The 142,936-nt window shown below is 37.0% G+C and overlaps 13 protein-coding genes and 3 pseudogenes across 18 annotated transcripts; 8 read left to right on the forward strand and 8 right to left on the reverse strand.

Moving 5' to 3' along the window:
- Positions 1-10,918: 10,918 nt before the first annotated feature.
- Positions 10,919-13,102, forward strand: LOC137736573 (D-galacturonate reductase-like). The gene is made up of 4 exons (XM_068475821.1): positions 10,919-11,238; positions 11,453-11,696; positions 12,454-12,633; positions 12,890-13,102. The coding sequence occupies exons 1-4, from the start codon at positions 10,919-10,921 to the stop codon at positions 13,100-13,102; spliced, it is 957 nt and encodes a 318-aa protein (XP_068331922.1).
- A 9,011-nt stretch (positions 13,103-22,113) lies between these two features.
- Positions 22,114-26,001, reverse strand: LOC137737049 (transmembrane 9 superfamily member 3). The gene is made up of 7 exons (XM_068476399.1): positions 25,775-26,001; positions 25,602-25,642; positions 24,685-25,270; positions 24,448-24,585; positions 24,196-24,352; positions 23,614-24,098; positions 22,114-22,662 (listed from the first exon to the last, which is right to left on the reverse strand). Exons 1-7 carry the CDS (start codon positions 25,921-25,923, stop codon positions 22,443-22,445), a joined length of 1,776 nt encoding a protein of 591 aa, XP_068332500.1. The 5' UTR covers positions 25,924-26,001; the 3' UTR covers positions 22,114-22,442.
- Positions 26,002-30,063: 4,062 nt separating this feature from the next.
- LOC137736423 (sodium/hydrogen exchanger 8-like) lies at positions 30,064-44,776 on the forward strand (annotated as a pseudogene).
- A 151-nt stretch (positions 44,777-44,927) lies between these two features.
- LOC137737467 (probable potassium transporter 17) lies at positions 44,928-49,039 on the reverse strand. 3 transcript variants are annotated; one of them, XM_068476954.1, is made up of 8 exons: positions 48,637-49,039; positions 47,947-48,169; positions 47,291-47,509; positions 47,128-47,178; positions 46,707-46,967; positions 46,528-46,580; positions 46,076-46,445; positions 44,928-45,962 (listed from the first exon to the last, which is right to left on the reverse strand). In XM_068476954.1, the coding sequence occupies exons 1-8, from the start codon at positions 48,760-48,762 to the stop codon at positions 45,109-45,111; spliced, it is 2,157 nt and encodes a 718-aa protein (XP_068333055.1). In that variant the 5' UTR covers positions 48,763-49,039; the 3' UTR covers positions 44,928-45,108. The 3 variants fall into 3 exon arrangements, with proteins under 3 accessions (XP_068333055.1, XP_068333054.1, XP_068333056.1); XM_068476953.1 differs by having other exon boundaries at positions 47,267-47,509; XM_068476955.1 differs by lacking the exon at positions 47,128-47,178 and having other exon boundaries at positions 47,267-47,509.
- An 8,570-nt stretch (positions 49,040-57,609) lies between these two features.
- On the reverse strand, positions 57,610-59,917 carry LOC137738200 (uncharacterized). Of its 2 annotated transcripts, XM_068477830.1 has the most exons (6): positions 59,758-59,917; positions 59,428-59,615; positions 59,230-59,311; positions 58,897-59,130; positions 58,375-58,662; positions 57,610-58,063 (listed from the first exon to the last, which is right to left on the reverse strand). In XM_068477830.1, exons 1-6 carry the CDS (start codon positions 59,876-59,878, stop codon positions 58,056-58,058), a joined length of 921 nt encoding a protein of 306 aa, XP_068333931.1. In that variant the 5' UTR covers positions 59,879-59,917; the 3' UTR covers positions 57,610-58,055. The 2 variants fall into 2 exon arrangements, with proteins under 2 accessions (XP_068333931.1, XP_068333932.1); XM_068477831.1 differs by lacking the exon at positions 57,610-58,063 and having other exon boundaries at positions 58,175-58,662.
- Positions 59,918-61,195: 1,278 nt separating this feature from the next.
- LOC137738215 (non-specific lipid transfer protein GPI-anchored 15) lies at positions 61,196-61,949 on the reverse strand. The gene is made up of 2 exons (XM_068477849.1): positions 61,557-61,949; positions 61,196-61,452 (listed from the first exon to the last, which is right to left on the reverse strand). The coding sequence occupies exons 1-2, from the start codon at positions 61,888-61,890 to the stop codon at positions 61,436-61,438; spliced, it is 351 nt and encodes a 116-aa protein (XP_068333950.1). The 5' UTR covers positions 61,891-61,949; the 3' UTR covers positions 61,196-61,435.
- Positions 61,950-63,491: 1,542 nt separating this feature from the next.
- On the reverse strand, positions 63,492-64,125 carry LOC137736402 (glutamate decarboxylase-like; annotated as a pseudogene).
- A 3,634-nt stretch (positions 64,126-67,759) lies between these two features.
- LOC137737052 (protein NRT1/ PTR FAMILY 8.3-like) lies at positions 67,760-70,965 on the forward strand. Its single transcript, XM_068476403.1, has 5 exons — positions 67,760-68,008; positions 68,605-68,710; positions 68,794-69,011; positions 69,189-69,745; positions 69,960-70,965. Exons 1-5 carry the CDS (start codon positions 67,955-67,957, stop codon positions 70,780-70,782), a joined length of 1,758 nt encoding a protein of 585 aa, XP_068332504.1. The 5' UTR covers positions 67,760-67,954; the 3' UTR covers positions 70,783-70,965.
- A 1,380-nt stretch (positions 70,966-72,345) lies between these two features.
- Positions 72,346-74,839, forward strand: LOC137737544 (eukaryotic translation initiation factor 3 subunit I-like). Its single transcript, XM_068477063.1, has 7 exons — positions 72,346-72,827; positions 72,919-73,046; positions 73,153-73,272; positions 73,369-73,458; positions 73,789-73,875; positions 73,975-74,054; positions 74,500-74,839. Exons 1-7 carry the CDS (start codon positions 72,428-72,430, stop codon positions 74,573-74,575), a joined length of 981 nt encoding a protein of 326 aa, XP_068333164.1. The 5' UTR covers positions 72,346-72,427; the 3' UTR covers positions 74,576-74,839.
- Positions 74,833-75,773, reverse strand: LOC137737545 (short-chain dehydrogenase reductase ATA1-like). Its single transcript, XM_068477064.1, has one exon. The coding sequence runs from the start codon at positions 75,694-75,696 to the stop codon at positions 74,833-74,835; it is 864 nt and encodes a 287-aa protein (XP_068333165.1). The 5' UTR covers positions 75,697-75,773.
- An 819-nt stretch (positions 75,774-76,592) lies between these two features.
- LOC137737449 (NADH dehydrogenase [ubiquinone] 1 beta subcomplex subunit 7-like) lies at positions 76,593-79,372 on the forward strand. The gene is made up of 2 exons (XM_068476925.1): positions 76,593-77,056; positions 79,189-79,372. The coding sequence occupies exon 1, from the start codon at positions 76,731-76,733 to the stop codon at positions 77,034-77,036; it is 306 nt and encodes a 101-aa protein (XP_068333026.1). The 5' UTR covers positions 76,593-76,730; the 3' UTR covers positions 77,037-77,056; positions 79,189-79,372.
- A 14,061-nt stretch (positions 79,373-93,433) lies between these two features.
- Positions 93,434-97,386, forward strand: LOC137738030 (putative Myb family transcription factor At1g14600). Its single transcript, XM_068477632.1, has 6 exons — positions 93,434-94,240; positions 94,334-94,410; positions 94,544-94,583; positions 95,108-95,257; positions 95,697-95,893; positions 96,875-97,386. The coding sequence occupies exons 1-6, from the start codon at positions 94,105-94,107 to the stop codon at positions 97,118-97,120; spliced, it is 846 nt and encodes a 281-aa protein (XP_068333733.1). The 5' UTR covers positions 93,434-94,104; the 3' UTR covers positions 97,121-97,386.
- A 1,318-nt stretch (positions 97,387-98,704) lies between these two features.
- Positions 98,705-105,454, forward strand: LOC137736403 (uncharacterized protein At4g15970-like; annotated as a pseudogene).
- Positions 105,455-109,162: 3,708 nt separating this feature from the next.
- LOC137737490 (protein indeterminate-domain 5, chloroplastic-like) lies at positions 109,163-115,036 on the forward strand. 2 transcript variants are annotated; one of them, XM_068476985.1, is made up of 4 exons: positions 109,163-109,632; positions 110,039-110,435; positions 112,304-113,607; positions 114,062-114,109. In XM_068476985.1, exons 1-3 carry the CDS (start codon positions 109,470-109,472, stop codon positions 113,571-113,573), a joined length of 1,830 nt encoding a protein of 609 aa, XP_068333086.1. In that variant the 5' UTR covers positions 109,163-109,469; the 3' UTR covers positions 113,574-113,607; positions 114,062-114,109. The 2 variants fall into 2 exon arrangements, with proteins under 2 accessions (XP_068333086.1, XP_068333085.1); XM_068476984.1 differs by lacking the exon at positions 114,062-114,109 and adding an exon at positions 114,688-115,036 and having other exon boundaries at positions 109,165-109,632.
- Positions 115,037-120,207: 5,171 nt separating this feature from the next.
- On the reverse strand, positions 120,208-124,687 carry LOC137737462 (protein indeterminate-domain 6, chloroplastic-like). Of its 2 annotated transcripts, XM_068476950.1 has the most exons (4): positions 124,583-124,687; positions 124,082-124,209; positions 123,459-123,855; positions 120,208-121,751 (listed from the first exon to the last, which is right to left on the reverse strand). In XM_068476950.1, exons 2-4 carry the CDS (start codon positions 124,182-124,184, stop codon positions 120,515-120,517), a joined length of 1,737 nt encoding a protein of 578 aa, XP_068333051.1. In that variant the 5' UTR covers positions 124,185-124,209; positions 124,583-124,687; the 3' UTR covers positions 120,208-120,514. The 2 variants fall into 2 exon arrangements, with proteins under 2 accessions (XP_068333051.1, XP_068333050.1); XM_068476949.1 differs by having other exon boundaries at positions 124,082-124,670.
- A 14,929-nt stretch (positions 124,688-139,616) lies between these two features.
- LOC137736509 (transcription factor bHLH111) lies at positions 139,617-142,458 on the reverse strand. The gene is made up of 7 exons (XM_068475772.1): positions 142,130-142,458; positions 141,032-141,836; positions 140,663-140,791; positions 140,468-140,539; positions 140,252-140,320; positions 140,116-140,154; positions 139,617-140,016 (listed from the first exon to the last, which is right to left on the reverse strand). Exons 1-7 carry the CDS (start codon positions 142,456-142,458, stop codon positions 139,852-139,854), a joined length of 1,608 nt encoding a protein of 535 aa, XP_068331873.1. The 3' UTR covers positions 139,617-139,851.
- Positions 142,459-142,936: the final 478 nt, after the last annotated feature.

Genomic DNA, 142,936 nt, shown 5'->3' on the forward strand with positions numbered 1-142,936 from the left:
ATGTTCCCTAGTAGGAATGTGAAATGAGCTATATATGTAACACACACACACACACACACACACACAGTCCCTATGGGGATTCCACTGTCATGCTGATGCTGTTGCATATGTTTCATCCACTTGATGGCCAGTGTAGTGTGGTTTTATAGTATTTCCAAAGGAAGATGAGATTGTTACAAGAGATCGATACATGATTGTATATACTTGATGAATGATGAAATTTTTCAGGGAATAAGAAGGTAAGAGTAGTGTGGGACCAAGGGCTGAAATGTGAAGGAGAAGGAATGATTAAGATAAAAATGTAGAGAGGAGGGAAGGGAGTGAGGAGAAACAGAGAGAGGCCCACGCACAGATACAGGAGGAGGCAACATCATCACTGCCGTCTGTGGGTTAATGGCATTGGGCATGGGAGGTTATGATGCCTCCAATTTTTGCTTTTCTTTATCGTATTCGAAATGATGTTCATCCTCTCCAACCCGGATTGGATTGGTTTAAAGTTTTTAAACCATTTAATCTCAGAATTTAAAGTAATGACCTTTATGGCTGGTTTTTGGGACCATTTTTGTGCTTTGTTTAACTTTGACAGTTGATGGAATGATTCATCTTCTCTTGGGTTCTGATATGTAAAGTCAGCCACCATCCTACTGCTTGCCTATATTATGATGATCTTTCAAGCCATCCATCATACTGGCCTCAAACAAACTAAATAATTGACAACATTGTTTATCGTTATAAGAAAAACTAATAAAAATAGTTTGAAAACTTTGAGTTTTAACAAGAAAGACAAAATAAATGGTAAAGTGAACACTACCAGGATTGAATTTTTAGTGTAAAAATGTTGTTTTTCGTTAAAATGAATAGTATTGGAGGTTTTTCGTTAAAGTTTCCATTGTTGTATCATAGATGTTCGCTAGGTCAGTTAATTAGGATAATGTATATTCTTTTGCACTCAAATTCGAATTTCTTCCTTTGTTGATTAAAGTAGTTTAAAATATCATCTTGTTTAAAATAAAATAACAAAGTAAAGATTATTAGTTGTTAGTGCGTGTCTCGTGACTAACCAAGAGTAATCGATGAGTGGTAAATTTAACAAGTGATGATCAATTTTGTATAATGATCTTTAGTATGAACGGCAAAATGAAACAGGGAAAAAAAAAGTGAAATTACATTTTAACTGGTTGGATGGTAGTATTTCATTGCTGCGCACTTCACATCAATCATTTGATTAATGATGGTATCTCAACATTATTGTGGTAAGGTAGGAGACCACAACCGATGATCCCTCAATGCCCATACTTTATGAAAAGAAGAGCAATGCTTGGATCACGACATTTGCACAACTAAGTAATTGACAGCTGCTGAAGTAATTGAATTTTATGATAATTTAGGCGACTAATGGAAGCATAATTCTAAAAAAAAAAAAGTAAAGAAAAGCCTTTGCCTCACTCCGAAAATGGTCTTATCCTAGCGTGGGATAGATGAGCACATAAAATGAAGCAGATTGGTGCCTCTTAACATTTTTGTACCCAATTCTTTGAAGGCATAGAGCCAATGAGAGAACTGGGAAGCATCGAAATCCACTAACTTCAAAATATACGAAATCCACTTACTTCAAAATATACATAGACAACTAATGATATTGGAGGATTGCATTTTGACCGTAATTAAAGGTCTTAGAATCTGTAATTATTGAATTTATAATTAGTGCCCCAATTTGCCCTTTTTATATAAAACTTTTGTTTTCGTTTTTAACATTAATCGATTTTGCTTCTTTTCCGTTCGGTATAAATGAGGAAATGATTTTCATTCACTATTTTTTTTTCTTCTAAACACCACTGTATTATTTATTATTTTAATTTATTTAATCTGATCATCGAAAATAAATAGAAATCGATGTGTGGTGAGAGAAAAAATAATGCGAAAATCACTTCGGTTGTCGTTCTCAGTGTGCTCTCAGCAACGAGGGCAATTAGGCAAGTGGAAAGGCCGTCATAAACTGTAGAACACTTCTGGATCAGAGCCTGAAGAGAAAAATGGGACTCTTGTTTTGGGTATAAACCTTCACAGCTTGGTCAACTTTGAGGAGAAAAACCCTTCCCTTTTAACCTTTTTACAGTTGTAGTGGATAGAGCCTGACCACTTTTGAGACAAAAACGAATCTATATTCTATTTAACAGTAACTTGTTATATGTTCAAGTCATTAATTTTTGTCAGCTCGATGTCTTATTGTAATTCTTAGTTACTTGTATTGTGATTAATGCATTTTTAATATACAATGAATCGCATACTTCTATCAGCTGAAAAATGAAACAAAACGAAAATGTACACTCGATAAATCATACTAGTTTAAGCCTCTCAAGTTTAGGCAATATTTGACTGTCCATGAAATGATAAATTCCCCATCCCATCAAAAGCCATGAAACTTGAAAACACCTTTTACCCCAACAAAGACTTGCACGCCAAGGGAATCGTCTTCATCATTTGCATAGGATTTCCTCTCCTTTTTTTTTTTTGCAATTTTTTTTCTCTAATCCTAATATTTGGCAAATATTCACATAAAGAAAGAGGAAATTGAAATTGAAATTGGAGCGACAAAATTGAAGGGATGTGGTAGTTCTTGGGGGTCACCACCAATCATTTGGATGATGTAAAAATACAATTAGTGGGAAGTAATATCTGAGTCAGGGATCCTTTGGCGTGCCATCAACGACAAATTGGTCTTACCTTTATTTCTACATTTGTACAAACCCTTTCGCATCAAAAGCCACACCCCAATACTACTTCGCTCATATTTTCAGTATAGTTCGTGATTTTCACACCTTCATTTTTATTTTAAGACGATATTCGATAAATGAAACAATTTAATTTTTAGGACATTTTTTGAAGATTAATTTGCAAAAAACAAACTAAAATATATGTAGTTTTATCATTCCACTAAACAATTTTGGTTTTATACCAAAAGTCTATTGTTTAATGAGAAACATAGTTCGTTCATTTATTGGATAAGTGTTAGATGACTAATGCTATCAGTTTAGTTAACTTTTGTAGAAATAATCTTAAAGAACGACCTAACAAATAGACAGTTTGAATTACCATTCAACATTAAAGAATGAGAAGAAGAGCAAAAAATAGTCGAATAAAAATGTTGCTAGCATTCCTTTATCTAAAATCCATTCCCTGTCAATATTCACCTAAATACGATCCTTGTAAATTTATAACTTGTGATTATTTTACAAGGGAGTTCTAGGTAATTAAAAATGAGGTTTTTGGTTGAAAACAGATGAAATATGTAACTAGTGGGATTTGATCAGCATGAAGATCTTGGTAGGGCCTTTTGTAATCATATGTTATGGACAAGCTTATCTGTTGAAATGCTAAATAATAAGTCCATTCAAAACGGACAAATCATATCGATAGATTCCAAAGCATGTCGATAAATAATTAAAGGTGTATTTGTGGTTTAATTCGAACTATATTAGATTATAAACTATATGCCTGCAGCCTGACGAATGTTACAGGAGATAAATCATTTTGCACGAGATAATTAACAGTAACTCTCTCTGAGATTATAACAGTCTCAGACAGGTAAATTAATCCAGTAGGAAATCATGGTAATGGATCTTCACATTGGGCTTAAATTTGGTGTACTACAAACTGCGATTGGACTTGAATTTATGGAAGCAAACCCAATATTACTGACTGAAAAAAAAACTAATAATTTGAAAAACCAATAACTAGAAATTATATTTGATTGTTTTTTCTTAACAAACGATATTATTTATACTAAAAAAAAAAGACTACTCACTAACTAGTGAAGAAGAATACCATTAGACCGTAGTACTAAGTGGCTTGATTGTTTTCAATTGGATAGCTATTTTCTCACAACGTCGTGAATAATAGTTAATTTTTTTATACAAGCGATGTTCTAAACTAATTTATTTAACCTATGCAGTGGATGGGAAGTAGGGGTGCAACTAGGGCAGTTAGAAAGTCATCATTAATCGTTTTTGTATATTTGTGCAAACATCTAACAGTTAGAAAGCCCTAATTAAGTATTTGATACTATGGAGCACAACAGAAAACTCCTTTGTTTAATTCTATTTATGGGGTTTTGGAGATAAAAAGAGAGAGAGATAGTGGCCACTGCCATGCAGATATATAATGTGATCGGTAAAAACCAAACGAAAAGGACATCACATCACGCACCTATGTATGGTTAAAAGTTAAAAGCATACATTCAGATGCATACGTATGGTGCCCATTTCAACAGTTTGTATCCATTTATGCATGCAGGAATCTAGGGTTGGAGTACCTTGATCTGTATCTGATTCATTTTCCGGTGAGTTTGAAGCCGGGAAGTGAATATCGTTTTAACCAAGAGGAAGAGGACCTTCTTCCCATGGATTTTAGGTCAATATGGGAAGCCATGGAGGAATGCCTCACAAAGTTCGTAGGAGTCAGCAACTTCTCATGCAAGAAGCTCGAAATCTTGCTTTCCACAGCTGAAATTCCCCCTGTGGTTAACCAAGTAATTACCAAAAACTCCTATGTATGATTGTTGAGGCAAGATTAGTAACGATTAAATCAATGATTAATCATGTTAATTTCAATTAATAATTAGGTGGAGATGAACCCGGTGTGGCAGCAGAAGAAGCTAATGGAGTTTTGTGAGAGCAAGGGTATAGTTATCACAGCTACTTTCCACTGGGGGGAACTGGAGCACCTTGGGGGACAATGAGAAGCAAAAAAAAAAAACCCTAGCCCTGGTACGTACCTTAAAAAGCCTAGATACAAACGTACTTAGCTATTTGATCTGACCGCACATTGTATTTTTATTTTATTTTTGATAAAATAGAAATTCTATGTCTAACTAGATATGATATGAATCAGGAAATATTAATTGAAGGCTTGTAAATTTCCGACGCTGTGCCTGCCTGCATGTATGAAGGTTTGTCTGAGGTGGGCATACGAGAAAGGGTGAGCGTGGTGGTGAAGAGCTTTAACAAGGAGAGGATGAAAGAAAGCATTGACATATTTGAGTGTCGGGGTTTGGACAAGAGATGACCTACGGAATCCCTTAATTTCTCCCCTTCGATTGCCTCTTCAGCCCTTCTTCCAGATTTCCCTCCTCCATTATATAGTGGCCTGTCTGTTTGCTGACAAATGCCCGTCTACGGGAGAAATTTTTTTTATCACGACGGGAACATAGATGGTATACCATGTGTTTTTATGTAAGTGGTGAGAAATTTTATTTTTTAAGTTATTAACTTTTTAACACATATATTCCATTATTTGTATAATGATATGTGATGTACCATCGTGTGCCGATCACATTGAAAAATCCCTCCGTCTACTGATGTCACCCTTTCTGCCTTCTCGCGATCTCAGCCCTTTATCTGCTTGTAATCTATTCTCTTCCTTCGACACCTGGGCCTACAGGGCCTAATTCTCGGGTAATTGCGTGAGGAGGTAGTGGTCGATAAATCTTTGAGGCGGTGGCTAAAGCCGCTCGGCAACACGTGTCGAGCGATGGTCTTCTTCTAGGCTTGTGTTTGACATGTGCTTGGGCTTCTCGCCTGTCTCAGGCCCATCTACTGACATGAGCTACTGTTACGTTTTTATAATGGGCTTTGGAGAAAAGAGGCAGCAGTGCTCACAAAAGTATAAATGTTATTATTTTACTTTTGAAAATGGCATTCAGACGGTGATCTCTATTTGAATATATGAAAGATATCACCATATCATTTCCATTTAGTAAACAAGTTATTTGCAAGTTTTTATAGTCAAAACCGGAGTTGTAAAATTTTTTCCCACGCCAATTTGATGTATAATTAACAATAATCTTCTGGATTGTGTTTATGAAACAGAAGAAGCGTGGTTTATATTTGCAATAAATTATTGGGCACAAAATAATATTACCTTACATTTGAAAGAAAATGACATTTAAGAAGTGATCTCTCTTTGAATATACGAAAGATATCTCCACATCATTCCATTTGTTGAACGCGTTGTTTACAAGTTTTTATAGTCAAGAACGAAGTTGGAATTTTTTTTTCCCACGCTAGTTTGATGTATAATTAACAATATTTTTGTTGATTATTTTTATGAAAACAGAAGAAGCATTATTTATATTTGCAATAAATTATTGGGCCAAATGTGGACATGTAAATATATACGATGCACCTTATTGCTAAACATTAATATCGCTTTGGTAAAAAAAAAAAGAAGGTAAGGAGAAAAATTGAGAAATTTTAGTTTTCGTTTCATATAATCGGCAGCTAATCCAGCCTGAATCAACATTAGTTTGTCTTTATTCCACGGCTGCATGTTACACATTCTTCAACTGGAATGTTCTGTTTTACGTATTCAAGTCTTTGCTAGAAATCGTAGGTCGCCGTCTCAAATTTCAACTTCTACGTCATTATTTATCGACTTGTCATAGCAAACATTTGTTGACGTTTTGCATGCTTGGCATGCGATGGGAATGTTATGGAATTAGGATCCCGTGATATGCATTGCCGCAAGGACGGAGTTATGATTTTTTTTTTTTGGGTGGGCTAACTCAAATTAGTACCATAAAATCATATGTTTATTTTTGTCTTATATAGAATTATATAATAATCAATATAAAAGAAGAACAATATAATATAAACAATTCTCACAATCATAACCCTAACCGACAACTTCAAGGACCATATAAATAATGAACATACTAAATAAATCAAGAATAAGTAAATAAAAAGATTAAGAAGGTACCAATGGTTACATTCATTGGAAAATTGGAACGAAAACAAAGGCATTGCGGAGATAGAGATTTAGTTGTGAACTAAAAGAAAATTCTTTTTATTTTCTTGAGTAAGAAGTACAGAGGCTAAACCGCATAGGGTAAGTGATTTTTTTCTTTAACGAATAGGATAGAGCGAGGGATGGAGATAGAACTAATTTATTACTTTTAGCATGAAAAGTATTATTTATTACCTATCCTTTACTAAATAGACATAAAATAATAACCTTTATTGGAATTGAGTGAGCTATATAGGCTACATGCATTAACATAAGTCATTAAAGCATGAGTTAAAAAAGGATAATGTTTTTCACACACTCTTATTGATTTTTTTGCCACTGATCTTCATCAATTCATTCGATCTGAAAGCCGAAAACTGAGAGGGATGTGTGAGCAATAAAAATGGATGTGTAGATAGCACTACACTTACAGAAAACCTCCCTGGGCCATAGCCCGTCTTAGCCTTGTGGGTGCGCCCGTGATTGCCGACATCTAAATTATTCCGGAATAGTAGGCAAAGTGTTGGCAAAATGCTGGTGTGCCATAATGAGAGCATTAGCGTAGCCATGACTTGTCTTGACATGCTAACCCTTGCATCGTGGCACACCAGAACAAGCCTCGCGAATTGTTGACAAAATGCATGGCGTGTCATGACATGCATTATGCCGACAATTTGTGACGCGTGTCATGTCAGGGGCCAACGACGATGTTTTGGCATGCCACGATGCGAGGGTTAGCTTGTCATGCCATGCATTTTTCTAACACTTTGACACGTTAACCTTGGCATGCCAAAACATTGATGTTAGCCCCGACACTAACCTCGCTTCTAAATTATTCCGAAATAGTAGGCAAAGTGTTGGCAAAATGCATGTAAAAAAAAAGGGGTTTTATCACAAATGGTCCCTGAAATTTACCCTTACCATCAATATGGTCCATAAAATTGAAAATCAATAAATGTAATCCCTGAAAATAGATGTCACAAATCAATGTGGTCCTTCTGTCATAATTCTGTTAAAAATTCCGTTAAGTGCTGATGCAGCACATAAATGGGCCCCACAAGATTTATGAGTTTTTATCACAGATAGTGCCATACCATCAAGATGGTCTTTGAAATTGACCTACACCATTAAGATGGTCCCTAAAATTGAAAATCGATGAATGTAGTCCTTGAAAATAGGTGTCACAAATCAATATGATCATTCCGCTACAATTATGTAATAGGGGGTTTGGAAATAGTTTTCAACCAACTATAGACGCACCTCGGTTATAACCTCATTACCTCAAGGCAGACCTTGCCATTCTTTGAGTCACCAAACCACCAAGGAAGTGTCGAACAAGCTCTCCAAGATTAAGGTTATGAGGATGTTGATCGCGTAAATGTTAACGGTGATGTCCTAGAAGTTCTTGCCAATCAACCAAGTCGGTGAAAGGTGTTGAAGTGTGTAAAGATGGGTGTGTATTGAGATTTTTTTAGAAATAAGACAACGAATGAGGTAGATGAATGTGGACTGGGATCAGAGGTGATTGCATGACTAGTTTTTGGGTTCACAACTTTTTATCAACTATTAAATTATTAAACTTATTTGTAAGTTTTTTAATTTAATTAGACTTGTGTGATCCATTTATATGTCAAATTAGCACATAACAAATTTTTTGACAGAATTGTGACAGAAATGCTACATTGATTTAGGACACTTACTTGCATGACTACATTGACGCACTTCGGTTATAACCTCATTATCTCAAGGCAGACCTTGCCATTCTTTGAGTCACCAAACCACCAGGGAAGTGTCGAACAAGCTCTCCAAGATTAAGGTTATGAGGATCTTGATCGCGTAAATGTTAACGATGATGTCCTAGAAGTCCTTGCCAATCAACCAAGTCGGTGAAGGGTGTTGAAGTGTGTAAAGATGAGTGTGTATTGAGATTTTTTTAGAGAATAGACAACGAATGAGGTAGAGAAATGTGGATTGGGATCGGAGGTGATTGCATGACTAGTTTTTGGGTTCACAACTTTTTATCAAATATTAAATTATTAAACTTATTTGTAAGTTTTAAAATTTAATTAGACTTGTGTGATCCATTTATATGTCACATCAACACATAACAAAATTTTTGACAGAATTGTGACAGAAATGCTACATTGATTTAGGACACTTACTTGCATGACTGCATTAATCGATTTTCAATTTCAGAGACCATTTTGATGTCACAGGTCAATTTTAGGGACCATTTAGATGTCGCGGATCAATTTCAAGGATCATTTGTGAGAAAAATGACTTATGGAACTCATTTATGTGCCATATCAGTACTTAACGAAATTTTTAACAGAATTGTGACGGAATGACCACATTGATTTGCGACACCTATTTTCAGGGACTACATTGATTGATTTTCAATTTCAGGGACCATCTTGATGGTGAAGATCAATTTCAGGGACCATTTGTGATAAAAATCCAAAAAAAAAAAAATATAGGAAAAAATAGACCCCAGAGCCTTAATTTTTTGTTTTGGAAATTACTACAACATAGTAGGCAATTATATATGAAGGGTTCTTGCTAGTAAGAACACGTTCACTGATTGAGCTTAAAATTTACAAAGGTTCTTACTAGTAAGAACACTTGTATATATTAAGTTCACATAATGAATGTGTTCTTACCGGTAAGAACACGTGTAAATATTCAACTCACATAATGAACGTGTCCTTACGGTAAGAATATGTTCATATATGACTAGCGTCCTGTTTTGTACTAATTTTAAAAAAAATAATTTTAGGGGGTCTACTCTTTGCCCTAGAATTTTTTTTTTTAAATTATTCCGAAATAGTAGGCAAAATGTTAGAAAAAAGCATGTTGCCAGAATGCAGGGCATGACATATCTTGACAAGTCATGACTTGTCTTGACACGCTAACCTTCTCATTGTGGCATGCCATAACAAGCCTTGCTAATTGTCAACAAATGCATGGCGTGTCATGACATGCATTATGTCGACAATTTGCGATGCTTGTCATGTCAAGGCCAACAACAATGTTTTGGCGTGCCACGATACGAGGGTTAGCATGTCATGCCATGCATTTTTTTTAACACTTTGACACGCTAACTCTAGTATCGTGACTCGCTAAAACATCGATGTTGGCATGCGATGACATGTCATGGCATGCATTTTGTCGACGTTTTGCGCGCTTGGAATGCGATGGGAATGTTATGGATTAGGATGTCATGACATGCATTGCCGACATCTAAATTATTCCGAAATAGTAGGCAAAGTGTTGGGAAAATATTGGCGTATCACTATGCAAGTGTTAGCGTAGCTATGACTTATCTTGACACGCTAATCCTCGCATCATGGCACGCCATAACAAGCCTCACAAATTGTTGACATAATGCATGGCGTGTCATGACATGCATTCTGCTGACAATGAGTCATTATTGATTCCCATGATCGGACATGTTTACTTATTTAACATGAGAAAAGTCATGAATAAAAATAAGATAAGAATGGTAATTACTATAGTTGTTCAAGTGTGTAATCAACAATCTCCCTTGGTGATCTCGAGCTCGTACCTGATTTTTCATGCATGACATACTTAATTTTGGTGTGCACGAAAAGTTAAGTATATTTTAAAAATAAAAATGATATATCATGTCTTGTATATGTCCATTGTTTATAAGTAAACATGCCGATGGTTAATTTGACATTGCTTCAACACAAAAATAAATTATATCTAGCCAAATGTAAAATAACATATAAAATTTGTAAAAGAAAATTCTAAACAAATGTAAAAGCTAGGCTAGCAACGTAATTCATATTTTATTTATTTGGTTTAGTATTTTACCTTACATTTATTTTGCCAGATATATACGACTAATTAGACATATTCTGACCGGCCAAAAACCTTAAAAAGGGAAACACGAAACTATTTTAAACACAGCCGTCACGTATGACATATTCAAACCAGAAACAGTAATTAAATGAATGATTTATAACATGGTCTACACAGATGCATGCCTATATAAACGCAAGACATTGGTACAACTGGAGACCAGGATATCTTCTGATTCCATATACTTCTATCTAATTTCTTGAAGATAATTTTGAAGTTTAAGTTCTCGATCGACGTACGTTCATTAGCAATGACGCCAACGATAGTTCCTGAGGTAACACTGATCTCCTGTGACATGACGATGCCAGTGATTGGCATGGGGACTTCACCGTACCCTAAAGTCGAGCCTGAAACAGCCATAGCTGCAATTCTTGAAGCAATCAGAGCGGGCTACCGCCACTTCGACACTGCCTTTGTTTACGGGTCAGAGCTAGATCTGGGGGGAGCCATAGCTGAAGCACTGCGTCTTGGACTTGTCAAGTCCAGGAGTGAGCTCTTCATCACCACCAAGCTTTATGCCAGCTTTGCTGAAAGGGACCTTGTAGTGCCTGCCATCAACATGAGTTTAAGGTTTGACCGATAGTGTTAAGGACTCGTTTGATAACATTTCAGTTTTTAATTTTAAAAATTCACAAAAATAGCTATTATTTTTAACTTTTCTAATAAAGTGAAAAATGAAAATGAAATATTTATCAAATAACCCCTATATGAAAGTTGAAACCCTAGCTAATTAACTTTTTTTTGTTAATAGTTAACCCTATTAAATCATGAACGAATTATGTAGGAATCTGCAATTGGAGTATGTGGATATGTACATAATACATTGGCCCTTCAAACTGGGGAAAGTGGTGAGCTCTATGCCAGTAGAAAAGGGAATGCTGCTACCCTTAGATATCAAGTCAGTTTGGGAAGGCATGGAAGAATGCAAGAGACTGGGCCTTGCGAGGGGCATTGGCGTCAGTAACTTCACTTCCGAGATGCTTGAGGACCTCCTTTCCATCGCCAAAATCCCTCCCGCCCTCAACCAAGTATGCTTAGACCATCTCCAACCGAAGGAGGGTCAGAGGGCTCGTTTTAGCCCTCTGCTCTTCCAAGAAATTAATATTTTAATGAACAGTGCATAGCCGTATTTCTTACCATCTCCAACCGAGGGCTAAAGGGCCATAGGGCTCGTTTTAGCCCTGTCATAAAAAACCATCTCCAACCGAGGGCCAAAAGGTTATGGTATGGAATGTGAAGAATTGAAATAAAATGAGGTAAGATAGTACATAATAGTAAAAAATATGTGAGAAATGGTGTAGGAAAAAATTAGAAATTAAAAAAAAAAAAAAAAAAAAAAAAAAAAGGGCTTGGCAAATAGAAAAGAAAAAAATAATAATAATAAGTGGGCTAGCCAGCGGGCTGGATGGCTGGCTGAAGATGGCTAGCCGGAGAAATGGTGTAGGAAAAAATTAGAAAATTAAAAAAAAAAAAAAAAAGGGCTTGGCAAATAGAAAAGAAAAAAAAAATAATAATAAGTGGGCTAGCCAGTGGGCTGGATGGCTGGCTGAAGATGGCCAGCCGGTTGGCCCTTTGTCTCTTTTTTGTCACGTGGGGCCCATGAGCCATTTGCCCTAGCCTTCAGTTGAAGATGGTTTTCAGGTTATTTTCGGCCCTCTGATCCTCTGGATCCTTCGATTGGAGATGGTCTTACATTCCTACTTTATGATTAGTTATTTTTTTATGCATGCATGCATAAGGCTATACGTTTTATTTCTTAATTCATTTGTATGTTAAAATAAACAGTTGGAGATGAACCCACTTTGGCAGCTGAAGGAACTGAGGGAGTTCTGTAAGGCAAAGGGCATTCATGTGACGGCCTACTCTCCGTTAGGGTCAACCGCGTCTAGATTTGGAGACAATAAAGTCTTAGGCTCAAAAGTCCTCCAGGACATTGCCAAAGCCAAAGGAAAAACAACTGCTCAGGTGCCGAGCTAGTTAATCAGTGTTGAAACATTATATCTCACCAAGTTAAATTCCCTAATAATGAATGGTTCCACAATACTTATGTAACTAAGTTAGGAAATTATATCGTTTCAAATTAGTAGTGGACCAACAGACTGTCTATGAAACTTTAACAATTAGCACTACTACTTCTGTCTATTACACACATACACACACAATACATATTTCTAGCTTAGCATTGCACTAATTAATTTTTCTTCTTTTTCATGATATGCAGATAGCGTTGAGATGGGTGTACCAGCAGGGGGTGAGCTTGGTAACAAAGAGTACCAACAAGGAAAGAATGAATCAGAACCTTGACATTTTCAGTTGGTCCTTGACTGAGGAGGAATTAGACAAGATTAGTCGTCTTCCTCAACACAAAACAATCACCTTCGCCTCAATTATGGGACCGCATGATGTTGTGCTCCGGATTGATGCTGGATTATGATCGATCGATCATTTCGGACCTTCATTTCATTGATGACTTCATCCTCACTAGGGTTTTTCTGTTTCTTTTGCTGTTCAGAATTCCATAAGTTTCCGCAGGTTCCACACTTGTTTGGAACTTATGGCATATATATATATATATATATATATATGTATATGTATATGTATATGTGTGTGTATATATATATATATATATATATATATATATGTACGCTTTACTCTGGTCAATCTTTGTGTAAGAATTTGGATTTTGTCGGGTATGCACGTTGTTTATATATTTTATATCGTGTCTTGAACACGGGCATAATAAATTTTCTGCTTTTTGAGTACAGACTTCGTTTGGATGTATATATGTGAAGCTCATTGACTTAGTTTTATAATCTTTAATTAACTTTTCCACTGTGTTGAATGCTAGAAAGGTAGGTACCGGAGACCGGAGAGTATATTTTTGTGTTCGCGATTGTCATGATAAATATGATATTTCTCTTTTACCTATTGCGTTTTGGACTAAAACTTTTCACTCTTTTTAGTCTAATTTAGAGTAATATTATCATCTGAGATGTAATAGAGGAATGTCATCTGGATTTTCTATTTACTTTTCTCACTCATCATTTGACACATGTATTCCACTAGCAAATTAAACCACATAATTAACACTGCACCTATTTGTATCATTTCTCTAACAGAGATGGAACCCATATGCATTGGTGGGCCCTACCTCTATTAGAGTGATAGTACAAATGATGGTACGGTTAGGTGGTAAGTGTAGCATTTCTCTATATTACTAATGCATTAAAGTCAAAAATTCTAATTTAATAGTGCTATTCACATATTCATTTTCCACCATAAAAGCATGAATTGTGTAGTTTAATTTATTAGTAGAATACGTGTCAAAGTGATGAGTGAGAAAGGTAAATAGAGAAATACAAATAGAAAATGTAGCTAGCATTCCTCTTATTACATTTGAAAATTACAAACATAATTAAGAAATTGATGTCCTAAATTTGTCAAACCATCCACCAGTGTGTAAGCTTCGCATGATGTTGAACTTAGGAAGTTGCTTTGAAAATGTCAAATTTTATGTATATTATGGATAAAATTTTCCACAAAATTTAAATTTTTTGAAATCAACTTGGTTAAAAATTTAAAAATGTATACAACATGTTTTGTTTGTTGTTTACTTGTTAGATTGTCATGATTCTACGTAGGTACAACTGGAAGCCAACAAATGGTATACTTCTATATATATGTGATATATTGAGGTGGGTGTATCGTATGCGAGCAAGCTGTGAGCATGGTAACAAAAAGCTTCAACAAGGAAAGAATGAATCAAAATCTTGACATCTTCGATTGGTATTTGACTGAGGAGAAATTGGACAAGATTAATCATATTCCTCAGCGCTAAGGAATTACCTTTGCCTCAATTTTTGTCCCTCATGATCGACTTCTTGAGATTGACGCTGAATTATGATTATTGTCTGATCCCATGCTTTTAGCGGGAAAGAAAAAATGAACAAAAACTTCATCTAAAAATTTAGGATGGTGCTAAACATGCACTCTTCTTCACCTCCTATACACTTTGTTAATTTTTGTTTTTTGATTATCTTCAATTTATTTGATTTAACGATTAAAATTTGAAATGAATGTGTGAAATGTAAAAAAAAAAAAAAATCGCGTGGCACTATCCAAAATTTAAAGTCAACGCTTTTTTAAAGACCTTTTGGTAGATTGGAATATTATACTTCTTTGGCCGGTTAATCTGGGGAATAAGATTCCTTGCTGGTGGAGTCATTGTTTTATTGCGTCAAGAATTAGTATTGTATATAGAGATGTTTCCATATGAAAGTTGAATTATTGTTTATATATAAAGATGTAATTAAAAAAATAAAAAATAAAAAATAATTAATATATATAAAGATGTAGTATAGCAAATTTTATACTTTAACAAGTTTAATTAATTTACTTATTCTTGTAGGAGATTCTTTTAAATTAAAACAAATTTTTGTTTTTACAATAATATTTTACACTATAGAGTAGTTTGGGTCAGGCGATATGGAGGAGGATTCTCTCCCCTCCTAATCTTTCTCCCCTTCCCTCCCCTCCTATTTGAACGGTTACAGTTTAACCACGTCAACTTCTTATATTGATTTTTTTTATAAAGATAATAAGACAAAAAACAATATGCGAGAAGAGGGAAGGGAAGGGGATAAAAATAGGAGGGGAGAGAAGTCTACTCCCAGGCAATATAATGAGTCTATCATAGGAATAATGATATACTACGAACGTAATACATGCGAGAGAATATTCTCTAACATTTGTGTCTATTTGTGATCATCAGGTTAATACTCTGATATCATGAAGAAGTTGAGGTTCATCATAGAATTAAATGGCAATATGGGGAGTAATTCATTTATTTATAAACACATGAAAGATCCATCCTTCTATCAATGTGGGGTTCATTCTCAACACGGCCCCTCGCGTGTGATGAATTTTTAAGCTAACTCGTGGACAACACAATAGACGTGACATGAACACGCACGGCCGTTAGATTTCACACACATAACAACATGGTCTGATATTACGTAGAAATATAACTCCTTGTATTGATGTGGTAAATATTACCATATATATAGACCAAAATCCTACACTAATTACAATCGAAAATCTAAACCACAGACTCTAGAGAAGGAGGAGAGAAGATATCAAAAGAAAATCCAACCTATCTCCACTATAGAGCTTGAGGAGCCTTCCTTCATAATTTCGGATTCTCGTATTAGCAAATAAGTCATTTGTTCAATTGTTAGATGTAATCAAGGACAATTGTGCATCCAAAATGTAGCTTTGCTTCCTTCGTTCCAATCGATAGATGAAGAGGCAAGTAGATCCACCGCATGGGAAAGACCTGTCGCAAACAAAATTCAACATTATTATCTTACTTTTAAAAGAAAATGACATTCACGGTGATCTAATAATAATCTTCTTGATTATTTTGGGTGCATTTTACTCACTAATCTTAAGTGGTGGTATTATTGTTCACCACCCTAGTTATTATTATTGGATGAGTTTAAGAGTTTTGAGATTTGTATTTACCCACTACATGGATCTTTAAACTCATCAAACGGTGATAAATAGAATGGTGAAATGACACTCACTGGAACACGGTGAGCAAGATATTGTCTGTATACAACGCACCTTTGTGAAAGCATTAACCCACAGTTGGGAAAAAGGATTCCAAATCCAAAATTAGTTTTCCATTTGCTCGGTTCCACACATGTAAAAGGAGATGGCAGTTTATTTTTGAAGTTTACTTTCATATGGTTGATGAATGTTTCCCAAGTCATGTTTGTTATTGACTCTTGAGCAACAAAGAAAATGCTTATTCTGACCAAAAAAAATGAGTCAAGGTTATTAACTTATTTAATTACAAAGAAATTAACGGAATAGGGAGAAGGGCGTTGATAAATCGGGTTAGCTAAAAAAAGTCAAGAATTACAAACGAGAATTTTTAGTTTTCGTTTCATATAATCAGCAGCTAATCGAGCCTGGGTCAACTTTAGTTTGTCTTTATTCGACGGTTACATGTTACTCGTTCTTCAGCTGGAATGTTCTGTTTTACATATTCAAGTAATTCAACTTCACCATTACTTAATGTCTAATAACACAAATTTCAACTTCTAAATCATTAATTAATCTCTAATAATATAAATTTCAACTTCTAGATCATTATTGCTTAACAATACCAATTTCACCGATGCAAGTAAGCTATTCAAATTTGTTCTAAATTATTATTGTTTAATAATACGTACGGTAATTCGTATGTTGGACTTGGTACAACGCCCCACGTTCACATTACTAACATTATTTGAGATGAGAGGAATAAAAAATGAGATAAGAAAGACAATTACTATAGTTGTGGAGCAAAAAATAATCAAGAAAATTATGGAGACGACACGTGAATTTTTTGGTAAAAAGGATAAGATTATTGCATCCACGAATTGGTGTTTTTATTGAGAGTTTGATTCACACGCTCGAAGAAGACTATCGCATTCAACATTTCTAATTTTTCTTCGTTCATTTGTAAATTTTTCCCACATATTCCTACTTCTAGAATTTTTTTATAAATTCTTTGAATAGCCCTGGGAAGAAATACGATGACGGAAAATTTATGAAACAACAACAAAAGACGCTCTCTACAAATTTGGGTTTTCACCCATTTAACAGATCGCGGAGCAACGAAGGCTGCCACCACCCACTGCCACTGTCGTGGCCCAATCAACCCTCGGTGTAATTTTTGCAGCCCTCAAAACCCAGCCCGTGCTGGTGTAACCTGCAGCCCAATTCCAGAAACGGCCCAAGCTTGAAGGCCCATGGAAAGACCCCTGCAGCAGCCTTTATGGCGTGGCTCAAGCCAGTAATGCAACCAAGCCTAGATGCCGAGCCAGCTTGCTGAGCCTCCAAGATCAGGCCCTAATGGCCACTCCACGCAAAGCTCAGCGCGCCCAATCCAGCGACCACCGCGGGCCTCCCTACGCTCAAGCCCAGCAACGGCTACAGCAGTAGCCCACGTTGAAGCAGCCCATTTCAGCAGCTTCATAGGCCCAATCTGCGCACTCCAGCAGCCTAGCAGGTTAACCCGTGCTCCAGACCACCCGCGCGCCCTAACCCGAATCCGCGTTTCTTTACCCCTAGGTCGACCCTTTGGTGATCCAAACCCATTTTTTCAATTTTTTTGACCTATTTTATGTAGATTTGGCCTATTTTAGCTCAAATCTCATGCCCGCAGTCCATTACACTTCCACCACTTAAGAAGATGCATATCGTCCAAGGTATGCCAACCCAAATGGCAAACAATACTTGTCTCGACAAGTCATAGAATTGACAAGCGCCCTCATGCAGCAGACAACCTTGGTGAATCAGCTATTGTTGCGTACCGAGATGCAACATGCCCTAGACGAGATGTCCCAAAGTAGGACAAAGGCAGACGACGAACCTCTTTAGCAGCGTCCAAGCAAGCAACCCCTCGATTAGCCACGAACCAAGCGTTCGAGCAGTGTACACTCCCAATTGGGCCCCCGAGATAGCGTATACTCTCGTCTTAACGCATAGAGGAGCGTGCACTCTCAGTCAGGCCTATGGAAAAGCATACACTCACGGTTAAATGTTCATTCATGGCTAAGCCCGTAAGGAGCATCATCCACCTCACATCGGAGTAGGTAGCACGATAGACGGAGACAAGCAGTCACACAAACCAGCTCAAGTTCAACCGGCAGCCTACGAGTAATTCGGTCGCCTACTAAGAACGTACCACATGCACCGCAACCGCAGCAATAGAAGAGCCGAGCGCATGGAAAAGCGGCCTAAACTAGCAGGTCACGACCGGGGCAGCTGAGAGTTCTGCTACCCCCAACAAAGCAATGAGAAGTTCCTAATCAAATGATTTTGCGATTTCCAAATGCAATGAGGTCACTGACGAGGCACTACGACAAGACATGACCAACATAAGCAAGTCATCCTTCACAGATGAGATCTAGTAGGCAGAGCCTCCACACAAGTTTAACATGTCAAATTTCACATCCTTCAAAGGGGATGAAGACCCGGAGAAACATCTAAAGTACTACTGAAGCTCAATAATCCTCTATCGAAACAACAATGCTTTCATGTGCAAGATATTCGCCACCACTGTACAAGGCGAGGTGCAAGATTGGTTCCACACCCTACCGTCACAATCCATCAGACATTTCGACAAACTTTCTTTGGTTTTCACTAAACAATATTCATCCTATCACTCGATCAAGAAGAAGTCTGACCACTCATTCAACATCAAGAAGAACCCAAAAGAGTCACTTTGTGACTATGTGAAAAGGTTTAAAGCAAAGAAGGCAAAGATAGTCGAATGTAACAACTCGATAGCTTGTGCATCCTTTCAAAAATAACTCCCAGCAGACCATCCGCTATTGGAAAATTGATCATGAAAGAAGATCTAACTCTGGCAGACTCATTCGCTCTGGTAGAGAAGCATGCACCTTGGGATGAGGCCTGACGAGCAGACAAGGCACTCGAGCAGTCTCGAAAAAAATCAGCAGTAGCTCAAAAGAAGGAGGACGGGAAAGAGTACAACAACAAAAGTAGGCAGGAAGCCAAGTAGCAGGGACCGATCCCCAACTAAAGGAGGCCTGACGCCAAAGAACTATTCTAAGTTCTCGATCCTGATCCACCAAATCCCCCACGACATCAAGAACAACTATGGTTCAAGCTGCCAAAGCAATCAAAGGGAGATATCTCCAAGTTGGACCACACCAAGTATTGCGCATTCCATTGTGGTCCCGGTCACACAACTGGCGATTGCTACACTTGGAGGAACTACCTAGAACAACTGGTGAAAGAATGCAAGGTCGACAGATACTTAGACATGCCAGATGCGCATCCGAGAAAAACGTAGACGCCGACGAAGAACCGCCAACCAAGACAATTTGTATCAATGACATCTTTGCAAAATTTGAGCACCTAGGACCCACTAACAACTCCAAGAAGAGAAAGATCCAGCAGACTCTACTAGTCTCACAGTTCCAGGCAGTCAACACCTAACCTAGACCCATCATTGGCTTCACCGAGCAGGATTCTGAAAGCGTCGATTTTCTACACGACAACGTACTAATGATATTTGTCTAATTACCTCATGTTATAGTCGACAAAATGATGGTTGATAACGGAAGTGCAATCAACCTACTTTAGTTCTCAGTAATTCAGAAGATGGGGCTGGAAAGCATAATCATATTTCTAGCGGAGGTACTCACCGGATTCAACGGACACACATCAACTACATTAGCAACATTACACTTGACATGAGAACACCGCCAGTTGTCTCGAAGCAAATGTTCACGATAGTAAGTGACCTATCTTCTTACAATAGGATTATAGGGCTACCTTAGCCGATAAAGTTGGACGTTGTAACCTCCGTCAAGTATCAAAAATTTTGATTATGCATCTCGGGATGAGGAATCAGAGAAATCAAGTCTGATTAGGCCACATCTCGACGATGCACTGTGCAAATACTGAATGAGTAAAAAAAAAAAGACTCCTACCCTCATAGAGGCTACCAAGGTCCAAAAGGACGACAAAGCTACCAAATAACAATCACAGCAGACAGATCAAGAAGATTGTGTCCAAATAAATGCGCCAGCAAACGAGACGGGATGGAAACCCGAAGAAGACACCGAGCACATCATTTTTTATCCCCATCAGTTGAAGAAGACTACTAGAATTGGCTCACGTCTGAGCTCGAAAGAAAATGAGGAACTCACGGCTTTCCTTAAGGAAAATCGTGACATCTTCGCACGGTCACCTTTCGACATGCCTGGCATCGACATAAGATAGCTTGCCACAAGTTGCATGTCGACCCTGCTGCCAAACCGATGATCCAAAAGAGAAGACATTTTGCACTCGAATGAGTGGAGATCATCGAAGTGAAAATCAACAAGCTATTAGAGGCTAGGTTCATAGAAGAGATAGCACACTCAACGTGGCTTGCCAACATCGTGCTAGTAATAAAGAAAAAGAAGGGCAAATGGAGGGTTTGCGTAGACTACACCAACCTCAACAAAGCATGCCTAAAGGATCCTTATCCAATTCCCCAAATCGATCTACTAATAGATTCTACTTTCATGAACCAGCTGCTCAATTTCTTGGACGCATACTCCAGCTACAACCAAATAACCATGCACGAGCCCAACAAAGAGAAAACCGGGTTCGTGTAAGAGATTATGTTGTAATGTTTAATTAATTTAGTTATTCATGCAAGAGATTATGTTGTAATTCAATACAAATTGGCATTTTGTTTGTACAATAATATTTTACACTATAAAGCAGTTTGGGTTAGGCCATATAATGAGTTCGTTGTAAGAACAATGGCATTCCACGAACCTAATACACGCGAGAGAATATTCTATCATCTTTGTGTTTGTTTGTTAGAGCCATCAGGTTTACGCTCTGATATTATGAAGAAGTTGATGTTCTACCATAAAACTAATTACAATTGGTAATTACATTCCTATAATACATGCAACAATTATAAAAATAATAGGGAGACTTTGGATACAGTCCCTAACTATTCTTTGACTAAAACCTTGTTGGTTTTCAATTTTGATCGAAATCCTTGAAATTAATGTGATAATTTATTTATATGTATGCTACTATATTTTTTAGTTGAAAATTGAAATTTATAGTTGTTTATATTAATGAGAATTTAAATAAAAACCTATAATTTGTGCGATTAAAAATATTATAATATAAATTATACTAATTTGTGGGATTAAAAATATTAAAATATGAATTATACTATTATGTGTGAAATTAACCAAAAAAATATTGTACCAAAACATGGATACATTCTTCAAAACCACAATGCATGTATATATTCGATTAAGGAATATTACCATCAGAGTGAGGATAGCAGCACTTTTTAACTCTAGTATAACAGTTTAGCTCAACTAACGACAAGCTTAAGGAATATTAACATTAGAGTAGAACATTCGTAGAACTTTTGAACAAGAAATGTAGGGGACGCTAAGGAAATACCCTCCAAAAGAGGCGTACGCTGCTTTAAGCGACGAACACACGGTATTATTAAGTAGAAGGCTAAAGTATAGTTCGCTTTATGGTCACCGCACGGCTGCGTACGTTCAAGTGAAATCTGCTGCTCGCCAAATGGCTGTGTATAGCGGCCATTGTATTGTAATATTTACCCTATCTATATACAAATCCAGTGTTAACTGACTGATCGTAGGTTCGAATCCAACTTGCGAAGATTTGGTTCATTCCAAAAGCGGAAACCGAAACCACATCTACCAGAGCTAGAGGAGCATCCCTCCATATTTTCGGATCCTCGTAATAGCAAATAACAAGTCATTTGGTGAAATATTGGATATTTGGATGTAATCAAGGACAATTGTTCATCCAAAATGAAGGTTTGCTTCCTTCCTTCCTTCCGATCGATTATTCGATTTGAACGTAAAATGCTAAATGGACAAGAAAGGATAAGCTAATATGGAAAGAGTCATTTCAGAGAGTGGGGTAAAATGCGGCCATACAGCAATCTCTTGCGTTCCCCCACATTCATACTTCTGTTCTATGACATAAATCTAGTGAAACCCTAATGCCCCAAATTTTCCCTACGCCTGAAGCAAACGCGCAACAGAGGCCCCGAAAGACTTGATTCGGGAAGGCTCGCTGCTTCCTCTGCTTCTGAAGGCACCCTCTCGCCTACCTTCTAACAAAAATACCGACTTTTTCCTATCATAAAAAAGGAGGACAGGACCTACGCGCCAGACCCATCAACCGACCACCTACTCACACTTGATGGACTTGTAAATGTGACGAACAAACAGCAAAGCTGCTCGGAAACCTACGGTGCCAAGCATGAGGAAGAAGCCGTAGCAAATGCAAGCCATGTAACCGAAGAAGAAAGACGTTTGCATAAAGCCAGTCATATCTGAACGGGCGTAGTAATAATACAAGCAATAGCCATAGATGAAGAGGCCGGTAGAGCCACCGCATAGGAAAGACCTGTCGCAAACCAAGAACTCCCATTAGTCCAGCCACACAAGTGATAGAAAGAGGAAGACATAATAAATATATGCTCTGCTATATGTAGGGATGAAAACTTTATACTATCACACAAATTTCAATGAATAATAAGGAAGAAGAAAAATCATAATGCAGCAAGGCACAAATCATGGTACAAATGGAAAGAAGAACTATGATAATCCAAAAATCGATTGAGTCTCATTAATCCTTTCTAGGGAACATCAATAATCTTGTATTCGCCTTTGCATAATCGGAAGTATTAACTGTACTTTCTATGAAACATCATTCCTTGAATTTTAAAAATAGAGCTCCCTCTGATGCTATCAATTACATAATCATGCTTTTCAAGAACCCCGTTAGTCTGTTATCAGAAGGTATAAGAACCATGAAATCACCCGTACACAGGATGGATCACGGAGAATATGATAATGATGAAATGCTCCACCCCTCTGAATTACAAAGCACATGTGGTAGATACCATACTTGGGACAAAAACATGTCCTTGCTAGTCAACCTCTCACAAGATGGCCTACTTACAAAATACAGCAACATAGTAGCTTCATAGGAGTCACGAAGAGCTGGCTTGACAGGGTCATAACTCAAAAGTAATGACACTAGTCACTGAAAGCACATAACATTATAGAGAAAACAACTTGAAAACCCCGAAGACCGTTAGTACCAAATAACTTCATCTACTGAATTTCAGAAATTCTCACACTTCGAAACATATTATGAGCATTTCTTGTATCTTATTTGTTTTTGCTTCAAATCCACAGCAGAAGTTTAACTTAGAAAACACTTAACAAAAGAAAAAGCTTGAAACAAAACAGGAAACTAAACCTAACTTCTAGGATATAAGCAATGTAACCTGGAATAGAAGAAAGATTACGAGTATATATGGAAAACTTAATGCAAGAAAGATGTTTTTACCTCCACCACCACCCATGATCTTCAGCAGCAAGTTGGAAATAGGTCAAAGCCACAGTTATAAAGGCAGTGACAATCAAAAGAATAATAAATACAATAAACAGGATGCTGTAGATTGTGTAAATCCTGTGACCCCAGACGCTGGCAAATATGTAGTAAAGTTCAATGTATATTGCACTGAAAGGGAGAAACCCAGCCATTGCCATCTGAGGAATGGTAGTCCTGTACCATGGAAGAGGTGGAATTTCTCGAGGATACTTTGTGGTGCGAACAGGAGCTTGGAACTCAGCCTTGCTGTTTTTCCCGGCAATACCACCCAAAACAAGCAATGGTGATGTTACCAATGTCCAAATAAGAACAATTACCACAATAGTACCAAAAGGAAGAGCTGCGGTTGCACTATAAGCAATTGCAACAGTGTTAAGGAAGCAGAAAGTCAGGAACAGAGGCCCGCAGAAAAGGCACCCAGTAAGTAACAAATTTCTCACCTGTCAACCAGAAAATGGAAACTAAATGATTCCGTTTCACTTTAAAAGCATAAACCATAAGTTGTATTTGTCGCCGAACAGAATCCAGTTAACTTACCCAGTTTTTTCCTTCAAGCTGACAATAGAAAGAAGTTGCAGTATATCCCGCAATGCCAGAAGTCAGTGCATATATGACCACAAGCGCAGTGAATAAAGCTCCTCGGTTGTATGGATAAAATACACCAACCAGTGCAAGCATAAAGATGAATATTGTGCTGGAAATGAATAAAGGAAGAAAGGGTAGCCTTTAATACTAATATGTAATAAAACGAAATTCATACATCTAAAAAAATTGCAATAAGATCCTCACAGAGTGAACAGCTGGGTTCCAGAACCATGGGCAGCAGCAAACAAAGATTTGTGCTGGGGGAACCGGAAAACATCACCATGAATGTACTTCCATCCAGTCTCTTCTTGGTCATCAGCAGCTTCCTCATCTTGTGCATACCTTATTAAGAAATTAAATAAATGATAAGTGACAACAACAATCTAAACAGAAAACCCGGAGATTTTCAGAAAACATCAAGGCGCAGAAAATAAATCTCACTTCATGAAATCGTTCTTCAGGACTCGCATGAGAATCGTTGCAAGAAAACCCGTCAAAAGGAGAACCGTGACGCATGAATTTATGATTGAGAACCAATGAATTTCCAAGTGATGTGGCAGTGAAGAGGACTGTGAGTATTTATCCATTCTATTCTCGAAGGGAATGTTTGTATCCGACCATTTTACACTGTACATGAAATCTGCATCAACATCCTTGTCCTCTGTCAAGTCTACAACAGAATGAGGATCCATCTTGGCAGTGATTTCAATCACATGGTCTTTATTGTACCGAGCATCAAATTGGATATGCTTGTAAAGGAAATATTTGTACTCCCTCGGGTCAGTTTTTCCTTCCTTGTCAACCTTTCCCAAAAAGCCCCAGATGGGCAAATCATCATAATACATTTGGAAGTAGTAGTCTTTTTTCACAGCAGTTCGAAACTGCACAACTTCTTCCTTGGTCAGCGTCCTTTTACAAGCAACCTCAGAGTCCTTATCTTTTCTGAACTCAAGATTATAGGGAGCACTAACAAGCCGATCCCCATTCAACACCTCTCCGAGCGCCTCCCTCTTCTCCTTCACATCACCTAACATTTACATCCATTTGCCAACAAATTAATAACCAAAAGAGGCAATAACACAGCAAATGCATCAAGAAACAAACTCCACGATCAGAACTGCATCATTATCATAATTTTAAAACCCAAAACTTTGCTTCTATCAATCAAAAATGTTTATAGGGACAATCACTCCGCAGTTCCCAACATATTAACTCCCCGAAATAGAAATTCCAGTGAAAATTCCTCAAGACAAGCCACTATTTCAGAATTTTATGCACATTTTTTCTAATTCGCAGCTAAAATTTACAATTACATATGGAACGAAGAATGTAAAGGCAAAGAATTTGAGATGCAAAACCTGCTGAGCAGAAGGGCAGATCAAAATACCGATACGTTTCGCTGCAACCAAACAAACAGATACAAAGATAGATTAATAATCTTCAAAAATCAGAAATTGCATGAAGAATTTCAGAAAAAGGAGAACGAAATCCAGATCCGAAGTCAGATCTGGATGAGATTTGATAGGGTTACCTGGGGTTGTGGAAGGGGCCGACTTTGTTGGCGTAGAGGGGGACGGCGTCGCCTTCGTTGTAGCGGTGGTCGGAAGCGTCCGATCTCACGAGAGTAGCGGTGCACACGATTAGAACGGCGAGTAGAAGAGCGGTAGGGAGGTTCTTCATGGTCTCGACGGAGAAGAAGAAGAAGAAGATCGAGTGATATTTTTTCAACCGGAGAAAGTGAGCCAATGAACGAAGGAACTAAAGCAACCGGATAATTATATTTTTTAAAATAATTAATTTTACTTTTTTTTTTTCTTTTTCTTGTCAGTGACTCGGCAACAACAACTTTTGTTGTGGGATTAGAGGATCTTATATTTCTTTTTCTTTTCTTTTCTTTTTTCTAGTTGCAAAAGGTATATTTCAATTTTACCGCATAAATATTTGGTGTTTTAATTAATTATTCAAAATCTAAACTTTTAGCCTATAAATTTTAGGTTTTAATCCAAAATAGTGTTTGTTCCTGAATGATTTTGACATGAAATTTTTGTTTGAGATCACTAAAAAATTAATTTAGGCAAAAAAAAAAAACTTAGTAACTTTTTTTTTTTTTATAAATAAGATTCATGTAGATTATTTTAAATTATTTTTATGATTATTTTAAATTAAAAATATTTAAATTACGATAAATATTAAAAATTTGATAAATCTACTCGCAAACGATTTTTCAATTGTTTTAGCATTTAGATTTAAATTGGAATCGTTTATTTTTTTTTATTTATCGTTAAATTTGATCATATTCAATATCAGAAATTGAATTGTTAATTTTAATTTATAAATTAACATTAAAAAAATTAGTTTAAATTTGAACATTTAGATCAACTAACGCCCATTATTTTCAACTTTTTCATTCACAAATACAAGTTTGGGCTCGTGCAAGTGGTCGACTAGCCTCAACCCGCTGGGTCCTAACGCTGACTGGCATGTCGCATGTGTTTGCCAAAGCCTCCATAACTGTATTGGGCCTAGTTAATAAATTGGACTTTGACCTAAAACATGAAGACATAAATGCTTGCTTGGATTAAGAAGTAGGCCCAAAACAAAACAAACCGCACAGCAGATTTAGGCCTCTCTCTCATGAGCCCATTCTAAGACAACTTTTGAGCTACTCCAAATTGGAAGAAGAGGTTTTCGAATTTGAGTGTAAGAAGGCAAACACATTGGTTAATTAGCTTAACATGTATATGTACGGCTTATTTTTGAAGGTGGGGGGTGCTATTGTTTGTAGGGATTACTTCTAAATATCACGACCTGTCTTGCCACAAAGAGTCGATCACCCGCCTTGGATTGGTGTTTTTTTTTTTTTTTTTTTTTTTTTTGAGTACATCGATATTTTTACACTAAGGAAAATGAGAATTTGGTTAAACCACACAATAGGTAACCTATTGTTACACTATCATTTACAAAAAAGGAAACAAAATGATAGCTACCAACTTAGCATCTCATTACGTGATGCTATAACATTATTCCAAAGAAGAAGAAGAAACACATAACAACCACTCTTTATGTGATGCTGTAATTATTCCTTTCGTAATCTTGGTTAGTACCTTAAGGAAAAGAAGGCAAACACATAGGTTAACTAGCTTAATTAACATGTATATGTACCGCTTATTTTTGAAGGTGGGGAGTGCTATTGTTTGTAGGGATTGCTTCTAAATATCACGACCTGTCTTGCCACAAAGGGTCGAACATCCGCCTTCGATTGGTGTTTTTTTTTTTTTTTTTTTTTTAAGTACATCGATATTTTTACATTAAAGAAAATGAGAGTTTGGCTAAACCACACAATAGACAACCTATTTTTACACTATCATTTACAAAAGGAAACAAAATGACAGCTACCAACTTAGCAGCTCATTACGTGATGCTATAACATTATTCCAAAGAAGAAAAAGAATGTCACATCCCCGCCGCTTTGGGCTTACCATTCCCTCACAGTTTTGTTTTTTAGGAATTCATAAGCAACTTCCCAGTGGGTCACTCATCATGGGATTGCTCTCGCGCGCTACTCACTTAACTTCGGAGTTCCCATGGAACCCGAAGCCAGTGAGCTCCCAAAAGGCCTCGTGCTAGGTAGAGATGGGAATATACATATAAGGATCACTCATCTGGGCGATGTGAGATGTCACAAAGAAACACATAACAACCACTCTTTACGTGATGCTGTAATTATTCCTTTTGTAATCTTGGTTAGTACCTTAATTATTCCTTTACGTAATCTTTTTCCTGATTTTATTTTTTTTAAGGAATTACGGTCTAGTGATATTTATCTTTACTTGTAAGTGAGAGATCTTAGGTTCGATTCTAGCTAAAGGCGTATTTGAACCACATTATTTTGGTTCGCCCATTATAAAGCTTAGCTCACTTTCCACCCCTTTGATAGATAATATCATTTGTTAAAAAATAAAAAAAAATAAAAGAAATTGCCTTTTCACTCAACAGTGAAAATAATAACACATTTGATTTGATGCCTAGTGCTAAGTTGCTAACGTCCACTAAGATCCAAACTGTTTTGTTACTTCATCTTCTTCCCATTTTTTATTTGTCATTCTTTTCTTTCCAAAAAAATAATAATAATAATAATAATAATATCCTTTTACATTTCTAGAAATAATTATAGAGAATATAAGGCTCGTTTAAAAGTGGTCTTAAAATGACTAAAAATATTTTTGAGTTTTAAACGCATTTAAAGTGTTTCATACAAGGAACACATAATTGATGTTTTTTGCAAAGCATTTTAAATGTTTTTTTTTTTTTAAAGAATTCACTTGCTATTATGTGTGATGCCAATAATTATCACGTTTCAAAATCTTGTATAATCAACCCTTATACAAGATATTGAAACATGATAGTTATTGGCATCACAAACAATAGGAATGGAAATGAAGCCAGTAGGTATATATGTTTAATGGTATATGGCATCTTCAATTCAAATACTACATCTTTATCAAGCTACAAATTTACCTGTTTTCACTCATTCGATTGAATAAAAGTTGGCACTTGCATTGTGAAATAAGGAATTTGTCTTGTTTCTTGTGATATTTCCATACACTACAACTAGCTAAAGCAAAGTGATAGGTAACTCAAGTTTAGTTGGTTTGAAGGAAATTTTCTTATTTCTTGCCATGCGATGTTACTGCGGGATTGCGAATGTAATATTTAATATATATGTCATGACATGTATTTTGTTGTTGATGAGTTGGCTAACCTGAGTTTCTCTCATCCTTTGAGTATGGTCTATTTTGAGCAAGTTCTATCTTATGCAAGCAATTATCATTGTCTGATATTTCTAAAGTCTCTTTCGAACTCGTAACATTAGCCCCTTTGTTTAACCAAAAAAAAAGTGACAAATTTGATGGCTCTTGTGTAAAGAGCATTTATTCTTGAACCCCAAGGCTTTCCCCTCTGACTTTATATTATCATCTAAAACCATGAGTATTTCAGTTACGATTTTTCACAATTTATTCTCCTAGACATTTAACTATTAAAACTTTAATGAAGAATGAAGTTTTAATCGTTAAAATATCGAAAAATAAAATACATCACAGCAGCGGAAAAGTTTTGGTCCAAATATTGCATCGGAGACAACTTGGCGAAAATAATGATGAAGAAATTGCTTAATTTGGCTGCCGACAATCCGTCAAGATCTGTGATCAGTAGACAAAACATGGAAAAATAAATAAAAAATAATATTAGTAGGAGGACTCTGAATTCATCGTTCACAAATTCCGTTGTAAAAAATAGAACCAGATTCTTTCCGTACTCAAAAGAATTGAGTTCAAGAATCAAATGATTCGGACCATTGAAATTTGATACAACGTCTACAATTATTATAACTTTTAAAGATGATTTCTGTTTATAATCGTTTAATCAAATTTCAATGATTTATATCATTTGATTCTTGAGTTCTGAATCCGAAAAATATCCGGTTCGTAAAAAATGAACGGTGGGCGCCACATTTCGAGGAATTTCACTCGCTCAGTAAAAACTCGCCTTGCAGTGAGGCAATTATTTGACAAATCGGCGCTTCAATAAAACGTCCAAAAGCAAAAAACGTCGGGCATACCGGACCGTGACAGAACGAAACGTGACTGACAGTGATCGTATCAATCAGCTTCGACCACCTTTTCACAGACTCACAGTATATAAGCGGGAGGGAGCACCTGAAACCTCAGAGCTCACAACTGTTTTTTTAAACAGCAAACGCAGCTCGCGGGTCACCACCTTAGTCCGCAGCTGCTTATTGCTTAATCAGAAGTCAAAAGCTGAAAGCTTTAAGCTTTTTAAGCTAAAACCGGAATTGAAATTGTGGTGGAAGAGTAAAGCTTTTGAGATTGGAGAAATGGCGGCGGTAACGGCATGGCAGTTACCTTACAGAATCTTGGCGTCGGCAGCGGAGGAAGAAGAAGATAGCTCGTCAGACCCGACAAACGCTGTGGCGTTCGTGGGGTTGTGTTTGGTGTTAGGGATCGTCTGCAGGCATCTGTTGCGTGGTACCAGAGTTCCCTACACTGTCGCTCTGCTCATCCTTGGCATTGGCCTCGGCTCCATAGGTCTCTTTCTCACTCTCCTCCATTTCTTCCTCTTGTTATTATTATTATTATTATTTTAATTATTGGGTTTAATCGAAGAGCAGTTCTATCGTATTCAATAGTCCGGAGGAATGGCTGTTGCTCCAACCCAATTGCCCCAGCTAGCAGCTTCAGCCCATGTGAGCAATTGGGCTCAGGGAAGCCCCAAGTGAGAGATCCGGCTCGAATTGATAGTCTGAGAGCCTGAGATCACATGATGTAAGGTTGACGTCATGATTACGTCAATCACATTATAAAATTAATTAAAAATATATAAAAAATTAATTAAAAATGTAAAAAAAAGCAATAAAAAAATGTAAACAATTAATAAAAAATCCAAAATTATTATTTTTTTTAATTTTTCTATAAATATCTTATCATTATCTTTCACCTTACACCAGGATTTTATATTTTCTCAAATACTTTGAGTTGTAATTTCTTATTTAATGAAAAGTGGTACAACGAAACAAATTAAAAATTATATCCGAAATTTGAAATAAAATTATTTTTTATTATTTTATAAAATAAAAAATACTAATATTTTATTACATATTGCCATGGTTATTCAGTTTAGAGGTGGAGATGCAAAAGACAATTACGGTTCATTAAAGGCAGTTATTATTCACTGAAGACTATTCAATAGTGAGTTGCCCTAGGGGGCTGTGCAACGCTGGAGTTGCTCTAATGTTAATTGCAGCTAGTTATCAAACTTTGTATTTTTGCTGGTTTCAGTGATTTGAATCTTAAAAATGAACAAAAAAAAGTTAGGAGCTTCTTGTTTCAATTTTGGATTATACATATGGTTACGATCCGGGACACATGCTTTTCACATATGTTTTTGTGAGGTCACTCCGTAATGTTTTTCAACGATTTAACCGTCTATCTTCCGTGTCAAACACACGTGTCTCTAGATTAACCAATATATATATATATATATATATATATATATATGTATATGTATGTATGTATGTATGTATGTATGTATGTATGTATGTATGAAAATTCGATGGCTTTAGGGTGATTTGTGGGGAAAAGGATCCTCGACGAATTCTTTTCCTAAGGGATCCTAAGAATCCTGTGATCCCACATGTTCATCATATATCGTACGGTTAGAAATTATTTCAAAATTTAAAATTTAAAATTAAATATGATCTAGCGAAAACTGACCGCACGATGTACGATGAACGGATAAGATCATGAGATCCCTAAGATTCGTAAGAAAAGAATCCAATGAGGATCCTTTTCCGATTTGTGGGGGCTAAGGTTTAACAAAATCAAAAGCAGCATCTCAACTGTGAGATTTCTAAGAAAAGAAGTAATGAAATATAAGGAGGAATATTGAACAACAACCATGCAATTGTAGTTAGACCCAAAACTACTTTATTCTTTGGCAGCCCTTTTCAGATGGGGAGGTGAATTGTCTGCCCTCCTGTTTAAGTGCCTTTCTTATTCTTTTTTATTTTGTGGGGTCATGGTTAAACTATGTTAACATTTTATATTAATTTTTTTACTAGAGATAATAAAACAAAAAACAATATGAATATAAAATGTTAACGTGGCTTAACCGTGACCGTACAAATAGGAGGGGATGGGAAGGGCACCCAAACAGGAGGGCAGACAATCTGCCTCCTTCAAATGGTGGGATGATACTCTCTGCTTTGTGTCTTTATTAGAGCATCTTCAAATAAGATGTCAAATATAGTATGTCAAAATTTTATTTGATGGTTGATGTGGCAAATTGATTACAAGTGCTAAATTCTATTCTCTTCCAATGGATGTGTCAAATATTTATTTTATTATTTTATTAGGCCTGGAGTTACATTAATTATTAAAAAATAATCAAAATTATTTATAGTGTTTATTCTATTGATTGTTAATGGGACTCATGTATTAAAAAATTCAATTAAATATATTTGACTCATTCTTTGTTTGCTGTAAAAAAGACAGCTATAAAACAAGGAGTCAAATGACTCACATGTAGCTATCATATATGGTTGATAATTAATGGTTGATAAACATGCAGAATATGGCACACATCATCAAATGGGGAGGATTGGAGCCGGAATTCGAATTTGTAAGTTCTAGCTTTACATGTTTGTTGAAATAGCAAGTGCAACGCCGGTTATAGGCTTTTGCATCCATGTGTTGTTTTTTACCTGGAGGGCTTTCTGCTATGGTACAGGGGCAAATATTGATCCTGGACTTCTTTTGGCTGTTTTTCTACCCGCCCTTCTTTTCGAGAGTTCGTTTTCTATGGAGGTGCACCAAATAAAGGTCATTTATATACTTTTTTATTTTGTTCTTCTTTTACCGCGTTGTTGTTCTGCATATTCACGATCATGGGAAGTCTGAAACTTATATACATGAGATATGAAATGAACCGGCAGACTTTTCTATCTTACGTGCAGAGGTGTATGGTACAAATGATGATACTAGCTGGTCCGGGTGTTATAATATCAACCTTTGTCCTTGGATCTGCTTTGAAGGTATCCTAAACTTTGCTAATTAGACTATATGTTGGAGTTATATAATTATAAGGAAAACTAATGAAAAGAGTTTGAAAACTTTGAGTTTTAATGATAAGGACAAAATAAAGGATAAAGTGAATAGTACCAGAATTAACTTTTTAATGTAAAAATGTGGTTTTTCGTTAAAAAGAACAGTATCTGGAGCCTTTCGTTAAAATTTCCATAATTATATTGTCATATACAACTGCAGCTCAATTTCCCTTATGACTGGAGTTGGAAGACATCGCTGTTGCTTGGGGGGCTTCTTAGTGCTACTGATCCTGTGGCTGTGGTTGCTCTGTTAAAAGAGCTTGGTGCTAGCAAAAAGCTGAGTACGATAATTGAAGGAGAATCCTTGATGAACGATGGGTATAGATTTTTAGCCGACCCCACTTAGTAGGAAAAGGCTTTGTTATTATTGTTGTTGTTGTTGTTGAACGATGGGTATAGATTTACAACCTTTGTAATTATGCCTTTCATATCTTCTCTAATCTGAATGTGTTTAATTTCATCCAGGACAGCAATTGTGGTGTATCAGATATTTTATCAGATGGTCCTTGGAAAGAGCTATGACTAGACCACCATAATTAAATTTCGATCTCAAGTCACATTTGGAGCGTATGTCTCACATATTTCTTTGAGCAGAGATGGCAGCTTTGTCTCGCATGAATAACTCTTTTATTGTTCTAGTGTAGGCATTGGTCTTGCTTTTGGCATAGTATCTGTACTTTGGCTCGGGTTTATTTTCAATGACACCGTGATAGAGATCACACTAACACTTGCTGTCAGCTATATTACTTACTTCACTGTATGATCCTTTCCAAAATTGGATGCTTCATTGTTAAGTTCATATGATCATAATTCCAAATTGCTTTTTGGCATGTCAATAGATATGTATGAATTGGTCCAGAAGTCTTACGATTGAACCTGTTATAGAAATGCTAGTTATCGTCCTGCAGTTACTTTTACGTGTGACTGGGGAGTTGGCTACTTGCATGTATCATCCTTTCCAAATTTATGTCTGTTCTTTCCGAAAAATAACCAATGATCGTCAACAATAAACTGTTTCATATGATTTTTTTTCTAGCGTAAAGACGGTTGATGCATTCCAATTAGCATATTATAATGCATTTCACTTATCTGGAAAATTTTGGTGATTAGTTGCCTGTTTTCTGTATGAAAAAACTGAGACATTTAATTCGGGTGCCACAGGCGCAAGGGGGTGCGGGCGTGTCTGGTGTCTTGACGGTGATGACTTTAGGAATGTAAGCTGAATTTCCCAATAAGATCTCGTTACACACTGGAGAATACATTTATCCTATGTTATAATCTGTGGACAGGTTTTATGCTGGAGTTGCAAGGACAGCTTTTAAGGGTGAAAGCCAACAAAGTTTGCATCATTTCTGGTATATCTTGTGGTTGTGGTTATCACGTTAAACTAAAGGCCAATTCATGAGTAAATTCATCCTATTGTTAATAATCTCAAACCGTAAGATACAACAAATATGTGAATTGTTTGATGAAAAATGTCTCTTGAATCTACTCGCGAATGAAATTTTAATTGCTCGTACTCTGAATATTGGGCAGGGAAATGGTTGCTTATATTGCTAATACCTTAATTTTCATCTTGAGGTAAATGCATAATCCAGCACTCTTTAATTGCGTTTTGTTTCGTGACAATAATAAAAGGGAGAACAGAACTTACTGTACCATTTGCTTGATCATGATCTACATCCTTCTGTTTTTTTTATTTTTTTCTTTTCAGTGGGGTTGTTATAGCTGAAGGTGTTCTTAGCGGTGAAAATGTTTTTGATCATGGTAATCCTTACTTTTCAAACATATAGATATGCATTTATGAATTCATAAATATATGTCACTTGCTTGGTCATAATTATGCACACGCACACTGACACGCTCCGATCCCAATGTTCTCGAGACTTCGGGATGACCACATGCTGGCTGACACCTGAAGGTGACGCAAGTCATTTATGAATGCAAATGCTGAGAACATGTGAAGTATGCACGTAAATTGTAGCAAAATACTAGGATGTGACTATTCATGCAGTAGTAGAGTATGATCACCAAATTAATATTCAACTGCCAACAATGAATATAATGATAATGCATGGCATGTTCAGAGCATACATCTATTACAGAGTACAAGCGGAAAGTGAGATTACAATGATGTCAAAGCAAGAGAGATGGCACGATGTCACTGGTAAAGGAATGCCTTGTAGCTCGGGTCATATTCCTCGTACCTAGGTCCTAAAGGGGCGCAAAACAAACATAAGTGGACCAAGTTGATATATATATATATATATATAATAATAATAATAAAACAGTTATCAACATACTAACCCCAAAAGTTTTATGAAAACTAATAGCATAGTATGTAATAGGTTTTCCAAAAACCCTAGCATGTCATAAAACCTTTCATAAAATGTATCTCGTATATAGTGTGCTAACTAGTGGTATCATAATCGACCAAAAGGCCCCTACATCACCCAACCCGAAAGCCAATCTAACATCCTTAATCAACCCGATGGCCCCTACATCACCCGACCCGAAAGCCAATCTAACATCTTTAATCAACGCGAAGGCCCCTACATCACCTAACCCGGAGGCCAATATAATATCTTCAATCAACTTGAAGGTCCCTACATCACCCGACCCAAAAGCCAATATAATATCATTGCCCAGAGGCAAAACAGTGACTACTAGATACGCACAAAACATTGAAAGTAGTCTTTCCAAACATAGGCAAATATATATATATATATATATATCAAAGGTTCTAAAAAACGCTAGGGGCTAGTCGAGCGGTGGGCTAGCGCCTAGTGCCTAGGCGGCTAGGCGGAGTCTAGACAGGCGCCTAGGCGATCTAAGCGGATTTAGGTAAATCTCTTGTATTTCTTGTAAGTAAGTGCATATTGACACTTACAAAAAATTATACTTATATGAAATTCATGAATACAATAATAAATAATAAATAATAAAATGCAAAACTAGTATCCAAAGTTCAAAATTTAAAAACACACATATATGCCATATTAGTTAAGATATTTTGAATGATTATATCTAATTTTCATAAAAATAAAAATAAAAATCTCATGTATTGTGTGAAGAGGTGTATGCATCCTCCCCAATTTCAAAAAGCATGTGGGATGACCCTTACCCCCCATCCCTAGTCCCCATCCCTCGCATCAGTCAAGAAACCCCCTTTTCATGCCTTGAAAACCGAAACTTTTAGTCATTTTATTTCTTTCCTTTTTCTTATCGGCTTTGTCTTCTTTCCTTTCCACTTCTTCTTCTTTCTTTTTCTTTCTGTTTCCCTTCTGTACATTTTCTCTTTTTTTTCTTGTTTCCTCTTCTTCGATGGAGTTCAGAGAGAGCGAGTCACAACATCTAAGAAGGTGGTGGTGCACAAAGAGAGAGAGTCGAAATGGTGGAATTTCTTCTCAGGAAACCTCCACTCCGCCTACACCGCCGCCTAGACAGCCGCCCAGGCCGCCAAAGAGCGCCTAGGCGACTGCATAACAGCTCCCCGATTTTTCTTAACGATTTAGACCTAATCACATCGGCACCACCACGCCCTGCGCCTAGACGGCCCCTAGGCCGTTTTTTAGAACACTGTATATATCTCAAAAACATCTTCATAGTATAAAGTCATCCATCATCTATACTATAAAGAAGTGTGTAAAAACATGTTCTAAATAGTATATTGTCATCCATCAGATATCCTACAAGAACATGGGTTCGATAGAAAATATGGTATTCCAAAATATACTAAGTAAGCATGATAATCATAATAAGGTAAATCCAATTTACTCATAAAACGTTATCTAAAACATGATCATTAAATTATGTTTTTCATATATGCATTTCTACTATTAAAACATGCATTTTAGAAGGGGTCTACTCACAGATACTTCGTCGCCGGAGAGCCACCCAAACTAGCGAAGATAGAATCGCCATAATATATGCACCTAAGCACATAAAAGGGTCCAATTAATAAAACTCTATTATAAAAATTGATTTTAGGGAAACGGACATCAAAAATGGGTCCAGGACATCGAAATTACCTCAGGAAAGGTCTCGAACGAAAACCCAAAAAGTCAACAAAAGTTAACGTTGACCGGTCAAAGTCAAAGTCAACGCTGACCATTGACATGATCAACGGTCAGACCGGGTCAAAGTCAACAGGTCCACTGGGTCAAACTGGTCGGATCGGTTCAAGGTTGGGTCCTAGGGTTTGGGTTGGGCCGGTTAGGGCCTTATGGGTTTGGGCCTAAAGGGCTAGCCGGATTGGGCTTAGGGTTTTAGGTGGGCTGGGTTTAGCTTTTAGGTGGGTTGGGTTTAGGGGGAGTTTGGGCTTAAGGAATTGGGCTTAGGGCTCGTCCCAAGGCCAAGGGCCTGTGGTACAACCGGCCCGAAGGCCTACAAGAAAAAGGGTTTTGGATTTTTAAAGCAACGGGCCTAAGGCCCTAGGTTTGGCGTGGCCCAAAGGGCCTGGTTCTAATGGTTTGGGTTTGGAAGCCCAAATCTCGTCGGGAAAGGAGGCCAGAGCCTCTCAAGCTCTGGTCGCCGTCGTTTGTCCACTAGACCCTACGATCTAAGTACCAAAGTGAAGTACAAGGTGAGAGGAAGCAGTTGGTACCTTTGATTTGTCGTGAAACGGCCGGTGGTGGCAAGAATCTAGGTTCAATGGTCGAGAGAGGGTAAGTGGGCTAGTGGCCTGCCACGTGGCAGCGTGGGGAAGAAAGACAATCTAGATGGAGGGTCCAGATTAGATTAGGAATAAAGGGACCAAAACGAGAAGTTCAAATACTTTTAGGAAAAAAGTAAAATTACAAACTAAATTTGGGGAGGGGTTCTACACACACGCACACGCACGCACACACAAACACAGGCCGATCAGGTTCGAAATCTTCCAAAGTACGAAGGCCGAACAGTCAAGCTTAACACTATTGCATATTTTTGTTGTTTCCCGCCGTATATCTTTGATATTCAGCACATGTAGCTCCTTAACTTTGTGGCTTTACCTTTTAAATATTTATTTTTAATGTAATACGTTCTTACAGATATTTATTCAACTTGTTTCCCTGTAACAAATCGTTTTTGTTTCAGGAAAATCTTGGTTCTACCTCATTCTTCTCTATGTTTATGTTCAAGTTTCCCGGTTCATAGTTGTTGCAGTTTCATTTCCCCTTCTCCGGTATTTTGGCTATGGTTTGGACTGGAAAGAGGCTATAATCCTTATATGGTCAGGTTTACGAGGGGCTGTAGCGTTGTCACTTTCACTGTCAGTGAAGGCAAGTTATTGTTATTTACAAACTTTGTTTATGCAAAGCAAAATTTAACTCTTATACCTTGTTGGTGTGACACCGTCACAATATTTCATTAGTACCATGTGGTTGAAAATCAATCTCCGCTGTTGTTTGTTTCGTTACTTTTTTCTTTTCAAGTTGGATGGTGCATCATAAGCTGTTCCGTTCTCAATAAACCAGCTGCTAAACCTCGTTCTTCTCTATTTTTTTTCCTTCTGAATACCCATGATTTTTATGGCTTCTAATTGATTTACATTTACTCTTGTAGCAAACTAGTGACAGTTCTTCACTTATCAGTTCTGACACCGGAGTCCTGGTACGTATCTGGAGAGTGACTGCTTGCCCACAGAAAACCATTTTTTTCTGTTCTTTGAGCGTATAGTATGTTAGATTTGCAAACAAAGCGAATTAATTAATATTGGACATTGCTTCAGATACTTACTGAAGAAATCTGTTTAAACCTTTGCAGTTTGTTTTCTTCACTGGTGGAATTGTCTTTTTGACACTAATTGTGAATGGTTCCACCACTCAATTCATTTTACGCCTTCTAGATCTGGACAAGCTATCAGCAGCTAAGGTGAGGTTTAACCGCATTGTCCTTGTAGTACCGCTTTATGTTTCTGTTCTTTGTTTCGGGCTTATAATTTTCAAGTAATTCCTCAACATTTCATGCAGCTGTAAATCCATTTGGGCACTTGTTATGAGAATTTTCTTCCGTCTATGCATTTGGTTTATATATCTTTGTCTTATTACAGAGGCGCGTGCTGGAGTACACAAAATATAAAATGTTGAACAAAGCAAAAGAGGCTTTTGGCGATCTTGGAGATGATAAGGAGTTGGGACCTGCTGACTGGCCAACTGTGAAAAGATATATTGCAAGCTTAAATGATATTGACAACAAACCTGTACACCCTCACGACGCATCAGAAAGTGATAATGATCTGCACCTTACAAAGTTGAAGGATATACGTGAACGTCTTTTGAATGGTAAATTTAGCAACATATTTCAGTCCCAGTAACTTTCAAGCTTAGGCATTTGTTAGTCCCAGTAACTTTCAAGCTTAAAGATACTGGTGTGAAAGTTAAAGGTAGCTATATCTAACTGTGGCCTCATTTGCTAATACAAATAATCGTTTTAAATCAGGAGTCCAAGCTGCTTACTGGAACATGCTTGATGAGGGAAGGATTACACAGTCTGCTGCAAATATTTTGATGCAATCAGTAGATGAAGCGATTGACTTGGTTTCACGTGAGCCTTTATGTGACTGGAAAGGTTTAAAAGCTCATGTTTATTTCCCGAATTACTACAAGTTCCTCCAAACTAGCATTTGCCCCCGGAAATTGGTAACCTATTTCACCGTGGAAAGGCTGGAATCTGCATGTTACATTTGTGCTGCCTTTCTCCGTGCCCATAGAATTGCAAGGCAGCAACTTCATGATTTTATAGGTTATATTCTTTACCTTTTGTGACTGTCGTTGTCACGTAAGAGTGGAAATTGTTTTGGTTACTATCTTACTGGATATGTAATTGTTCTTCATCTGCTTATTTATTCAGGTGATAGTGGCATTGCTTCAATCGTCATTAATGAAAGTGAGGCAGAAGGGGAAGAAGCAAAAAAGTTTCTGGAAGATGTTCGTGTCACATTTCCTCAGGTTCTGCGTGTCGTAAAAACAAGACAAGTAACATACTCAGTTCTCAACCATTTAATTGAATATCTCCAAAACCTAAAGAAAGCTGGCATATTGGAAGAAAAAGAGATGCTTCATCTTCGTGACGCAGTCCAGGTGTGTGTTGGCGATTTTTTGTGTTGTAGTATTATTTAGTGTGTGCCTCACTCTTCGATGACGATAGATTTTATTATTATTTTGCTTTCATGCAGACTGATTTGAAAAAGCTTCTGAGGAATCCCCCATTAGTAAAGATCCCAAACATAAATGATTTGATTACTCTCCATCCTCTAATGGGGGCTCTTCCGCCTTCAGTTCGTGAGCCACCTGAAGGTTCTGTTAGTATAACTTACGAAAACTAAATCACAATACCAAATTAACCACTCACCAGATGAAGACATTACTGCTTGAGTTGAAAGGGTTCTTCTGCAACTCTGCACTATGGGAAACAAGGCTCGCTCAATGGGGCTTGAGTATCTGAAAAGCTTGTGTATTTGTGAGAGCGCAGGGACCCTAGCTTTATACTATAAACGATGGAGTTCAATAAGGACACTTCCCATTATGTAATCCTTATCAAACTATCTTTATCACCATGAAATCTCTAATAAACATATCAGATAATAAAGTCTTAGTTCTATCGAGATTGCTTGAGGCTATTATCCTTACTATACAATTTCTGATAAGCCATTCCACATAGCGAATGTTAATCTCCTTGTTATTCCAAAACACTTTTACACGATTAACAAGTGTTTGCTCTCTATAGAACTTACATTCTCCCACTAGAGCTAATACTTGTTTGTCATGAACACTTAGAGAAATGGAATGTCTGCATGTATTTGAGTAAGACATCTTACACTTGGTCCTCCACAAGATTGATAAAACAATCAATTCCAAATACTTGATAGTGAAGTCTTCAGGTTGTTTATTCTTTATAACGATTCTGAGAATCATTATCCATCCTGCATTATAAACATACATGCACTTTCATAACTAACTGCTGAGCTTGATAGGAAAACTTTAACAACCATTCAACATTTCACTTTATTAGCTAAGTGTTCTTTGTTATTAATATTCAAAACATTCAGAACTAGATAACTCGCAGAAGAAGAAATTAATACTTGGCTCCCACTAATTCACTGCAGCACTCCCATGCTCATCACATGCTTCTTGAACACTCCCTTGGGCACTGCTTTGTTCATAGGATCTGCAACATCGAACCTGTCTCCAAATAATCGATTTTAACTAACCCAGCCACAACTTTCTCTCTCGTAATGAGGTACTTAATGTCCAAGTTCATGGTTGCAGCTGATCTCTTATTGTTCTTGGAGAAGAATATTGCAGCATTATTGTCACAGTAGATTTGAATTGGCCTTGCAATTGAATCAACAACTTTAAAAGTCCCATTAGGAAATTCTTTAACCAAACAGCTTGGTTAATAGTCTCACAACAAGATAAATATTCAGCTACCATTGTAGAAGCAGCCACTGTATCTTGCTTTTCATTTTTCCAAGAAACAGCTCCATACGCCTTCAAGAAAACGTAACCTGATGTAGATTTAAGATCATCCGAACATCCAGCAAAATCAGAGTCACTGTACCCTTCTAACACCGATTCATTTATCCATCTGAAAACCAACATATGTGCTTTAGTTCTTTGAAGATATCGCAGCACTCTCTTTGCTGCATTCCAGTGAGCTTCACCAGCATTTGATTGGAACCTCCCAAGCACACTTATTGTGAATGCAAGATCAGGTCTTGTACATACCTGAGCGTACATTAAGCTTCCTACCAAGGAAGCATATGGCTTATTTTCCATGATCTTTCTTTCCAAATCATTTTTAGGGCACTGCAACCTACTCAACTTTTCTCCCTGCGAAATTAGCACTTCATTAGTTTCACAACTGGACATGTTAAATCTTTTTAAAACCTTTTCTATATACCCTCTCTGCGATAGTCCCAATAAACCTCTCCTCCTGTCCCTTTTGATCTCAATCCCTAAGTCATACGTTGCCTCTCCCAAGTCTTTCATTTCAAAATTCCTTTGCAAGAAAGACTTGGTTTCACTTAATAAACTCTGACTATTAGTGGCAAGCAGTATATCATCAACATAAAGAATTAAAATGATAAAACTGCTTCCACTAACCTTCATGTAAATGCAGCTGTCAGAAGGATTTTCAGTGAAACCATATTCTCTTACCACCTTATGAAACTTGAGTTACCACTACCCCGATGCTTGCTTGAGCCCGTAAATAGATTTCTTCAACTTGCAGACCAAGTTATCCTTCCCTTCTTCTTTGAACCCATCTAGTTATCTCATATAAATACATTCCTCCAAATCCTTATTTAAGAAAGCCATCTTCACGTCCATTTGATGCAAAACAAGATCAAAGTGTGCTACCATAGCCATGATAACCCTAAAAGCATCTGTGGTTGAAACTAGACTGAAGGTCTCTTTGTAGTCAACACCCTCTCTTTGTGTGAATCCTTTCGTGACCAATCTAGCTTTGTGCCTTTCTGTATTTCCATTTGAATCCCTCTTAGTTTTGAAAACCCACTTGCTTCCTATGAGTTTCATTCCTTCTGTCTGTTCAACTAATTCCCATACACGATTGTTTTCCATTGAGGTCAGCTCACTATTCATAGCTTCCATCCACTTGTTGGCATTTGACCTTGAGATTACTTCTTCAAAACTTATAGGATCATTAAATTCTGATAAATCAATGTCACTGTCAGCCAAGTATACAAAATCATCTAGAGTTGTAGGCTTCCTGACCCTAGTTGATTTTCTGAGATTAGTGGTGATGTCAACGTTGCCTTCTTGTATTTGATGTTGCTGATTCATGGTGGCTGATGCTGCCTCAAAAATTAAATATGAACATCTGAACTTGTTTAGAGGATCAGCGTTCGCATTTAGCGTTCAAGTGTCATTTCTGGTATACAAATTGACATGAAAAACCCACACGAATAAGAATGGCTTTAGCCATCACATGCTCGTGCATGTTTTTCCCAGATAATATGTAACCAGTTCTGTAACCTGCACAACAATAAGAAAATCAAAAGAAAAAAAAAATCTCGATGCCTCCAACATAGGATTAAGATGATACGCGAAGGCTCTGATACCAACTGTTAGTATATAACTTATGAAAACTAAATCACAATACCAAATTAACCACTCACCAGATGAAGACATTACTGCTTGAGCTGAAAGGGTTATTCTGCAACTCTGCACTACTGGATAAACAAGTGTTTGCTCTCTATAGAACTCACAGGTTCTACCAAGGAAACAACGAAATTGCGCGATGTGAAGCTTTACAGGGAGGGATCCAAGCCTACTGGTGTTTGGCTTCTTTCGACTGGGGTAGTCAAGGTAATTTAAAGTTTGATGCTGCAACATGTTCTGTTTTTCCTCATGGGTAATATCATGGATGAGAATCATTTGTGGCAGTGGACAAGAAAGAGCATAAAAAACAAGCACTCGCTGCATCCAACTTTTACTCACAACATTACTTTGGGGCTGTATGAAGCGCTAACCGGAAAGCCTTACATTTGTGACATGATCACTGATTCTGCGTTGAAACTCATAAGATACATTCAATGCTCCGGTCCGATCCCTCAGTAGAGGACTTCCTCTGGCAGGTATTGTTTTACTAAAAATTCCAGCTTGTTACTGCTACCAAAACTACACGAAGAGTTCTGTTTGTCAAATTTTCGGTACTTTCTCAAACTAACGTGTTTTAATCAAACTTTGTAATGCATGGCAAGTGGAACTGATTTGTTTAATTATCCTTATGTTTGGGAAAGTTCTATTGCTCTTGTGAAACTTTTCCTTCCACAAATATTTGAGAAAATGGCAATGCAAGATTTGAGAACTCTTGTTGCAGAAAGGTCAGTGATGCCGATTCACATAAGGGGCGAATCTTTTGAAATTCCATACCGTTCCATTGGATTTCTGTAAGAGGGTTTCGTTAAAACCCAAGGTGTCCAAGAAGAACTGATCACATCACCTGCGCCTCTATTCCCCTCACATGGTTACCAGAGCTTCCAGAATCTGGAAACATCAGGTAATAATTAACTTCTGTTTCGAAAGATACTTCTCAGAACAAGTTTCGTTCTTGCATAAACCACTTCCACATCGTTAATGCTAATCATTAAACTTTTGCTGATGATTGATCACAGGCACCAGGGGAGCCAGTTTTTCTCATAAGGTATCCAGTTATCTCGTTGAAACAAGATCGAGAGTGATCATATTCGACATTGCAGCATGATTAGACGCTCATCCTCTTTTATATCAAATGGAGTTGATCATCATCCTCACAGGTCTCTTCCTAGAGAGCATAGTGGCCTTATGAGTTGGCCTGAGCACATTTTCAAAGTAAAGCAACAAAAGCAGAACCCCGAAGGAATTGACAGACAAATCAACAGCCTGTCAGCGAGGGCGATGCAGTTAAGCATTTACGGCAGCATGGTGAGCTTGGTTTCTTTATGTTCTTATAATTCTGGTTTTATCTTTTTGCTCAAGCAAACTTCTTTTCTTATGTTGTTATGCAAACAAGGTGAACGTGAATCCCCGGAGGCGCGCTCGAAGCTTTCCGAGAAGTGGCCCGATTAATCCATTACACACCGTGTCATATCCAAGCATACGCCGTTCACAAAATGTATCATATCCGAGTGTTCCATCTCATCACAACCGTCCACTGGTTTCAGTCAGATCAGAAGGGGCAACAACTGTGAGAAAGGATTATGAAGTGAGAAAATTCACAGCCCAAACAAGTCTTCTAGGGCAGCAAAGTACAGAACCAAGTAAGAGCCATGTGGCAGACGATTCAAGTGATGAATCGGGTGGTGAGGATGATGTAATAGTGAGAATCGATTCACCAAGTAGGCTTTCTTTTTGCCAGGCTCCTTGAATGTTTACCTCATGATTCCGAAAAACCACGGTTGTAATGTCGGATTCACTGTCGTTCCAAGTTTTAAACAAGTCTCTGTCTAATATTTATTTTAGTTGGATCAGAGAGATCTTGTACGCGACATCAACTATCGATTGATTGTACAAACGAATAACTAAAGTTTGCAAATTTTGTTGATTCGCTCCCCCAACGGAGGGATTAGATGAAGAACTAACTTACGTATATAATAATTTTGCAGAAGTTCAATCTTATGCATGAAACTTCTGCTATCACATCTAGAAAAATTATTTGTTTCAACATTCTACATGTGAGAACCAAAATATAACCTTCCATCAAGCCTCGTAAAGCATTCCAACCTCGATACGTTGAGGCAGAGGCACCCCGAGAGCAGGCAGAGAGGACCGACAGTTACTGTGCAGAACTTCATAAAATGGTAGCATAATTTTATCGAACCAGCCGCAGTTATTTCCAACATAAAACCTTGTCTTCCCTCGAACGTGAAGTACGCCAGCACTCCTCGCTGCTTCCAAATTAGATATCTGTTCTCGGACCTCTGAAGGAGCAGATGGGAAACGGCCTGAGGTGTTCTGTATATGTGCCTGCAAGCTATTAGTAACTTGACTAACAAAATCGTCTCCCTCGAGGTTTAGGGCATCTGCATAGCCATACTGAATAACGCACCCATAAACTCCTTTCAGGCCGAGTTCGCTGATGACAACCCTCTCATGGGGGTAAACCTTCGGAACCAAAACGTATCGAAGAGTAGTGAACATAATGACCTGGTGAAGGGATTTCGTGTTTTTAATATAGTGTCCAAGAATCGGAGTGAGCCCGTCTTGAATGTTGGTGTAAAAGAAGCACAATCCGGGAACCCTTTGAACACTGGGATCAGATAATAGCTGTTCAAGTCTGTCTAAGGTTATCTTATGAGTCAACTCATATTCTAGCTTTCTCTGTCGCCCATAGAACCAACCAAACATAATGAAGGCGAGTATAAAGGATATGGCAAACGGAATCCATCCACCTTCCGCGATCTTTGTGAAGACTGCACTCACGTAAACACCTTCCATCACGAAGAATACACAGAAGTAAAGAGCAACCAGCACCAGTGGTGTTCTCCATATTATGATCATTACCAGTGTCAGCAATATTGTAGTGATGAGCATGACTAGACTGACAACAACACCTGAAATAAGGTTGTGGCAATAGTCAGAAAATTATAAAAGATGCCTGTATAAGATGTTGACGAAAATGTTAACTTTCCAACGGTAACACATAATGCTTTCAAAATTAACGTACCAAATGCATTTCCAATTTCTTTTCCATCTCCAAATATAAGTATGACAGCAACGCAGAGAACCATGAGGATGTAGTTGACTTCGGGGGAGTAAACCTCGCCTTCTTTGTTAGTGGATGTGTGCACAACCTTCACCCGAGGGAAATAATCAAGCACTACAGATTGCTTAATTACAGAAAAGGTGGCTGATATCAGAGACTGGCTTGCAACTATCGCAGCCAATGTGGATACGACAAAGATAGGCCAGTAGATACTTTTCGGTATAAACTTATAGAATCCATCATCATGATCATTTGGATTCCTGATCAGGTATGCTGTCTGCCCCGCATATGTCAGAATCAAAGACGGATAGATTGTAAACAGGAAAGCCATCTGTTGAGGAAAATATATCAGAAACCTACTGAGACAAAAGAAATGGAACCTTAAAGACATATCGATGTTATTGGAGGTGAACCTGAATAGAGCTTCTGTTGAAATGACCAAGATCTGCAAACAATGCTTCGGAGCCTGAATTAAACAGGGAACATCGATTAAATGATTATTTCCAAGACTGCAAGGTACATGATCCAAAAGGTAATCAAGTCTATCTTCCATACTAAATAATCTATATCTTGATATCAATATGATAGTCACCTGTGATGCAAAGGACAGTGCCACCAAGCAACAGCCAGCCTTCCTTGCCGTTTCTTTGAAAGAAATGCAAGATAAAGTGTGGTGATATAGCCTTAAATATGCCTGGATAATGACGTATGATGCTATAAATTCCCACGAGCGGCGTAACCAAAGTCCATGTACCCATAATTGGGGAAAATAGGAAACTCACTCGAGATGTACCAAACTTTTGTAACAAAAACAGAATGATAAGGACTCCTGCCGAAAGTGCTTCCACCAGAGCTGCAACATATAAACCAGAATAGCAAAGAAATTCAAATGAGATATAACAACTTAGCGGAGAAGTAATAACCTGATACCATTAAAACCATTGCACTCCAATTTCCTAATCAGAAAACTGGCCTCATTGTCCTAGCATAGCAATAAAAAGTGACATCCTTACATGAACTGAGAGATGGAAAAGGCGCCCTCACTCCATCCATTGCTGATAAAACTGGCGATATAGAAGTATCGAAGTAAAAGAAAATTTGTAAATAAATCTTGCCAAAAGTAAACGAAAGGCAGAATGCGCAGTGAAATACCAGAAATTGCAGGTGTAAGAATACCATCGCCAATAACCATACATGTGCCTAACATGGCAATAAAAAGCAACATCCTTCTAGCAACTACACTTTTCTTGAAAAACTTGGCAAGCCTATTCTGGTTTTCTATGCCGTCATCCACGATAGAGCGTGAAGGACTTGAGTTTGAACTTGCAGGCTTTGAATTAAGGATTCCGATATTCATATGCCTGCAAAGTAATGAATATAGGGCAAAAGTTCCACCTGCAATCCATCGGTGAATGCAGATCAGAATATGTTATTACGTGAGTGAACCCTCATATTTACATTTGCATCTCGTCTTCACCATGACATACAAACAAGAGGTTTATCGATACATGCTGCAAAACGTTAATGCTTGGAAATATAGCATAATGACACTCAAGGTCTAACTTTTAGGGGCAATCTCAAGATGTCACCTTCCATTCATGATCACGGCTTAACGATGCTGGTTTTACAGGTTTTCGTATATGCGTGTGATTTCCAGTTGCCTATCGCATACCAAATGTAAGTAACGAATGCAAAATGTTTAACAACAAAAATGCTCAAACACAGTAATCACATCCACTAAAAGTGAACAAACATAAATAAACTGAAGACAGCGGATAAATGTAAGGACCTGGAGTTCTTCGAAAGTGAAACAAAAGTGAGCTTGAGTGTACCTTCGCCATGATCGTCGGCCTTGAGAGCAATGCTGGCATACTTGACAACCCCAATGAGAGTGAGAGTCCAGAACATGATGCTGTAGATACCCAAATAGTCAGCTTCTGTGGGAGACTTGAGATGCATTGAAGGGTATACATAGAGTGGGGATGTAACAAGCCCTCCAAACACCACCCCCAGCGTCCTGTAGGCAACTAGCAGATTCCCCCATCTACTTTTCCCCTGAAATCAAACAAGTTTTGTCATTAACAACGCCTTAATCCTGATTAACTCATTAAATTAAAACACCAAAACAATTAACAATCTTTCAAGCAATTGAACAGAATAATTTACAACTAAAGTAATCATTTTTTTTTATTTTTTAAACCCCATGAACTAAAGTAATCATCTTTATTATAATACAACAAATAAAACCCCATGAACTAAAGTAATCATTTTTTAAATTTGTTTGAACAGAAGAATTTACAACTAAAGTAATCATCTTTATTATAATACAACAAATAAAAATCTTCAAGAAATAAAAACTGGGAAAAGCCATTGCATGTCGATAAAGTAATCATCTTTTTTTAATTTTTGTTAAAACAATAAAGAAGTATTTAAAACCCCATCAACAAAAACACAAAATACAAACAAAAACAAAGCGAACGCCTGCCTGCGTCCCCACATAAGATATTCATACGATTTCCCACCTTGTCGTTGTCTGTATCTCCATTAGCAATGCGAGGGTGATTGAGACGATGACCATTGGTGGCAGAATCGACGACAACGGAAACCTCAAACGCAGTCACCGGCGGCGAGTGCGGTGGTTGATCCATTAAAACACCACCACCACCACTGACACACAAGTCCCCAACTCAGCTCAGAGCCTCCCGAGTTGTTAAGACTCGGAGTCCGAGTCCGAGCGACAAGCTGGAGAAGGAGGACTGATTCCCCTTTAATTTGTATTTCCTTTTTTTGCAAAGATGTGGATCATTTAATCCTGACAAAAACTTTGAAAATTGATTAGAAAATTTTGAGTTTTTCGAGATTATTGAATCCTTGAATCATTGAATCCTTAACAACTTTGCAAAGATGTGAATAATTGAATCCTGACGAAAGTGGTCGAATGAGGTTACGAAAGGGAGGAGGAGGACTGAGGCCACGTATTTATAAAATAAAAGAAGATTAATGAAAATAATTTAAAATTTTTGAATTTTAACTATAAAGATAAAATAAAAAATAAAATTAATAATACAATAATTAAAATTTTAATTTTTAATAAAATAAATAGTATCAGCAGTTTTTCGTTAAAATTCTTTAAAATAAAATCTTGAGTTTGCCACCGATCATGTGACTTCCAATTTGCAACACGTGCTATGCTGACCTCTAAGCGGGTGGGCCCCACTTATCTCTCAGCCCGCTCAGTCCTTCTGCATGTATGTTATTGTTGGTTTTGCCTGAACGTCGGGTTTTGTCAATGCAGCAGCACCGCACATCAAACATGAAAAACATCTGATCTCACTCACGCACGGATTCATATGACAAGGGCGGGTATCCTGTCACAATCGTTTTATGCTAATAAAATAAAGATGCGTATAAATTTATATGCCAGTATGTGTTTATTTTATCGACAAAAATTTTACGTAACTTTGTATACTGAGGAGCACACATGCTCTTGTTCTCCTCTTGCACATGCTATTGATGTGAGGCAGTTGGTTGAGATAAATTAGGAAAAGATAAAAGTGGCCGAAGAATAAGAAGGAGCTTTCGATTTAGACTGATTCAATTGTATGAAACTAGGGGGGAAAAATCTCTATATCTCCGCTAACAATATAGTCAATGTAAGCAACTGTATGATGAGGAAAATGATCCAGATAATACCTGATAGGAATGTGTTTGGAATTTTTTCTATACAAAGTAGCCGATATCGATATATCCATCAATATTTTATAATTTGCATATCGATATCTCCACCGATGGTGATATTTTAAACCATCGATGCGAGTAGCACAATGAGATTTTTTTAGTGTCAATAATCACACTTTAAAATTTTACCTAACTATCATATATGTATAGAAGAGAAAAACATAACACCACCACATGTATGTGATATTCTCGATCTATAATTTGTTTATGCACCAGATTCTTAAGTGGTTTCTGCGGGAAACATCATAAACATGTAATTTTACTATTGCTCATATTTTTAGATGTAGAATTATATTCTACCTCTGGCATAGGTTTATATTTTTCCATATTATAATTCTATTTCTATCTGGCTTTCTTTGGTGGTAGGGTCTTTTTGTTAGGTAAAGTTAGCCAGCTAGGGACGAAGTCAGAATACAACTTCCTCAAATTCCGCTTCGTTCCTCCAAGCTCCTGCTGCTATAAACTGCCCCTTCCATCCCTCAACACCACACCCACTCCACCAGAACACAACTTCCTTCTTACAGCTAGCTACTTACAGCAGCAGGAGCATGGAGGAAGGAAGCGGAATTTGAGGAAGTTGGAGGAAGTGGCCAACTTGCTAGCTACTTACAGCTAGTAAAAAAATACAAAGAAAAGAAAAAAAGGAAAGACAACATCGTTGTCTTGTGCTTTGCTTTGTCATCAACACTCGGCAGAAAATTGGGGTGGAATTCCACTCATTTCCCTTTGGAGCAAGAGACAAGCAGGAGGTTAGAGAGTGGAGAACATGGGGTGCCCACTATGAAGTGGAATTGGGCTTGTATTCCACTTGTGGCCTTTGTGGCTTTGAAAAATCGGGGCCTTTTGTTTAAGGCAACAGACGACAACAAGGGGAGTAGAGGGAGCAGCAGAAAAGGAGGAGGGTTGCAGAGAGCAACATAGCAGAAAATAGAGTGGTGCCACATTTGAAGTGAAGAAGAAAGTGCTCCTCTCTTAGAGGAGAAGATCGGAGAGCTCAGGAAGAATTCTTGTAAAAAATGGTTACTCTTTTTTTAATTATTCGTGGATAATTTCTTATGTATTTAGACAAATATGTATAACTATTTTCAATCATTGAATTAAACTATCTATGTGCCACCATTAGAATGCTTAGAAAAGTCATCAATGCAATTTTGAACAAATATCACGTTAAAATTGGTTATGCTACTTGTGATTGAGGATTGTAATTTCTTCTAAGGTAAATATCACACTTTTAGAGATTACATGGTTTACCAAAAGGATTTTCACCAAGATTAATGAATCACTCATGTTTATATTTAATCCAAATGTCATGGATGAATTGCATGTAGTGGTATGTGTTTTAGCTTGAATGTCACAAGTAAAACTACACAAGGAAACCCCCAACCTTCAAAGCATGTGTGTTTTCGATTACTTAAGCAATTGGAATAGCTACGTAAGAGTGTTGTTGGTAAAGGTTGAACTCTAGTGCCTTGTCAATCTAATTTTCTTCAATTATTTATATTATCTTGAGTTTCTACATTTACTTGTTTTGCTTAGTTGGACCACTATTTCTATAAGCCAATTCTCATTTTACATATTTGTTTAAGTAACGTACAGTAGGATTTAGTTTTGTCAAATTAGTGCAGTTCTTAGAGTTAACCAAGTTAAATACTCCAAAACTCGTAAATTGTTTATACCAGTCCCTGAGGAGATCGACCTTGCTTGAGCCATTCTATACTACAAAAACTTGTTCTCTTGCAAGAATTGGTTTAACCCTTGTTTTACAAGTGGTAAAATCTCTATCATACGAGTTTGAGTTATGGAAACAGTCTTTTTGTAAGACAAGAAAAAAGTTGCGTACGATTTACGTTTCTTCATACTCTCATAAAATGGAGAACCTTGTTGGCTTGGGATCCCCCTTTATGCATCTCATTTGGAATTGAAAACCCTAATTTCTAATTGCATGAAATTCCGTTTAATTAGTGACGTACGCAAAGTTGGAACCTGTAGCATATCAAGATCGAGTAATGAAATATCAGTTGGGTTAAACCATATGTTGGTTTGTACTTCTTGTTTTCTTCCTATAAACCAGTAGCATATTTGGAAGTTCGGAACTGTGTGTTATCATATATTCTCTTCGTCCTTCAATAACGCATACATATAGCTAAGTAACAATCACACAAATGCCAACCATATTGTATTTTAACCAACGGGTTAATGTAGGCGACTAATTTTAGACCAAATTGGTAAGTTATATGATGTGTCGCCAATAAAAAATAAGCTCATTAATCATCAACAATCACAATGTATAATTTACAAAATTTAGTTTAAATAGATGGTCTCCTAACCCTAACATTACCCATGACCAACGTAAAGCCAACAATCTCCCTCCAATAGGATAGATTTAGATCCTCTCCTAAGCTTAGGAAGCTAAGCCTCCTAAGCAAATCACACGGTCCGTTGGATTTTGATCCAACAGCTACAATTATTTTAACTTTTAGATGACCCCCTGTTTGTAGCTGTTGGATTCTCGTGTGCTTTGCTCAGGAAGCTCAGCCTCCTAAGCTCAGGAGAGGATCCAAATCCCAATAGGATATGGTATGCAATCATATAAAACATCATGATTAAGGCGTCCTCATCAACCCTTCAAAAGAAATTATTGGTAACACGATTAATCAAACCTGTGTAATATTCTAAATTAATCATGATGCAGAACTAAACACAAAAAAGCAATAATTAGGCATGGAGGAGAAATTTTTAGTTGTAACGGGAACACAAGTGGCACACAACGTGTTTTAATAGGAGTGGTGAAAATTTTTATTTTTTAAGTTATTAACTTTTTTGCACACATATCACATCATTTGTATAGTGACACGTGGTGTACCATCCCGTGTACCAGTCACATTGAAAAATCTCTTTGCGTGGAGATCATCAGTAGGGATAAGTATTACTCAATGATTAGCATTTAGAACAGGCTGATCATGCTCCAACTTATGTTTCATTCCACTGTCAATTATTAATTAAATCTCTCCAAAATGTCTCCGACTCCGACTCCGACTTACAGGTTACGAGAAGCATGCAAGTAGACCTTGAATCCTCTTTTCAAATATTTTCTTTTACTTGCTTTGCTTGTAGTTTTTTTATGACCTCGGTCAAAGTCGTACTGTCGTTTACAGTTTGGTTCGCGGTCCTTTGAAAGCAACTCTGAAAAATCATCAAGGAGGAGGCAGAGAAGGAAGATTAGGAGTGCTTTATGCTGGTGGCGCGACCCAAAAAGAGAGGAGGTAGGGAAGGAGAAGTTGACGTGAGGAAGAGCTGGCTGCTGGTGCTACGTGATTAACAACTAACCATCTTGCAAGGGACAAAGTCAATTTTTATTTAATACCCTTCAACCAGTCCAGTGGGCCACGATTCCAAGCCCTAATTTCAGCCCGCCAAATTAGACCAGTTTTGGACTGACCTTTTGACAGGGATGAATCTGTTGCCCGTCACCTTTTCTTTTTTGTCTTTGGTAAGTCGCCATCTGTGATTCTGTATGCATCAGTCAATTGCAAAAAGTTTTTAACAGTCGGGTTACTCAGTAGTAAATAACGATCAAAATCAAAATGAAGAATTGTTATATTTTTGTTTATTGATAATGTAATTAATATAAAATCAAATTGTTTAATAATTCGGATTATTAAAAACTTACCTCAAAATCAAATGTCACGTGTAACTTTATCATCTTTCATCCTCCTCTTCATGTCCATATATATGCTTTATAAAAAATGGAAAGTTTAAATTTCTTATACAACGTGATTATGAAATCTACAACAACAAAATAATATTGGAAGAGAATTTGCACGAATTTTCTTAAAATATAAGCCAGTTCCCAACATCATAAGGCATTTAGATCGCCTCCCTTTGTTGTAAAATAAGTGAGCCAATAAGTAATGGTCTGCACCAGTTCTATCATTAGAATATATATTACAGAGTGGGCCACATAAAAATATGTGCCTAAATATAGATTGTTTGGATCGTTAAAATACATTACGGAGTGAACCCCATAAAACGTATCTAAAAAATTAAAAATTCTATTAAAAAAAATGGCGCCAAGAATCTGCCTCCACATATGTATACCTCATAGTCAAAAAGATTACAACAACAAAATTATCAGTAACACATTCAAATTTATTGATATATTATTGACTGGCATCTCCAACAGAAGTAGAGATTTTTGTTTTCTTACTAAACCAAATTAAACCTCATCTGTGTGGCAAATGTTACAATCATACAAGTGAAATAGAATGCATATATTATGAATCAAGCGACCGTACAGAACTTGTGTTTAACTAGAATTAGAAAGAAAGTACTGACCTTTTCAAAGCCGAGGAAAAAAAGAGAATAATTGAGACATAGGCGTGTGGGAGAATTGGGGGCTGAATAGAGTAAGGGTGGAGCGGGTTGTTGGGTAATAGGGTTTTTTATAGAAAGAACGAGTCATACAACTGTACAAAAGAGAGAGAAAGAGCAGCAGCACCACCACCTACGCCACCACACACGTTGCTCACTCGGTTAAAACTCCTACGCGGCTTCAACACACCCCACTATATATAACCTCTGCATCTTGCTGTCGGCAGCTCATCATGCAAAAACCACCTGTACTTCACTACTGCCTCTTGCTTCCGACTGTTACCAAATTCATTGCTAGCTAGCTACAGGTAGAAGCACTCAGTATATGAATATGGCTGCTTCTGCAGTAAGGGGAGTGGCGGTTCCTCGCAGTAGTCGCTGGATCCCGAAACGCGGCCAAGTTCTGAAGAAGATTCTGAAGTCTATCTTTGCTTGTGTGTTCTTTGATCAGACAGCAACAACCACACCAAACAAACACCCTTCATCGGTTTTTCCTTACTGATCGGTTAATATGAGAGTTTTAGTACGTACGTACTCGGTCTAACTTCATTATGTTGTCATCCATTGTCATGCATGTTACTACAGTTTCTTTTACACGTACGCAAATCGTTCTCATTTACGTTTAGATTGTTATTTGTTCATGGTGGGTTGATGTGAAGCCTTCCATTGAAATTTTGATTCGATATAAGTAACTTTTCTTGGTCAAGTAACTGATCGATCGCCTTCGTCAGTGATCTCTCTCGATGATCATGTCTGTAATGTCCCCGTTGAATGCAATATTGTGTGTTCATTGAGTTGCTTGATCCGTAAGCATTTGAGATTTGGGTATCTGTTTTTATTTTTTTCTCTCTTCGATTCAAGATAGCAAGAACACGTACGTCTCCTATCTTTTTGTTCCTATGTTTTATTAATTGGTCAGCAAGTTGGTAAAAAGTCAACACGGAGATTCTGTACTACCATTGAATATGATTGTGATGCTTATGAATACCTTTGTACTTAGATCTTTTCTGCCTTGGCCTTCTTCGGGTCAATTTAAGTCATGAATAAATTCTCCTAGTTCGTGAAATTGATAACGAAACCTACATATATACATAAAAATAAGAAATTTTATCTCGGCTACATATTTAAACACTATTATCAATTTCACGAACTAGGATTGAGTTCAAACTTTGAAGAGATTTTTTAATGTGACCGGTACACGAATGGTACATCACGTGTCATTATACAAATTGTGGAATATGTGTGTTAAAAAGTTAATAACTTAAAAAATAAAAATTTTCACGACTTATATTAAAACACGTGATGTAGCACTTGTATTCCCGTTACAATTAAAAACAAAAATAAAAACCGCCGTTCCTGCTTTTAAAAGAATTTACGGACTGAAAATCCCCAATCAATATAATATATGTGTTTTAAATCAGAAAGAGAATCCGGGGATTTGGAAAAAGAAAAGTAGATGATATTCTCACATATACCAAGGGAATTTTCTTTTTCTAATTTTAAATAAGATATACAAGAATGAAGGAGAATATTGAAAAGAGAAATGTTAAAGAGAGTCTCAAAAGTGAGACACCTCTATGACATCTCATAATTTTTATAGAATATTTTATAGTGTTTAGCACGAAAATTACGGTTGAAATATGAAGTGACAAAGATTAATGGAAAATCTCACTTTGAGAGTCTCCTTCTTAAACTTCTGTTGAGAAAGCTTGTGTTTGTGTTTACACTAAATTGAAGGATAATGCTTGTGTCCCTCCTTGGGGTGACGTACTTATCCCTTCAATTATGATTAATGAATATTTACCGTCCGATCATCATAATGGTAACTGTTAATCTTCTATATCATAATCCAATAATCATATCTGCAAAAAATATTCAATTTCAAGATTTTTTAGTTATTCATACGTGTTAAATCAATCAACGGTTTTGGTAACAAGTAACATATTTATGATGAATCGTTCATTTTTTTTTATGCATATGAGTGGTTAAAGAATTGCCAAGTTGAATAATCTTTTGCATATATGGTCTTCAAATGATAATAAAGAGAATGAACGATTTCGCTCATGATGTTTGAACAATAAAGATTCGTTAATTGTAAGTGAAAGGATAAATAAGTCCCTTGATGGGGACAAAAGCATTACATTCTTTTTACATTCACTACTCGAGCCACCCTACTCATCCTTTTAGGTCCCTCTCTTCTTTAATATGGTCCTTTGATTTTTCTCTTTTTTCTATATTTATTACTTTTCTTTTTGGAATATATATCCTCTATTTTTTTTTTTTTGGAATGTATATATTTGATTTTGAGAATGGTGCCCTTTTATTTTCTATATATAACTGACCTATATAGATTCTGCAAATCCAAAGAAATTGGGTATAAAAAAGGTGAAAGTTATCTTCACCAAAAACAACAACAATATGGTTGTTGTAATGAGACCAAACACCAATCCTCGTCACTCCTTTGTCACTCTCGCACAAAGTAATTTGTCAACGACGCCGTATGTAGATTCTACACAATACAGATGCCGCTTTGGACTTCTGCAACATCTGTGGGCAAACGTGATTACCGTGAGTCTCCGAGCATTGCGATGTGCTCTACCGAGAAAAACTAGGTTAACGATTAAAGAGTGTCCGACAATGTTATTTATAGTGTACGTGAGCCTTCTTGGACTTCGACAATCCTAGTATTTTCGTTCTATCAAACTGCATGAATGTTATCTCAAATCGTATATATTATAATTTGTATCACGAAAAGTCAAAAGGCTCATCGAGGGTAGTGATCGATGATCAGTGCAGCGCATACAAACAGCAATTAAATAGAACAAAAAAAAAAAAAAAAAATATATATATATATATATATATATATCAATATTTGGTGCATGTTTTCATATATACGGTCCCACATGTTAGATATTGTCTTGAATAATCCCTGAGATGTTTTTGAATTTTGCGTATTGACCTAATTACTGACCTATGTATTGAAGAAGACATGCACCACAGAACATGAACAATGAATGCATTTTTAGTCAACGATCAGAAATGATTGGCGCACTGCTAACAATTACATAATTAACATAATGCGTGCCTCACGATCCCCATGCCTTAAAAGTCTTGGTCGGTCAGATATGTATATATAATGGAAAATGATTTGATGTTTACTATGGTGGTGGTAGTTGGAGTCTGCAGCAGGGTAGCTATGAAAAAGGTAAAAGGATGGGAAATGGAAGATGATGAATCCATCCATCTCATGTTCAAAGAATATTAATGGGTTGGGTTATACTATATTTGTCATCGTCACTACAAGAAAAATTGATGTCATTTATACATAATGGAGTGAACAAATGTCTAATGAGTTGAGAAAAAGCACATCATTGGCTATAGGGTTATTGGTACACCTTACTTGTTTTATTTTGTGCAATTTATGTCAGTCGTTACTCTCTAATTTTCAAATTTGTGTAGTATTCCTATTGTTGGATAGTCATGAGTAATTAATGAGATCTAATATATTGTGTACCCCCTCCAATTGTCCCCACTTCAACAAATCAAATGACCAAACTCATCTACTTTCACTTTAGTCTGTTTACACCTTGCGAAAACTGGGGCATAGCAGATAACATATATTGCCTAGGCAGGTCTCCGTACCAGACAATATATTGGAAGCTTTAATCTTTGAAGAGTCATTTTCGTGTCTATTCTCTTATCTTCTTTTGCTTTCTTTCTTTTCGGCCTTTTTCTTTTACTACTTTCTTCTTTTCCATTAATTCCACCATCTTTATTATTATGACCTGATCTGAAATGATGTCTCTTGTTGCACATTAAATACCTCAGTTACTCAGTAATCTACACAAAAAACTTGAGTATTAACAGAGACGTAGCACATTCCTCCACTCAGTTAGTGTAGATAATATTATTTGTTAAAAAAAATAATAATAAATAAATAAATAACAACTCTTACTTGTGTACGTAAAAGTAAAACCATAACACATGGACTGTGAAAACATATATAGGGTTTTCTATACAATTCAGACAGATCGGACATATTAATTTAAACTAATTAATTAGCTAATTAATCAAAGATGGATCGAACTCATGCATGGTAACTAGCTAGCACCGAGGGCATTAACTAATTAAATGACGATGATTATTTCAACCTTTGGTTCTGATAATAGTGATTGTGCCTCTGCCCTGGGTTTGAATTCTGGTAAGGGCCACCACAGCTTTGCCAGAAAGGCCAGGGCCATCCGCAGACACGCATGGCCGACATGCAAAGTCCCCAACTGGGTGTCGTACTGGCCGTGTTGGTGGCATCAGGATCCTCTCGTTGATGTCGCTTAAGGTGACGTCGCCTTCTACTCCGCCCGGCTTCACCAACGCAAATGGATAAACTACCCTTGTTATCACCCTCTTCTTCTTTTTTCTCTTTTCATCACCACCACCACCTGTATTAGAGAACATGCCAATGATATCGTTAGTTTTGTTTGAGTCATGCTATTTAGTTATACAGAGTCACACTCTCTGATATAGGTGATCAATCTCGTATGCAATGGCAGGATCCACTTCAATTAAAGAGTACATGCATATGTGCGCAATGTAGTCAGTTTTATGTGTTAAATTAACATTATTGAATTTAGAGTTGCTTTAGAATAGGTTACTAGATTGATATGTGTACGCACCGGCAGCTGGAGCAGCAATATTTGAAAAAAGGGTATCTTTGGGAGTAGGTAAATAATCAGAGTTGGTGTTGGCCGAGTCTTTGCAAGAAGAAGAGGAGGAATCAAAAGCTTCAGGAGCTGACATTGTTGGCTCTTCTGGTGTGTTTATCTTTGCGTTGACGATGTCATTTGTGATCTCCTCGGAAACGAGTCTGTTCATTGGTCTGGTTATACATAAAGGATCACCAAGTAGAACTGAAAGATGAAATCAACTTTAGAAAGATGAAATTAACTTCGGAAATCATAATTAAGAAAGAACTAAAAGTAATTATTAATTATTTACCAATTAATTACCTGATAGCCCAGTACTGGAAGTAGTTAGCTGGCTCATGCAATCAAAATTCTCAGATAATTCCCAGTTTGAATTCCAGTTTCTCTATTTACAAAGTATTTAAGTGAGAAATTGGCGCAAGATCGATGGAAAAAACTCTTATAATTATAAAAGATAAGACATGCAAATCGAGAGATCCATCAAATAAGCCTATTCAATACCTTCGCAAGAATAGTAGTGGAGTCTTTGAGCTCGTTATCATCATTGGTATACACGAGCAAGCGTCTCCTTTTGGATCGCTCACCAAATTCAACCAAAGCGTCTTCTAAGTACCCCGTCGAGAAATCTGACTGATCTACATGAGGTGATGAGCAAAATGCTGCGTTCATCATCATGTACTCATCCATAGCTGCACATATTATTCAAAACTAATAAATGAACCCTAGCAAGCTAGAAATATATCATTGTCTTATATTCAACCACAGTTAAATACAAATGTAGACAAAAACAGTGAAAGGAAAGAGAGAGAAAGGAAGAAAAAGTGGAGAGACCTAAAGACATTCTGTCTGTGTTGAGAACTCCAAGGTGGCCGTGACAATCCCAACCTTGGGAAGAGTTGTGGAGGCTACTGTTCGTGTAAGCCATGGACATGTAGTGATGAAGCTCACCCATCTCTCTCTGTGAAGTCTTAATGTTTAATGACTCACTCACTCAGGCCCATACATTCCTATATATGCGCAAAGTCATGACATATAGAGAGAGTGGAAAAGGTTAAAAGAGATTATATGATTTCAGAAGCAGCAGTGCTCAGTCAACGGCAAAGATTAAAAAAGAAAAGAAAAATAAGGGGTGTGTCTCTTGGGATTCGGGAAATGTGGTATCACTTTTAATTTTCTTTGGTTAATTAGAAGTATGTGTGGGGGACTAAATAATTGCAAGGGTACTCATATGATGATGTTGCATGCAAAAGCAAGTATTGAAAGGCAAAGATAAATAGATATGCCCTAGTGCTGTAACTGTTACGACACAATTCAAATTTCAGCTTTTCCTTTTTTGTTTTCCCCTTCAATATTATGCTTCCCAACCGATCTTCTTTTTGAGACTTTTTCCACACCTTCTCTCCATCGTCGGGTATCATCTATCTTCCACTTCTAAATTTTCTTTGCTCTTTTGCATGCATTGGGTCTACTTATTGGCATACTTGTGGTGAATAACTGTAACGGATCAAATCACGACAAATATTATGTGACGGTCGTACTATTACTTGTTGTTATTAATTTATATTATAATTTGAGTAAAGATAAGATTGATATGTTATGAATTTAGTTTATATTTACTTACTTAAAATTAATGAAGGACATGAATCAAAATGCTATCTAACTGTTAAATTGTGATATAGACAATAACTACACACTAGTTGACCCTCTTAGTGATTTAATTCTTAACAATTTAGGTATGAGATAATTGATTTTAGTGTGAGACTTTTCTGTGTTAATTAATAAATACAAAATATGTAAGATATGAAAATGATACTTATGTCTTGCATACTCATGGTGATGTAACAATCATGTTGAAAAAAGGAACTCACTACACGAATTTTTATTTCAGGATAGGTGGGTGCGTGGGACCAGCATACTTTTGATCATGGTGTTTAAATGGCCGAACTTGGTCTGATGTAAGTCACCTACATTGGATTTCGTGTGAACGTTGATTGATGGATAATCCGACGGTAGAAATTATTTAATCTCTGCTAACTCACATTCTAAATTCATGTACAAATATATTTCGATATTTTTTATTACAAGGCATCAATGTATGCAATACGTTAATTGTATGTGTGTGTGTATATATATATATTTGTTAATTACACTAAAAATATACCACGGGGGAGTTTTTTTATATTTCATTTCCCCTTTTTTTGGGGTCAATTTTGATTTTATGTTCATTTTGCTACTATAATCAGAGAAATTAAGAGAGTCAGCTGGTAAGGATAGGAAATATAATCCATTAAGAAAACATTAGGACAAGAACACCACATTAAATGGTACATGAAAGTAAAGTAAAACGGTAGTGTGCCTGGAAGAGTCAACGATCAGAGCATAGCAAATGACCCTTCGTTACATGTTATTCTCTATTCCAACTTATAGTCTTATATATAGAAAGACATTGGATGTTCTGGTCCCTCTTTTATATATGTATGGCTAATGGCAGGACTCCTCTGACTTTGGCTTATGGCACCACGTACCCTGCAAATCAACAAACAATTAATTTTAAAACATCAGTTACCGTAAATTTTGTGTGTATAAGTAACATATTACTCAATAATTTACAATTTTATGTAACTACTTACTTCCGCACTTCTTTCCGGCAGGCCGTTTCCTGATGTTGCATCGCTTTGCAATGGTAATGGCAATGGCGGGATTAATACCGGCTTGCTTTGCCAAAGGTGACAACAGAACAGCGCAAAGGCATTTTGGGGCAGTCTTAATCAAGGCACCAACTTTGGTGCAGCAAAGTGGGGGAACCTTGGCCCTCACGTTTCTAGCCGCACTCAAGCACGGGCTCAGGCTTGCTGCTGCTGACCTAATCGGAGTCCTTCCACATTCTCCAGCTGCAACAACTTCCTCGACGAAAATGTTCGTAGCCAGCAGAAACAAAAACACAGAAACAACGCAGGCTTTCATGTTGAAGCTCAACGTGTATATTTGCAATTACTAATTAAAGTTTGCCTGATTATATATACCTCTTGTGCACTGACCTGGTGAACTAGCTCAATGGACGAGTATATATATAGCATGGAGAGAATGATCCTTTTTGCAGTAGTGGGGTGGTTGTGGTATTGTGGGATGATGACTATTAGGGTTTGTGTCTTAGTTTTTTCAAAGATGTAATCATTTGGGAAGACTGCGCAGAGTGTTCACACTGATTGATACTTCCACAAGGTGACATATATAATTAGATTTTGTTGGTTGCTTTGCATCTGTAGAGTGCTCTGAGATCTCTTTCATTCTTTTTGCCTAGACGCATGCTCTATATATATATATATATATATATATATTATTCTTCACATGCATTGTTGAGAGATATGCTTTGAGTAGTTGGTGTTCGAACAGAACCACATCTTGGGAATCTGTATAACAACCCACAAATACCTGGCAACATCTGGTTGAATCCAGAGTTGAACTGCCTGACAACTTGTTTTTCTATGTAATCATCACCCCGCCATGTGTTATTTTTGTTTCATTGTCGCTGTAACATGTTTTCTGCTCTTGTATTGGTAGCACAACATAACAGTGTAACAGTAATATCCAGTGTGGAAGATCTTTTAGAAAAAGCTCAAGGCTCTCATAGAGAGTCAAAAGCGTTTCTAACCTAATTTGACATAAAATTTTAGACGTGAGAATAGGTTGTAAAGCATTTGGAAACGCTTTTGTGATAGAGTATTGCTGCTTGAAGCACTTTCAAGCGTTTTTTTAAAGAACAAAAAATTGAATTTCTAATAAATTTCAATGCTCTTCTATCAAAAACGCTTATGAACATAAGAAGTTCTAGAATAGCATTTCCAAACCAACTCTAAAATTCCTCCAATATGTAATAAGCTTTGAGTAGGAAAGGGGCATATTTCTTGCAAAAGGCCTTAGTTCCAATGGACCTGCAGGCAGATTGAAGATGTGGGCTCTATATATGATATGGGGTTTCTATCAATGGATTGAATGTTCTAATGTAGTTCACAAGACTAGTTATTTTTCAATGTAATCATAACACCATCATGTAATATTTTTATTTCATTGTCACGGTACCATATATGTTGTTTACACATGTACGTATTGGTAATTTGGTACAAAACATAATAGTGTACGGTAATACCCAAATCACGAGTGGAAGATCTTTTAGAAAAAGTGTACGAGTGGAAGATCATTTAGAGAAAGCTCAGGCCGCTCATAGATAACCAAAAGCATTTCTAATGTAATTTGACATAAAATTTTGGAAAGTGTATAGATTGTAAAGCATTTGGAAGCGCTTCTTTTTTTAAAGTACTGATGATGGAAGCACTTTCAAGTGTTTTTCTAATTAAAAAAAAAAGAATTTGTAATGAAATTTCAGCACTCAATTAGTACTATTGCTGAACGTATTTGATCATGCCAAGAAACAAAAACACGAAAACAAAAGAAACAAAAACTCCTACCATCGATCTAATAAAATCGATTTCCGACAAAAAAATGTTAAATAATCTGGTTTGGATTAATTGAGATGTATGTCATGTTTGGTCACTCCGACAATGCGACTAGTAGTATTTTGCGCCGTTCTGGCCATTCTCTGTCACACCATTTCCATTTGCAGCTCCTTTTGTGCACACTATGTGATGGCCATTTTCAACGGCAGCAGCTGGTGGCAGCTCACCGTTTCCATTTGCAACTCCTTTTAGAGACAGTTTATGATGACCATTTTCTTGAATGGCAGCAACTGGATGCAGCTCATCGAGCTCTTTAAGCACGGCGTTGATGCAGGACAGAAGGCCCTCAGTCCTAGTGCGAGAGAAGTATCCCCTTATGACAACGCGGAGCAAGGCCACATGCTTAGCATCCGCTGACATGTGATATGCAGGCACAATAAATTGGTGACGCCTCAAACCCTCGGACACCTTAAACTCATTTTAACGGCTTCTGTCCTTGAGAGAAAACGCCACCACCGGAAGCCCAATGTCCCTTGACAATATCTTAAACCGCCCGGTTTTTTCTACCCCTTCTTTCACCACCATTGCGAGGTAGTGTAGCACTACAATGTATAATTTAATTATAATTTTCCTTCTTTGTGGTCTGGACACGAACCTGAAGCTCAGTGGTAGCAGGGTACTCATCCATGTCAACATAGTTCTTGTCGAGGCATTCCATGATAAGCTCTTTAGCCTTCTTGTCCATCGATGTTGTCACAAACGAGGCCAAGTTCATCCCTGGGTCCGCATCCTGCTTCAGCTCGTCCTTTATCATCTGGGCCGCCACCTTTTCACTCATAGAATTCTCCGGCATCTCGTACCTGCATGCAACACCATAACCCTATATGGTATCATATAGCTACCTCTGTTAGCATAAACACAACACCAAGATCATGCAAAGCAAGTTACCGTGATCAAAACACAGAACCATAAACCATAAAGCAATGCACAGAGAGAAAACATACCTGCAGAAGAGTTCGAAGCTTGATTTCGGCAGCAAAGTCGTGGTGCACCTTCTCCTCTCTTCAGTGAACGAGACTCTCAACTAATAATAGGTCTTAGTCTTATATCGAGTACTCACTGCGAGAGCAGAGGCCACCATATATATACTATACAATCTAAGCCAAATTCTATAAGGATTCCCCTCTTAAAAACCATATAGAATACCAATTCATTCCAAATAGCAATCCAGTTACAACATGGATTTACAAATCCATTCCCAACAAGACTTCCTACTCAATCTCTAATCCTACAACCAAGTTTACCAATTCATACTCATGCTCATATTCTAAAAACCTCAATTCTAATCTACGGAAAGGATAAGTCGAACTTGGATGTCAGGGGAGGGTCATGCATGATTAATTCAATCAGAAAAAAACGACATAAGTACTTAGCGGGTGAGGTTAGGATATAGCTAGTGGTGGAGCGGACCGAGACATCGGACTCTGAGAAGGTTTATGAGAGCCCCATGCTAGTTTAAACCAGTAGAGACTGACAGGGAGAGGGATAGGGGAAGGACAAGTTATTAGGGCAAAGCTGAAATCACACAATTAAACTGGCTAATTGGTGAGAAAATTGATTGAAGGGAGAGGGGTATATGTACGAATTACAAACGTGAGATTGGGGTTGCTTGGGGAAGAGGGTTGAAGACCATTTATGTGGTATTTATAGGGATATCTTACTCGTTTCTTCTGTCTGTGATAAATCTTGCCGGATTCGCACAGGAAACTTTGAGCTTGTTTATTGTCCTTCCTGCCTTTTACATTTTCTGGAAAGAACTGAAAGAAAAAAAATTGATTGATTAATTATATAGAAAAATAATAATTTCCTATTCTGTTTCATCCTATTCAAACCAAACAACATTAAATATAATAAAATTACTTAAATCGTTTAAACTTAAAGCACGCATGTTTTGTGGCGAATCTTTACCTAGAAAGAAGATCAATTGAAGATACAAAAAACTTATTGACCACGACGACGTTTTTAGACCAACCAAAAAAAAAAAAAAAAAGAAACGTGTTTGGTGTATTTGAAGGGAGCATTTTTGTTCACTACCCTAAATTTTGGTGTATGCTTACTATGTACCTAATCATCTGTCACATGTCTTTTCACTTACTCTTGGTTAATTTTTTTATTTTTTATTAAATTGAAAAAGTAACATTTAATGTGAAAGTTAACTAAAGTTAGGTGAAATGACACATAACAAAGGATTAGGTGTATGGTAAGCATACATCATAGTTATGATGAGCAAAAATGTTGTGTCTACTTGAATCATATTTTGTAGACCATATGATGTGTCAGTTGATGGTTGAATATCCGACCATCAACCGCCAAGTCATGTGATTCACAAAAATGGTCTAAAAATAATATGGTCTCCCTAGCATTTTTCTTTATATTGGTTATGCTTGGGAGACCGAATTTTTAAGCCAAATTATGTGTTACCAATAAATAAATAAAACACATTAATTAACACTTAAATAATAATTCAATCATCACCATATTACCATTTGGTTTGCAAATTTGATTTCAGTATTTTTCAACAACTACGACATATCATTCACAAAATTTGGTCCAAACGATTGATCTCCATATCTGTATATAATGCAACAATCACGTTATATAATTTACAAAATTTGGTCTAAACGATTGATCTCCCTATCTGTAATATAATATTGGTCAATATTATATCAATGGAGCTTACAGTAGAGGAGGTTGATTGGTATATATGAACGCACATAGGGATCATCGGCCGCATCAATGTATATATTCATTCCTTTTACGTAAAAACTACAACTTTTAGACCTGCAATGCGAACGAACTAATTCCATGGAAAATTCTACACGTCTCTCTTTATACCTTTTAAGTTTTTCATGGGAACTTCCAAACAATCCATCATGCATTCCTATTGTAGATATTAATCTATAACTTATGCCTTTTTCACCTTTAATTATGTTCATGATTTGTCCATATATACTTCATATTTTGATATGTTGATCAATGGACATATATGTGCTTAGTTCATACTAGCATATTAGGCACATATGGCCATAAACATATATAGTCAGGGCCTTTTTCTTTTAAACCACCTACCTTTGAATTATAATCGAACAGTGAGTGATTACAAATTTACGGGGTCATGAGATACAAAAGAACTATATATAGTCATATATACATGCGACTTAACCTAAGGAAACATTGTCGTTCACATCTAACGATCAATGTGAATATATTTTTTGAATGGAGCGAGCAAATTTAACCAATGGAAAACCATAATTAATTCAAAGTTGTCCAGTTTGAATATATATGCAGTTGATGTTGAAGTTTTAACAAGCAAATGACCGAGATAATTAATTGGCTAATTGCACTCGTCTCCTTTGAGTGGTTAGCAAGTAATAAAAACAAAACACGGCATCATTTTTTTTCTTGGGAAGGGGGCAATTCGATTCCAATATTCTGTCGTAATTTACAACAATAATATTTGAATATAAGATAGTAATATTGCCATTATTTTCCGTTATTTTTTGCACTTCCTTTAAGTGTACTATTTGCTTTTCTTGTTTACGTCATAATTTAGAGACTCTTTTCTGTGATTCAAAGTTCAAAAAAAAAAAAAAAAAAAAAAAAATCAAGTTCTTAAGAAATATAACCAAAACGGAATGGGCTAGTGATTGATGATAAATTTCAGGTGTATTCTATACTGCACTTTTTGAGTTCAATTCTTAGCGTGTTTTGAATTACACGATAATGATCAAATAAGGTTGAAATGCATCTGTAAATCTTTCTTGAATCTCTTAAATTTTTATTAAGAATTTGAATAAGTTTATAATAAAACAGTTTAAGATCTGGAGACACACGCTTTTAACATTTGTTTTGTGGGATCCACTTTTTTATGTATTTTAACAACCCAATTTAACTGTATTTTGAAATATAACCAAAACGGAATGGGTTAGTGATTGATGATAAATTTCAAGTGCGTATTCTATACTGCATTTTCTGAGTTTAATTCTTAGCGTGTTTTGAGTTACACGATAATGACCATATAAGGTTGAAATGCCTCTGTATTTTAAAATATAAACAATTCGAATTGTTGAAATACATTACAAAATAGATTCTATAAAATAAATATCAAAATATATCTCAAAAAATGTTCGGAAATTTATAACCCAATACAAATACATCTTTCAAAAAGTGCTACTGGCCACATAAGCAGTGGAGACGAAGGTAAAAGCCAACAGAGACACGTTACGGCCCAGTCAAAGGAAAGGAAAAAGAGAACGGTTGGTTTGCCCGGGAAGTGGGGTAAGTAGTTAGTTGAAGCAAGTCGCAAGGTTGTCTTCCGTTTTACGTCACCTAACACGACACCGATACCTTGACCTCTACCCGTATTATCCACCCACCATTCCGGCTTCTAAGACGGAAGATAGTATCTCTGCTCCTCCTTGTTCTTCAGAACACACATTTTCCATTTGTATTGCACTCGGAGAAGAAGCAGGCCGACGGAATCAGAGATCAGAGAGAGAGAGAGAGAGAGAGAGATGGGTTCTCTCCAGGAGGAGGAGCGATTGCTTTTGGAAGACGGACTTATTCAGGTTCCTCTCTCTCTCTCTCTCTTCATTTTTTTCGTCTGAAAGTTGTGATCTTTTGTATTGATTTCGAATTTTGGAATTTCAAAAATTTGATCTTTGATCTTGTAAAACGTTCTGCAATTCCAGAGCAATCGGTTCTTAATTTGCTTAGCTGCTGTTAGAGATTTTGAATTTTTTATGTTAAACTGAAATTCGATTGGGAGTTTTTGAGATTTAGTGTATGATTATGGTCAATGATATGAAGTTTACTGGGTATCCTTTGATTTCTGTTCACGTTTTTGAATACTGATCATCTTTTGCCATTAGTGATCTGTTTGGGATTGTTTTTGTTTTTAGCCATGTGCTTTTTTAAGAAGCATTTATAGTAGGTGACCCAGAAGCACTTATGACTTTACCTGTCAAACGCCTTCCGAAGTATTTGAATTAATAAAATGTCAATGTGTTTTAATAAAAGCATATGCTTATGAGCAGAAGTGCTTCCTGAAATCCTAAACGAGGTTTCCTTTAAAAGGATTTTCTTTCACATTTGTGTTTCCAAATGTAAATGTTTCAAACAGTTTGGCACTACACGCATTGATGTTTTTCTGTTGCATCTTCAGAACGAAGGCGACGGGCTGTACACTGGAGATGGCTCAGTTGACATTAAGGGGAATCGTGTTCTGAAACAAAATACTGGGAATTGGAGAGCTTGCCCCTTCATTCTAGGTGATGCTTTGTTCTTCGCTATAATTTGCTCTTGTGCATCAATGTAGTTTATGTGATTGTAATACTTTTGATATATGTTACAGGTACCGAATGTTGCGAACGTTTGGCCTACTACGGGATTGCAACTAACCTCGTTACTTATCTTACACGCAAATTGCACGAAGGAAATGTGTCTGCGGCAAGGAATGTTACTACTTGGTCAGGCACTTGCTATCTTACACCTCTGATTGGGGCTGTCTTAGCAGATGCTTATTGGGGAAGATATTGGACAATTGCTGTTTTCTCGACCATTTACTTCATTGTAAGTACAAATTAGATTTTGTTTTTTCTTCCCATTTTGTTTGGTGCTTATATAATCTCATCTCATATACATGCATGCATATATGATGTATATGCATATATATATATATATATATATATATATTTGGGATTAGAGCATATAAATTTTGCTGATTGGTTCGGTAATTATTTTGTGTAGGGGATGGGTACTTTGACTCTCTCTGCATCAGTTCCTGCATTGAAGCCTCCAGAATGTGTGGATTCGGTATGTCCTTCAGCTTCTCCTGCACAGTATGGAGTGTTCTTCGTTGGACTCTATCTGATTGCTCTGGGGACTGGTGGGATCAAGCCATGTGTTTCGTCCTTTGGGGCGGACCAGTTTGATGATACAGATAAAACGGAAAGAGTAAAGAAGGGATCCTTCTTCAACTGGTTTTACTTTTCTATCAACATTGGTGCTCTAATATCGAGTTCTCTACTAGTCTGGGTTCAAGACAATGCTGGGTGGGGTTTAGGATTTGGTATACCTACATTGTTTATGGGCATTGCTATTTTCAGTTTCTTTTCAGGCACACCCCTATATAGATTTCAGAAACCGGGGGGAAGCCCTGTGACAAGAATGTGCCAGGTTTTGGTTGCGTCATTTCGTAAGTGGAATTTGGACGTCCCTAAAGACAGTAGTCTCCTGTATGAAACACCGGATAAAGACTCTGCTATTAAAGGAAGTCGTAAACTGGAGCACAGCGACGAACTGACGTAAATTTCTTCTTACTGTGTTCATGTTCTTGGGAATAATTATTTGAATTTTACAGAATCACACATTTTCGCAGAAAACTTAAATGGCGAATTTTCAAATTGCTGCACAAAATAAATGGAATGACGTTATTTTCTTATTCTGAACTGTTGAGACTGTGTAACTCGACCACAATATAAATTGTTCCTAAAAATTTGAACTTTGTTTTTGCTGCAGGTGTCTTGATAAAGCTGCTGTGATTTCAGAAACTGAGACCAAAACTGGGGACTTCTCCAATCCGTGGAGGGTTTGCACTGTAACACAGGTGGAGGAGTTGAAAATTTTAATCCGCATGTTTCCAATTTGGGCTACTGGAATTGTCTTTTCTGCTGTTTATGCCCAAATGTCGACTATGTTTGTTGAGCAAGGCACGATGATGGACACATCTATCGGTTCTTTCACCATTCCCCCAGCCTCCCTCTCAACTTTTGATGTCATCAGTGTTATTTTCTGGGTCCCTGTGTATGACAAGTTTATTGTCCCAATTGCTAGGAGATTTACGGGTAAAGAAAGGGGCTTCTCAGAGTTGCAACGGATGGGTATTGGTCTCTTTCTTTCAGTGCTATGCATGTCGGCTGCTGCCGTGGTAGAGATTTACCGATTGAATCTTGCAAAAGAGCTTGGATTGGTTGACAAAGAGGTGGCTGTACCGATGAGTATCCTTTGGCAAATACCTCAGTATTTTTTGTTGGGTGCTGCGGAGATATTCACATTCATTGGGCAGCTTGAGTTCTTCTACGACCAATCTCCAGATGCTATGCGGAGTCTATGCAGTGCATTGTCGCTTCTGACGACTTCGTTGGGGAACTATCTGAGCTCCTTGATTCTAACAATTGTAACGTACTTCTCAACGAAGGATGGGAAGGCTGGATGGATACCGGATAACTTAAACGAAGGTCATCTGGATTATTTCTTCTGGCTCTTAGCCGGACTCAGCCTCCTGAATATGTTGGTGTACGTGGTCTGTGCCAAGAGGTACAAAAAGAAGAAGGCTTCTTAAGGCTTTCTCCAGGTGGGTGGCGCCTTCCGCACACCCTTAAAACCGTAAACAGAAGAAACTGAAGAACCCATTTGTAAAAATCACCCTGTTACTGATACCGTGTAAATAGAAATTACAAGCTCTGCATTTTCGTCCAATCAAAAACATTTGAGATTATAAAGAAATGTGTATTATTCGCAACGATTCTTTGCTTTAGCCCTGCACTTTGTGAACTATTCTTGCTTTCTGAGTTTCGTCTCCTCGGTCGTTTGATTGGTACGAGACCCGAATGCTGCGGGGATGACGAAGCCGGACAGCCTACTGAAGTTTTCTGGTGACAGTTGGATGCACAGTACTTTTGATTCATTTCTCGAAATTAATAATTAGGATAATTTCTATTTTACAACCTTTAAGTTTTGCAAAACTCTACTGCACTAACTTATTTCATCTCGTCCTACTTTCATACCTAAAGTTTGATTTTTTTTTTTGTCACCTTCATACTTCCTTAGTCAATCCATTAACTTCACTGTTAATTGATGACAGCGGCATAGTTTTGACCAGCCATTGTTGCGTGTCATCTGCAAATAAAACGAATGACAGTGAAGTCTATGGACTCGGGGACCTTCAATTACTGACTAGAGGACGATGAAGATGTCCACCCCCCCTCCCTCCCATTGCAATTTCAGTTAGGTTGTTGATAACCCCCCCGTTCTAATGTGTGTGAATTGTACTAATGGATACTCAGTTCCACATCGGTCACATTTTGTCTATCCTGTTTTTGGTTTCCCTTTGGATTAGCGATCATGCTATCATGTACTGTCTCCAGTCCAGAATGAAGGCGATGACCTCTACACCGGAGATGGTTCAGTTGACTCGAAGGGGAACCCTGCTCTAAAAAATAACACTGGACAGTGGAAGGCACGCTCCTTCATTTTTGGTGACATATTGTGTTCGACATTTGCTCTCATGTGTCCGAGTAATCTCTTCTTTTCCTAACAGTTGTAGTGTGTTTACATATTATATCTACACACACACACAAAATGCGGGCGTTCTTTTGTGAACTGTTGGCCTTCAATGGGATTTCTACCAAATCTTGTCAACTATTTCACCGATAAACTGCACGAAGAAACTGTTGTTGCTTCAACAAGTATCACTAGTTGGAAAGGAAATGCTATATCGCACCCGGGCTGTTCGTGTCCATTCCATGCATGGCAGCTGCTGCATTGTTAGAGAGATCACGCGATTGCAGCTTGCCAGGGAGCGCGGTTAGATCCATGAAAAGGTTGCTGTTCCACTTAGCATACTTTGCCAAATTTCCCCAGTACTTTTTGTTAGCCGCTGCCGAGGTCATCACGTTCATGGGGCAGCATGAGTTCTACTACGAGCAAGCACAACCGAGGGCGGGAAGGCTGGATGGATTGCGGATAATCACGAGGAAGCTTGGGCCTCAAATTATAATGCCACGATTAGGCCTTAAATTAAGCCAAGCTTGGGCCTTAAATTTCGACACCGACCCACGCCCCGTTTAACCGAACCCGATTGGCTTAAACCTAAAACATTCTTCCACAATCTGCCTCTCTCTTACGTTCGCCGTCGCCACTCCTTGGGAATCCTAATTCTGCACCAGCAAAATCTCCGTCGATTCCTTACTTCTCCGACTCCGACGATGAGGCCGATACTGATGAAGGGGCACGAGAGGCCCTTGACTTTCCTCAAATACAACAGGGACGGCGACCTCCTCTTCTCCTGCGCCAAGGACCACAACCCCACCGTCTGGTTCGCCGACAACGGCGAGCGCCTCGGGACCTACCGCGGCCACAACGGCGCCGTTTGGTGCTGCGATGTGTCCAGAGACTCCGCCCGCCTCATTACCGGCAGCGCCGACCAGACCGCCAAGCTGTGGAACGTTCAGTCCGGTCAGCAGCTTTTCACCTTCAATTTTGACTCGCCGGCGAGGGCTGTCGACTTCTCCGTCGGCGATAAGCTCGCCGTCATCACCACCGACCCCTTCATGGACGTTACGTCGGCGATTCACGTCAAGCGTATCGCCGGAGATCCCGAAGATCGTAAGCTTCTTTGATTTTTCCTCTTTTGTTGTGTTGCCTTTCGGTTTATCTAAAATTAGATATGGAATAATCGGCGGTTTCGTATTTTCAGAGATTGGTGAATCGGCTCTGATACTCAAGGGACCTCAGGGAAGAATTAACAGAGCTGTTTGGGGCCCTCTGAACAGAACCATCATAAGCGCCGGAGAAGACGCAGTTGTTCGCATTTGGGATTCTGAGGTGAGTGTGCATTGGCTCGCTGTGATGTTATTCAATACTTGCACTGGAAATTTGAAAGCTTTTTCTTTAATTTGATTGCCCCTAAGTGTTTTCGATTAACTTGCAGACTGGTAAACTACTTAAGGAGAATGATCCGGAAGTGGGTCACAAAAAGACCATAACTTCGCTTGCGAAATCTGTGGATGGTTCACATTTCCTCACCGGTTCGCTAGATAAATCTGCCAAGGTAATGCATCTCGTAATCTTAGTGCTTTGTTTCTTGAGTTGTATGTAGGTTTCGTATTTTTACTGAGTTTTGTGTTTTCTGTTGCATATGTTTTAGCTGTGGGATACTAGAACGTTGACTCTTATCAAGACCTATGTGACAGAGCGTCCTGTCAATGCCGTTGCAATGTCTCCTCTTTGTGATCATGTATGTAACTGTAATCTCAAATTTGTTTGCATTGTCTTGCATTTTTTCAAAATGTTGTCTTTTCGGTATTTCATTTACTTAAAACCCGTCTCGTTTGCATTCCAACTTGTTTACTTACATAATGAGATAAAAAGTGGAATTTGTACAAATACGATTAAATGCTTTCTATCAGTCACATTTTGAGAAGAGTTTCTAGTTGGAACTTTGGTGAATGGATGATGCGCACTAACGGCTCTTAGTTATTTTGTATCTCTTATACATGCACTGTTTTCCCGGTTCATTACAAAAGTCTTCATTTTATTGAAAAAATATTCCGTGTGTTCTATCCAGGTGGTACTTGGTGGTGGTCAGGATGCATCAACTGTCACCACAACTGATCATCGTTCTGGGAAATTTGAAGCCAAATTCTATGACAAGGTAAACCATACTATTCTTTTATGTCTTTTGGAGTATGAAGGTTCTTGGTTGTCTTTTCTTCAGTAAGTGATTTTGTTTATCTTAATGTCATATAAATAGATTCTTCAAGAAGAAATTGGAGGTGTTAAAGGGCATTTTGGACCTATAAATGCTTTGGCGTTTAATCCCGATGGAAAAAGGTATGGTTCATTTTCTTAACTACTTTTGTTGGTTTCATCATACGTGAATACATAATGAACAAATTCTTCTCAATTAGAGTTGGATTGGCTTACCATTAGATAGTACTTGGGAATTTCTCACCTTTATCTGTGCAATATTGCTTTTGCTAATGTTTAGTGATATCATTTTTTGTGCTCATGAACAATTAATTTAAATGTTTAGCTAGAAAAATTAAATTAATTTTAAAACCAAGATGAAATCGTTCGTAAATATTGTGCAACTTCTCTACGTAGCTGGTTAGGAGTCTTAACAATTGGTGCTGGAGGAATAATGGTTCCTTGTTTCTCAGATGATGATGTGGCTTATTATCTGCCCATATGAATTGAGAAATTTTTTCTGGAAAAGAGAATTTGCTGCTTTGAGACTATCTTAATATTTTCGGTTTTTGTTGTATTATTTGAACAGTTTCTCAAGCGGAGGTGAGGATGGTTACGTACGTTTACATCACTTTGATTCTGATTACTTCCACATCAAGATTTAGATCTGCAGCTTGGTATTAATTCTCACTTTGGAGGTTCGGGAAAGGCTATTTCTCCCTTCCTAAACCAGCCGCGTCGAGCAATTACTTTTGTAGTTCTGGGATTGTGATTAACAACCATTTTCTGTGTTTGCTTCTTGCTGTTGGAAGGAACACAGTTCTGTAGAAGATTTATAGAGTTAATTTGTTCCAGTAACTTTTTAATTAGAATTTGACTTATAATCTTATCATCCGTCGTTGAACTTTATGAGAGCAACGAATTACACAGTATCCTTGTTACTATTCTGGTAGATGAAGCTCATGGTACTGCAAGCAGAAGTATAACCCCCATCAAGAACAAGATTATGTCCCGTTATGAACCCGGCGTCTTCGCTGGCCACAAACAATGCAGCTTCCGCCACATCTTCCACGGTTGCGCACCTCCCTCGCAACAAGCTCCCCCTCTCTCCCACAATTCTGCTTACATCTTCTGCCGTCATGTCCATTTTCCCGAGATGCCTTCTGTAGGCATCGACGAGCATCTCCGAAGGAACCCCGTGAGGAGAAATGTTGTTCACGCGAATGCCATGCACTCCCAACTCACACGCGGCACTTTTTGCCAATCCGTTGAGGGCCTCCTTCGACAATGTGTAGGCATGTCCTCCAAGGCCTCCCATGATACCGGCTGAGCTTGATGTGCAAATGATGCTCCCTCCTCTGCGACCTTTGACCATGGCCGCTGCAGCGTACTTGATTCCGTGCACAACGCCGAGAACATTTATCGAGAGGAGGTTCTTGACCTGCTCCATGTCAAGGTTGGATATACTCCCCGAGGGACCAGGAACCCCGGCATTGTTGAACATGATGTCAATTCGGCCTTTCCATTTAAGTGCAAGCTCAACAGCTGATTCAACATCAGCTTCCTTTGACACATCGCAGTGTATGTAGCGGCCTCCGATAGAATCAGCCAGTGTAGCTCCTATGTCGTCGAGTATATCAGCAACGATGACATGGGCTCCGTTTCGAGCGAATAGCTTGGCTGACGCAGCTCCAATCCCTCTTGCACCCCCAGTTATGACTGCAACTTTGTTCGCCAACCTAACAAAACTAAAGCAGATAAAAACCGCATATGTACGAATAAACATAGAATCGCTTGGAGTTTCGCCAAAAGTTGCAACTAACCTCTTTGAAGGCGGCCTCCGCGCTTCGTCCTCATCGTGCATTGGAAGAGATTGCTCCATATTTTGAGTCCATTGGATTGAGCTTTTGATGGTATATAATGCAAGTTAAGATTGGGGTAAAACCTAAACAAGTTGAACAGGGCTCTCTACATGTTTTGATTATTCAATCCATGCACAGTTTTCATTCCTTACAACTACTTCCAACCCATAAGAGTCTGGTGGCCTATTTTTTTTTTTTTTTTTCCTTCTTCGTTTTGGGACAACCGTTTCACTTTTCCGTTGAACTTTCACTTTGGTTATGAGCCTCCCTAAACTTCTAAGTCACGCCAATGTTCCTCCCATCGGTAGTTCTATCAATTAAGGGGTATTTTTGTCCACTTATTTACTGTACAAGCTTTTAAATTTGACAATGTTTGTTAAGTTTGATTAATACAATTCTAGTGTTAACTTTGTGAATGTAGTATTTTGCGTACACGTAGAACTTTAAAAGTCGGTCACGAGCATAGGATGTGATAAAATATATAGAAAGTGTGACAGTTAGGGCATACTGACACGAGTTGGAAAATAGAGGACTAAAATTCAGAGGTCAAAGTACAACAAAGTATCATGTTTGTATTCGGTAGTCCGATTTTTAACCATTAAATTAGCAAGTTGAAAAAAAGTAGTATTTCTTCGATCCAATTCTGGTTCACGGACATTACAAAAGTTTTGCCACTCTTTCTTTGCGATGGGCTTGATCTGGGCTGAATAGCCCAATAATTTCCCTAGTTACCTTCAGCCCAATGGGCCAAAAAATAACTCTCAATTTATTTTCATTGGCTGAAAAAAAAAGCCCGAAACCAACAAGAATTCGAGCTGGATTAATGGTAACTGAACACGAATCCGCACACTGAAACGACCTCGAACTCCCCGACACCGAAAGCCGCCGTACACGCCGCCGCCGAAGCCACCACCAAATTCTTTCCCAGGGACCAAAAGGTGCTCAATTTTTCAGAGCAATGGCAGCCGAGGGAACGTCGAAGAAGATGATAGCGACGCAGGCGGAGATGGTGGAGAATCGGGTGCCAATTCCGTACAGAGACCAGTGCGCCCACTTGCTGATCCCTCTGAACAAGTGCAGGCAGGCGGAGCTCTACCTCCCATGGAAGTGCGAGAACGAGCGCCACTCCTACGAGAAGTGCGAGTACGAGCTCGTCATGGAAAGGATGCTCGCGATGCAGAAGATCCGCGAGGAGGCCAAGTTGAAGCAGGGAAAGAAGAAGGGGCAGCCGATTCCTCTCATTCCCAACACCGCCAACGCTTAGAACCCACCATCCGTTATTGGGTAATTCACTAGTTCTTTGTTCTGCTTCTTCTATTTCTTATTTTTGGCATTTGAATTTGAACTGTTGGTTCGTTGATTGATGGGTTTGTTGTTAATTGTTCAGTACTATGTGTTTTTTGGCTGCTATTGTGGAGTTTTTCGGGTCGATTATGGAACCTAGGGTTTGTGTTGAATTGGGCTCAATGTAGTTTCTAAGAGAAATATGGGGTTTTGTATTTAGATTTGTTCACTCATGGGTTCAAGCTTGAAGAAATGATTTGGGTGGAGAGGGTCCAAATTTCGGATTAACCATCAGCTGGTATCAGTTTGGGAATTCAACCAGTGTTAAAATGGGATCATGGCATCTTTGAGAACTCTAAATTTCAATGCTTTGGGATTATATCAGCTCAGTCTAATAAAAATCAATGATTTGGGTCACCCTCTAATGAAAAAAAAAAAACATTATCAGCTTTGAATTTGGCATCTTTAGTGGTCATTTCTTTTAGATCATTTAAGGAGTCTCAGTAATATGGAGTGGATTATGTGAACGTCCTTGCTAGGTGTTCCGTTGGTTGGATGTTTAATATAATGCACTTGCTATGTATATGGGGTTTTTCTAAATATACTGTTATATTGCAAGCTTACATATGACCTAAACATGCAGCCTATGTTTTCACCTGAGCTTGTCCAACTGTACTCTTTGCTTATTAGAGAAGATAATGCAAGACAAATCTGTGAGGATGTGTATAGTTGGAGGGATTTATTTGGGTGTAAGGCTAGTAACTGGAAATTTGTTCTTATTGCTTTATATGGGTTGGTCCTAATTGCCTATCATCCCTATATTTGTTAGGCTGTAGAAAATGTGTTTTTTGTTTGAGTTTGAGATCCCCTTTTCCTTTTCTTCTGGTATGTGGTAAAGTAATTTATGCCTTTCGTGTGGTGCATTCGGTAGTGAAATTCTTAGATGCAAGTTTTCGACATGTGAAGTTGAATTATGCTCGTTGTGTCCATGTTATGGAAAATACAAGAGTCCCAAGTTTCTTCATGTCATGTTAGGTTTGTGGCCTTTTTTGTGCCAATATATGCGGACTTCTGTAGAAGTATAAGATTACAACTATTTTGACCATAGCATTGGTTGTAGCATATCAGCTCAAGTGACTTAGGGATTTGGGTTACTTACTCATTTATTAGAAAGGTTATGTCCGACTTATGTAGAGGGATAAGATTACAACTATTTTGACCATAGCATTGGTTGTAGCATATCAGCTCAAGTGACTTGAATGTACAACCATTAGGTTAAAAGGCTAATGCTCATCCAACTGAGCTGAGCTATACACTTCAAGATACAACTTGTACTTCTGAATTTACAACTTCTGTACCTTAGGACAACAGAGCCTTCACGAGCCAACACCCCCGCCCCTCCAAACCCACCACTCCTCCCCTGCGGCTCTGGGGGAACCAGAAAAAGCATTTGTTCCCCCCTAGTTGGCCCTTTCTGCCTTCCTTTGTTTACCTCAGGGGAGAGGGTTAGGGCTGATAGCCTAGGCTGTTTAAGAATTGTGGCTGGAGGAAATATAAGGCGAGGTCATTTCAGATATGCTACTATGTGGGGGTATTTCAACTCAAGTAGAGCACCCCAAGAGGCTTCTTTTGTCATTCTAAAACCCATTTAAGTGGGATTTTTAAAGGGGAGCACAACTCAAACTACTGATCAAATGCTAGAGGAGAGAACGTGAGCAACTTCGGGCATCCACATTCATGCATCTCATCATTTTGATTCATTCAGCCAAATAAAAACTTGCCAATTTGCTACATTTTATTCTCTCCTTTATTGGATAAAAGAAATAGAAAGCTCTCACGGAATAGTTTCTGGTAAAGTAGTTTATGAATGTATCATCATTTCTAAGTAGTTGTGTGCTCTCAAATATGCAATTATGCACACGCTCATCACCCGATCACAATTGAAAGTGGAGAGTAAAAGACTTTCCAACAACACACTTGCCCCAGTTTCTGTTCCTGCTTTCAGTAAGCAATGTTCGCTGTTTATATTATTTCAGCTGATCACTTGGCAGGAAGCCTTACTTTACCGTCTTACTTTCGTCAGTTGAATTTTACTGGTTCTGCCTACTAAGTCTGGTTTAAATTTTTGACAGGAAGCATAAATTTATGAGGTGTGGATGTTTTGATGCTTTTCACCGCAACTGATGAGAAATTTCTCCGGACTCTTTTGTACCGAGACAAATGTTATAGACTCGGTCCTGTTGTTTTCGCAGTTGTGCAAACCAGTTTCATAGTATTCGAATAAATTAAGTTCCTCATTGCTTAACATTTGTATCCCATTTTCCGAAACGGTAACTACATGTTCTGGCTTTTTTACTGTATTGGATCGGGTAGGAAGGATAAGGATTGTTTGCCCTCCCACTTCCGATGACCTCTTGTTTGTGTGATCACGGTTAAGTCACGTTAATATTTTATAATACTATTTATTTTTATCTTATTATCTTTATAAAAAAATAATATAAAATATTGACGTGTCTTAACTGTGATCACATAAAACAGGAGGTACGGAAGGTCATCGGAAGTGAAACGGCAGACAATCTTTGTCCGGGTAGAAATACACAATAAAACTCATCGCTCCAACTTTCGGAGATGCCTCTCACCATTGCAGATGATTTGGTCTAATGGTCCATTACTCTGTTGAATAGAATTCGGCCTTCCCAACTTTTTAGGTTTCCACAATTCCTCTTTCTGAGAAGATAGGAAAAGATGTGTCGGTGCCAACCAACACAAATACGATGATGTGATTGCATTTCAACCAATTAAAAAGTCCATCGCAACTTTCGTGCATCGTAAAATTTCCAAATATCATATGTCAAAACTCTAAAAACATTAATTAGGACGTATTTGTGAGCTTTTTGATCAGAAAATCATTCACAACTAGCACATAGCCAAAAGGTTACACAAAACGTAAAGGTCTTATCAATCGAAACTAAAACAACACCACAATTATTCAAACTTTTCACCTAATTCGATGCCTTGAGCTTGCAAAGTCAATATATGGTGGGGATCGGATCAGAAACATTTCACATCAATCAGTCTTCATTTCCCAGAGTTTTAGTACGTATAGAAATTTTTCAACGTACCGTGAACACAATACAGTATAAGTGTCTCATTATAAATAGTTAGGTTATGTGCTTCAAAAACACATTTTTATCAATTTATATTGACACTTAGTACCGAGCTGTGTATATGACATATTAAAAAAATGTTTTCATAAAATAATAAATTAATAATGCTATCTACAACACACATGAGTAGTCTAGTAATAATATTTATCAGTTGATTAAAAAAACGTTTTGAAATTTTGACCTTTTTGTTTTTGTTTTTTTAATGGTCAAGGTCGAAGGTGATAAAGTGAAAAAGGATAGGCTTTTTATATTTCTATGTATAAACATGCATTTTTAGGGAAAAGGATTCTCACCCGATCATTTTTTTAAGAATTTTGTGATTATGATCGTTTATCATAAATCGTGCGGTCAGAAATTATTTTAAAATTTAAAATTTAAAATTAAATATGAATAGTACCTAACGAAAACTGACCGTCCAATGTATGATGAATAGTTACGATCACGAAATCCCTAGGATCCCTAGAAAAAAGATCCAGAGATGAGAGATTTTTCAATGTGACCGGCATACGAAGTGATACACCACTTGTTACTACACAAATGATGGGATATGTGTATTAAAAAGTTAATAATTTAAAAAATAAAAATTTTCATTACTTACTTATCAGTCGTGTTTTCGTCACAAAAAAAAATCCATTTTTAGTGTAGACATGCATCTAAATTGGATTATTTATTCTTAATTATTCTCTATGTTTTTGTCTCTTCCATGCTGTATGGGGAATCATGATTTTAATTGTTACCGACAACACGCATCCATATTCTGATTTCTCTCTCTCCCTCTCTCACACACACACTCACAAATGTCGCCCTGAAATAGTCCTAGTTTCGAAGTGTGTAAAAAGACAAACGCTTGGTAAAAAATAAGGAAAATTAATGAAAGAGACATGAAAACTTTGAGTTTTAACAATAAGAATAAAATAAATAGTAAAATAAATAGTATCAAGATTGATTTTTTAATGTAAAAATGTGGTTTTTCGTTAAAGTGAACAGTACTGAGAGCTTTTCGTTAAAGTTCCAAAATATTAATTTCAAAGTTCCTAGTGTTTTGGGCAACAATTAGCCATTTTGATTTGGACAAATTTCATTTAAGACATGCTTACTCGATCAAAGAATGACTTAGAACAGATAGAGGCTACAAAGATGCTGGGAAATAATACACATGCCTTGATTTTAAAATATTAATGTCTCTTTCAGGTTTGAAATTCTTTGTAGCTTCTAATCTAGGATAATTTATATGATGGGACAATTAGATATATGTTATACATATATTTTACTTGTTGAAATGATATATAGGTGCCATTTTTCTTTTAGAAAAAAAATACATAGCAAGTTATCGACCGATCAAAGGAAACATACTCTTTTGCTTCTATGGGTAAAAAATCGTCAAAGTTATAACCTAATACATTGACCTGGATTGCCTTTCGAAAAGGACTCTACGGACGTTTGAATACACCCTTTCCGGTTGCCATGCCGCACCAGCTGAAACCCATGATCTCTACGAGGACCACGACTACCTTTGTTATGGTCAACCTTCGAGATTAATCATCACATATTTCCCAGAAGAATGATACGCCAGGATATTTTATAATATAAGCCCTTTCTCATTTTTGGCAAAACAGATTTACTAATTCTTTAATTCTATTTAATAAGAGAGATCATAAACTAAGAAATAGATTTTAGAAGCTAAAATAGTGTATAAATTTAACATAAATGGTGCCCTTATTACATATTAATTTGCACTTTCTTCTTTTGTACTATTTATTGAATAAAAATTTGAACTACATGTGTTGCCGCGCATTATTTCTATTAAAGAGATGATATAAAGAAGGATTACAATAATATAATAAATGTATATTTCTCCAAATTTAATCATATGATTTCAACTTTCTGCTGTTCCATACTATATGTCAGGGGAGGTGAATATATGACTTCTGATTGCAGCTGTCTTTGACTTCCATGCACCGTGCTCAACATGTATGAACCCAGCAATGGATAATCGTTTGGAAAGAAAGAAAAACAAAGTTAAACATAAAAGAAGTTAGATCATGCATGGTTTCTTTCCATATATTTTCTCCTTCATATGATGATTTCGTTCACGTACACTATGACTTGTTTAAAAACTATATATTGCAACAGTGTTAACTACGTACATCTGGACGGTATTGAGAAAAATAAAGAGAGATGGACGGTGTGAAAGATGAACTGGACAGAGTTTAGAGAGAGAAAGTGATGTAATAGTTGTTGTGTATTGTATTTGAATGAATGATTAAATTTATACGAGATAGCACATAAGCTATTCATACAATAGCAAGGTGGTGATTTAGGACAACTTAACTACTAATAAATTGCTTAATAAATTCTAAAAAGTCTAAACCCAATGCATCAAGGATGAAGCCACAGTCACTAATCAACCACATTAGATAGTGACACATGTTACTTAATAATATTTACGTTACATATTTTAGTATATTGTCCGAAACAAATACTTGTTAAAAAAGGTTGAGTGTTATTTTGGAACAACCATGATATATTGCCATTGTTTAAAATTCTGTGTGGACGTAAAATGTTGAAGGCTCGAAATTCCTAAGCTACAGTTAGACAAATCGTTTTCCTAACATAGTTTATAGTCATCCTGTTTAGATATAGTGATATATTATTGAAGAATCCGGAGGATCTATCCGGCAAAATTGTATTCCAAAATACTTAAAAACTCGAAGATAATCGTTCTCCTGTGATGACATATAATATATAACTATTTTCCTGGTATTTAAAAAAAGAAAAAGAAAATAATGAAGTCTCGCAATACTTGAACCCTCGTAAGATAAAGCAATTACTATCATTCAAACTTTCTACTTAGCAATTCGATACCTTTAGGCTTTATACATACAGTGAAAAGTCAAGATGGTGGGAACCTTTCTTCAAACATTCTTCATTAATTCCCTAGACCGTGAGTGCTGGGTCGACTGGTTCCTTGTATGGTTCCATGTAATGTAAATAAAACTTGGCACGGCGGCAAATTGCAGACACAGACGTAGTCTTATTAGTCTGCTACGTCAATTAGCCCGGCTATGGACGAGGTCACGAGACTCATCATTCATTTCCTAAATTAAATAAAACCCTAACTAATCCTTTCACCAAAAAATAAAAGAAAATAAAAAAATCCTAACCCTAATCCACGAAAAGTAAACTCCAGCGGCCAGAAGCAGTACAGTATTTACCTAGTAGAGTAGTGAATCACCAATACCAGATGCAGAAACACAATATTCTCTCTTTTCTCCTCTTTCGTTAACTTAAAATATAACCCTTGTTTTAATTTACAACTAGGCTAACTACCTTTCTAAACTTTCTTGTTATAGGTTTTACTAAAAGAGGTTTTGAATTATTGTTATGAATTCTTTAATGGTCTGAGTTTAGCTTCATATCCCCCCTAACATATTGTATTTTTCTTGTTTATTAATAAATTCTCCTCAAAGTCTCTTCCCATGATAGCAATGTTGGAATGGGACGGACTTTGCGGTCAAATTTATAAACTAAAAAAGAAAAATTCCAGATTTGGGATGAACTTCGAGATGAGTTTCAAAGTTTTAATTTTCTCATGTTCAATAATAAGATATCGAAATTGTATTCAATTTTTTCTTTCAGTCTGATTGACTGTTTGGACATGATGAATAAGAGATATATATATGCGGGTTGGCGTGTTTCAACTTTTGTTTTGTGTTGTGACGCTCAACGGGGTTGTATCGCTCTGGTGAGTTTGTTGTGGCTTCACTGTTTCAGCGGTGGTTTGATGTGACTTCGCTTTTAGCAGTGGTGTTATGCGTGCTTCTATTCTTAGATTTTTCACCTCTATTGCCTGTGTGGCAAATTTGTACCATTTACACTTTGTTCTTGTGGTAACCATGTAAGAGTTTAACTTATTTGTCGTTGCATGTAAAAAAAAAAAATATTGACACAAAAACTCATCAATACAGAGAATGAGCGATCAAATGGCGGGCCTTACAGCGGGAGATGCTAACCATGGCTGATCTATACAAACGGAGGTCCTCCCCCTCACCAACCTGCCCTATCTGCAATGCTCAAGAGGAATTCGCCCATGGGTGGAGACTGTTCGGTTTGGGGGACCTTTAAGTTGCTTTTACATGCTGGCACATCTGGAAGGCCAGGTGTAATCTCCTATTCAACTAGAGGGCCATATACCCGCAGCAGGTTATTCTTGTTGTCTCCGTGTCAGTTGGCTCGTTCTTGGAGGCCTCTTGTCGACCCACGGTGAACCAACTACCGGAATGGAATGTGGCCACGACCCGGTGGCTTCCTCCCTGCTCTCCATTTGTTAAGGTTAATGTGGATGCAAGCTGGACCGCTGCCAATGGTGATGGGTTTGCTGGAGTTGTTGCACAGAATTCTGATGGACTGTTCGTTGCGGCAAGGAGGTACCGAAACAGGGCTCCGAGTGTGGTTGCGGCTGAAGCTTTGGCAATCCTCAGTGGTTACGAGTTTGCCATCTCTCTGGTCATGGATATGGTAATTATTGAATCCGATTCAAAGGAGAGTATTGACTGTTTGAGGGACTCTTCAAAATTTGGCTGCTGGGACGCATTCCCTTCCCTGACCAAAATTAGGCGAATTAGGGAATCTTTTCAAGCATGCCGCTTTGCGTCAAGTAGAAATATGGAGATGTGCGACTTCACATGGACAAACCGTCCTCCATCTTCGTTGGTTCATGTTCTCAACAATAACGGCTTGCTATGTTCTACTTAATTTCCTTTAATGAGTAATGTAAAGGACGATGCTTTAGCATTTGTTGCAGCGTCTTATCCTTCTGTACCCCCTCCACTACCCTGTGTTTCATATTTATGCTTTATGTTGCTTGCCTCTTGTAGGCTTTTGTAAGTTTGACTGTCTGCCTGGTAATGAAGTTTCCAGTTAACAAAAAAAAAAAAGTATAAATTTAAACAATTTCAAAACCTAAAGGTTCAATGCACAATGAAATCCAAAGGTAGTTACCCCTTACAATTTTTACCGGAGGGAGAGATCCACATTCACATACATGCATCCATGCACAATGACATCCACAGGTAGTTACCCCTTTACAATATTTACCGGAGGGAGAGATCCACATTCACATGCATGCATCCATGCACAATGACATCCATATGCGTATACATGCACATATATATACATACATTACACACTGTTCAAGACACATTTATGTTTACCTGCATACGCCAAATATACCGGCGTCCTCGAAGCCGGCTCCCCACTTCAGTCTCACTTTTTGTCTTTCTCCAATCCCACTTTTTTAAGTTTTCCATCGTCTTGAAAGTTTTTTTGGGTTTTGCTCTTTGGTTTTTACCTGCATGCTTGCTACACAAATTGATAGGAAAAATACAGCCACAAGAGAATATAATAAGTTCATTTTGTTTTGCTACTGTTGCTGCTTCAAGAACTTCAGAATCCGTACAGATATAATAATATTCATGTCTTATAGCAAAATATAAAAACGATAAAAGAAGGAATGTCTTATTCACGCACCTTATTTTACTTCTCACACATTCCTTAATAATTTTTGTCCGTTGATCTTCTTTCATTCATTCGATCCAATGGTCGAAAATTAAAAAAATGTATGAGAAGTAAAATGGGTGTGTGGATATCACATCCCTAAAACCAACTCTAATGATGGGCTAAAAGTCAAATTACTTTCCAAAATTCCCCCCAAACCCACTCCAACCCAAGGGAAAATTTTGGGCTAAATGCTAAACCAATGACAAATTCCCCCTAGAAATCCGAGTAGACTCCACCCAATATTTATTGGAATTTAAATTTTTTTAGATTAAAATGTTTATAAAATTAATTTACAATGGTCTACATATTTAAAAAAAAATTAATTTAACAAAAAAAAAGCCTAAGTTCATTCTTTAATAATCTTGGGCTAAAATTTTAGACTAGAACGGTTGGAGTAAAAAAGCTATTTCTGTGTTAAAAGCTAAACTTTTCTGGCTAAAATATTTAATTTTTAGCTCAACCATTAAAGATGATCTAAAAGAATTGGTTCGGCTTTGGTCCTCTGGATCTGGACATGCTTTTGCCGTATGCATCATTCCGTTTGCGCAGGAATTTCCATCATTCCTTTCTTCCTCTCCGACCTCTCCATCATTATCGTACGGTGCCCTGTCATAGACAAACACCATACAGAATATTATATATATATATATATTCGCACTTGTCCAGTTATCCTTTCTCGCCTCTGTCCACCGTTTAATCTTTTCAACCCCACATCTGCATGCAAGAACCAAGAGAGCAAGACTGCCTATTACGTTAATTTTTTTTTTTGCTGAAGTTACATTAATTTATTAGCTAGCAAATACATAATAGTAGCTCTTTCTATTTTGTATCTGGCCCATTCCTTTATTTTCCTTGAATTTTAAGAATGAAACACTTTGAATGTGGTCTCTAATTATTAATATTTTTTTATTGAAATCTTATTGGTTTTTAATGTTTGATTGAAGTTCTTGAAATTAATATGATAATGTATTTTTTATGTAGGTTACTATATTTTTTAATTAAAAATTAAAAATTATAGTTATTTGTATTAATGAGATTTTAAATAAAAAATCCATAATTTTTGGATTAAAATTATTAAAATATAAATTATACTCCCCATATATATATATATATATATATATATATATATATATATTGTGTGTGTGTGTGTGTGTATAAACATGGGTACATTGACACACCCCGACCCGAGATGTCCACTTAGACTACGAATCGAGCTGTGCTGACTTACACCAGGAAGGTGATGATGCCATAAAATGTAGTGATGTAGAAAATGTGAATAAATTTAAACCTAAAGTGCCTAAATGCAAGAGTGCACTAGTGAGCATGAATGAACCCATTTCGCACGTGATGTCAGAGCATAAGTAAAATACAGTAAAAGTAAAATGAGAATTATACCATTGAAAGTAACCACCTATACCAAGATTTGCCAAGAATCCCCACCGGCACAAAAGCTCAGCTACGAAAACCTAGAGGGGTGAAAAACAAGGGTGAGTGGGCCTAAAAATAAAGCTCTGTAAAAACCTTTTCGAAAACATAAAATAAGTATAGTTTCCAAATATATATCTAAATATAGCAAGAAAATACTTACCATAAATAGTAATCTTTTGAAAAGCAACGGTCCACAATATTTCATATTTAAGTCCTATGACATCCGATAATAACAATATCTCGAATAACGAACATATACTAACAGGTGCTCATCGACGTATGCTAACATACAAGTTCATGCAAAGATATTTTGACATGAACAGGACTGGGTGCAATATGATTTACACTCTAGTACTACAATCACCTGAAGACTGGCGCTATGCACATCACATACAAGTCCTAATTGCCTATAGCAACCTAGGACAAGACTGGCAAAAACAATGGATCCAAAGTGAGCGTACAATGTGATGTGAACATACACGTATAGCGTGGCCCTGGCCCTGGCAAGTACAAACACCAGTGTTGCACACGATGAGCAGATAAAGTAAACAGGGTCACACAACAATAAATCGATAATTCTAGTCGACATAATACTATTCAATAAAATATTGATCATGGCCGTAACTGAAGTCTTAAAATAGTTCGCATACCTGTGCATCCCGTAGAATTTAGCATAATTTCGTAAATTCTATCATTTCGCTAATTCTTATAAACGTGAGTCTAATCTAGGTATAAGGAGAAAATTCTTTATTAATTATATATGTGGAAACTAAATAAGTATATAATATCTAAAAGTAAAGAATCCTACAGATGCTTGCGAGGCGCATCCGTTCTAACTAGGAAAGCCGGAGTTTCCGATAGTAATCACACCTAATTGTAGTTCAAAAAGTAGTCGAAGATGGTTGGAAAATGGCCTGAAAAGCGACTGGTCGACTGGAAACTGGGTAACTCGTCGGAAAACTCGGAATAAGACGAACATATTGGTACCCTTCTTGACAGCTACCTCGTTGTGGTTTGGCCAAAAAATGGCATGAAAGCCGCAGAGGTTGCTGGAAAATTGGGTAAACTTTAAACGTTCATAACTTCTTCAATTCTTAAGAAAAATCGATGATCTTTATATGGAAATGAAGCTAAAAATAAGGAAAACACATTCATACCAATTTGGAACCGAGTGGTGGTGATATGTCATTTCTGGAGAGGGAGAGAGTTAGGACAAGAGTGAGGTGAGGGAGAAAATAGAGAGAAGATAGAGTGTGTCTTAGAGATAGGGGAAAAGGACAAGTGGTGGGAGAGGAGAGGAGAGTTAGGGTGAAGAGTGGGCCCCATGGGCCATAAAATTATAAAATATTTAGAAATATCTGGCCAGAAAATATTAAAATAATAAAATACTCAAAATTCAAATTTCATAACACAACCTTAACTTTCGTAGTTCTGTAAAATTTTCATCGTAGTTCCAAATTTGATTCCGCTTGCGCCTACGCGTTCGTATCATCGAGTACTTCGAGGATACGGTAAAATAATAACTCATACAGGCCTCAAAATGACGGTAAAAAAAGTCAACAATCTTGCCTTTAGGGACATTTTCGTCCATTCACTCCTTTAAAATTAATAAAATCGTAAAATTACAGACGGGTTGTTACATACATTAATCAAAATTAACAAAAAAATTGTTGTACCAAAATATGGGTACATTCTTCAAAACCACACAAAAAATAATAGATATTAGGTTTAATAACATTAGTAAATTTCTTTGATTAAACTTGATATGGATACATTCTCAAATCAAGAAAAAGGGTACATTTTACATACAACAAATTGGTACATTTTAAGATCAAAAAATTGAAAAATGACATGAATGGGTACATATAAGATTAAAAAATTGGAAACCTTTTTCTAAAAAATTAAGGTGTACAAACTTATTCTATTTTTTTTTTATTATTTTGGAAATGTTTTGAATTGAAAATTAGTTAGGAGTTCAATAAAGGTGTGAGATTAAAATTCTTAATCAATTATTAATTTTTATTTTAAAATTATGAAACTGACATGTAAATTCATTATTGCATTAATGCTAGAGACTTTGATCAAAATTTGAAAACTAATAAGGTTTCAGTCAATGAACATTAGTAACTAGGGACCAGATACTAATTTTTTCTTTAAAAATACAATGATCTAATTTTATTTCTTCAATTGAAATGATGCGACAAGAGTCTGAGATACGAGAGTTTGAAAAATAAAACAAAAAAAACAAACACTGAAAACTAAAAGCGTGATTTTGAAATCTCATGAGCTTAATTTGCCTTTGGAAATCCGTGGGATCTGCTGAAAAGGGATTTGAATGCTCCAGTCTGAGGAACATGCATAACGCACGTTAAGAGTTGAGACAAAGAAAGGTCGATGAACAAAGAAAGATTTATAGACGTTCGTGTACGTAGAGAGTTGTCGTTTGGTTGGAAATATCGTGTGTGTGTGTATTTATATATCATATATATCTTTCATCATTGTACAAAGTCTCACGCAAATATTCTTTTATATTCATTCATATACATATATAACATCAACGGGAACGGACCAGAGGAATTTCCATTGATATATTCTGACACCTATTGATACGAATACATGAATAAATATTGTGTGATGTTTGTCTTTATATCGATATATAAAGGTATGGTTATGCATGCACCGTTTTTATTTTCGGCACATTCTTGTTAATTTTTTCTATTGATTTTCTTCAATAATTTGATCAGAATCCGAAAATCGAGATATGTATGTAAGAGGTAAAGTTAGGTATGTGAATAACATCACCCTATATAAATCATGATTTTTTCTCGACCCTTTTTTTTTGTACTACCAATTATGATGTAAGTGGTGACATGGTCTGATGTACATGAATTTCTTCTTTAGTTTTATTGAGAATAAAATTCTCATTGATGTCAGAAGAAACCTTACATAAACTTATAAGAAATTCATATATTGCTAATGATTTTGTGGTGGAATCTTAACTTTTTTTGTATTGTTTCGGATTCAAAGCCTTCCTTCCCATCTTGATCGAACTTAAATGAAGGATGGCAGACAGTCGGACACAATGTTCTCATCAACTACCTAAATCATACAGGAACGATGTGAAATATTAACTCGTCTTAATTCATTGATAGTAAATCAACTGTTTATTAGATTTTTGAATATTACTCTTTATTCCTTTGCTGACCAGACAATAAAAGGGCAAAAGAATAAGAAAATATATTGTCCTAACTCCTAAGTTCTAAGCATATCATACTCCCAGACCTAATTTAGCCACCCTACGTTGAAAACTCGAGTACGGTAGCCTCCCTTGTGCATCGCATCGCAACCCCCCTACGCCCAAAGGCATCATATTCAAACTCCGGCTAGGACAGAAAGGGGGTACAAAACTGTAGTCTACAGTCAGACAGGAACATGAGGCACCTTTGCTAGTTGCTGCAAAATTGAGGAGAAATACCAATAAAGAAAAAGTTGAGGAGTATTACTGCAACAGAGAAAAAAGATATTTGGTAAACAAAACGAGTGGTTTTTTCATTTTCCACACACTATCTATTTTTTGTCATAATTTTTTTTTAATTTATTAGATTTGATGATCGAAAATTCAAAAGCATATAGAAAGTAAAAAGGATTGTTGGCTCTAACTGTGTAAGCTTTGACAACTAGAATTTAGGTTCTGAAAATTCCTGGAGCTCCGAATCAGAACAACTAAAGTGTTTTTAAAATTCTTAAATTCTGATAGAAATCTGACCTTGTTTTAACTAATATCATATGCTTGCCAAAAAATTAATTAATACCATAAAATCTGTCAATAAAGTACTACCATAATTATCATAAAACTAGGCCCTTGCTAGCTATGGCTGCACACACCTAGAGGTTTGAAGGAGAATATGACACTGATGTATGACTGAAGCTTGACCTTAGAAAACCACCTGCTTCTTCTTCCTTCTCCCATGCGTGAAATTTGATTCGATTCCATGTACAGAAAATTAACTCATCATCCACACTCGATGTATTGTCCTTTCTCGCAATCGCAACCCTTGATTCTTCATCGACATCCGTATTTCTCACGTTAAAAAAAGTACGGTGGACGGTGCAGATTTCACTAGGTTTGGGGTACGTATGCATACCTTCTTCTTTTGCCTTCCTGGCATGATCTGGTTGACTTTACAATGTTTGGATTTCGACATAAAGTCCTCATCAGCGGATGCAACAGTTAATACAAGAGGAAACACAGTAGTAATAAAGAGTATGAAGGGCATGAAGGGTCTCTCGGCATGCAGGCAAACCTAAAGTGATAAAAAAAAAAAAACTCAAATCAAACATATATATATATATGTGTACTCATCTCTCTTTACCTCTGTTACTGTATTCTCTATAATGCCTAAACGCAGGAAGCTGAATACTAATAATAATGTCATAACATTAATTTACCATTTAAATAATAACTATATATGGCTCGACCTCTGTAGCTGCAGACACATTGAAAAATGGTTAGGGTACTTTGTCCTATACCTTTCAAGTGACCAACCATAACCCCTTCAAATTGAAGAGATTCTTGTGTGAGAAATCCGGAGGTGCTAGGTCATGGGAGTGGTGTGAGAGGGGAGTGCGGTCATTACATGTGGTAATTGTTGGTCTCAAAACAAGAAGTGGTGAGCTATAGGGAATTTTGTGTCTAAAGTACACACGGTCACGTGATTCAGATGCCAGACCTAAAATATTTTCATTTGTGTTATGTATTAATCCTCATTGATTTAACCACTAATGAACTTAAATGGAATTTTACCCTCCAACCATGAACCAAATTAATAGATTGCCATCATGCCATTCCAATTGCCATGCTGAGTATTTTAGTTTATTTTTTATTTTTTCATTTTATAAAGGGACACACATATTTTTATGCTGTCTCGTTGAATGCTGCCAACCCATTTAAAAGAGGGGACCTAGCATTGTATATTATTGATTCAAAATTTCAAGTCGGTTCATTTACTTCAATTCAATCATTGATTTCAACTTACCCATATCACAAAGCATATTCCTCTTCGACCATGGCAATCAAAAGAAAAACAAAGGGAAGGAGGACGTTTACGCTCCTGGTTGGTCCAGTTGGTAAGGACACGCTTGTTGTTAATCTCTAATCCAAGTTTAATCTCTGCTATTAGCCGTTTTATTGGTGCGTGATCTTTAATTCAGATGTAAATCCATATCGGTGACAGCTAACAATTAGGTGTCATGCGTAAGTCCTTTCAAATTAAAGTTGTAGGCATATCCTAGTGTTGATGGTGAGAGTAGCCAGATCTCCCTCAGATTTTTTTTTAAATGAAAAAAAAGGAAGGAAGACATTCAATAATGTTGTACAAAGAGGTTAGGCTACTCGCAAGAAAAAAAAAATTGTAGATAGAGATATTCAACCACGTCATATATGATGCTTATTTTACATAAGCATAGTAACTTTTACATTATGAGTCTCAACTAATTCATGTTGATTTATACGATACTAAAGCTTTTTGAATTAGACCGTCGTATCAAAATGTATCTTTATTCAGATCACAGTAAGTGTGTCATTCCAAAGCAAAATTGTAAAATAATTTATTTCATGAAAAAAAGAAAATTGTGAAGAGAAATAAACCAATTTTTACTTTCTATTTTATCATGGAAGGCATGCAAAATTTGTACTTGGTTAGTTGGTTTAGGGTTTAAGGGAGCTTGGCCATCCCGAAGAGAGATGTTTCGCAAGGATCGCCCCTGCCCTCGCCAAAGACAACAAATAACATAATAACTGATCCCAGTACTCTGGACTTAAGTTCCTTATTCCTTCGCATGTGCATGTTTAGGGCAAAAAAGTTTTTCATGTATCTGAATACTTTTCAGTTTTTTTCTATCCCGTACACGTGATATAGTTTCTAAATATTTGACTTCGGAAAATAAAAAGAGACTGTCGAGTGTCGAGGGGAAAACAAAAGGACAGAAATATTAGAGAGAAAGACAAATAAACAATGATTTATTTTCTTCTTTTTGTTATTTGGGTCGGGTAAATGAAAATAATAATTTCATGGCGGGGCTTTTTGTATCATGACGACGTTGGCGTATATGATCAGAACCATAGAATTCATGAGAGAGAAAGAAGAGAGAGAAAGAAAAAGGTCAAAGCGAAGCAGTTGTAGCACATCCTCCCTATTTGTATAGGGGTAATAATTAGAGAGAAGAAGATGGGTAAAAATAAACTTTAAAATAAAGATCCATCAGAATTTCAGAAGCTCGTGAGTGAGTGTGATGCGTTTTTAGAGAGAGAGAGAGAGAGAGAGAGAGAGAGAATTTTCTGTATTTTTCGATTCTATAAGTTTATTATTAATATTTTGGGTGCCAGTGGGTGCAAGGTTTGCAAGAAATAAACAGAAGGCGCAGGCAGCAGCAGAAGCAGCAGGAGAGAGAGAGAGAAGGGGGTCCTGGGTAATGGATAGAATAGTACTGGAAGGATTAGCAGGGGAGGCAGGCTAGGGAAATACTAGCAATTGTAGCAATAGCAAATAGGCATTATCAGACTCTTTAAGGAATTTACAGAGCTTCCCAGCTCGTCTTATCTTTTTCTCGTGATCTCTCTCTCTCTCTCTCCTCTCTGAGATATTGGCTTTAAAGTCCTTTTCTTTTTAAATGCCCTCTCAGTCTCTGCTGTGACCAACACACACACTTTCAACGGCTTTGAACTTTTTAAAGAGAAGACCAACCCGGAACGACGCCGTTTCGTTCTGGTCTGGACGCCGATCCTGAGGGTGTGAAGGTTGCAAGGAGTTTTTTCAAGGGATTTGGGAAAGACCCAGGTGGCTGGGAACGTTTGGACTTTTGAAGGCAATAGAAGCAAATTTGAGGAAAAAAAAAATGACTACAAGTAGTTGCAGTGCAAGGAACTGCGCTGTTAGGCAGTATGTGAGATCCAAGGTGCCCCGTTTGAGATGGACTCCTGATCTTCATCGCTGCTTTCTTCAGGCCATTGAAAGGCTCGGAGGCCATAAAAGTGAGCAATTACGAAACCCCACCTTCTATTTTTGTTTCTTTTATAGAAAATTTTATTGTTTTTATTTAATTTTTTCTTTATTTTCTCGCGCAGAGGCTACTCCAAAACTTGTTCTTCAGTTGATGGATGTCAAGGGGATCACCATTTCTCATGTTAAAAGCCATCTCCAGGTCTTTTTGCTTTTTTCTCCAGTTCTTCTAAAGTGCTTTTGTTTGTCTAATAGGTTAAAAATTCATTTGCTTTCACACTTTTCTTCCTTTCTTTTTATTAATTTGCTTCCCTTCTCCTTCTTCTAATCATCAGATGTATAGAAGCATGAAAGGCGAACCGATTAGAAGACAAGGTAAATATCCATCGATTTATTTTTGCCGATTTATTGTAAAGTTTTCATCTTTTCGCATACCCTTACTTTTTGTCGGCCGATTTATTTTAAAAGTTTTCATCTTTGTACATGCCCATAATTTATTTTGGCCGATTTCTTGTCAAAGTTTTCATCTTTTTATATTCTCGTGTATGTTTCTCGACTGTCCTTTAGTTTTCCAGTAAAGGGTTGTGTCCGGAGCTAGAGTTGCAGAGTTATGAACTCCCTCGATGGAATAAATTTATGAAATATGAGGACTCAGCTGCAACTGCACCATCACCTCATTGATTATATATTCCCCCCTTTAATAGTACATATTTATTGTTTGTAGTCTACTTTTAGTTGATGCCCCAAACAGGTCACACCAAAAGTGAACATTTCTTCTTTACGATCTTCTAGTATTGGCACTTCTCATGAAGCCTGAAACATTGTCCTAAAGAACGTATTCTCTCTCTTTTGGGTTTATTTCTAACATTTTTTTGATATTTTATTTTATAAAATTACAGCTAGGGTGCAAACAAGAAAACTACATTCGTTTGAAGAGGCCGAGGATGATGGGTGTGTTGAAGAAGTAAATGGTTTGAGCTTTTACCCATCTTCCAAACCACGAGAGAATCCGATTCCCAGGTCATCTGCAACCCCCGCCGTTCAAAAAGGTTAGGCTACACCTGCACCTGCACCACCAGCTACCAATTTGTACTTTGCCGGCACAGCTATATATCCACTATCTTTTATTTTTCCATCTTTATCTTTGGTTTCTTTTTGGGGTAAAGATTTTTTGTTTTGATCAAATGTCAAAAAAGTATATTAAAGCGAAAAATACTTATGTTCCCTTATATTTTATATATTGGTAGTTTTGGACGTTAGATCTTGATCATTGAACTGCTAAACAAGAGGCGAAAAATCTCAATGTGTAGAATTTCGCGGAACGTATTTGAAAATCCCAAAATAAAGATGGCGTGAATCGTGTGATCAGAAACAAACAAAAAGGAACTGCATGAGATGTCTTTGCTTTTATCTGAAAGTTGCTTTCTTGTTCCTTGATACTTATTCTTCTTTTTGATTATTTTATTTATTTATTTATTTACCCATCAGCAAGAACGGAGACGATGAATTCAAACATATCAGAGAATTCGCAGCCGCAGCAGCAGATGCAATGCAGCCAAGGAGGAATATATGAGAGAGTCTCAAATCCGTACTCTTTTGATGATTATGTGCTGGCATTGGGAATAAAGGAGGATCCTCACCCTTCAGCCTTCAAATTTGCTTTGCCAGAGTATGAGTTCTTGAAGGTTTTCTCTCTCTCTCTCTCTTCCAGCTGCATTTCAATATTTTGATTTTTAAATGACTAAGTTGATTGCAATGCTGTTATTTGCTTTTCTGGTTTCAACCAGGAAATCCAGACATGCCCAGTTATGACCACAGAGAGGCTGGGAGGGGGCATGGATGGAATAATGTGCATGATTTATTTTAAGTCAACCTGCGTCACCTCTTTGCCTAAACAGTTCTCTACTTTTTGAAAGTGTTCAGTAGACAGTAGACTAGTCCCCTTCTTTATTTTATGGAAATTCTCCGGTTTATTTATTGTCATGAAATTGAATAGATAAAGAGAAAACGAAGTGTGCAAATGGAGAAAATGAGTATACGAAAATAATTTTCGGTTTTTAAATCTAGCTAATATACATAACAAATCACAATTCGTCAATTAAAATCTCTGGTTTATTTTTTTGTTGTGCAATTCGTTCTTCTTCCTTGTTTAATGATGGAAAAGGTGGTTGGGGTGCAGCATTTACAAAACAACCGGTGGTTCGGCCTTGAAAATATATGATCCCATACTGCCCTATTTAATTTCGAGGTCCACCTCTTCCTCATGCCTTGTCGTTTACATGAACTACATTCTAAAAAAGTTGTTGGACAAGTCCTTGGTTTTGCCTACAAAAACTCTTACATTCTGTGGTCCAATTCTGATTCGTATAGATACAGGTCCCCTCCTCTCTCTTAAACAGTAAATTCAAATTATTAAAACGTCCTTTTAACCATTTAGAGCGAGAGAGACTTGTGTGGACGCTACAATGTTACCTCAGACTAATATGAGAAAAGTAAAACATACGACATGTAATATTTGCTAGCATCTTAAGAGGTGTATGTAAGTCATTTCCGTTCCCAGTTAGACATTGTCTCATTGAATCATTTTCATGTAGCATTGCTGCATCTCTGTAGAAAATCAAATGTGACCTACTGACATGGTGTTTAATTAATTGTCCTTCCCCCAGGTTACCACCAAACAAGAGGCAGGAAGAGCACATGACAAAGACGACGATGAAGCCGGTGAATGTGAATTATCACTGTCCCTCTCGTTACACCATCCCCCCTCCCACAAGAGTAATGCTTCTTCAAGTGACTTAAGTGGTGCAATCTCATCGTCTTACTCTATGTCTAACTACAAAGACTGCTCCGCCTCTTCTTCCGGGAATCGGAGCCTTAATCTGAATCTTTCGATTGCTCTCTGCAGTAACTGATGCTGCTGTAAAAAGAAAACTCATCTGTTTTAGGCTAGCAGGTTTTCATGCCCTCACTCACCCCACATTCTGTTTGTTCTTTTACTGTTGCTGTAGTTAAGTTACCGCTTAGGTCTTCGGGTAGTTTATTAGTCCTTGAGTTCCACTTTTGATTCTGGAACAGCAAAGCATATATCTTTGTTATGAGCTCTGAATTTTCAAGTACGATGGAATATATATCCGTCAGGAGGACGGTGTAGAACAAAGAATGTATCTTTGACAGCCGATACCAGGCCAAAAGATTGTTACAGTTTGACAAATCAGCTGCATTTGGAACTTAAATTTCCATGAGTTCAATAACAAAAAAATACAAATAACTGAACTATGAATGGCCACCACCACCACATTCGATACTGCTGCATCCCCAACCACCTACCATCATCACCATCACCGTCGTAACCATAATCGCCATTGTTGGCACCGCATCTGCCTGCATCACCACATACGGTTGTCGCCACCACAGTTGTCGTCACCACCACCACTTGCCATAAGCACCCGCCCTCATCACTGCCGTCGCCACCATCATGACTAACATATCTCCTAACTAAAGTCTCTCTCGTTTATATATTAATGGCTTTATGTCCAAATTAAATTCCATATTTAACTTTCATTGTTCTTCAAAGTTAGTCAAACAACAAAATCTACAAATTCTAAAAATAAAATTTTGTTATTTCAATTCGCGTCATTTTAAACTAATCTTAAATTTACTCATTCAACCGTTTTTGAATGCTTCATTATCCTAATAAAGTAAAATTAAAATCAATTAATTTCTTTTTGTTTTGTAATAGAATAAGGTTAGTGTTGTGGTCTATTTTTTCTGACAAGGTTAAAGAGGGCCGACGGCATAGAGAAGAGAGAGAGTGAGATGTGTTTGTAGAATTACAGGGGAATGTGTGTTGTTATCCCTCCTAAAATATGCCTTTATTTATAGTAGTAAAAGGAGAGAAGAGATTCCTTCATCCCCAAGGAATACAAGATACAATAGGAAAGGATAATTAGAATAAAATCTAATCTAGGATTTACACAATCACACTTAAACTAGGAATGTTTACAACACTCTCCCTTGAATGTGTAAATACTCAAGGTAGATTTAGCATCATGCAGAAATTGAGGAAGTCGACTCGTCGGCACTGATTCTAAGGAACAACGCTTATTCTCGATAAGGTAGGAACTTGCATAAATAGTATGTCTCACTAAAAAAACCGTAAGGCTATGGCAAAAACTCGAGGAGGGACAAAATCCATAGTCTAAGGAAAAATGTGTGAGAAGTGCAAAGTCAAAAGAAACATCCACGGGACGTCATTAGGGATCTGACCAACCCAAGCTGGGTGTCTCGTTAAAACCTAATGATGTGGTAGAAACTAACACACAAATATCGTTCAAACATTAGCAATATGCATGTATTTCATACTTGTGCTATTTCACTTTAAAATTCAAACTCGAGTGTATAAAAGGAAACTTTATCAGTTCTAGCCAATGCGATTATATCCATGTCTGCAACAGTACGAACTAAGGCGGATCTTTTAAAAATGTAAGAACGAATACATGAAGAACGAAGAAAAGAAAGACCTCTGCCACAGAAAAACGAGACACAAAATTGGGATGACTGTTAGGGTCCAACAAATATCTGAATCAGTTGGATAATATTTCATAACATCTAACACCAGATGTAAACCTCCCATTTTCATTATCAGTTGGAGAGCTTTAGGATTCGAGTTGGAACTTGCAGGATCTTGAGCCATTTGGTGATCATTGCCTTGGATCAAAGGGCATTTCAGTGTTGTTTGGAGGTGCATAACCATTGCTCTGCTCGTCACTCAAGAATTTGATTTTCGTCGAGAGGCTTATGTTATGACCCCTTACTACTTGAAGATGATGTGGGCAAGGATTGATTTTCTGCGTTCTGTTCCTGAGATGGGCTACAATTTCGTTTTCACAGTAAATCTCTTATGCTACAAGAACTTGAACTGTTAAGCGTAACTGTCAAAGTTTGTCAGTTTAAAACTTACTTATGAAACAACCTGATGAGGAACTTTTAGACTCGAATAACTTTAGTCGAAGATATGTTCGGTCGGGCTCTGCTCTAAATCATTAATGGTTTCCCGATTCTGTGTTGATTCTTTATTGATCTCATCCTGCAGCTCCTTAGGCGATTTAAGTATTAATTGCAAAATACATCTGTAAAACTCTGTGCAGACATTCTGATGTACTTCGTGGTTGTTCTCTCTATAAAACTTTAGAGACTCAGTTTGTTTTACTTCAATTGCATGCCCAGTTAATGATGGGATGCATGTATTTATATTAACTTGAAGATTACAGAAAGGGTTTGAAAACCCGAGATACAGGGAGCTTTCAAAAATACAAATCTGATCACAAAAGATTGCATGCGCAGCTTGAGTTACAGCAAACATTTGAAAACCAAAATCCTATAAACTAGGAACAGCTAACGATAAGAGTTTAAACTGTAAAAAGTGCAAAGAATATTTTGCAGAAGATTGATTTCTTCAATTGATACTAAGAGACTTTATACAAAGAGAGTACTTGCCGAAGAAGTAACCTACCCTACATTCTAGGGTTTACAGATAATCACAAATAAATTACAAACAATTTACAAGATAGTTTCCTAAAACTAAGCCAAGATATCAGGAATGATATCATTGACTTCTCAACACTTCCCCTCAAGTTGGAGAGTGGATATTGAGAACTCCCAACTTGTGAATGATCTTTGAGAAAGTTTCCTTCCCTAATGGCTTCATGAGTACATCTGCAAGTTGATTGGAAGAAGGAACAAATCTCGTAACAACTGAACCGTCTTGTATCTTGTCCCGGATGAAGTGACAGTCCATTTCTATGTGCCTAGTTCTCTCATGAAAAACTGGGTTAGCAGCAATGTGAAGAGCTGCTTTATTGTCACAATGGAGCAGAGCCGGTCTTTGATGCAATATACCTAGATCTTTCAATAAATATCGTAGCCATGATAATCCACAACAAGTTCCAGCCATGGCTCAATACTCGGCATCTGCTGATGATAAAGACACAGTCTTTTGTCTTTTTGACTTCCAAGAAATCAATGAAGAGCCCAAAAAAATACAATACCCCGTAGTTGATCTTCGTGTTGTTGGACAACCTGCCCAGTCCGAGTCACAATATGCATTTAAGGCCAAATCATTTTCAGAAGAGAAGAACAAACCTTGTCTAGGTGTATTTTTGATATATTTCAAAATCCGAAACGCTGCTTCCATGTATGGTGTGCGAGGCTCATGCATAAACCTACTCAACACATGCACGGAATAAGTTATATCCGGCCTAGTGATTGTTAGGTATATCAGACGCCCTACCAATCTTCTATATCGTGCCGGGTCTTTGAGAATTGCACCATTATCTGATAACTTAAGATTTTGTTCCATGGGAAATTCAACGGGGCGAGCTCCCAAAAGACCTCCATCTTTTAATATTTCTAAAGCATACTTTCGTTGGGAAATAAAGACTCCTTTCTTAGAACGTGATACTTCGATCCCAAGAAAGTACTTTAGATTGCCAAGATCCTTGATTTTAAAACGACCATTAAGGAACTGTTTTAGGGCATCGATAGCATTCGAATCATTCCCCGTAATCAAAATATCATCAACATAAATTAGGAGGGCTGTAAAAGACTTGCCTTGTTTCCAGGTAAATAACGAGTAGTCAGCCTTGGATTGTTCAAAACCAGCGGATTGAATAGAGTCAGAAAACTTTGCAAACCATTGATGGGAAGCTTGTTTCAACCCATATAAAGACTTGCTGAGGCGACAAACCAAGTTCTCCCCCTGTCGCCGAAAACCTGGAGGAGGAGTCATGTAAATTTCTTCAGGAAGGTCACCATGAAGAAAAGCGTTGTTAACGTCTAACTGATGAAGAGACCACTGCCATGAAGCAGCAAGAGCCAATAAACACCGAACAGTGACCATCTTGGCAGTAGGAGAAAACGTGTCATGGAAGTCAACACCTTCAAGCTGGGTATAGCCCTTGGCAACCAAACGTGCCTTATAGCGCTCAATGGAGCCATCAGAACGGTGCTTAATCTTGTAAACCCAATGGCAGCCAATGGGAGTTTTGCCATGGGGAAGGGAATTAAGAGACCAAGTTTGGTTAGCTTCCAATGACTCTAATTCAGAAGCCATGGCAGCTTGCCAATGAGGAAAACGAGCAGCTTCCTCGTAACTCCGGGGTTCAACCTGTTGAGTAATATGGGCAATGAAAGATTGCTGTGCAGGTGAGAAACGATGGTAAGTAAGGTAATTAGCGAGTGGATACCGTGTACTTGGAGTGTGACCAGACGATGAAGACGATGGAGGATGTGGTTGGGTAAGCTTGAGAGTAGGACAATCATAATCACGTAACTTGGGTGGCGGAGAAGAATGACGGCTAGAGCGACGGAGCACCGGGGCAGGAGCAGGCGCTGACGTTGGGAGGTCAGGAACGGCAGATGCAGGAAGCGGTGCAGGAGGCGTGGGAGAACCGACATCAGGGGAAGGGGACGACTCAAGTGGAATCATAGGGTCGGGGGGGTGACACGAGATCAGGTAAGTGAGGTGAAATAAGTGGGACAGGTGAAGACACAGGTTGAGGGGAAGAAGAAGGCGAGGTTTGATAAGGAAATATGTTTTCATGGTAGACAACATCACGACTAGTAAAGATTTGGTGAGTGGTGAGGTTATATAACTTGTAGGCTTTTTGACCAATAGGATATCCTATAAAAATGCATTTGTGGGCACGAGGAGAAAATTTGTGATTCACATTAACATCAGTGGCAAAAGCAAGGCAACCAAAGACTCTAAGGTGTGAAAAAGTAGGAGGTGTAGAATATAAACGTTCAAAAGGCGTTTTCTTGGAAAGAATGGGTGTGGGAAGACAGTTAATGAGATGAACGGCTGTGAGCACACATTCACCCCAAAAATGGAGGGGAAGATTAGCTTGAAAACGCAAGGCATGAGAGGTTTCAAGTATATGGCGATGCTTGCGTTCTTCTACCCCATTTTGTTGAGGCGTATAAATGCAAGAATGTTGGTAAATCACTTCATGATCTTTAAAGAAGTCACGAAGAGAAAAAAATTCCCCACCATTGTCAACACGGATTTGACGAATAGAAGTGTTAAATTGAGTTTTGACAAATGAAAAAAAATTCTTGAGAATAGATTGTGTTTCATTTTTGTGTTGCATAAGGAAAATCCATGTGAAGCGAGAATAATCGTCTACAATGGTTAAAAAATACTTTGCTCGAGAAGTAGATGCAACTTTAAAGGGTCCCCAGATATCACAATGAATCAAAACAAAAGGTTTATTAGAAGAAATAGAACTAACATGAAAAGGTAATCGATGTTGCTTGGCTAAAGGGCAAACATCACAAGCATTATTAGATGCAAAAGGGAAATGTAACAATTGTTTGGACATGAAATCTAAACGAGGGGCTGACAAGTGACCCAAACGCCGATGCCATAGCTCCGTAGGTGAAAGCACAAGGTTGCAGAATCGCCGAGGATGCTGAGATTGCGCAGGAGCCAAGGCCACCAAGTAGTACAGCCCGCCTCTTCGCTTACCCAAACCAATCATCGTCCTTGTCGTTAGGTCCTGCATAACATACCAAGAAGGAAAGAAAGTTACTGAACAATGCAATCCACTCGTAATACGACTTACTGACATCAAATCTACTTTAAAGGTAGGCACACATAACACATCTTGCAATCTAAAAGTAGAACTCAAAGGAATGTGACGGGTGGAAAGTATGCGGGCTGTCTCTCCACTGGGTAACAAAACAGGGACAGTTTCTTATTTTCAACACCATTAGTTAACAATTCTGGTGAGGAAGTGATATGATCCGTTGCACCACTATCGATTATCCATCGATGGAGATGCAAAGAGGGATTCAACAAACCTGTCTTGGCTGCATTGGCATTGGCCTGTGGCTGTTCATCACTACCTTGACCATTCATGATTTGAAGAATCTGTTGAAACTGGGCATCAGAGAGCCCAGACATAACGGACTGCATCTCCTCTTTGGTGGCTGCATTTTCCGAGACCTGATTTGCCGAGGAAGAACCCCGCTCCGTCTTAGGACGATGGTTCCCTTTCTGTGGCTTAACCTTATGCAAACGGTGTCCTGGTGGATACCCATGAAGTTGATAGCAGGTATCAATGGTATGGTAGTCTTGATCACAATGAGTACAATGCAAGGGTTTGCGATTAGAAGATTTCGAACCACTGTGACGCACAGCCATGGCTGTTGTGCCTGTAGTAACTCGGGAAGAAGCAAGGCTTCTTTGCTTCTCCTCCTGGGAAATCGATGCATAGGCTTGATGAACAGTTGGAAGAGGATTCATCAACAGAAGCTGCCCTCGAACAGCACTATAGGAGTCGTTAAGTCCCATGAGAAACCGCATCAACTTGTTCCTCTCATTCTGTGCTCCACAAGTGCAAGAAACGGAGTCATTGTAGGACGACAACTCATCCCATAAACTTTTCATCTTCGTATAATATGCAGCAATAGAGAGTTGATCTTGTGTAAGTGAAGCAATGTCCCGTTGTAGTTGAAAAATTCGAGGAACATTACTTTGGCAATAGCGCTCACGTAATTCTTCCCAAATTGCATGAGCATCAGTCATATAAAGGATACTGTCAGCAATATCCGAGTCAATGGAATTAATAATCCATGCTACAATCATGTCGTTGCATCTCTGCCATGAAGCGTGATCGTCCGGCTTGGTCTTGACAGAAGGTTGAAGGACAGTGCCATCAACAAAACAAAGTTTGTTTTTGGCACTCAAGGAGATCTTCATAGCACGAGACCAAGTTGAATAATTATCCCCATTCAAGGGCTTTGAAACCAGCATCATGGCTGGATGATCAGAATGATGAATAAAAAAAGGGTTGGAAACATTAGCCTTTGCATCGGAATTGCTTCCAGAAATAGCGTTGGTAGCCATGGCAAACAACAGAAAAGAACAGAGAAACAAAAGGCAGCGGAAGGAACTAGGTTTTCAGCCTAGCTCTCGATACCATGTAAAAAGTGCAAAGAATATTTTGTAGAAGATTGATTTCTTCAATTGATACTAAGAGACATTATACAAAGAGAGTACTTGCCGAAGAAGTAACCTATCCTACATTCTAGGGTTTACAGATAATCACAAATAAATTACAAACAATTTACAAGATAGTTTCCTAAAACTAAGCCAAGATATCAGGAATGATATCATTGACTTCTCAACATAAACTGATGAAGACTCCTCAAGTTGCAGGAATGTCGCTGTGGGCTTGACTTCGTCTAACACTCTCCTCCTCCAGGATGCTGATGTTATGTGGTTCAGGGATCCATTTCCACAGTTTTATGAGGATGCAGATTTTCAGATTGCATGCGATCATTTCTTTGGCAGCTCGGATGATTTAAAGAACTGACCGAATGGAGAAAGTCCGATAGCAGGTCAATAGCGTTCTACAAATTTCGGTATTTCTCACGGGAAACCTACCCTGGGTTCCATGATCAGGATGTCCTCAATATTATCAAGTTTTATCCAACCACCATTAGTATCGGACTGAAAATAAAATTTTTGGATACGGCTTACTTTGGTGGATTTTGTGAACCTAGTAAAGATTTGAATCAAGTTTGTACAATGCATGCAAATTATTGTAAAGGTCTAGGTAACAAGCTTCATGCCCTTAGAATCCTGGTTCAGAATTGGAAGCGATCTGTGTCCTTGCCGCCAAATTTGAAGAGATATTTGATGAGTTGTCCCGCACAACTGCAGGTAAGACGCTTCAATTACTATGGTTATTGAAAATGTGAAGTTATTGTTGCCGAATGTAGTAGCACACATCTTCAATCACTGTTACCTTGTTCATTACTTTTCCGTTATTTTCTAATACGGTTCTTAATTGTGAACATTGATTCCAGCCTTGGTTCTTTCCGTCACTATGATGCACCGGGGACCGATGCTCAACATGGTTCGCAAGAATGATGAAGCCGTGTATGAGTTTTAAAGCTTTTTGCCACACAGGTGGTTTCCAGTTCTGAATGCGGAGGACATTCTGTATTTGCTGGTATATAAGCCCTTCTTGAATGATAGAAAACTGTGGAAGTGGTGCAAAGGGTTGGTTCGGAGAAAGGACCCGAGGCTCCCGGGGGAAGAGGTGATCGTAAACCATACATATGACGGGCCTCCCAAGGTTTCTCCTTTCACCAAGAACTCTTTTATCTTTACATTTTCACAGGCTCCCTCACCTGTAGTGAATCTTCAAGCCAAACACGTGGATAATATGAATTAGGTGATGTGGAGCATGTTTGGCCGTTGGACTTCACACGTAGGCTAACCTGCTTTGATACCACGAAGAAGTTGAGATTTCATTATAAAACCAATTGGCAATATAGGGAGTAGCCCAATCTTTTACAAACCCTTCAATAATGTGAGACTTTTTTACCTTCATATTCTCATATTATAAAGAGAATAGAAGCTGACGCTAAATCCTTAGCATTTGTTAGACCATTTTTTTTTGTAGCAAATTTTTGCCTTCAGCTGTTGGAACAAAACTAAAATTTTTGCCTTTGGCATTTCTCGACTGCAAGAAAAATACTCTTGATTAACTAAACTACAACACTTGCCCAAATTGCTTATTTAGTGCCGCATTTCTTTTTCAATCTGCGAAATTTCTTACATAAAAAATGGTTAAGTGCTTCGTCATCTGGGCCAAAAGAAACTTCAATATAAAAAAAAACGTTTGGGCCTCATAATTCAACCCTAAAAAGCCCTAATATATGGGTCTCCCTTCCAAATTCCCAACAGAGCAATAAAGACCAAGTCCTTAACCGTCTGACTGCAAACTACAAAAAATATTTGACCAAATTTGAAAATTGCATGGGAACGTAAAAAGTCCAACTAAAAAGCAAACAGAAGAGAGTAAATGAGATAATTAGCTGGTAGGGTTAGGGTTAAGGGAGGGCAGATAGCAATTGCAGAATGAGGGCAGCGGTTGTAAAGTGGAAGATGCCGCCATTGTTCAAAATGCAGTGTCCATCTTCTAACTGAACCATCGTCCTCGTGTAGCAACAAACTGCTGTGTTGTCACTTAATGGTCTCGTCCCTTTAAACATATATATATATAAAAGGGTGACTTCAAGCCAACAATGTTCTCGGTTTTATCGAAAAATTTCTACTCCCACACCTCAAACCGTGATCTTTCAATCACAAAAAAGCAATCTTGCGTGTTTATATATATCTGTATGAACGTGTGTGTGTGTGTGTGTATCAGTTCACCGCCTACAGCCCCGGTTTTGTTCAACTTGTTGCTGCGTGTTTATATATATCTGTATGAACGTGTGTGTGTGTGTATCAGTTCACCGCCCACAGCCCCGGTTTTGTTCAACTTGTTGCTGCTTTTTGGGTACGTATGGGGTTTTGACAATTCTATGAAATGTAACTGAAACTTTATTTAAGTTTTAAGGCTTATTTCCTTCACTATTATATTATTTTCTTGACATATGTGCCTTTCTCTTTAGACATTATATATTTTTCCAATATATAAGCTACAAAATATCAGTTGTTAGACGGAAATTGATCATCTCCGGATTCCTTACACTTAATCATTATCATTAAACAATCTGAATCATTGAAATTTGATCCAACAATTAAAGTTATTATAACTTTTAAAGTGAGCCTGTGTGTTTAGCCGTTATATTAAATTTCAAGAATCCAGATTATTTGATAAAAAGGATTAGGTAGAAAGTATCTGGAACCTTGTTAGACATCTTGACATTTTATCTTATTATTACACAGACTGTCATCCTCTTGTCTGCAAAGAATCTAATCAATGAAATTACCAAACTTTCAGTGAGGATTTGACTATTTACTGTACTGAGAGTTACAATCAAGTCCTTGGCGAATCGGAGAAAATCTTTGTTGCAAGGTGTAATAACTTTTTATTCTTTAGCTCTCTCATCACATAACATATAAATAGATAAGAATAAAAAGGTGCATGCACACTACATATGTAAGTTTTCAACATTGAACAGAATGAGGGCGTCCACTTAGTACCACGTTACATTAGTCAGTTGTGCATGCACGGTGCCAAGTAAGTCCTGCTTAAAGGTGATGACACGTTATAGTAGTTATTAATTGTCATTTTCATGTTTAATTAGGAAGATAATTTATTCATAAACAACCATTTGAAAAATTGAATTTTAAGTAATTTTCCTGAGTTTATGATGCCTAGAGCAGCTGAATAACATAGCAATGAAAGTTAATCTTTTTCTCAATTAAGACATCCTTTTTTCCCTTTAGCAATTGGGACATTGTATCGAAGCAGAAACTCCCATTAGGATTAATTAGCAAAACTTAATATATATGCTTAGTGGGTACTAATCTGCCCAAGGTCCAAATTTGAATGTCATCCACCCAAAGAAATGAATAATATTACACCCTCATCATATTATCAAAATGACTACACATGAAAGTGATGTGCGTAGTTATAGTTAAGCTGTCATTGTTTCAAAGAATGACAGATCTGCTGCAAGCGTTCTTGTATGAGGAAAAGGGCTTGCTGGCATAGAATAAAAACTGTCATTCTAGAGAGTCGTGTTAGAGAAATTATCTTTTTAGACATATGATGTGACAGTTGATAATTTTTCTTTAAATCAATATGAATAAAATCCAATTATCAACCGACACGTCATCTAGTTTACAAATAATGATCTAAAAAGAAAAACTATTCCAATCACTTATCAAATTCTACAAATAAAGCAAAATTTGCACTCTATTACATATATATCGACCTTCAAAATCAGAGAAGTGACTCACATCACTTTAATTTAATAACTACCTCATCAATTTTTTTTACTTTGATTTAATTATTGTACAATCTACATGACTGAAAGTAATTGTCCCAAAGCTTGGGCTTGGGAAATGACAGGGTTGATGATGATGATAGCAATTTATCATTAGTGGTGTAAAAATAGATTTTCCCAGGTAATTGTTTATCGATAGTGGTTGGATTAGGTATTTTCTTAATTGTTCTTAGTCTTTTAATTATAATTTTGCAAATGTAATTATAAAAGGACTAAAACAACCTTTCATGGTCCCCCATTATATGTCTGCCAGTAGGAGGAGAATCAATTGCATATAACTGAAACTAGACCTAGTAGGCGTTGTGACCGAGAGAAAGAGAGAGAGAGAGAGAGAGAGCTCAAGTGACAACATTAGTCTGCTATAGCTTATACTGGATTTCAGCAACGCAGCCTAATCTCAAACTACCTTAATCAGGTTGCTACTTTTCTTTCTGGGAATTGTTTCTTAATTATGCATTTGAAAATTTGTTTATTATTCAACTAATTCTCTTGAGAAGCAAGTGGTGGAGGTAAATAGGTCATTCTTTTTCATCTCCCTGCATCCTGGAATCAAATATTTTCATTTTTGTAGTTTAGATGAATTTTGTTGTCATTTCTCACACTAAATCTCTTGAAAATGTATATATATCCATTTCTTTGGTGTTAGGTTTAGTTTCATTTTCTCTGTTTTTCTTGTATTTAAAATTTTTACAGTGAGGTCCACTTGGGACAGGGGTGATGAAGAATAGCTTGTCTGGACTTGAGTAAGAAGATACGAATGAGAGAGAGAGAGAGAGAGAGAGAGAGAGAGAGAGAGAGAGAGAGAGAGAGAGAGAGAGAGAGATGTAGCTAGCTGCTTCATGCTCCTCTCACGCACCATACCATGTCGTGATGTGGGCATGGATTGGGTCCACCGACCTGTAGGTCTCAGGTTCTCTCTCTCTACGTCGCTCTCTCTCTCTCTCTCTCTCTCTCTCTCTTCTCCCTGTCAATTAATTTTCAATTTTTGCATTTTATTTAAGGGAGGAAAAATTTTGAGAAATTCTGGAAAAAAGAAACGGTGAAAAAAATGACAATATATTTTTTGTTTTTAAAAGATGCTGTGTACATGTGTTACTGTATGTGCATGACACCAAATCATAAAACCGTAACAGCATCACTTTCCTCAGAACATTTTCATTTAAAACAAGAGAAAAAAACTAGCAGAAGAAGAGAGAGAGAGAGCATCAAATGCTTTAGTTATGGAGTTGATTCCTTTTACTTTCTCTTCAACTCCCTTTATTAATATTTTCATCCTTTCAAGTTTTCCTTTTCTCTTCATTTGTTATTTGGGATAAGATTTGAGAAGGACTCATAAATTGGTTGTGGGGTTTTTGCTGGATTCTAGCTAGAATATTTCAGATTGCCCTGAGAAATTGAAAGGGAAGAAATTAAGCGAAGAAGAAGAAGATTGATCAGAAAGAGATGGCTGCGTCTTCTTCATCGGGCGCACCGCTTTTCGGAATTAGAGAAGAAGATCAAAACCAGCAGATGAGGCAACAACATTCCTCCACAACACCAATCTCATCCATAGCTGCACCAGCTGCTCCACCTCAGAAGAAAAAGAGAAACCAACCTGGAACACCAAGCAAGTATCCAACAATTGATTCTCTTCTCTTTTCTAGCTACCTGTGGGCACGACTCTAAAATCACATTATTTAGGATCTAGCTAACTAGCTATCCAACACAAAAAGCAAATTAAATTAAGAATATACATGGTTTAAATTATCTGAATTCAATTATGGCTAATATTCCTTCCCCTTTTTTCTCTCACAGATAAGGAACCCTAAATTGGCAGAGGAATTAATTCAAATGGGAAAACACGTACATATAGATAGATATAAAAGTTTCTAATTAGTTGGATTGAAAAAATGAGTACGCAAGCTTACAAAATATGAAGTGTCTTGTAGGGTATATACAATTTTGTTGTTGTGATTAATAAAGTTATGAATTATCTAATTTGTTGTGGTTTGGCATTTTTCATGAGAGAACAGATCCAGAAGCAGAAGTGGTAGCACTATCTCCCAAGACCCTAATGGCAACAAACAGGTTCATATGTGAGGTGTGCAACAAAGGGTTCCAAAGGGAGCAGAACCTACAGCTCCACAGAAGAGGACATAACCTGCCTTGGAAGCTCAAGCAGAAGACTACAAAAGAACCCAAACGCAAAGTCTATCTCTGCCCGGAGCCCACATGCGTCCACCACGACCCCTCTCGGGCACTCGGCGACCTCACCGGCATAAAAAAGCACTACTTTAGAAAACACGGCGAGAAAAAATGGAAGTGCGAGAAGTGCTCGAAGAGGTACGCCGTCCAGTCCGATTGGAAGGCACATTCTAAGACTTGTGGCACTCGGGAATACAGATGTGACTGTGGCACTCTCTTCTCAAGGTGATTATTCATCAACTCAAAATCAACTTTTTATCTAACTGGTTTTCCCATTAATCAATCATACGCGTGATCATATAGCAAGTTACTTTAAATTACAAAAATTTCTTAGTCGAAACTTGAAACTTGACCTTTTTTGTTCAAGTTATTTAGATTCCTCGAGTCGTGACAACAGAAGAAAAATGTATGCGTTAATTTTTCTTTTTTTTTAACCCTCATCCTGGCTAGCTGTGTTAATTTTCTTTTTCTTCTTCTTGTCAAATGTGTTTAGTTAATTTTTAAAAATTTCTTTGGGGGAAGAGGAAAATGGAAGAAAAACATGCTCCCACGTGAATAATCTGTGGAAACTGCCATGATCGTGGTGGTTTCAGGATACATATATATGATTTTATCCCCAGTTGGAGCGCCCCAATTTTTTGTTTTTTTTTTTTTTTGAAGAAAATAATGGCCATATATGGTCGTCGTACTAGTGCTTGATTTAATTTCTTTTACTTTGTTTCACCTTGGAAACAACGCCAGTTTCGGTGTTTAGCAAAAGCTTTTTCATATTCACGTGTTGCTATGCCAATTGCTTTGTAATGTGAGAGAAGAGGAGAAAGAAGGACTGTACTTGTCCTGAGAGTGTTGTTGTTCTCTTATGACTCGTCACACTGCTACTGTTCGTTTTCATCATAACGCTTGTCTCTCTCTCTCTCTCTCAAAACTGGTTTTGAGTTGGCTTCAGGAGTCAGTTCATGACCTTGCAGGAGTTCGAAGTTGTGGTCAAAATTTAGGGTTTATCGAATTGCACGCAGTGTCATAATTTGGGGATGATGAGACTAAAGAGGAGCAGTAATTGAGGATATTGAGTGGTTTTGGGGATAATTCTCAACTGGAAAAACAGACATTTGAATCATGAGTTTTTGTCCTAATTGAGCATAAGTCCTCAAATGGGGTTTTTGATAGATTTACTTTCATCACTTCGACTACATTCTCATGTTGCATTTATTGAACTGCCAGTTCTTGAGATGGAATTTCTTGGTTGTTAATTAATTAATTTCATTCAAACATTTCTTTTCCATTTTTCAGAAAAATTCACACTTACATCCCCTTAGGAAATTTTCGTTCATTTTCCTTGTGCAATTAATTCTGTTATGGTAGATTAGTGCGTGTAATGGTGTAAGTCATTAAATGTGCCCTCCCCTTCAAAACTGTAATTACAGTGCATCTTAGTTTGCAACAAGTTCTTAATTAGTCTTTGTTTTTTGAAGCCTTCAGAGTTCACACATTAGGGTTTTGAATTTTTTTTTTTTTTTTTTGTCAAACGATAAATTTTGTTAGATTAGTCACCAATGGGGTTCGAACTCCCGCCGTCATGCAAGGGCTTTGAAATTTGATGTCCACCTTCAGCTTTATCTGCAACTACAAATGACTACTTGTTGGTGTGATTAGATCGTCAAAATTCCAATTAAAGTCAACAAATATACTACTAAATTGGGGAGCTCACTTATTGATTTGAACAATATGGCTTCGTTTTAAGGATAGAATTACATACAAGTTTAATTTTCTGAAGCCTAATGGGGCCATTAAGATTTTTTTTAGTAAGTGGAATCAAATTTGGAACATCAGTTTCAAAGGTGAACGCTTTTAATAAATGTAGGACTTACACGTGTTGGTGGGTTTTACCTTTATTAAAAAGATGATACGAATAATGATACAAATCGATGATAAGAGTAACACTACTCATCATGTATATAAATGCAATGCGATGTCTTTCGTACATTTTCTAAGTTGATGTACTTTGTCACCAGAAAATGTTTCAACCTAGCTACCTAGTTGTACTGTTTTTTTATATTCACCATGAAATTAAAGATGATGTAGCGTGAGTACAGGCGCGACAGCTTTATCACGCATAGGGCATTCTGCGATGCCCTGGCTCAGGAAAGTGCAAGGCATCCACCCAGTTTGACCACCATTGGCAGCAGCTTATACGGAGGAGGAAGCCTCAGCAACACTGGCCTCGGCTTATCCCATCAAGTTGTGGGCCCTCCCCATCAACTGTCCTCACTCGACCACAGCAATCAACCCAGTGACATCCTAAGGCTTGGCGGATCTTCAGGTGCTGCTGCTGCCGATCGGGCCGGACAATTCGATCACCTCCTCTCATCCCCTTCAATGGGATCATCTTTCCGACCGGCTCAGTCGTCAGCAGCATCTTTCTTCATGACTGGAGCCTCAGATCATGACCAGTCCAACCAACAACAATACCATGACCAGGACAAGTCATTTCATGGACTCATGCAGTTTACACACCACTCGCCACATCAGCATCACTCCGGAGCAGGAACCAATCTTTTTAACCTGCCTTTCGTTTCCAACAGCAACACCAACAGTACTAATAGCAACAGTGCCAACAACAGCAATTCACTAATTAGTCCCAACCATTTCAACACCAATGCAAACGGCAGCGCCAGCGCCACCGGAGGTGGCAATGAAGTCTCGAATAATCTCTTTGCCGGACACATAATGGGTGGCGGCGATCACATGAGCTCTGGAGTCCCTTCTCTCTATAGCAACAATGGCAATAGTCAGCAGCAGGCTATGTCATCGCACATGTCCGCAACCGCGCTGCTTCAGAAGGCTGCTCAAATGGGATCCAACACTTCAAACAACAACAACACCACCTCGCTCCTCCGTAGCTTTGGAAGCTCCTCCTTGACCACTACAAAACCTGATAGGCCCGGGACCCTAGTTCCTTCCAGCTTAGGTAGGATGTTCGGAAGTGACCAAACCGACCAGAGCCACCTCCAAGACCTAATGAACTCGTTTGCTAGCGGAGGGGGAGGCTCATCGATTTTCGGAAACGCGGCGTTTGGTGGATATGATGCATCGGCAAATAGGGCAATTAACATGGAGGATGCAAAGTTGCAGCAGCAGCAGCATATAGGGTTGAACAATATTGGAGGAGGTTCGGATAGGTTAACGAGGGACTTTCTTGGGGTTGGACAAGTAGTGAGGAGCATGAGCGGTGGATTTTCTCATCAGAGATCAGAGCAGCAGCATGGCGGCATGGAGATGCTGAGCTCCTTGGATTCAGAGAGCAATGCTGCAGCAGCTGCGCCGTCAACCCAATCTTTTGGAGGAGGCGGGAATTTTCAGTGAACAGAAAAGTACAGAGATGGTGAGAGAAATAGAGGTACGTGAAAATTAGTGACGATTGACCTAAGGCTAAAAATGATTATATTTCATGAAAAATTAAAGAAAATAGTTTGAAAATTTTGAATTTTAATGATAAGGATAAAATGAATAATATCAAGATTGACTTTTAATGTAAAAATATGATTTTTCGTTAAAATAAACCCATAATCTTTTCGTTAAAATTTCTTATATTTTATTTAAGGAGTTAGTTTTCTTCGGTAATTGTGTAATTTTTGTACACTGATACTACTGTTCACTGGCTTTTTGGTACTTTAAAAAAATGAAAATTGAAGAAAAATGAAAAATGAAATTCTGACACAATGTCTTTGCATGGTTACATAAAATTGAGGCCGTCAGGAGTGATGACCTGGAGGACACATTGGGTGTCTTGTCCCTTTGTTTATATAAACATGATACTTCTACTCCTTTTTAACTTTTATTTTGGATGGCAGAGAGAGTCACGAGTGCTGAACTTGTAAAGTAAGTGCATTGCATGAATGAGAGAAGATATTGCGTGAATGAGAGAAGATATAAATATCTTCTCTCAATAAAAAGATGCATTTTCCAAATTGTCTTCTATTTTTACTCATCACATGCCGGAATTATTTGTTTACTGTTAATCTATTTCATTACAACTTCCCTTTTGATTTACATATTTTAAATTTTTCCTTTTTGTTAAGATTCTTAATTAAGAACATCTTTTATATATGATGAGATTGACTTCTCTCCTATGTGTTGAATATTATTTTCTTGGAAAAATAACCTAAGTCGTTCCTTTGTTTCTTTCTTTTCGTCAAGTACTTAAAAGTTTCATTACCCCTAAGTTTATACTAAGAATTACAAGTAAAATGTTTTTAACTTTACATTTTGAATATATTAACTATTTCTTTATTTTCGATTGCCAGGAATTGAAGTGATTATACTAATTAAGTTGGTTAGGAAGTGTCTATATATGGGACTTTTCTGGTTCACATTATCCATGACTATGCTTATTTCTTGTTCACAATGTAATAATATACCTTAATTATAAGAAAATAGAGTTTTTACAATTATCATATAAATTTGGGTTTCTTTTCAGGGAATATAACTTGTTTCGGACTAAAGCCATATGCATCCTAAACACCGTGAAGCTCTGGCTATATGAGACCAAGGAGATCAGTGCAGATTAATTAATGGTGTTTGAGCAGTAAATTTTTTTTCCCTTTTTTTTTTTTTTTTTTTTTCCGTTCAAGCCTCAAAAGGTGATTTGGGGGCCGGGAGTTTAATTTTCAAAGTCAAAGAAGGCTTAGAACTTTTTCGTAGTTTAAATTTAAATGACTAGCTAGTCGACAGTTTGTTCTGTTTCATGTTTAACTGATGTTCCTTTATATATTAGCATTTCAATAAAATTGAAATCCATAGAAACTTTCGTGAAGTATTTTGACTAGACATGCAACCATGTCATAATTTATGTTGACTTATAACGTTGAAACATATATACTCAGTATTCTTTTCTTCGTTCCAGTGGCATTAAACATGATTTTTTATACCAAGTTGATAAGTCAAAACAAAGTGTATTTGTTTAACTTGATATATTTTTATCTTATATATGGGCTATGGAAATAATATAGTTCAAGTTTTCATTCTCCAATACATACATACATAGGGGCAGGTCCATTCGTCCATTCGATGGTCTTAGGATCATCTAAAAGTCCAAAGAAGCGTCCCTGAGGACTTTCGAGGATCACCCAACAATCTGGGCAGGTGGAAGAGAGAAGACCACTTTGGTTGTGCAGATGTTGTGCAATACAAGCTTTGAACTAATAAGAAAGATCTAATTTCAAACGAAGGGGAACACACAAAAGACCACCATGGCTCTGTTGTGTACTTGGACCTTGGTTCCAAAAGACTTTCTCTCTTCATTTCCCACATGACCAACTCCTCTTCTTTTTTTTCAATTGTTGTCCAATCAGGTTGTGGCACTTAACATTTTAATTAATAAAGGGATGGTGTATTACGCAACCAATTTTTTATACCATATGTTTGACATTGTTATCTTATAAAAAAAATAAAAAAAAAATAAAAAAAAATAAAAAAAACAATTACAATAAATTCATACGACCTCTGAAAAATATTTAGTAAAGTAATACGAACTAGTAATCACTTGAACTTTCATCTCATACCATCAAATTTACTAAAATATTAACTAAAAAAAATTATGATATTTTTGTATTTTATATGTTAAATAATATACATAACTAAAACAATAAACTCAATTTCTCAATGCAAGCATAGTTTTTTTGCCTGTATATGGATGCTTATTTATATGGCATATAATAAATTTACTTAAATTCACCTAGTCTGCCTGGGGTCCTGTCTATGCCTCATCTAGGCTCATAGGCATTAGGCCCTAGCTCGCCACCTGACTATAGCGCCTAGCGTAGCTTGATTAGGACCACCCGATGTTAGAATCCACCACTATATACATACATACATGCAAGCTTACATACATACATACAGCCACTGTTTGAAAAAATCCCCGCCTAGCACTGCCTAGGCGCTAGGTGGTTGGCCACCGTCCCTATTAATGCCTAGACGTTTGAAAATCAAGAAAGGTTGCCTAGTCCTCCTTAGGCATATCCACCTAGCCTGCCTAGGCGCCCGTCTAGCCCACGTAGTCCTGACTAGGCATCTGCCTAGGTCGTGACTCTCACTTAGACAAAAAATCAATAATTTTATTTTACATTTTATTTTTGTTGGATGAGCACTCATTATCCGTCTAGCCGCCGAGGCGCTAGACTCTAACTCACCGCCCGACTAGTGCCTAACATCTTTTAGAACTTTGCATACAACTAGCAAAATTAAAAAATAAATTCTTATGTTCGCCTTGATTTTGTTTGGAAGTCAATTTTTTTATGACACAAGGCATCTTATTCGGGAAAAGAAGACTCTTGTGCATCGGCATCTTAAATGATGATAAAATGTTTGAATCGTAATTTAACAAAAAGTACATATATGTGCAAATGCCATAGGAATTATATCACGACCTAATTGAAAAGAAGACGACAATATATTTTTGGATAAGGGAAGAGGACAATAATTGTGTTTGAACATTTTCGTGCCTCTTAGCCTTAGTTTGGTATTGAGATGATTATGTAAAAAGTGGCTATCAAAAAAAGCTGGGAGCTTTTTTATGTTTGGTAAACATTCAGCTTCAGCTTTTTTTCACAGTTTTGGGTGAAAAAAAGCCAAAAACACAAAGCTGCAAAACCCAGCTTTGAAAAACCAGCTTTTTTTCACATCTGTTTTACATAAAAGTTTATCAAACACTATAATACCGTTTTTTTTTTCTTCAAAAGCACTTTTACAAAAAAGTTTACCAAACACTCTGCTGCTTTATTTCATAGCTGCTTATTCTCACAGTACAGCAGAAGTAGTTTTTTTTTTAAAAGCACAGCAATACCAAACCAACCCTTAAAGTCTAAGAATACTTTAGTAGCTGCGTTATGGACGAGTAGAGGAAAATGCAAGATTTGTATATTACCGAAGATTAACATATATATATATATATTGTTCATAATATTGGATTTGACGTGTGCCTTGTAAGAGGTATCAGCAAAATTTTGCACGCAGTTACAAATAAAGTTCACACTCATTTGTACAAATTAGATACTAACTATCAACATCTTATATAAGTGCTGTGGCAGTAGTACTAACGCAAAGTTTTAATTAGCGACACATATTTCTTATAATCTAAGCTGATGATTATTTAGGTTATATATCAATGACAAACCAATACTACAAAAATTCAATGAAATTGGAAATCGATTAGTTATCTGACTGTAAACTAATAAATAAAGAAACACAATGTTGTCGACAAACAATGAAATATTCACAACAATCAATTTCCGATTTGAGTGAATTTTTACAATAACGATTTATGAACGGTGACTTAAAACATGAACAATTCAAATCATGAACTTACTTTGTAGAGCCAAGCCAAACTAATAGTTAGTGCAATGTTAAATTATTAAATGATTATTGCTTGATGTCTATATATATATATGGAGATGAGAGAGAGGGGGGGAGAGAGAGAGAGAGAGAGAGAGAGAGAGAGAGAGAGAGATGTGGTCAATTCTTTGTATTAATAAGAGACAAGTTTTGAAGCCTAATCCCACCCTCATGGACTCAACGTAGGGTGGAAAGAAATACAGAGATCGACAAGATTGTATTATTTCTTTTTGTATATACACATAAAAACATAAATCCACGGAACTCTGTTGGCATCTCCGTTGAAACATGTATGTTTCTCTCTTCTCTCATTTCATTTGGTTGACTGATCAATTCTTAATATATGGCATAAGTTCCATGAGAGTGTCCAAAGTTGTATCCAATTGTCTCCTCCTAATAGGAAGGCCGGGAATTGTGTGATTATTTTTTTCGCACAATTTCAACGCGTCTTTCCCTCAAGAGGGACAAGGTTGCACCACTATTAAACACAATTAGTATTAATGTTGTCTTCAACTTAACAATATTATGTCTAATATATTAAGATGAGGGAGGCTCAATGAACCTATACAATTTCGAGTTTTATCTTTAGGAAATTATTAGAAACCCCATGTAAGAACAATTTTTCTTCATTCACCACCTAATTTCCATTTATTTTCCGGTTCTTAATTTGAAATTTTGGCATCCAATATAGTGTTGATAAATACCCAACTAAAATACATAGGTACCTTAAAAAAAATACACAATTAAGTACGTAGAGAAGGTTGCAGGGAGTAACTTTGTAACTCGATCGACTGAAAAATTTGAGTAGAAACGCTAAAAAACCTAGTGGTCATTGAGGGTTTCTAGAGTAGAACTCTTTATCCCTCAAAAGACACAACTGGGGATTAAGGATTTTGGAGAAATTGTCTAAGACAGAGTTTCTCTTCAGTTTTATTTTATTTGCTCAATTCTATTATTAAGGAAATTGAGATTCCACCATAAAATTGATTGATAATATAAGAAGTAACTCAAACTTACTTATTAGTCCATGCAAAATTCATTCCCCTATACATAAATTTACTTATTCTTTTTCAGGCTAGTTAAATGTGTTAATGAATATTCATGAACTAAATAATTTTGTTTATATTTTCTTCCAAACATATTTGTTTTTAGTCAAGAGAATTGTTATTAGCACTGGAAAAATCTCATTCTATACTTTAAACTTTCTATATTAAGAAAAAAAATATACTTGTGAAGAATGTAGAATGAGATTTTGAGAGTATGAATAACACTTCCCTTAGTCAAAAAAGGGCAGGAATTCAAATTTTGAATTAAAGAAGAAAAAAAGGCATCCACACGCTGGAGTCACGGGATGATTATCTATGATTCGTGATAAGATAGAAGAGACAACAATTACGACAATAGTAGACAGCCCTATCATCATCCATCAATTTCCTAATAATTACATAAGGTTAAGTTATATATAGTCGAATATTTCATAATATATATCATTTCTGCTCCTGCCTCTGGTTGAGCAGTATCCTATATTACATGGCCAGCAGTTCTTCTTCAGTCTTTCAGTCGGCCCCAAACCCAATGGCAACACACATGCATATGCTTGTAAATTAAATTAATTAAATTTCTAAATTCAAAGTAAAATATCTAATTATATATCTATCATCAGTAGCTGTGAAGTTAAATATTCAAATACCAGCTTAAGGATCGAATTAGAATGGAAAGAATTGTTGGAAAACGCCAGGGAGGGGCGATTAATTAATTAATTAATTAAATACTAAAAAACCAAGCAACGTTTTGTACTTGGTTGTAGAAGTGGGCATTAGGGTTAGGTATTAGCTAGGTAGCCGAACAAATTCGTGTGCGTAGTTTATATTGTGGGGTACCGGGCAACTTGGCATACATAACTCGTCGCCCCGAGCTTCTCCTCTAGCTCTTATAAATTCAAATTATTTTATGTGATTCTTTGTTCTTGATGCATGGCAATACCAATATTATATTATTAGTTAGGGATATCTCGTAACCAGACAAATAAGAAAATAAACTCTCACTTGTCCATTATGTTGGAATGTATCCATTTTGAATTTTCTGGGCAAACAGCACCTGCTCAGCTGCTAGCCCATGTCTGCTGCTGTGACATTCTGATTACATATATAAATCAAACATGGCTTACCTCATACATATGTGCAATATTAAATTAATTAATACATATTTGAGAAAAATATTAGAGAGATTAATTTTTTAGATTATTTTGTAAACCATATGATATAACGGTTGATGGTGAGACTTCTTCTTTTAAAACATTATAAAAAAGAGCCCAACATACATCTACTACCACATCATGTGGTTTACAACAAATAGTCTGAAAATTTTCCCACATTTAATTATGAGCATCGATCTCATTACTAATTAATAATTAGATGCTTATATTTTATTGGGAAGTGTTATTGGCACTCCAAAAATCTCATTCTACACTCCTCACAAGTATATTTTTCTTTCCTAATATAGAAAGTTTGGAGTGTAGAATGAGATTTTTGGAGTGCTAATAACAATTCCCTATTTTATTATGTGAAAATTAAGCATGCACCACTTGGTCAACAAAAGAGGGAGGATCAATATTAATTTAGGATTCCTTTATCGCCAAATATATAAGCAAGTAATTAAGGTATATATAAGCAAGTAATTAAGGTACCACATTATACATAATATAGTACCGATGAAAGTACTCGACATCCATTAGTGTGGTCCTTAAGGCATGCACATATAGAAATAAAACTCAAGAAACCTTAATGCTTGGGGGTCAAGACAACTAGAGTTGGTAATTAATCGATACCGTTTCTTTTTTTTTTTCGTACATATTAAAAGGATCGACTCTCTCACCTATACCATGAATGTAATTTTAGTTCCTCGATCTAGCAGGCTCACTGTAGTGTAGTGCCTCCAAAGAGTTGACTTGCCTGCGTTGACTTCAACTCTGGGTCTAAGGAGTTGATCATATTGATGCCATGATGTTGTTGTTGTTGATGATCTCTCTGTGAGTATCCATGGCCACCATTCATGTTTCTTACCATGCCTCCAACACCAAGAAAATCCAAGGTCAGTTTATCAGACCCTCCAAAATTTACACTCAAATTTTGGTGCAACTTAGCCTCATCATAATTAGGGTTATTATGCTGTTGATCCATTGCACTAACTCTAGTAGCAGTAGTGCCGCTACTAAACCCGCCAAAGTTGTTATGATCCAGTCCCCCGCCTCCGAAAATCGAGGAGTTGCCATTTGCAAGAGAGTTCATTAATCCATGAAGATGGTTTTCATTTTCCACCTGCTGTGATGATCTCAAGTGGTGTTGTTCACCCCCATTAGTACTGTGATGATGATCACCACTAAAACTGACTCCAACGCTCGAGGGCGCCGACACTAGTTGCCTTACGGATTTAGCTGCTCTTGTTGACGAATTACCTAATCCCCTAAGCAAAGACGAGCTTTCGGTGCTTGTAGTCGAACCCATTTGAGCAGCTTTCTGAAGCAATGCAGTGGCAGACATGTGCGGAGCCATGCCACCTTCGTGTTGCATCGAATTCCCATAGAGAGACGGTAGAGAACCCGACCCAATTTGATGGTCATTACCCATGCTAAACCCTTGGCCACCGCCATTACCATCACTAAACTGATGATCAGGAGGAGTAATGCTGCTACTGGTACCATTGTTAGAAAAGAAGCTCAGGTTAAAGAGATTCGCAGCGCTATTCGATGAGGGTGAGCTGTTGTTGTTGTTAGGGTTGCTCTGGAGATCAGGAAGTTGCATTAGTCCATGTAATACCTTGCTTGGAAATTGGTTCTGGTCTTGAAACCCTTGCTGGTTAGCAATGTCTCTCATGAAGAAATTGGGGGAATTAGGCATGGCTTGTGATCCAAACGAAGACGGATTTGATGGCGGGATGAGGTGCTCAAACTTTGCGCTGCCGCTACTACCTAACCTCAACATGTTGTTAGGGAGGTGGGTTGAGTTTTGGAGTGAGGGGATTTGGGATGGACCTAAGCTCATGTGGTTGTTTCCATAGAGGCTACCGCCCATTGTGCTTAAGCTTGAAGGATGCCTTGCACTCTCCTGAGCCAGTGCATCACAGAAAGCCCTATGAGTGATAAAGCTGTCCCGCCTGTGTATCACACAAAGAAATGGAAAGGAAAGGCCTCGTCATATCATATCATCTCATGGACATATATATAGAGTAAAATGTATGTATATATAGAAGAACAAGACATATATATCATATATGTGGTGGTGACATGCATATATGATGCATCCAGATAAAAACAATAGTTGAAGAATACCAATCATTTTTACCCGTTTACGTTAAAATGTAACTAGTGCTTGAGAAAGAAAAAAAGTTCTAGTGCTAGTAAGTAATAAACTTGAACAAAAAAAAAAAGCAAGAAAAAGTTTATCTTTCCATGACAAATTAGGAGTACAAAAGCATCTCCAATCATACTTTCTATTTTACGTTAAAATTTAACTAAATGTTGGAAAGCTATTTTAGAATCTCCCTAAAAAATTTCTACTTTAATCATATTTTCTGGGAGTCATAATAAATATGAACTAATAAAAAAGTTACTTAAAATATTATTAAAAAATAGTAATCAATGCTAGGAGTTCTTAATTAGTAGCCCCTTTCTCACTCCGTAGAGTTAGTAATTCCTTGAAATTTTGCTATCTTAGGAGCATGACAGGGAGTGTGATTGAACATGAAAATATTGAATCCTTCCTAAATTTTAGTTAGGAACTCATTTAGAGAGCCCATAGAGGATACTCAAAATTACTAAGGTGAATAAATATACGGAAAAAAGGCCCGAAAAATTTTCACTACAACAGGAAACCATGAACGGTCCATTATTCAATTAATTTTTCACAGATAATAGTCACAAGTCCACAAACCTCGTCACCCTAATCATTGAACGACTGACTTGACTTGTAAAATTTCAAATCAGAATAAGATCTGTCAAGCGATTTTCTAGCTAGAAATATGGTGTTGGACCAGTACTGCGAAGGGGGGGGGGGAGAGAGAGAGAGAGAGAGAGAGAGCATCTATCTAAATCTGAATGTTGGTCCCATGATCAGTATACGTTTTAATTTCATGGGAAGGAGTACCTGGACTGGAAGGGAAGAGCTGTAGCTCTGATTACATGAATCCAACGAGGAAGAGAACAAAACTCATGAGTGACATATACATCCAACTCGTTATATGTGACAACAAAGATAAAGCCTAGCTAGCTTATTATCTCCACCTCCCCTCCCCTCCAGTAACATTGATATTATGCTCTTTCTTCTCCTTCCATAGTTCCACTACTTCCACTTCCATATATATATATGTTCTGTTGATAGTCTGTATAATCCGACTCATCATTTTTACTACTACACTCGTGAGTATCAAAAAGATGAAAGAAAAATGGGCGTTGTTTTCAAGGATCGATAAAAAGATGATCTTTCTTGTTTTTCTTTCTGTAATTCTGATTGAAACCTCCATATACATACATAACCTTGTAAAGCCAGTTTCTCACAGATTTCTCACTTGGAAACAGTCCTGCCATATTAACCCAGACACAGAAACAAGCACAATCATGGGGAAAGACTGAAAAATCGTTTGATTAATTTCAATAGAAGGATCACTATAGTCGTATGCGAGACACCTATTTTTACCCAAGAAGAGAGGATTATTAGTATTACACCCATAAACCTCCACCTGTACCTCTCTCGATCAATTTTGAGAACATCTCCAAAATGAATGTATGTATCGATGAATGGATGATTGAAAATCAACAATAATTAGGAGCTAGTTACTAAATCAAGTAACTACTAATTAATTTACCTTGAGAAGAGAGTGCCACAGTCGCATCTATATTCCCTAGTTCCGCACGTTTTAGAATGAGCCTTCCAATCCGATTGAACGGCATACCTCTTGGAGCACTTGTCGCACTTCCACTTCTTCTCGCCGTGCTTTCTAGAGTAGTGCTTTTTTATGCCGGTGAGGTCTCCGAGAGCTCGAGAGGGGTCATGGTGAACGCATGATGGCTCCGGACATAGATAGACCTTGCGTCTAGGTTCTTTGTTAGTCTTCTGCTTGAGCTTCCAAGGCAGGTTGTGTCCTCTTCTGTGGAGCTGTAGGTTTTGCTCCCTTTGGAACCCTTTGTTGCACACCTCACATATGAACCTGTTTGTTGCCATTAGCGTCTTGGGAGATAGTGCTATAACCTCCGCATCTGGATCTGCTAGGGAAAAATGCCAAATAAAATTAACATTTTTTCTTTGTTAAAATTTTAAAGAATACCCAAATTATAATAAAAGAAAACTCATGATATTTAAAGAATACCATTAATTCATCAAACCAAATAGTTCACAAAGGTTCGCTTAGGGTTTCTTTTTTGAAATCTTATATAAATCGATAAATGTGTACAAAGAATTGACGATCATGAAAAGTAAAGAGGTACTTGCTTGGATTTCCTGGTTGATTTCTCCTTTTCTTTTGAGGTGGTGGGGCTGCGCCTGTGGCTGCGGTGGTAGCATTTGGGGAAGACGGAAGGATTGACGAAGTCATCTGGCTTTGGTTTTCTTCTCTGCTACTACTTCCAAAGAATGGCAACGATGAAGAATGAGCCGTCATATATATATATATGGTAAGGAAAACAATTAATATTATTCTTAATTATTCAGCTGTTGTTTTGAGCTATACGCACTCAAAAACGATCAAAGACTCAAGGTACTATATAACCGACCCACAGAAAAAATTTAGACTCTTAGCTCCTCGAATACTAGAGACATAGTAAACCTAGCTATATAGCTAATTAAGTAAAATAAAAATTCTCTGAGTCATACGCTCTTTTGCTAGGTAGCTACAGCTTCAGGGATGCAGAGAACAAATAATTATGAGGAAAAAATTAATAAGCATCTTCTGGGACGACAGCTAAAATCCGGAAAAGATGAAGATATATATACAGAGAGAGAGAGAAGACGCAGAGAGTCAAGGCGGCCTTCGTCCGGCTTCTTCTTTTTCTTCCTCTCCTTAGCTAGAGAGAGAGAGAGAGAGTTATCTTGTTTTTTTTAGATGATGATATAAAAAATAAAACTCATCTCATAAAACGCTCTATTGCGTTCCTCTCATTTAATGTCATGCACATACATACACAACACATACATGCACTCACTCTCTCTCTCTCTCTCTCTCTCTCTTACTGTAAATTAAAAATATTTACCAATATTAAAATTGACAAAGAAATTAAAATATCGGGGATGAATAGAGAGGGAGGGAGAGGAGGGGCGGTGGGGTCGGTGTTCATGCTGCTCACGCAGCCTAATGTATGTCGTTTTATGCGGGGACTGTAAAATGGGGGCCACCTTTGGTCTCTGTAGGCCTACCTCTTCCCATCTCTCTCTCTCTCTCTCTCTCTCTCTCTCTCTCTCTCTCTCTCTCTCTCTCTCTCTCTCTCTCTCTCTCCTCTTGTTTCGTGTCTTCTACCCTTTACATTCAGAAAACCCTTCATTCTGCAACCATCATATATGCCTTCTCTCTCTCTCTCTATGCGCTCATCTCTACGTTGTACCTGTTCTGTTCAATACAAATGCGTGACACCTTTCAACATTGTTCGAGATTTTGGTTCTTCGACGAAAAAAAAGAACGTTAAACTTTGAGAGTCTTGTATTTATCTATTTGAAGACAGATGTGAGACTCACTGGTTTGAATTTTAATCATTGATAAATAAGCATGTCAGGAAGAAACTGCTATTATTGCCATCTATCGCCAACATTTGTATACACATTTCCTGTAATTTTAAAAGTTCCTTCCACATGCATCTGTGTAATCTTATTGTCTCACTTTACATGCATATATGTTAAACTAGTTAAGAGAACTTTGAACAGCCAAATTTTCTCAATGAACGATGTTGTTGGAGTGAAATACCCTAAAGCCAAGTTGAGACAATTACAAGATGAGATGTAATTCGACAAGTATTGGAAGGCCATAGAGGCCATACCAGGTCAGATCTCATGTTAGGTTGGCTAGTATATGAAAAGTTCAATTACAATTAGATGTAGCATTTTAAGAGTTGAAATTGTAAACAAATCAAAGAAACACGATAAACTGATTGCAAGAAAGCTTATGACAAATAGGAAAATAATCTTAATCCTTATTTGGAGAAACAAGAAAGCAATAATCAAATAGGAAAACAATCTTAATCCTCATCATAATAGTAAACTTATGACAAAATATTAAAGATATCATAATAGTAAACTTATGACATAAAATGTCAAAGATACCATATACCATAACATAAAAATAAAACAAATAACCCACTTGCTAACTTTTCTAACAAAAATTGACTTTGTAGTAAAATAACATTTTATCATCAGACTGATTTACAGAGAAATTTCGTAAGTGACTTAGTCCACACTGATTAATGAAGTAAGTACTTGCGTCTATCTCTGTCATAACCAGACGAAATTGATTATACCACGATTGAAACAACATCAAAAGAACTTCTTCTCCGTATAAAGGAAGATGATTGATGGTTCCTTTGACAGATATTTCTTGTGTTAATTAGAAAATAAGATATTATAACCATATAATCTATACAAAATAATTAAGCATTACATACATAAAACCCCCCAACATTTTGGTGTGATTCCAAATTAGTTTCAACCGTTTCAAACATTCCTAAAGAGTACCCAACATATAGGAAATATCACTTTTATTATGTCCCAAGGTAGGAGAACCATTAAGTACCTACATGGCATTCATGGTCAATTTTTTTTTTTTTAAATGACATGGACAAATCCCATGAAATAACCTTTAATGACGTGGCATTAATTCATGGTCAAATTAGTCACAACCTTTAAAAAAATACATTTCTCCTTCTCGCACTCTCTCATCCTTCCCCTCTCTCCCAATCTGTCATATTTGCAGGGGGATTGAAACTCCTCCTTCTTTATCATCCTCTGCAGAAAAAATCAAATCCAAAATACACAATGATCGCCTAATCAAACATGGCCGCAAATTGGTACAGTATTCGAATTCGAACATTTCGCAACAACCTCGAGACCAAAAGCCTCACTCTTTCTTGTGCTAATTTTTTTATTTTTATTTTTTTATCTCTTTTTAGTTTCTTTTAATCTGGGGTTTTTATTAATTAGTTCTTACCATAAAATTCATGAATTTGTATGATCTCAAGCCAAATAAGATTTGGGAGCAATTTGGCATTTAAAGAACTATATATGCACAGGACTAATCCGTATAAGATTTGGTTTGTACAACAAGATTTACAAGGAATATAAATCCGTGAATGACTATGAGTATAACAAGTGCTTCTCCCAATAATATTGGGACCGAGAAACAATAGACCTAGCAGCTTTCTCATGATCACTCTTGGACTGTGCAGTAGACAGTCATTGGCATCCTCTCGTCGACATCCAATCTCCAAGCCATGTCACCACAATTTTTTTTTTTTTTTTTTAAAGTCTGCAACCCTACGTGCAGTTTCAGGCGAAAGAGAAGTTGGGGTTTCAAAGAAGTATTTTGAGGTTTGGCCTCCATCAAGATCTATTTAATGGGTGGGAATTAGGTTTGGAAATTATCACGTCATTTAAAAAACCTAACCATGAATGCCATGTAGGCACTTAACGATTCTCTTACCTTGGAACCTAACATAAGTGATATTTCCTATGCATTGGATACTCTATTGGAATGCTTGAAAAGGTTGAGATTAATTTGGAATCCTACCAAAAGGTTGGGGGATTTTAGGTACTTAATTCAATAAAGCGGATTTGTCTTCAACAACAAAGAAAATGATACAATAACTTTACATTTAAATGGCACGAGAGAGGGGTCAGATGTGTCTGAAAGGGATACAACAAATTTAATTCCTTCTCAATTGAACTTCTCTAATTTCGATTATGGATTTGTAAACATGTCATTCGACTACTTCTGAACTATGTGGAAAGACACTTCTAAAAGAGAGAATCTAAAATAGTTAAAAGAAATAAGGGTGGAAAGGTTAAAGCTGCATGCCGAAATGTTTCAAACGAGCACTTTTCTCCAAACTTAATTGGTTGCATTTTGATTTGAGAGTAGAATTGTTGTTACCTGCAAGCAAAGGAAGCTTCATTCAGTTGCCTTACCCATCAAACAAAGGTGGTCGTCTTACTCTCTCTTTTTTTCCTTGAAATTTATCCGGGAAATGGACAATTTTTGTTGGCTTGTGAGGTAGAGAGCCAAACTCTTTGGTATTTCCTCTGTCAACCTCAGTACTGCATGACTTAGCTAGTAGTCATGTAATATTATCAACCTCTTTATTCCCTTTATGCAATAATGTACATGTTCAGCAATAAGTGGGACCAAAGGAGATGACATTATCTATATATATATATGTATGTATGTATATATATATATATGTATATGTATGTATGTATGTATGTAAATTGATCAAGGAAAAAAGAGAACTTCCTCAGGAGTAGTCAGGGAGGTTTCTGTCCTTAAAGACCCTTTTAGGAGGGCATCATATACATATACATATATATATATATATATATATATATATATATATATATATATATTTTATATCGCACATTAGGGCCCACCTCTTAGACATGGTGGGTTATCATGAAATATGCAACCGAATAGACGGACATGATTTTTTTTTTTTTTTAAAGAAAACTTTGACGGTACGAGAGGAATTTTATTGATATCGAAAAAAAAATATACACCTAGTCAGGAGGGACATAAACCTAACCTCTCGTAATACAAGAAAAAAGGAGGGACATAAAACTTAACCTTCTAGAAACAAAAACAACAAAAATACAAGGAATAACCCTTCTAAAGCCAAACCTAAAGGTCTAAACCGGTACAACAGAAAAAGCAACATCCCAAGGTTAAGATAAAAAAAGAGTGAGACAATCTTGTATGTCAAGATGCACATTAATTTGAGAAGCGGAAGCTAGGCAAACCAACATAGTCTGAAAATAAAGCAACACAAATTGTCATTGGAGGGGAATCGTGTCATACCAAAGTTGGAGAAGACAAGCCCATATTAGCAAAATTGTCCGCAATTACATTCCTTCACGACATATGTGAGAGGCATACAAAGTCATCTTCCGAATGTGGTCCAAATAAGTAAACCATTGCATACAAAGGGGTCCAGGACGATCAAAATTAGTCGATTGGTGGGCAAAAATAACACTAGAAGAGTCACTTTCCAACCAAAGATAATGCCAACCCCATTGATATGCAAACTCTACACCAATAATAATTGCTGAAAAGTCTGCAAAAAAAAGTTGCAATGAACAATCTCTTGGCAGAAACCACCAAGAAACTGACCATAGCAATCCCGAAAAACTCCTCAAGCAGCAGGACCAGGATTTCCTTTAGACGGACATGATTTGCTCGACTAAAAAATTTGCCATTCTTGTTCAAGTTAGGAAACGAAGTACTCCCAAGTCATTTCTAGTCAAATTAAAATAAGGGTACAATGCTATCCACACACCCATTTTTACTTTTCACACACCTTTCTTAATTTTTGACCGTCAGATCGAATTAATCAAAGAAGATCAATGATAAAAAATTTACAAGAGTGTGTGAGAAATAAAAATGAGTGTATAAATATCACTATCTTATAATAAACCTAGCTATGTGGCACTCATAAATACATGAATAGTAGAATACTATTCATTGGGAATAATTTGTCAACTTAATACATTTTTTTTCTTTCAAAACCCTTAGCAGTCACGATGAAATTTTAGTGAGAAGAGAATTGAAGAAGTTATATAATAAATTGAGAGACATAAACTTTACCTTTCAAAACACATTAAACTCAATCTTTTTTGAAACCTTAAGGGAGTTGATAATTCTATTGGGAGCTTTATATGTAGAGACAAAAAGTTTTACTATATTTCAAGGAACTCCACTAATTTTTAAACATGTCAAGGAGAAACAAAACATAAAAACAACTAAAGCCCAACCCAAAAACATAGAAACAATGTTTTAAAATATCAGCTGTACCCCTAAGGTTTTATGCTGTTAATAAAACTCAGCCCTCACAACTCCAATAAAATTAATATGTGCCAACCCATGTTCGACTATTTTTGTAGAATCAGTTCTACCCGTCACCGACTGTTTTTGTAGAATCGGTTTAATTCGTCCTCGATCATTTTTGTAGAATCAGTTCAACCCTCTTTGACCATTTTTGCATAATCAGTTCCAACCCCTTTTCGACCATTTTTACAGAATCAGTCCAACCCTCTTCGACCATTTTTGCAGAATTAGTTCAACCCGTCCTTAACTATTTTTGCATAATCAGTTCAACCCATCCTTAACCTTTTTTGCAGAATCAGTTCAACCCGCCTTCGATCATTTGTAGAATCAATTCAACTATTCTTAGACCATTTCTGCATAATCAATTTAATTCATTGTTGGTTATTTTTGCAGAATCAGTTCAACCCGTTTTCGACTATTTTTGCAAAATTAGTTCAACCCTTCGTTGACCATTTTTGCAGAATCGATTCAAAGTTCAACCAATCATCGACCATTTTTACATAATCAGTTCAACTCGTCTATGACCATTTTTGCAAAATTAGTTCAATTCGTCCTTGACCACTTTTGTAGAATTAGTTCAACTCGTCCTCGACCATTTTTTGCAGAATTAGTTCACTTGTCATCGACCATTCTCATAGCATCAGTTCAACCCGTCCTCGACTATTTTTGCAGAATCAATTCAACCCGTCTTGGGCTAATACTAACATAATTTCCCTCTTTCACATAGAAGCAAGGTGAAACGTGAGCCGGAATGTTCAAGTGCCTTTTCTTGTATTTAGAAATAAGTGAAACTTTTGAATTTACTAGTTCAAATGTTACCTTTTGAAAATACCAATTGAAATGTTACCTTTTGGACCAATATAAATAGCGAATAACGACAAGGCGACTAGAGCGATGATTAAATTGCATATATGGTACTGATTCAAGTAGGCTTCTTCTTCTTCTTGTTTTGAATTAATAGTGTATGGGGCTTTATCTAAGCTATGAGCTTCAAATTTATCTCCAATCACAAAATTTGAAAGAAAATTTAAAAATTGGATGGTTAATCTTGATCCTTAAATCAATTGGAACCAAAACCCTATAAATGAACTGGAATTTGAGAAGGTACCTTTGAGATTTGGGCTGTGAAAATTTTATTGAAGATTGACGGCATGGATTAAGTTGCAGTGAGGTTCAAATGTTTGAATCGTAGAGAGAGAGAGAGAGATAGAGAGAGAGAGAGTAGAGTTTAGTGGCCGATTCAGATTTAATCAATTTTGCCCACTAATGGAAATAAGTTGCAGTCAACAACAATTTCAATGTGGCTTCCTTTTCACCTTGTGTTTATATTTGCTTCATAAAGCCAGCCACCAAGTGAGACAAATTTGGACTATATTTAAGAATATCCATATCTTTTTCTTTGGGGATTTGATTGCCTCTTGAGGGCTCGGTCTGCCATTTTAGATCTGGTTTGAGGAGTGGTGGAAGCTGAGCAAAAACTCACATTTTGAATTTTAATATAAAGGTTATTTTCGTAACTTACACTCTAAAGTACAAAAGTCAATGATGTCATTTTCCATATGCATTAATTTTTGTCTCTCCTTAAAATGTTTAAAAAATGTTGTCTCAATATATAATTAAGTATTAAAAGTATATTCTATGTGTAATTTTTCCAATTACATTCATGTTTTTCTAAATATTTAACGGGGAATATTTATTTTAGAAGATAAATTTTACCTCTCAGAAAAAAGAAAGATACAAGAACGAGGAAGGACAGAGGACCTAACCCCTCATAAACAAACTCAAAAAAATATAAACCTGCAAAACAGGAAAAAAAAAAAAAAAAAAGAAGCAAGAAGATTAAAATAAAACTAAGAATTATAATTTTATAAATATGTAGCCTTGATGTGAAAATGTGGGATTTTGTCCTCACATTCTCACACGCCCTTTTATGCTGACAAATTTTTAAGCGTAGATACAAAGTGGTGACGTGGATCACATGTGGCCGTTGGGTTTGACACGTAAGTCAAACTACTTTGATACCATGAAAAGTTGAGGTTCTACCATAAAACCAATTAACAATATGAGAAATAGCTCAATCTCTTATAAGCTTTTGCATGATGTAGTCTCATTGATATGAGATTTTGTCCTCACATTCTCCCCGTCGCCTCATGGGAAATTAAGGATATATATAGAACCGTATGCATATGGTGGGGAATGTGAAAGAAATCTAACTTGACAATTATTCGGTTGTGCTTGTAAACAGGTGCTGTCCAGTACTGACTTTAAGGTTTGATCATCTTGTGTGATATATATTCTCCAAATTCCAGTGTTTGTTCCAGGTCTTGGTTTGGCTGTGTCTATATTTTTATATTATGTATGATTTCCATATATGGAAAAACGAGAATGGAATTATCATCAACTCCTTGACGTTTAGCCAAACGTTATACCTTTTATGCACCATCTACCGTCTAGCATAAATATTCTTCGTGAAATATCCATAGTGAAGTGCCATATAGAATATCATTGTTCAAAATTAGCTGATCATTTAGAATAAAAAATGGCTGCTGATGAGCTTCATGTGTTTGGCTGCATGTATAACGTGTCCTAATTCACAAAGATTAAGCTCACAGTCACACGCTCCTCCCGTAATCAAAGGTCATAGTTATTGGGGTTGTTGATAAAAATATTCCAATTATAAAAGAATATTTCCCAGAACTTTTCATGCCTTATTATTATTGGAAACTATAACATTAAACCTTTAATTAGTTTTTTTAGCACTGTTTGAATTTAATTCAACCAAAACTATAACAAGTGGCCTAACGGTAAGGGCGTAGACTGTGGCTTTCAAAACGATAAAGAAAATTGGGAGGTCGATCCGGGTTTGATGATTCGAGTTGGTGAGTTTACTTGACAGTGACCACGGGCAGAATGAAATTCCCTATAACCTTTCCAGGTTGGAAGAGTGGTTAATTTAACCAAAAGAATTAAGGATGTTGGATTAAGGTCAATCTTGCGTGAATATGTTTAGATTTTTTTGTGAGAAAATGTTTAGAATCCCTAGTTAATTATTGGGGTTGTTTAACTACAGTAACATATTAACCAGTTACGATTTAACGGCGTATGAAAGTTTGAAAATTTTCCAGTTTTTCCTTGTATAAAGGAAAAGTCTTTTTCCTGGGTGAATTTAAAATCAAATAATTTTTGGGTAAAAAAAGAGAGAAAGTGTGCCTTTCCCTTTCAACCCTAAACCAGCTGCAGTCCCCCGGAGACATATTCTCTACGTTAGCATCTTGGCAAGTTTCACATTTTGTGCCTAATATATATAATTTTCTTATTCTTATGAAAATATATAATATGATTTGATACTAACTTCATTTAGGATATTGTATTGCTGTATTCACATGATCATACATACAATTATTTTGTTAGAGCTCAGAAGGACCATGGTCCACACCAAATTCTCAATAATCGACGTAATGACAACAACCCACCTTCTCAATTTTCGTGTTTAAAATGTACAGTTGCAATTAAATAAAGCTAAACAAGATTTTCATTGATCGTCATGACTCAGACTGAATATTCTTTTTCATTCAAAACTAATATTCAATTTCCCATGTCAATTCTCTATGGGGTCCCAAAATCTGCGTAATAATCTTCGTAAATTCATGTCGATACGCTCCACATCATAATTTAGATTAATTCCCAATGGATAAAAATAATCCGAAAACTCGTAAAACATAGTTGTCAAATTTGAAATTTAAAATTCATTACCAGAGATAGATTGGAGGAACAAATTGTTCTGTGGGTCATGTCTATCTTTAGAGAAGGAAATTTTGCGGTTTGTCGGGATTGCCGGTGGCCTACGGTGGAGTGACATGAAAATGACGAAGTTACGAACCCTACTGGGCCCACAGAAAGCCACAACCCTAGCTGCTGCTGCTGCTGCTGCTGCTTCTTCTTCTTCTTGTAGAGGTACATATGAGTAGACAGTGGAGACTGTTGGTGGTGGTGGTAGTACACTAGTCATGGTTGCAAGTCTTCTTCTTGGAAGGAGCTGTGTGGGTCCCATCCGTACCGTGAGGAATCGTTGCTGGCCACCATATGGAGTATATGAACATCATATATATATGACATGCATGCCCCTCTCCTTCCCATCCCCCCTTAATCCAATCAAAATATTATTCCTTTCCTTTCCCTTGTTTCTAGTACTACTATACTACATGTTTTGTGTTATTTAATTGATAGTATACATCTTAATTTACATGCATGAAGATAAATTAAGAAGATAAAGGTTTACAAAGCTTAAGTTCATAACTCATATACTAATCCTGGCTAATTAAGTCCTTTTACCTCTCTTTTCTTTAACTTGGCAAATTTGATACATTAATAGTACAATAAGTGATTTTTGTTTTCTTTACCTTTGAATTGAATGAGTTGAAGGATAATCGAGAGACAAATACGATAAAATGAGTGGAAAAGAAAAAAAATAAAAGTGCAAACAACAATCCTTACCACACACAAGCAATGTTATTCAATATTAGGGTTTTTTAACTCCATGATGAGTCTATCGAGTCTATCTCCACTATGACTGTTAATTTGACACATTAATTAATTTACCGCGCGCATATGCAATGTTATGTTTAGGGTTTTCTTATCCTATGAATCTATCTCCATTCTATGACTGTAACTAATATTTGATGAGCAGCACAAGTAGATAGAAGCTGGTGTAGATTAGCATTGAGAAATTTACATGCATGGGAAAGGTTGGAAAGATTGAAATAGCGAGAAAGTGGGACGTCGATCGAGATGGACAACATACAGAAACATGTGATTTGCCTGCAGCTCGATCGATCCATGTGAGTGATGGTGACAATGGGAGGGACACGTTGTGCCGGGTCATTGGTGGGTCCTATTCCTTTGTGGCTTTCTTTTGGATGGAGCATAAAGTAGAGACATGCTGTGACTGCTAGTACAGGGGTTGGGGAAGGGAGGGGCCTCTGCCCTGCCCTATGCATGAATATCTAATCTAATCATAATATATTATTGAAGGGAATCATGCATTCCCTCAATTAAAAGCCAGCTGCAAGCCTATCATAACATGTTTAAATAGTATTAATGTTGTAAAGGGCAAGATAACAAAAATCCAATTTATAGTTTGTAGGGCTTGAAGGAGTACTGCATTTGCATGTTGTTGCTTTTGGTGGGAGGTTGGGAATGGGATGGTAAACTTCCTTGGAGCTAGAAAAAGCGAATTCACGGGCTACAAACTACTCACTTGGAAGGAAGGAACCAAAAGAAAGATTCACCTGCAACTACAAGAGAGAGAGAGAGAGAGAGAGAGAGAGAGATATGAATGATGGGTAATACATACATAGTAATAGGCAGCAGCAGCCCAGCTAGGAGTGGTAGTGTTGATGCAAGAAAGAAAAATTATCTTGTAAAGGGGAATTTCCATCGAAAAGACATATCAACTAACAACTTTTGCTGTCTAGCTTCCTCTTACTTTCGTTTCATTGTCCACACTATTACATCACTCTCTTTTTTTGTCAACACACTCTTACACAACTCACACTACTCAAATATGTGTTTTGAGCTTAAACATCTAATCTTACACATGAGTTGGTTAAGATTTTAGGGCCGAAGTCAACGGTCTACTACTACTCACACCGATATTGTCCTAACTTAACTAGTTGCATAGCTCAGCACGTGTTTAGATTTTATCACAAATGGCTTTAGTGCATTAGAAGAGAAACCATTCAATATATTTGTAATTTATCTTGTGAAGTTTCCGACGTGAGACTCTGTTTCATTCATGGATCATGCATGCAGCTCAGTGAACCTCAGTAATTGACCTTGTTCAACTCACTCATAACCCAACCGTTCACAATATACTTCAGTTGTAGATAATTATAAACGAGCATAGAATTAATTTGAGTTTAGACAATACTTAAGAGATTGGCTTAAGTAAAAATCGATTAGGAGTCATCATCAATTCCCATGAACATTGGATGTTAAGAAAAAGGTAACGACACACTTTTACACAGGACCTCAGTAGGGTTAGTGGTCCAACTGGTTACACTTTCAACCAAATAAATACCAACAAAGAGGAGGCCCTAAAGTTGTTTGAAGGTCAACTCATGCCGTTTGTCCTTAGAATCCAAACTTTTTAAGCTTCAACCCGAGGCCCTAAGCCCAAACCCGTATAAGATTTTCTATTTTGTTAATTAATTAAACTTTTATTTTTACATACCGGTTTTGACTCTTATGTGTGGTATTCATTCTAGTTGGGCTCTTGGAATCACATCCAGCAATGGTTGGAATAGGTTGCAAAATCCAACCACTTTACCTACTTCATTGCCCCTAATCGTTTCTCGTACCTCTATTGAAACATAATGGTTTCTTGTTATTTCATCGATTGGTTATTCCTCTCCGTTCGTATCTCTTTTTCCAATTTTGGTCTCAATTAGTTTACAAGATTGAATGATAACATTATTGAGTTAAATTGTTAGTTATTATAGACCATATACTCAAAGAATTCCAGCTTGCTACGTAAAATCATTGTTAATTCATTGTCATTTTATTGACAAAAATTTTTTAATTGCCACAAGAATTTTTTGGACCAATTTACACCCGTATAGCATACCTACCTACGACTATGTATAGTTTTTTGTTCAAATCCCTATCCATTGCAACAATGGACCTCTTGCAGTGTGACTGGAAAAATACAAAAACTAAATTACAAAGGTTTCCTGTTGCAGTTTCTCTATCGGCAGATCAACACCAGCAACAATTGAAAGACGATAACGACACCAGCATCAACAACAACAACAACAAAAAAAAAAAAAAAGAGAAACCAATTCTATGCTTATGACGACCTTTCAACACATACTGAAAAGAAATACAAAACCTTCACGCAAGTAATGCTCAATGACATAAAAGAACCATACTTTTATACAGCTACATTCTATTGCCCTGTAATTTTTCTTATTTCACTAATTACATTGGAAACAAAGGAATACCATATTTTTTAGCCCAATTATGAATGAGTAAAGGTAAGAGCTTTCCAACTCCACGTCATTCATACCACAAGAAGCTCAATAAAAGTAAGAAAAGGCACTTGATCGACAATCCTCACAGGGGCAGCTTCCACTTCGGCGTACCGATTAGAAACCGCTGCAGTCGAACTCCCGTGGAGCTCATTTCTCAAATCCGCAGATATTTTGGCACACTTCTGCAAAGCCTTCCCAACCACATCGTCGTCCTCCAACTCCTCTACCTCCTCATCCTCTTCCTCACTCGTTGACTCAATATTAGCCCAATCCCCATCGCTATCCTCGTCCTCGACCACAAACCGATGTCCACGATTGATCGGCCTAGCCTCCGGGATCTCATCGGCGTCATCGTTCTCCAATTCGTTCTGAATAACGACGCAATCGGAGTCGTCGTCAGCCAGTTCGTGTTTAATCTCGACGCAATTGGAATCGAAGTCCTTATCGTCTTGGGAGAGCTGTTGGGGCTTGGAGGCTGATCGGAAGGCGAAAGACTCGATCGGCGGCGGCCTTTGGGGTGCGAGACTTCTTGAGGACACGGGAGGGGTTGAAGGCGGAGGAATGCTAACTCCCAGTCCTCGTCAGATATTTTGAAATCGTCGAACCTGCGCTTCATGTCAGGGGTTTAAAAAAATGGTGGAAATGGGGGCAATGGTAAACCCTAATTGCAAATTAGGAGGGAGGGAGGGAGGGAGTTTGTAGTGTTACTAATTTAGTAGCGGTATAATAAAAGGTGGGAGCTTCCTCTACTTTGGAAGTGCAACGGGAAGGGTTGGTTTAGGGAAAATGGAGTAAAAACTTCAATCTTACTTTGTTTTAGCATTCTTTTTTATCATAATTAAAAGTACGTTGTTGTCTCTTAATATGCAAAATCATAAGTATATTGCTATATTGTTTGACTAAGATTAAAAATATATTATCTTATGTGATTCGGGATAATAAAAATATTGATATGTTGTTTAATTAGAATTAGAAGTACGCTATCGCTTTATATGATATGATATAAGTACTTTATTAAAAAAAAAAGGTAGCACGTTATCAAAGTAGTTTTCTAGAATGTAAGATAAAAGTGTTAAATTTTACTATGGAGTTTAAACGATTACGAACATTTACCATATACATTTAAAGTCTTAATTTCAATTGTATAAAAAAAATAAACAAAAACATAAGTGTCATTCATTGGGCTAACTTCAAGACCAGGTACTCAGTAAGAGGCCCACTATTGTTCAAAATTTTGGGCATGAGTTAGGGGCTTTTCATTTTCTACGTAACAAATTCAGTTTGGGCTTTTCTTGAAAAATAATTTTGTCGGAGTGTCAGACTGTATAGTGATAGTATAAGTTTTTGTTGCAACATTGTTTTTGTGTCAACAATTTGGTTAACTTGGAGTTAGTATTACACACTGTTTTTTATAAACGATAGTGTCAATGTGTAAAATTGTTAGGAGAGAGTGAGATCGATGGAGGTCAAACTTGCACCAGGGTGTATATTATATACAGAGTAAACGCTCTTAACCACTTGAACTACAATTTCCCTACAATATTACAATTCAATGCTCTTCGTCCTCTTGGGTCTTCAAAAATGACGAGTCAAAGTCAATAATTATTGGAATACCACTAAAAACAAGTATTAGTGTTTTTTGCGAATTTCCTAATGGGTAATGCTAAGGAGATAAATTTGTAGACATAATTTTGTAAACTTAATGACATAAAAGTTGATGATTTGATTATTATTTAAACGTTGATAAATATGTTCATTTCCTACTGGTGACACATCATTTAGTTTGTAAATTTTGTGTACAAATTTAGTCTCCTTAACATTTTTCTTTGCTAATTATAGTATGATGAGGTTTTGAATGGTTTGCACATCATGCATTTTAGTTTCTTTCTTTCTATGGTAGACCAAAATAACATAGTCTACTATCGTTTTGATTGAAAGGAGTACCAAAACAACATGCTTAAGTGCACCACTACCACTAAGAGTTTTGAACTTTATGCTCATCTTTCCTTTGACCAATTTTGCTTCGTTGGATTCACTTTTTCTCTTTGTCAACTTTGCTTCTAGATTTAAAATTTGTGAGGCTTCGGATTCATGAAATTATGGTTTTGGAAAATACTATTTATTTAGCTTGTGTATTTCATGAGCTGCGGTGAGGGCAAAAGCAAAGTGAGTGGCCAACTTGCAAGCATTTCAATTTGTAAGTACAACTACTCCTCTCCACCATTTCGGATTCAACAATTTGGTGATTACTTTGTTGATCATTTCAAAAAAAGAAAGAAAAAAAAAAAGGAGAATATATATATGGTTTGCTCATGCATCATGAATACTGTGAATCTCGATCTTCTCCATTATAATACATGCAATATAGAAATTTATTTCACATACCTTCATTTTTGAAAGATAATACAAATATAAATCATTGGGGTTTAGCTACAAATTCAGGATTTGAAACTCTCATTTGTAATCAAATGTGTACGCATCGGTTACGCATGACTTACACTAACTCACAGTTGAAGCAGCTATGGCTATAAACTTCCATTAGTTCTTTTGCATGTGAGAATTTTACAAGAACTGATCGTGAAGAGAGCGAAAAGAAGAAGAATGTCAGATCAGAAAGAATGAACCGTTGACTTCCAAATAACACACAATATTAAGATCTTACCATCTTATATGTAGATCGAGTTAGTCATCTCTTAATCCATATAGACATAGAATTATATAAGTTCCGTAACACTACACCGATATATATATTTAAAATCATAATCCCAAAAGATGAGTTGCATGATGCGCAAAATCAAAGGGAACTGTTATTAACATTTAAAAAAAATCTCATTTTGAGTCACAAATGTATTTTTCTTTCTAAATATAGAAAGTTTGAGATACAAAATAAGATTTTTGGAGTACTAATAACAATTCCCTAATCAAAATATAGGTAGCATTAATATGAAAACCTGAAGTACATTGATTAGCAGCAGCTTCATGGGACCTTAATTAGGCTACAACCATAATACGAAAGATATAGTTACTTCCCATTCTTTTGAGAAGATATAAGTTACATGCACTGACCAATTTTTTCGCTACATTAAAATTATTAAATTGGCCATAAGAAAATATGAAACATATATACTTAAATGTATCATTTATATGCACTTGGTTTATCTATACAAACTTCCTCTATATGTTGGTGTCCAATAGTCTGATCCTGTATTTTCACGATAAACTTGAGGCGTACATGAAACAGGCACCAAACATAGGCCTTTGCTCCTGAGATCAACCTTTGTATCTCCCTTGTGATCTTTTCTTTCCATCACCCATGGATCCTAATTAAAATAACACTAGTTAATTATATGTACAAATTGTTGAAGTACATTGATTAGAGTGTGTGTGTTTCTATATATGTTTTATATACATATATATACCTTTGGTGAATTTGTCTTCAAATAAGGGCTATTCAATAGCTGCAAAAATATTATGGAAATGTAGATTAATTCTTATTAGTTGGAAAATAAAATTGTTTTCAAAGAACAAATTTAACAAGAGATTATGATAGCATACCACGTGCACTTGTTCTTGCAGGAACTTAATGTATTGAATCGCTTCGTATAGTACTGATGCCGTATCAGTCTGAAATTTAATCAAATTATGATAGTTTAAAATATGACAAATATGATCACCTGCAGTTAATTAAGGAATGAAACATCTGCATAAAAAATTAATCCAGTTCAAATGAAATAATTAGCAGGTGAACTTGTGCTGCTACTTTCCGCTCACCTTTCCAAATGGAGACACGATTTGTTGAAGGGCCGTGATCCTGTCCCCAAGCTTGACTTTTGGTGCCTGCATCTGTTGATCCAATATACATTAGTTTATAATTTCATGAGCAAAAGTTAATGTAATCAATTAATTAACAACGATCAAGCATGATTTATTGTCTTTTGCCTTTTTTTATTTTGTATGTTAGAGTACCTTTACAGATGAAACTGTAGAAGTTTCTTGCTTAGGCTTTTTCACGGCTGTTTCTGATGATGTGTCGTCCGTTCTTTTCTTTTTTCCTTCATTTGCAATTCCCAGTCCTCTTCCACCACTCATTCTTGCCTGCGTGTAGTATATATATACATGTAATTAGAACCTGTCCTCCTCCACTACCCATTCAATTATATATACATATATAATATACAATGAGCTTCAGATATGGCTCAAATAAGCTTAGGCGCGCAATTATACACACACATACACATAAAGAAGCTCGAGGGATCAGATATACGAGGCAAATTTAAAATCATTAGCTCTAAGTAAGTGAACAAAAAAATTAAATTAACTAAATATTGAGCTTACCGACGAAGAAGTTTGCAGGTTTTGCTTCTTAGAATGATCAGAAGAGTTCAAAGTTTTGAAACAAGGCTTAGGAGCATGAAGGTCATTCAAGGGCTTATTTCCTAATCGACTTGTAAAAGATATAACATCTGCAAAATTTCTGGCAGCATTAGTACTAGTGCATGAGGAATAAGAATCCGGCAAGATTGATCCATTTCCATTGAAGTACTTGCTATTATGATGATCTGCAGCCATTGGGTTGTCGAGGCCAATCTGATATTCAATGCCATTAGGGTGTCCATGGTTCTGATCGTCTACCTTCATATTTTGACTGCGGTAACACGAAAATAAACTGGATGCCGAGTTTCTATTTGTAATTCCCATCTGAGGATTGCATGATGAGGTGGAATCATTAAAAAACGGTTGCGGCTTTAAGTGACAGAGATTTGGTTGTGAGTAGTGATGATCATGATCCATTACTTGATGAGGAGGAAAATTGTTGAGTACTAGTTGTGGTTCTGGGGGTGCAATGGACCAACTGCTGACTAGATTAGACAACTTGGTTAACCTTTCGTTCTCAATACTAATATTCATGTTGTTATCCATGAATCCTCCATTTATTTGCTTTTCAAAATTGTTGAAATTGGAGGCGGCTGAGTTTGTGAACTCCCAAGTACTATTGTTGTCCAACTTCTTCAAGTAGTCACAAGCAGGCTCATCGTACATAACATGATGAGTTGACAAGCCCTTGGATGATAGTGCATCTATGAAGTTCTCTCCAACACCATGATCATTGTTGCGTAAATCATGGTTTGCATTAACGCTTCTGCATGCATGGTTCAATCAAAATTTAAATTAATTAAGTACCATATATATGCCGAAATTAATGTAGAGATGCATATATATACATAAACACGGCTCAAGTTCTACTGGAGTTAGTCCATGTGGTGAGGATAGATATGGTGATAGGTAGGATATGCTAGGCTCAAGGGTAGAACCCTGCTACGTAAGGAAAAATAAAAGGACAGTTCAAGTTTATCTGAGATTATGTAACTCTTTTGATTAATTACTAGCTAATTAGTAATAAATATGTTAGAGAAAATTTAATTAGTTACTTACAATAGGACATGGTTCCAAATATGATTATCAGAGACCTGTTCGCCATTAATCAGGTCGTCGTTGGAAGAAGCAGAACGTTGATCAGCAAGCAGTCTGCGAGAGGAGTCGACGCTGAGGCTTGAGTGGTTGGAGGCATTGGTAAAGGAAGTACTGGAGATTGAAACATCCTGATCAACATCATCACAATTATTATTAGAAGAGTTGGAGTACTTCTGATTTAGTTGCTGCTGCTGCTGCCATGGGTTGGTAGAGCTGACGAGATCCCACCAGTTTTGTTGCGTTAGCTGCGCAGAGGAAGAAGAGATTGCAACACCGCATTCTTCGGCCATTTGTTCTTAACGTTGTTCAGTCTCTCTCTCTCTCTCTGTAATGGAATGTTGTGGTGGAGGGTTTGGAAGGGATTGGGATATATATGCATATCCGTTGGGTGGTGACGTACGGCGTTTGTAGGCTTTATCCATCCATAACAAGGGGAGACAATAAAATATGGCCTCAGTTTTTCCACTAAAGTTCGTGGGCAATTATTAATTTATATAAGGACATAAATAACAACCCAATACCCAAGTGCTTGGTTTTAGGTTTAGGGTTTCCCGATGCCCAAGACCAAGAGTTAGGTTTTAGGGTTAGGGTTTCTTAATGCCTGTCGATTGGTTTATTTTTCTTTATTCTTCGCTAAGAAATTAAAACAACTTTTTTTATATTGATAAGGCGCCTGACACGACACTACTATTACTGATTCGTAAGCAATGAGGAATACATACGTTCAGTACATTTCTCAAATACAATTGATCAACTTATACATATATG

Source organism: Pyrus communis, chromosome 6, assembly GCF_963583255.1.
Source record: "Pyrus communis chromosome 6, drPyrComm1.1, whole genome shotgun sequence".
NCBI lineage: Eukaryota > Viridiplantae > Streptophyta > Magnoliopsida > Rosales > Rosaceae > Pyrus > Pyrus communis.

Coding starts and splice junctions, on each gene's coding strand:
- LOC137736573 (XM_068475821.1), top strand. CDS start 10,919: ATGACGCCAACGATAGTTCCTGAGGTAACACTGATCTCCTGTGACATG. Junction 11,239..11,452: donor GCCATCAACATGAGTTTAAG/GTTTGACCGATA, acceptor CGAATTATGTAG/GAATCTGCAATTGGAGTATG. Junction 11,697..12,453: donor TCCCTCCCGCCCTCAACCAA/GTATGCTTAGAC, acceptor TAAAATAAACAG/TTGGAGATGAACCCACTTTG.
- LOC137737049 (XM_068476399.1), bottom strand. CDS start 25,923: ATGAAGAACCTCCCTACCGCTCTTCTACTCGCCGTTCTAATCGTGTGC. Junction 25,271..25,601: donor TCTGCCCTTCTGCTCAGCAG/GTTTTGCATCTC, acceptor TGTAAATGTTAG/GTGATGTGAAGGAGAAGAGG. Junction 24,586..24,684: donor CTGAAGAACGATTTCATGAA/GTGAGATTTATT, acceptor TTTCTTAATAAG/GTATGCACAAGATGAGGAAG.
- LOC137737467 (XM_068476953.1), bottom strand. CDS start 48,762: ATGGATCAACCACCGCACTCGCCGCCGGTGACTGCGTTTGAGGTTTCC. Junction 46,968..47,127: donor TTTTCCATCTCTCAGTTCAT/GTAAGGATGTCA, acceptor TATATGTTGCAG/CTCTGGTGGAAGCACTTTCG. Junction 46,446..46,527: donor TCAACAGAAGCTCTATTCAG/GTTCACCTCCAA, acceptor TTTCCTCAACAG/ATGGCTTTCCTGTTTACAAT.
- LOC137738200 (XM_068477830.1), bottom strand. CDS start 59,878: ATGGGTGAGCTTCATCACTACATGTCCATGGCTTACACGAACAGTAGC. Junction 59,312..59,427: donor CCACTACTATTCTTGCGAAG/GTATTGAATAGG, acceptor CTTTGTAAATAG/AGAAACTGGAATTCAAACTG. Junction 59,131..59,229: donor TTCCAGTACTGGGCTATCAG/GTAATTAATTGG, acceptor TTCATCTTTCAG/TTCTACTTGGTGATCCTTTA.
- LOC137738215 (XM_068477849.1), bottom strand. CDS start 61,890: ATGAAAGCCTGCGTTGTTTCTGTGTTTTTGTTTCTGCTGGCTACGAAC.
- LOC137737052 (XM_068476403.1), top strand. CDS start 67,955: ATGGGTTCTCTCCAGGAGGAGGAGCGATTGCTTTTGGAAGACGGACTT. Junction 68,009..68,604: donor TGGAAGACGGACTTATTCAG/GTTCCTCTCTCT, acceptor TTGCATCTTCAG/AACGAAGGCGACGGGCTGTA. Junction 69,012..69,188: donor TCTCGACCATTTACTTCATT/GTAAGTACAAAT, acceptor TATTTTGTGTAG/GGGATGGGTACTTTGACTCT.
- LOC137737544 (XM_068477063.1), top strand. CDS start 72,428: ATGAGGCCGATACTGATGAAGGGGCACGAGAGGCCCTTGACTTTCCTC. Junction 73,273..73,368: donor CGCTAGATAAATCTGCCAAG/GTAATGCATCTC, acceptor CATATGTTTTAG/CTGTGGGATACTAGAACGTT. Junction 73,459..73,788: donor TGTCTCCTCTTTGTGATCAT/GTATGTAACTGT, acceptor TGTTCTATCCAG/GTGGTACTTGGTGGTGGTCA.
- LOC137737545 (XM_068477064.1), bottom strand. CDS start 75,696: ATGTTTATTCGTACATATGCGGTTTTTATCTGCTTTAGTTTTGTTAGG.
- LOC137737449 (XM_068476925.1), top strand. CDS start 76,731: ATGGCAGCCGAGGGAACGTCGAAGAAGATGATAGCGACGCAGGCGGAG.
- LOC137738030 (XM_068477632.1), top strand. CDS start 94,105: ATGACTACAAGTAGTTGCAGTGCAAGGAACTGCGCTGTTAGGCAGTAT. Junction 94,241..94,333: donor AAGGCTCGGAGGCCATAAAA/GTGAGCAATTAC, acceptor TTTCTCGCGCAG/AGGCTACTCCAAAACTTGTT. Junction 95,258..95,696: donor AACCCCCGCCGTTCAAAAAG/GTTAGGCTACAC, acceptor TTTACCCATCAG/CAAGAACGGAGACGATGAAT.
- LOC137737490 (XM_068476985.1), top strand. CDS start 109,470: ATGGCTGCGTCTTCTTCATCGGGCGCACCGCTTTTCGGAATTAGAGAA. Junction 109,633..110,038: donor AAACCAACCTGGAACACCAA/GCAAGTATCCAA, acceptor ATGAGAGAACAG/ATCCAGAAGCAGAAGTGGTA. Junction 110,436..112,303: donor TGTGGCACTCTCTTCTCAAG/GTGATTATTCAT, acceptor GCGTGAGTACAG/GCGCGACAGCTTTATCACGC.
- LOC137737462 (XM_068476949.1), bottom strand. CDS start 124,250: ATGACGGCTCATTCTTCATCGTTGCCATTCTTTGGAAGTAGTAGCAGA. Junction 123,856..124,081: donor AAATCAACCAGGAAATCCAA/GCAAGTACCTCT, acceptor TTTCCCTAGCAG/ATCCAGATGCGGAGGTTATA. Junction 121,752..123,458: donor TGTGGCACTCTCTTCTCAAG/GTAAATTAATTA, acceptor TGTGATACACAG/GCGGGACAGCTTTATCACTC.
- LOC137736509 (XM_068475772.1), bottom strand. CDS start 142,458: ATGGCCGAAGAATGCGGTGTTGCAATCTCTTCTTCCTCTGCGCAGCTA. Junction 141,837..142,129: donor ATTTGGAACCATGTCCTATT/GTAAGTAACTAA, acceptor CCATGCATGCAG/AAGCGTTAATGCAAACCATG. Junction 140,321..140,467: donor TCGTGTCTCCATTTGGAAAG/GTGAGCGGAAAG, acceptor ATTAAATTTCAG/ACTGATACGGCATCAGTACT.